Genomic DNA, 144179 nt, shown 5'->3' with positions numbered 1-144179 from the left:
CCACAGCGCACCTAGTTAGTTGTGTGATCCTTTCTCACTTTCCCTCATCCCCCATTCAGTGCTTAAAGTGGGAGTGGAGAGGGACCACCAGGGGTCGCAGACCCAGCTAAAAATAATAATAATTGAGCTGGGTAACTGAGCGGTGCACTTTCAAGCACTGTCTTACCAAAGCTGCTGCTCCCAGATTGATAGACCCACTTTTTTCAGACCACTTTAAGCACTGCCTCCACTTACCACTCCCATCACACACACCTCTGGATCTCATATTCTTGAGTGTGAAATGTAATTACCTATATCAACTTAGTTTGTATAATCAGAAATAACAGTGATCATAAAATTATCCAGGCTACAGTATTTGACCATGCTGGCCTCCTACTGCAGCGAATTCCCCTGGGGGACAATGGGGTAAGACTTCTATTTATGTGTTCTAAATGTCCTAGCATTTACTTCCATCAAATTCCACCTTACTTTTGGTATTATGGGCGATAAGAAAAAAGAAAATTGACCAGTCCTTTCTTTAGATCCTTCACACCTTTGTGTGCCTCAGTTAAATCTTTCCCTAAATCTTGTATTCCTATATCACATCCATCACCGTGGTATCTTGAGAATTTCACACCGTTCTAAGGCATACTCATAAAGATATAGTTATCTTTTTTCCTAGCTACCATTTGGCCTTTTACTTTGTTTCTGGCATTTTTGCAGGAAAATTGTTCAAAGAAATAGGTCAATCTGATCTCTTCCATAACCGAGTTACAACTTCATGGGCCAGTTGCCAAGATAGCTCACTGACCTGTTCAAAGAGTGTCACTTACAGATGATTGGGGGAGGGGGGGCACAAGTGGGAAATTTGCAACTTTTTTTTTTATTTTCCCATTTTATTTTCCCAAAATTTTATTAAAATGTCACGCTTTATTGTGGGTAGAAGGAAAAAGGTGCCTCTGAATCACCAATGCCTCTAGCCATCAGGTAAAAGTGTCAATAATTACCAAAATTTCTCATCAGTCAAAAATGGAGTTGGCAGATTATTAACATTTTACTGATTTTTTTCCAATTTTTTCAAATGAAATTTCATCAGAATTTCAAAATTTGAAAAATTTCAACTGGCTCTATTTTCACTTTTGTGGTTGACAGTTCCAGTGTTCCAGAGCATCACACCTGTCATTACCATGCAGAATGAGGTGTTCCCCAGGTAATCTTGGCCAGACCCCTAAAGAGTTTTGGAGATGAAGACCAAAATTTTACTAGGACCCAGTAATTCCACTGTGAGCCACTGAGTACAGCAGAGCCCTGGGATATTGTACTCTATGTTATCTCTGTGGCCAGACAGAGAGGCTGCTGTGTTCTGGACCAATTATACCTTTAATAGGGGCGTGGTTTCATCCCTAGATACAGAAAACTACAGTCACAAAAGGGTAACAAGCCTTGTGAACAGGGAAGAAGCAGTAGATGTGGTCTATCTTGACTTTAGTAAGGTTTTGATACTGTTTTGCATGACATTCTCATAAACAAACTAGGGAAATACAACCTCGATCAGCGGTTCTCAAACGTCATTGCACCGCGACCCCTTTCTAACAACAAAAATTACTACATGACCCCAAGGTGGGGAGCTGAAGCCTGAGCCCACCCGAGCCCCACCACCCCAGGTGGCGGACCAAAGCAGAAGCCCAAAGAATTCAGCCTCTGGCACGGGGCCTGTAACCTGAGCCCCACTGCCCAGGGCTGTAGCCTGAGGCCCATCGCCCGGGCCTGAAGCCCCTGGGCAGTGGGGCTCGCACTTCAGCCCTGGGCCCCAGCAAGTCTAATCCCAGCCCTGGAAACCCCATTAAAACAGAGTCGCAACCCACTTCTGGGTCCCGAATCACTGACCTAGATAGAGCTACTATAAAGCGGGTGTATAACTGGTTGGAAAAACGTTCCCAGAGAGTAGTTATCAGAGGTTCACAGTCAAGCTCAAAGGACATCTCAAGTGGGGTCTGGTTCTGTTCAATAGCTTCATCAATGATTTAGATAATGGCATAGAAAGAACACTTATAAAGTTTGCAGATGACACAAAGCTGGGAGGGGTTGCAAGTGCTTTGGAGGATGGGATTAAAATTTAAATCGTCTGGACAAACTGGAGAAATGGTCTAAGAAAACAGGATGGAATTCAATAAGAACAAAGGCAAAGTACTCCACTTAGGAAGGAACAAACAGTTGCACATATAAATGGGAAATAACTGCCTAGGAAGAAGTTCTGTGGAAAAAAATCTGTGGGTCATAGTGGATCAAAAGCAAAATATGAGTGAACAGTGTAACACTGTGGCAAAAAAAAGGAAACATCATTCTGGGATGTATTAGCAGGAGTGTTGTAAGCAAGACCCAAGAAGTAATTCTTTTGCTCTACTCCATGCCGATGAGGCCTCAACTGGAGTGTGCTGCCCAGTTTTGGGAGACAATTTCAGGAAAGATGTGGAGAAATTGGAGAAAGTCCAGAGAAGAGCCACAAAAATGATTAAAGGTCTAGAAAACATGACTTATGAGGGAAGAGTGTAGGACCTTAGAGAGATGATATGCAGAAGAAAGGAAGATAAACATTCACTGTGCAATAACCTCCTGGAATTGTCTTTTCATTCAGCCATTCATAGAGCTCAGGTTAACATTCTGATGAGTTTAACTAGCAAATCAAGAATAAAAACTACCTACAACTGACTCTGATTAAGAGTTCTCAATGTACAGCTGGTAGGAGGCAACAGTGCCTTCCCCCAAATGCACTTTTGGTTGGGTGGGAAGGGAAGGGAAGCAGCAAAGGGGACAGAGGCCAAGTCTGCTGAGGGCAGCAGCGCTCATAGCACTCCATCTTCTCACCTCTCTTCCCCTGCTGGCTGCTGAGCAGCTTTAGCTGATAGGTTCAACAGAAGGAAGCTGCAACTGTAGCCTTCCTCTCAGCAGGAGAGGAGTCACTACTTCCTGCACTAGGCAGGCAGGAGCCTTCAGCTCTGGGTCCAGCTGGCTCAGCCCTTCTTGTGCTGGCCTGGAGGGTCTGCACAGCAGGAGGGTCCTGGCTGGGGCATGAGGGAGGTGCCCTTGTTGGAACAGTACTGTCTTTTCTTTTCCCCTCGGGGGCAGGCACAAGGTCAGGGGAGAAGAAGGGGGACAGATACAGGAGAGGACAGGCACAAGGGGGAGGAACACAGGCACTAGAGGGCAGCTATGAGAGGAATTTGGGGGACAGGGATAGATGATGGAAGGATTTGAGAGGGAGAAGAGACGGGGCAAGAGGTGGCTTGGGGGGAGAGAATGGGGGCTTTTGGGATACTGAGGTGAGTTTGGGAGAAGGAAGTGGGGAGACTAGGAGAAGGAGACTTTTGGAGAAGGAGGTGCAAGGTGACTAGGGGGAGAAGGAGGAGACCCTGGAAGAGTTTGTGGGAAGCAGTGGAGTCTGGGTCCAGCTCTACACTACAAACTTACATCAGGATAACTATGTCACTCAGGGGTGTGAAAAATCCACCCCCCGCCCCAAGCGACACAGTTATACCAACCTAGCCCCCCATGTGGACAGCCCTATGTCAATGGGAGAAGCTGTCTTTACACTAGCTCTAGCACTAGCTTTCTTTGATAGGATAACGAGTCTTGTGGATAAGGGAGAAGCTGTGGATGTGGTATACCTAGACTTTAGTAAGGCATTTGATACGGTCTTGCATGATATTCTTATCGATAACTAGGCTAATACAATTTAGATGGGGCTACTATAAGGTGGGTGCATAACTGGCTGGATAACCGTACTCAGAGAGTTGTTGTTAATGGTTCCCAATCCTGCTGGAAAGGCATAACAAGTGGGGTTCTGCAGGGGTCTGTTTTGGGACCGGCTCTGTTCAATATCTTCATTAACGACTTAGATACTGGCATAGAAAGTACGCTTATTAAGTTTGCAGATGATACCAAACTGGGAGGGATTGCAACTGCTTTGGAGGACAGGGTCATAATTCAAAATGATCTGGACAAATTAGAGAAATGGTCTGAGGTAAAGAGGATGAAGTTTAACAAAGACAAATGCAAAGTGCTCCACTTAGGAAGGAAAAATCAGTTGCACACATACAGAATGGGAAGAAACTGTCTAGGAAGGAGTACGGCAGAAAGGAATCTAGGGGTTATAGTGGACCACAAGCTAAATATGAGTCAACAGTGTGATGCTGTTGCAAAAACAGCAAACATGATTCTGGGATCTATTACCAGGTGTGTTGTGAGCAAGACACGAGAAGTCATTCTTCCACTCTACTCTGCGCTGGTTAGGCCTCAGCTGGAGTATTGTGTCCAGTTCTGGGCACCGCATTTCAAGAAAGATGTGGAGAAATTGGAGAGGGTCCAGAGAAGAGCAACAAGAATGATTAAAGGTCTTGAGAACATGACCTATGAAGGAAGGCTGAAAGAATTGGGTTTGTTTAGTTTGGAAAAGAGAAGACTGAGAGGAGACATGATAGCAGTTTTCAGGTATCTAAAAGGGTGTCATAAGGAGGAGGGAGAAAACTTGTTCACCTTAGCCTCTAAGGATAGAACAAGAAGCAATGGGCTTAAACTGCAGCAAGGGAGGTTTAGGTTGGGCATTAGGAAAAAGTTCCTAACTGTCAGGGTGGTTAAACACTGGAATAAATTGCCTAGGGAGGTTGTGGAATCTCCATCTCTGGAGATATTTAAGAGTAGATTAGATAAATGTCTATCAGGGATGGTCTAGACAGTATTTGGTCCTGCCATGAGGGCAGGGGACTGGACTTGATGACCTCTCAAGTCCCTTCCAGTCCTAGAATCTATGAATCTATAAGGCTTAGCCCCTGCACTTCCTCATCAGTGACTTCAGCTCTACTAATCCCTGAAAAAAACCAAGGGCTCTCAATTCAGTCCTATCAGCTCTGTCTTTAAACATTAGAGAAGGGAGAGGAGGGGCAGGGGAGGGAAGGGGAGGGTCAAATGGTGTCCAGGGTTCTTTAAACAGAGTCCACACCACCAGGTAACAACACCAGTCTCCATCCTCTCTCATTTTCACTGGGATTTGGCATCTCATCCCCCTGCTTAGAAAGTGAGGTTCAGTTTAGGGTGACACTTTCTACCAGCCAGCTCTTTTACAATTATTGGATGCAAATTATTTGGACCTGTTGATCAAATATTGTCTCACTTTAGGAGCTGCTGTTTAACATCCTCCTTAGTTATTATTGGAATGGAAAGTGTTTCATCATTAATCATCATCATCCAACATGAATCCTCATCTGGCTTTTTCCTAAATAGAGAACAAAAATATAGACTGAACACTTGTACTTTTCCTTCATTATTATTGACAATTCGATCATTTCCATCTAGTAATGGACCATTGTTAGGATTCCTTATGTTCCTTATATACTTAAAAGCTCCATTTTATTGTTCCTAACTCTGGTGGCCATAGATTTCTCCTTGTGTCCTTCCCTTATCAATTTTCTGCAATTCCTAACCCTAATTTATATTCATTGCTATCTATTTCCCCTTCCTTCCATTTTTTGTATAGCTGCTTTCACGTCCCCTATAAACCACAACTGACCTGAATTGTCAGTGCAGATGCTAAAAGAAGGGCTGTGTGATTCCTGACCCATAGAGGGAAAAATCTACCCAAAATGTTGCACAGGCCCAAAAGGAGGGCTGTGGGAACCCTGAATCAAGGGGAACAGGGGCTGGACTTGAGGGCTTAAGCAATGTTGACATGCTGTAAGAGACTTAATAAATGAGGCCTTAATAAAAGGGAAATTTTAGTTTAATATATTTTTGGCTGGGAATAGGTGTTCAAGAGTCAAGAGGGAACTGAGGGCAGTGCACCATAGGGCCATGTCATGCCACAAGAGGGCGCCCTGGTATGGCTCCCTGTGGCACCTGCACTAATGCAAAACTTTACATGTAACCTCAGCTACATAGGTGCACTGGCTCTATGTGTCTGATCTGTTACGTGTTCATGGGGAATACATGAGCTCAAATTTAAGGTTTTGTGTTATAACGAGAGAGGAAGAGGCTTGTCCTTGAAGATCTCGGAGGAGCAGAGATAGCGGCCTTGCTCAGCAGACAGCTTCTCCTGCCTGTAAACCTGCTAAGGTTTGCTGGCAAGGAGAGAAAATCTGATTAAAGAGGCTTGTCAGCCCACCACAGCTGGCAGAAATAAGAAGCTGCTTCTGCAAACTAAAGGAAATATCTGGGGGACATTTTGGAGAGAGGAACTTATGGAAGACAATGGATATGGGAGCAAGATGGCCCCCACCCAGGGCCGGCTCCAGGCACCAGCTTAACAAGCAGGTGCTTGGGGCGGCCAAGGGAGAGGGGCGGCACCTGCGGCAGTTCGGGGGCGGCAGGTCCCTCACTCACTCTAGAAGCGAAGGACCTGCCGCTGAACTGCCGCCGCCGATCGCAGCGTTTTTTTTTTTCCCCCCAATTGCCGCCGCCGATCGTGGCTTTTTTTTTTTGGCTTGGGGCGGCAGAAATGCTGGAGCCGGCCCTGCCCCCACCACGCTGATCTGAGTGGAGAATATGTGGGGAATGAGGTTATTGGAAAGGTGGGTGAGACAACACACAAGACAGAATGATGGACATGGGGAATAGTAGCAATATGGAAGATCTGAGGGGGGACAGGTATATCTCCCCATTAATGCCGCTCAGTAATGGCCCTCTCCTATATTTCCATGCTGTCTCTCTTGGGTCATGCTTCATATCAATACTCATGAGCCTTCTGAGGCTCATCAGAGTGTCACTTTGCAGCCTGGGAACCACCCAGGATAGTTCACCAGCCAGGAAAGTTATTTGAGGAAAAGCGTGGAGAGCTTCACTCTTCAGACGAACTTGAGGGGCAACCCTACACATCCTGCTCCCGCCAAAAAGGACCAGCATTAAGGAGAGAGGAGTGTAGCCTGATTTAGGGTGTACTGATAATATTAATTTTGATCATATGGAAATTTAATTTATTTATTTTATTTTAATAATTATTATTATTATCATTAATATTAATTAGTATGGGGTTTAGGCTTGCCAATTTGTTTGATCAGAAGATAAAAGTTCTTGTCCCGGATCAGGCTCCACAGAATTTATAAAGGACCCTCGGGGGTATGATGGAAGCTCACACTGAGACAGATATAGCCTTAAAGACTTTTTATTAAAATTAATGAAATAGTAAGTTAATGGTAAAATACCCAGAGTTACAAAGTTACAATTGCATCACTGCTATTTAAAAGATACGTATGATAATATAGTATTATATGCAACAAAGCTTTGGTTAATATACTTACACCCTTCCTTGATAACCTGGTGGTGAGAGACACAGGAACAGCCTTGCGGTTCAGGTTTTTTAATTTTTGAGTGAGGGATGCAGTGCTTAGAAAATGCTAAGAGCTATCAAAGCTGACTAGGGTTTACTTGCCTAACTTATATTTAAATCAAAACCTAATAAACAAACTAAGAATAAAACCTAGGGAAACCAAGCTTAGCCTAGTTTCCTTGAAACTTAAACTTTAAGAAAAACAAGTATAGCCTACTGATAGTAGCAGTTATCATAGATAGATAGATAGATAGAATAAATAGAGTAAAGGAAGTAAGTGAAAATACTCACTTTGTATTTCCTCATTTACCACTCTGCCTCATCCAATTTTATCAGCAGTGATTTTATATTTACTTCCAGATCATTGATAAACTTGTTGAATACCATCTGACCTAGTAACGCTCCCTGTGGAACCTCACTAGAAACACCCCATTCAACAATGATTCCCATTAACAACTACTTTTTGAGCTCTTTCAGCTAGCCAGTTCTTAATCCATTTAATGTGTGCTTTAGTGATATTTTACATTGCTAATTTTTAATCAGCATGCAGTACTAAGTCAAACCCCTTACAAAGATCTAAGTATATTACATCTCTGTGGTTACTTTCATCAACCAACCCAGTATGCTCAAAGCATGAAATTAGGTTTGTTTAACATGACCTGTTTTCCAAAAACCATGTTGAATGGCATTAATTATATTCCTATTCTTTATCAGTTGAATCCCATATTGGCTTTTCCATTATTTTGCCCAGTGTTTGTACCAGGCTAACCAGCCTATAGGTGCCCGGGGTACCCCACTTGCCTTTTTTGAAAGTTGGCACAACATTAGCACTCTTCCAGTCTTCTGGAATTTCCCCAGTTATTCCAAGATTTAGTAAAAATTAACATTAGCAGGCCAGCGGGCTCCTCAGCCAATGCTTTGGTAACTCTGAACTGCAAGTTATCCCAATGTGGGGAAAAAGAACTAGGTGGCCTTCTTTATGACAGCCAAAGTAACATCGAAGGCCCAAATTCAGGCCCTCTGACAGAAGCTGACTATACAGACTGCCTTTACATAGAACAGTACAGGCCAGGGCCTGAACAAAACTAAGCTGTACAATTCCCTGCCAAATACGGTCATGGGCTTTGACCAGAGGAGGGAGGGGAAGGAAGCAATGCAATAGGCCTTAGCAACAGAATAACTGCTTGTTTATGAAATACATGATAACTGCCTGTCTGTAAGAACATGATAACCGCTTGTTTATAAAACATAATAACCGCCTATAAGAAGAAATTGCTTCTAGTAAAGGTCAACTTCCCCTATAGTTCCAGCTATCTGCCAACCAGCCAATCATATATCATCTTTGGGCGTCCTGTAACAAACCCCTATACCCTTAACCATAGAACCCCGGAAAAAACAGTATGTACCCCGACGAGAACAACACTCCAACTAGTGCCAAGTACCACCCATGTCAGAAATTACCAAGAACCCCCCCCCCCCACCCAATAGACACCCAATTCTCATAAATAATGACAGAACTACCAGGAAAAAGGGACAGACCCCTACTCTTATTTCCGCATAAATGACGTATTATTTGTACTATGCTTGCGGTTTGACGGAATAAAGGCAACCTGCGTGCTGTGCTAGGTATGATAGTTTTCGGACTGCTACCTCAACACGTTGGTATGTTTTGCAATAAACTGGCCTCAGGGTTGAGTCTGTGAACTAAAATCAATGCGTGGGTGATTTTTTCCACGACACCAACCTATTAATTTAAAAATGTTTATCCCTACCAGATGTTATTTGACATCCTCCTTAGTTACCACAGACTGGAAAGTCCCCTCCATTCCTTATGCGATACATCATCCTGCTTCTTTCAAAAGACATAACAGAAATATGTATTGAACACATCTGCTTTTGCTGCATCATTTTAACAATTTTACAGTCTCTATCAAGTAATGGGTCCATACTATTGCTAGGATTATTTTGTTCCTAATTGACAAACTCGTCGTTGTCCTCATCCCGCCAGTCATTTATTTTTCCCTGATGGGTTTAGCTTCCTTTATCAACTCTCTATACTTCATTTTTGCCAGGAAATTTAATTCCTAGACACATCAGCACTTCTGCAAATTACAGAATATACCATCAGCCAAAGTACAGAAATCTTGCCTGCCTTGGCAGTAAAATAATGTTAAACCCGATTTTTACAATCAAAAGCACTTTTGAGGAAAGAGGTATGAAAAATACAAATGGAACTAACTGTTCCTCGTTTTCACATGCTTCTGAGCCTGGTCAATGCCATGAAGTACTAAAATACCATGAGAAATCTTACATCCAGGCAAAATTAAAAACTCAAGGAGTTTAGCTATAGCATGCATAATTATGGCATCAATGTTAGTAGTAATCAAATTATTCATCCCCTTTTAAATATATCCTAGTATTGAGACTCTTTTTAGATGTCCAATCTGAGAATTAAAGATTTTTTAATCCATTTCTCATCAACTCAAATTATTCCCAAACTACAAAACAGAGTGTTCAGGCACATTTCGTTTTATACAGCAAAAATATGTAGTGAGCCTGGAGGAAAAAGTTTAAGCATCTGACACTTCCAAAACAAAGAAAAGACGTGTCCTCCGCCATTGACTCGTCCCAGTACTATTCATATTCACAGACCAATACCTCCTTCTCCCCATTTTTTAATTTTAATAACTTAATACTTCTTCTATGTGATTTTTCAGCTGATGATTTCAAAAACCTCTGATAAGCATTAATTAAGCCTTTCAACATCCCTGGGAGGGTGGATACAATCCCATTTTTACAAGCCATCTGTAAGGCTTAGTTTAGTGCTGTGCTTGCAATTGTAATTCTTTAACATCAGAATGTTCATATATTTCATGTAAAATGGAGAACTCATACACTCAACCTCCTGGCTCAGAGTTATGTGAACTCCAATAACTCATAGCTCTCCTGATTAAACAAGCAATTATTCTGTTTCCCCATCTCCATGGAACGATATTGGGATTTTTAACTATCCAGATCTTAAGATAAACACCACCTTTTAAAATAATTCACGGGTGGAGAGAAGGAAATCGTTTGTAATAGTTACCATAAGTCACCCACCAATATGTTCTCTAAACTCAGAAACATACTTGAGAACATGGCTTATTCTGAAAGGGATTTTCAACAGTGTGGGTGGAGATAACTGTTCTCTGGAACCAGATACTGCATTTTAGCTCAGACAGGAAACAATCTGTCAGAAAGTGACACATACTTTGTATCTTTAAGTTTGCCTGCCATAAGACAGCTGCAGCGGCACAGGAGCCAGCAAACAGAGCTGTAAGCAGGGGAGTTTGAGAGGCAGGCAGAGGAACAGACAGGCTAGTGAAGGGAGTGTGTGGTGTTCTGGCAGTGTTTTGGTGCTCGTTGGGGGGTTTGTTTTGCTGTGGGTGGTGGTGTTTTGATTTGGTTTGTGTTTCCTGGACTTACAGGATTTAGATGGGAAGGCTATGACAGATACAGAGGCAGCAGTGGTAGTGACCCAAGCAGTGGAAGACACAATGAAGATGACTGGATGTGGAAGCTGCGGCATGTACATGATCCTGGAGGGGATACCTGAAAAGAGTTTTACCTGCATGAAGTGCCGCCTGATAGAGCTGATGGAAGAAAAGATCCGAGGATTGGAGATGCAGGTGGAAACTCTGGTTGAGTTTAGAAGGGGGTTCGAGCTGATGATGGAGCAAAGACATGAGGAGGCTGAAGGGAAAAGCTCAGACTTGCAGATGGAAGCAGGACCAAAGAACTCTGAGGGGAGACTGCTGGGTGAGAAAAGTGGACAGTGGAAGCATGTGACTAAGAGAACCAGGCAGAGGAAAAAGACGGGCTAGCGAAGGAGAAATAGAGCTCAGGAACAGGTTTGCAGAATTGGAAAATGATGAAGGGTCACAGCAGGTGGTCGCTGAAGGTGAGAGGGCAAGGAAGAAGAGAAGAGCAGCTAGTCCTATAGGAAGAGGGGAAGAGTCAATGGAGATAACACCACCAAATATGAGCCCCAGGATGATACAGGTTGCGGAGGATTGCAAGGGACAATAGGAATCGAGAGGACTTGCAGTTGGAGGGAACAGGGGATAGACCGGAGAATCGCACCATCACCAGGAAAAGGCAGGTCTACGTGATTGGGGACTCCTTACTGAGAAGAATAGACAGGCCTGTAACTAGAGCTGATCCAGAGAACAGAAGGGTGTGCTGTCTGCCGGGTGCTAAGATACGGGATGTGGACCTGAGGCTGAAGAGGATCCTAATGGGAGCGGGGAAGAGGATCCTAATGGGAGCGGGAAAGAATCCACTGATTGTCCTTCATGTGGGAACAAATGATACGGCTAGATTCTCGCTGGAACTTATCAAGGGACACTATGCCAGACTGGGGAAGACGCTTAAGGAAATTGAGGCTCAGGTGATCTTCAGCGGGATTCTGCCTGTTCCTAGAGAAGGGCAACAAAGGTGTGACAAGATTATGATGATCAACAGATGGCTCAGCCGGTGGTGCTATAAGGAGGGCTTTGGGATGTATGGCCACTGGGAAGCATTCATGGACAGAAGACTGTTCTCTCGGGATGGACTTCACCTGAGTAGGGAGGGAAAGACTTCTAGGATGGAGGCTGGCACAACTGATTAAGAGAGCTTTAAACTAGGAATCTGGGGGAGATGGATGGGACATGTCCAGGTAATCTCCATGCCGGATTTTAACATTGAGAGGGAAGAAAACGAAGTAAGAAAGGATACAGCCGTGGGTAGGAGAATGGACATATGGAGGAAGGGTAGTGTAGATACCAGTCTAATAGGTGATACTGGCAGTAGAATGTCTGTGCCTAATCGGGTAAAGACTGTGAGAGAAGCCAAACAGCAAAAATTAAGATGTTTGTACACTAATGAGAGGAGCCTAGGTAACAAAATGGAGGAACTAGAGCTATTGGTGCAGGAAGTGAAACCAGATATTATACGGATAACAGAAACATGGTGGAACAGTAGTCAGGACTGGAGTTCAGGTATTGAAGGATATGTGCTGTTTAGGAAGGACAGAAATAAAGATAAAGGTGGTGGAGTAGCATTGTATATCAATGATGAGGTAGACAGTAAAGAAATAAGAAGTGATGGAAAAGGTAAGACAGAGTCTGTCTGGGCAAAAATCACATTGGGGAAGAAAGCTACTAGAGCAGGGGTCGGCAAACTTTCAGAAGTGGTGTGCCGAGTCTTCATTTATTCACTCTAATTTAAGGTTTCACGTGCCAGTAATACATTTTAACGTTTTTTAGAAGGTCTCTCTCTACAAGTCTATATATAATATAACTAAACTACTGTTGTATGTAAAAATAACAGGAGTACTTGTGGCACCTTAGAGACTAACAAATTTATTAGAGCATAAGCTTTCGTGGGCTACAACCCACTTCTTCGGATGCATATAGAGTGAACCATATATTGAGGAGATATATATACACACACATACAGAGAGCATGAACAGGTGGGAGTTGTCTTACCAACTCTGAGAGGCCAATTAAGTAAGAGAAAAAAAACTTTTGAAGTGATAATCAAGATGGTTCAGTACAGACAGTTTGATAAGAAGCAAGTGTGAAAATACTTACAAGGGGAGATAGATTCAATGTTTGTAATGGCTCAGCCATTCCCAATCCCTATTTAGCCCTGAGTTGATTGTGTCTAGTTTGCATATCAATTCCAGCTCAGCAGTCTCTCGTTGGAGTCTGTTTTTGAAGTTTTTCTGTTTTAAGATAGCCACCCGCAGGTCTGTCATAGAATGGCCAGACAGGTTAAAGTGTTCTCCCACTGTTTTTTGAGTATTATGATTCCTGATGTCAGATTTGTGTCCATTAATTCTTTTGCGTAGAGACTGTCCGGTTTGGCCAATGTACATGGCAGAGGGGCATTGCTGGCACATGATGGCATATATCACATTGGTAGATGTGCAGGTGAACGAGCCACTGATGGTATAGCTGATGTGATTAGGCCCTATGATGGTGTCACTTGAATAGATATGTGGACAGAGTTGGCATCGGGCTTTGTTACAAGGATAGGTTCCTGGGTCAGTGTTTTTGTTCAGTGATGTGTGGTTGCTGGTGAGTATTTGCTTTAGGTTGGGGGGTTGTCTGTAAGCGAGGACAGGTCTGTCTCCCAAGATCTGTGAGAGTAAAGGATCATCTTTCAGGATAGGTTGTAGATCTCTGATGATGCGCTGGAGAGGTTTTAGTTGGGGGCTGAAGGTGACAGCTAGTGGTGTTCTGTTATTTTCTTTGTTGGCCCTGTCTTGTAGGAGGTGACTTCTGGGTACTCGTCTGGCTCTGTCAATCTGTTTTTTCACTTCAGCAGGTGGGTATTGTAGTTTTAAGAATGCTTGATAGAGATCTTGTAGGTGCTTGTCTCTATCTGAGGGATTGGAGCAAATGCGGTTATATCTTAGAGCTTGGCTGTAGACAATGGATCGTGTGGTGTGTCCTGGATGGAAGCTGGAGGCATGTAGGTAAGTGTAGCGGTCAGTAGGTTTCCGGTACAGGGTGGTATTTATGTGACCATCGCTTATTAGCACAGTAGTGTCCAGGAAATGGACCGCTTGTGTGGATTGATCTAGGCTGAGGTTGATGGTGGGATGGAAATTATTGAAATCATGGTGGAATTCCTCAAGGGCTTCTTTTCCATGGGTCCAGATGATGAAGATGTCATCAATGTAGCGCAAGTAGAGTAGGGGCGTTAGGGGACGAGAGCTAAGGAAGCGTTGTTCTAAGTCAGCCATAAAAATGTTGGCATACTGCGGGGCCATGCGGGTACCCATAGCAGTGCCGCTGACTTGAAGGTATATATTGTCCCCAAATGTGAAATAGTTGTGGGTGAGGACAAAGTCACAGAGTTCAGCCACTAGGTTAGCTGTGACATTATCGGGGATACTGTTCCTGATAGCTTGTAGTCCATCTGTGTGTGGAATATTGGTGTAGAGGGCTTCTACGTCCATAGTGGCCAGGATGGTGTTTTCTGGAAGATCACCGATGAATTCTAGTTTCCTCAGGAAGTCAGTAGTATCTCGAAGATAGCTAGGAGTGCTGGTAGCGTAGGGTCTGAGGAGAGAGTCCACATAACCAGACAAGCCTGATGTTAGGGTGCCAATGCCTGAGATGATGGGGCGTCCAGGATTTCCAGGTTTATGGATCTTGGGTAGCAAATAGAATGTCCCTGGTCGGGGTTCTAGGCATGTGTCTGTACAGATTTGTTCCTGTGCTTTGTCAGGGAGTTTTTTTAGCAGATGGTGTAGTTTCTTTAGGTAATCCTCAGTGGGATCAGAGGATAATGGCCTGTAGAATGTGGTGTTAGAGAGCTGTCTAGCAGCCTCTTGGTCATATTCCAATTTATTCATGATGACGACAGCACCTCCTTTGTCAGCCTTTTTGATAATGATGTCAGGGTTGTTTCTGAGGCTGTAGATGGCGTTGTGTTCAGCATGGCTGAGGTTATGGGGCAAGTGATGTCATCAGAGATCTACAACCTATCCTGAAAGATGATCCTTTACTCTCACAGATCTTGGGAGACAGACCTGTCCTCGCTTACAGACAACCCCCCAACCTAAAGCAAATACTCACCAGCAACCACACATCACTGAACAAAAACACTGACCCAGGAACCTATCCTTGTAACAAAGCCCGATGCCAACTCTGTCCACATATCTATTCAAGTGACACCATCATAGGGCCTAATCACATCAGCTATACCATCAGTGGCTCGTTCACCTGCACATCTACCAATGTGATATATGCCATCATGTGCCAGCAATGCCCCTCTGCCATGTACATTGGCCAAACCGGACAGTCTCTACGCAAAAGAATTAATGGACACAAATCTGACATCAGGAATCATAATACTCAAAAACCAGTGGGAGAACACTTTAACCTGTCTGGCCATTCTATGACAGACCTGCGGGTGGCTATCTTAAAACAGAAAAACTTCAAAAACAGACTCCAACGAGAGACTGCTGAGCTGGAATTGATATGCAAACTAGACACAATCAACTCAGGGCTAAATAGGGATTGGGAATGGCTGAGCCATTACAAACATTGAATCTATCTCCCCTTGTAAGTATTTTCACACTTGCTTCTTATCAAACTGTCTGTACTGAACCATCTTGATTATCACTTCAAAAGTTTTTTTTCTCTTACTTAATTGGCCTCTCAGAGTTGGTAAGACAACTCCCACCTGTTCATGCTCTCTGTATGTGTGTGTATATATATCTCCTCAATATATGGTTCACTCTATATGCATCCGAAGAAGTGGGTTGTAGCCCACGAAAGCTTATGCTCTAATAAATTTGTTAGTCTCTAAGGTGCCACAAGTACTCCTGTTATTTTTGCGGATACAGACTAACACGGCTGCTACTCTGAAACCTGTTGTATGTAAAGTAAACAAGGTTTTCAAAATGTTTAAGAAGCTTCATTTAAAATTAAATAAAAATGCTGATCTTAAGCCGCCGGCCTGCTCAGCCCGCTGCCAGCCTGGGGTTCCATTCACCTAGGCCAGCAGCGGGCTGAGCGGGGCCTGCGGCCGGAACCCTGGCTGGCAAGGGGCCAGCAGCCAGAACCCCAGACCGGCAGCCAGAAGCCCAGACTGGCAGCGGGCTGACCAGGGCCAGCACCCCAGACCAGCAGCTGGCTAAGCGGCTCAGACCACTGCCGGTCTGGGGTTCCGTCCGCTGGCTCCTGCCAGCCAGGGTCCCAGCTGCTGGCCCCTCTCAGCCCGCTGCCGGTCTGGGGTTCTGGCTGCCGGCCCCTTGCCAGCTGGGGTCCCAGCCGCCGACCCCGCTCAGCCCTCTGCCAACCTGGTGCTCAGGGTGGGGATGTGGCGGGTGCAAGAGTCAGGGCAGGGGGTGTAGAGGGGCTGGCTATGTGTGGAGGGTGCAGGAGTCAGGGATGGGGTCGTGGGCAGTGATTTCCCTACACCTCCCCTGAATTTCCCCAACACCCCCCCCCCCCCAGTTTTGTGAACTAGTTACATGCCAAACCTGGTGGCTGAACTTTGTGACTTTGTCCTCACCCACAACTATTTCACATTTGGGGACAATATATACCTTCAAGTCAGCGGCACTGCTATGGGTACCTGCATGGCCCCACAGTATGCCAACATTTTTATGGCTGACTTAGAACGCTTCCTTAGCTCTCGTCCCCTAACGCCCCTACTCTAATTGCGCTACATTGATGATATCTTCATCATCTGGACCCATGGAAAAGAAGCCCTTGAGGAATTCCACCATGATTTCAACAATTTCCATCTCACCATCAACCTCAGCCTAGATCAATCCACACAAGCGGTCCATTTCCTGGACACTACTGTGCTAATAAGCAATGGTCACATAAATACCACCCTGTACCGGAAACCTACTGACCGCTATACTTACCTACATGCCTCCAGCTTTCATCCAGACCACACCACACGATCCATTGTCTACAGCCAAGCTCTAAGATACAACCGCATTTGCTCCGATCCCTCAGACAGAGACAAACACCTACAAGATCTCTATCAAGCATTCTTAAAACTACAATACCCACCTGCTGAAGTGAAAAACCAGATTGACAGAGCCAGAGTACCCAGAAGTCACCTACTACAGGACAGGTCCAACAAAGAAAATAACAGAACGCCACCAGCCGTTACCTTCAGCCCCCAACTAAAACCTCTCCAGCGCATCATCAAAGATCTACAACCTATCCTGAAAGATGATCCCTCACTCTCACAGATCTTGGGAGACAGACCTGTCCTCGCTTACAGACAGCCCCCCAACCTGAAGCAAATACTCACCAGCAACCACACACAACAGACAGGAGCGCTGCCAGCTTTTCTGCCGCCCTAGGCGGCGGAAGGTCCCGCCCCCAAATGCCGCCCCCCACAGAGGTGGCAGAAGGTCCCGCCACCGAAATACCGCCATGGTCGCCGCCCCCCAAATTGTAGTGCCCTAGGCGACCGCCTAGGTCACCTAATGCATTGCTCCAACCCTGACCACAGAACAAAAACACTAACCCAGGAACCTATCCTTGCAACAAAGCCCGATGCCAACTCTGTCCACATATCTACTCTGGGGACACCATCATAGGACCTAATCACATCAGCCACACTATCAGAGGCTCGTTCACCTGCACATCTACCAATGTGATATATGCCATCATGTGCCAGCAATGCCCCTCTGCCATGTACATTGGCCAAACCGGACAGTCTCTACGCAAAAGAATAAATGGACACAAATCTGACATCAGGAATCATAACATTCAAAAACCAGTAGGAGAACACTTCAGCCTCTCTGGCCATTCAGTAACAAATTTAAAGGTAGCAATTTTGCAACAGAAAAGCTTCAAAAACAGACTCCAACAAGAAACTGCTGAACTTGAATTAATATGCAAACTAGATACAATCAATTTAGGCTTAAATAGAGACTGGGAATGGCCGAGCCATTACACACATTGAATCTATTCCCCCATTTTAAGTATCCTCACACCTTCTTGTCAAACTGTCTTAAATGGGCCATATCTTGATTATCACGACAAACGTTTTTTTTCACCTGCTGACAATAGCTCATCAGCACAGATGACCATGGAGTCCCAGATCGCAAAAGAGCTCCAGCATGGACCGAACGGGAGGTACTGGATCTGATCGCTGTATGGGGAGAAGAATCCGTGCAGTCAGAACTCCGTTCCAAAAGATGAAATGCCAATATATTTGCGAAAATCTCCAAGGGCATGATGGACAGAGGCTACAACAGGGCCACATGAAAGTTAAGGAGCTGAAGCAAGCCTACCAAAAAACAAAGGATGCAAACGGTCGCTCCAGGTCCGAGCCCCATACATGCCAGTTCTATGATGAGCTGCATGCAATTCTACGGGGGGCCCCTACCACTACCCCACCCCTGTCCATGGACACCTGCAAGGGGGGAGTCTCACACAACAGGGATGAGGATTTTGTGGATGAGGAGGAGGAGGTGGTTGAGGATAGCACACAGCAGGCAAGCGGAGAATCCCTTCTCCCCGGCAGCCAGGAACCGTTCATCACCCTGGAGCCAATACCCTCCCAACCCGGGCTCCCAGACCATGAAGCCAGAGAAGGCACCTCTGGTGAGTGTACCTTTGTAAATATAATACAGTGATTAAAAGCAAGCTTGTTTAATGATTAATATGCCCTGAAGACTTGGGATGCATTCGTGGCCAGTATAGCTACTGGAAAAGTCTGTTAACGTGTCTGAGGATGGAGCGGAAATCCTCCAGGGACATCTCCATGAAGCTCTCCTGGAGGCACTCTAAAAGCCTTTGCAGAAAGTTTCTGGGGAGGGCAGCCTTATTCCGTTCTCCATGGTAGGTCACTTTACCATGCCAAGGCAGTAGCAAGTAGTCTGGAATAATTACAGAACAAAACATTGCAGCGAATGGGCCCGGCCTTTGGTGGTATTCAAGCAACATCTGTTCTTTATCTCTCTATGTTAGCCTCAGGAGAGTGATATCATTCATGGTCACCTGGTTGAAATATGGGAAATTTGCTTAAGGGGACATTCAGAGGTACCCGTTCCTGCTGGGCTGTTTGCCTATGGCTGAAAAGAAATCATCCCTGCTGTTAGCCACGCGGTGGGGGGGAGGCCTGTTCATGCTGAGCTGTTGCTGTTTGGCTGACAGGGATCTTTCCTGATACTAGCCACGCGGTGGGGGGAGGAGGGGGGGAGGTGAAGCGATCATCCCAGAGAAATGGGAGGGGTTGGATTGTGCTGCACATTCACCCTAAAACCGCAGCCCCTCCTTTTAAATGGCCAACCCAACAGGCTTTGTTTGGTATGGGAAAGGAGGGCGCTGCTGTTTGAAACCATTCCCACATGTTATGAAGGTTGAAGAAGTCGAAATCCTTTGCCTTACCAATGCAGCCTGCAAGCCGAATTCTGTTGCCCAGCCGAGCGTGTGTGATGTCTCACACCAAACCGGCAGGCACTCAATATAAGAGGCAAAATGCGACCTTGTACCAAAAGCACATGTGCTATGTAATGTGAATCACTTAATTCAGTGTGAAATAGTCTTCCCTTTGTTCTCTAAAATGTATCTTTTTAAATACTACTAGCTGCAAATGTTTCTAAGCTCCCCCATCATCTCCATCCCAGAGGCTAGCGCAGATTAGAAGGTGAAAAAAACCGCACTCGTGATGACATGTTCTCAGAGCTCATGCAGTCCTCCTGCACTGAAAGAGCTCAGCAGAATGAGTAGAGGCAAACAATGGCAGAGTCAAGGAAAGCGTTAAATGAACACGATGAGAGGAGGGAGGAGCACGCCGAGAGGAGGCAGGATGCAATGCTGCGGCTATTGGGGGAGCAAACTGACATACTCATGCATCTGGTGGAGCTGCAGGAAAGGCAACAGGAGCACAGACCGCCACTGCAGCCCCTGTATAGCTACCTGCCCTCCTCCCCAAGTTCCATATCCTCCTCACCCAGACGCCCAAGAAAGTGGGGGGAAGGCTACCGGCACCCAGCCACTCCACCCCAGAGGATTGCCCAAGCAACAGAAGGCTGGCATTCAATAAGATTTGAACTGTAGTGTGGCCTTGTCCTTCCCTCCTCCCCTCATCCACCACCCCACCCAGTGCTTCCCTTCTGACCCACCCCTCCCGGGCTACCTTGCAAGTTTTCCCCCTATTTGTGTGATGAATTAATAAAGAATGCATGATTTTGAAACAATGACGACTTTATTGCCTCTGAAAGCGGTGATCGAAGGGGGGAGGTCGGTTGGCTTACAGGGAAGTAGAGTCAACCAAGGGGGTAGGTTTTCATCAAGGAGAAAAAGAACTGTCACACCATATTGTGGCCAGTCATGAAATTGGTTTTCAAAGCTTCTGTGATGTGCAGGGCGCCCAGCTGTGCTCTTCTGATCACCCTGGTGTCTGGCTGCACGTAATCGGCCACCAGGCACTTTGCCTCAACCTCCCACCCCGCCATAAACGTCTCCCCCTTATTCTCACAGATATTGTGGAGCACACAGCAAGCAGCAACAACAGTGGGAATATTGGTTTCGCTGAGGTCTAACGTAGTCAGTAAACTGCACCAGCGAGCTTTTAAATGTGCAAATGCACATTCTACCACCATTCTGCACTTGCTCAGCCTATAGTTGAACTGCTCCTTACTACTGTCCAGGGTTCCTGTGTATGGCTTCATGAGCCATGGCATTAAGGGGTAGGCTGGGTCCCCAAGGATAACTATAGGCATTTCAACATCCCCAACGGTAACTTTCTGGTCTGGGAATTAAATTCCTTCCTGCAGCTATTCAAACAGACCAGAGATCCTGAAGATGCGAGCATCATGCACCTTTCCTGGCCATCCCACGTTGATATCGGTGAAACGTCCCTTGTGATCCACCAGTGCTTGCAGCACCATTGAAAAGTATCCCTTGCGGTTTACATACTGGCTGCCAAGTGGTCCGGTCCCAAGATAGGGATATGCGTTCCGTCTATCGCCCCGCCACAGTTAGGGAACCCCACTGCAGCAAAGCCATCCACTATGACCTGCACATTTCCCAGAGTCACTATCCTTGATAGCAGCAGCTCAGTGATTGGGTTGGCTACTTGGATCACAGCAACCCCCACAGTAGATTTACCCACTCCAAATTGATTCCCGACTGACCGGTAGCTGTCTGGCGTTGCAAGCTTCCAGAGGGCTATCGCCACTCACTTCTCAACTGTGAGGGCTGCTCTCATCTTGGTATTTTGCACTCCAGGGCAGGGGAAAGCAAGTCACAAAGTTCCATGAAAGTGCCCTTACGCATGCGAAAGTTTCGCAGCCACTGGGAATCATCCCAGACCTGCAACACTATGCGGTCCCACCAGTCGGTGCTTGTTTCCCGGGCCCAGAATTGGCGTTCCACAGCAGGAACCTGCCCCATTATAACCATGATGTCCAAATTGCCAGGGCCTGTGCTTTGAGAGAAGTCAGTGTCCATATCCTCATCACTATCGTGATCACGCTTTCACGGAGGGAAGGGCAAATGACATGTACCCAAAACCACCCAGGACAATGTTTTTGCCCCATTAGGCATTGGGAGCTCAACCCAGAATTCCAATGGACAGCGGAGACACACACAATGGACTGTATAAAATCGCTTCCTAAAAATCGACTTCTATAAATTCGACCTAATTTTGTGGTGTAGACATACCCGGAGACTTTAATTTCCCAAATATAGACTGGAGGACAAGTGCTAGTAGTAAGAATAGGGCTCCATATCCTGGATGCGATAGCTGATGGATTCCTTCACCAAGTAGTTGCTGAACCAACAAGAGGGGATGCCATTTTAGATTTGGTTTTGGTGAGTAGTGAGGACCAGATAGAAGAAATGGTTGTAGGGGACAACCTTGATTCAAGCAATCATGAGCTAATTCAGTTCAAACTAAATGGAAGGATAAACAAAAATAGATCTGCGACTAGGGTTTTTGAATTCAAAAGGGCTAACTTAAAAAAAATTAAGGAAATTAGTTAGGGAAGTGGATTGGACTGAAGAAAGGGGGGAAAACTCATAGGCAGGAGTTGTAGATCAAGCTGGATGAGCAAGCATCTCAGGAGAGGTGACTAAGAAAAAGCAGAAAGCCTACAAGGAGTGGAAAATGGGAGGGATCAGCAAGGAAAGCTACCTTATTGAGGTCAGAACATGCAGGGAGATAAAGTGAGAAAGACCAAAAGCCATGTACAGTTGGACCTTGCAAAGGGAATTAAAACCAATAGTAAAAATTTCTATAGCCATATAAAGAAGAAGAAAACAAAGAAAGAAAAAATGGGACCACTAAACACTGAGGATGGAGTGGAGGTTAAGGATAATTTAGGCATGGCCCAATATTTAAACAAATTGCCTCAGTCTTTAATGAGGCACTTAGGGATAATGGTGGGATGACAAATGGGAATGAGGATATGGAGGTAGATATTACCACATCTGAGGTAGAAACCAAACTTGAACAATTTAATGGGACTAAATCGGGGGGCCCAGATAATCTTCATCCAAGAATATTAAATGAACTGGCACTTGAAATTGCAAGCCCATTAGCAAGAATTTTGAATGAATCTGTAAACTCAGGGGTTGTACCGTATGATTGGAGAATTGCTGACATAGTTCCTATTTTTAAGAAAGGAAAAAAAAGTGATCCAGGTAACTACAGGCCTGTTAGTTTGACATCTGTAGTATGCAAGGTCTTGGAAAAAATTTGAAGGAGAAAGTAGTTAAGGACATTGAGGTCAATGGTAATTGGGACAAAATACAACATGGTTTAAAAAAAGTAGATCGTGCCAAACAAACCCGATCTCCTCCTTTGAGAAGGTAACAGATTTTTTTAGACAAAGGAAACGCAGTGGATCTAATTTACCTCGATTTCAGTAAGGCATTTGATACGGTTCCACATGGGGAATTATTGCTAAATTGGAAAAGATGGGGATCAATATGAAAATTGAAAGGTGAATAAAGGACTGGTTAAAGGGGAGACTACAACGGGTCATACTAAAGGTGAACTGTCAGGCTGGAAGGAGGTTACTAGTGGAGTTCCTCAGGGATTGGTTTTGGGACCAATCTTATTTAATCTTTTTATTACTGACCTTGGCACAAAAAGTGGGAATGTGCTAATAAAGTTTGCGGATGACACAAAGCTGGGAGGTATTACCAATACAGAGAGGGACCGGGATATCCTACAGGAAGATCTGGATGACCTTGTACACTGTAGTAATAGTAATAGGATGAAATTTAATAGTGAAAAGTGCAAGGTCATGCATTTAGGGATTAATAAGAATTTTTGTTGTAAACTGGGGACACATCACTTGGAAGTAACAGAGGAGGAGAAGGACCTCAGAGTATTGGTCACAGGATGACTATGAGCCGCCAATGTGATATGGCTGTGAAAAAAGCTAATGCAGTCTTGGGATGCATCAAGCGAGGTATTTCCAGTAGAGATAAGGAGGTGTTAGTACCGTTATACAAGGCACTGGTGAGACCTCATCTGGAATATTGTGTGCAGTTCTGGTCTCACGTGTTTAAGAAGGATGAATTCAAACTGGAACAGGTACAGAGAAGGGCTACTAGGATGATCCAAGGAATGGAAAACCTGTCTTATGAAAGGAGACTCAAAGAGCTTGGCTTGTTTAGCTTAACCAAAAGAAGGCTGAGGGGAGATATGATTGCTCTCTATAAATATCAGAGGGATAAATACCAGGGAGGGAGAGGAATTATTTAAGCTCTGTACCAATGTGGACACAAGAACAAATGGATATAAACTGGCCATCAGGAAGTTTAGACTTGAAATTAGACGAAGATTTCTAACCATCAGAGGAGTGAATTCTGGAATAGCCTTCCAAGGGGAGCAGTGGAGGCAAAAGACATATCTGGCTTCAAGACTAAGCTTGATAAATTTATGGAAGGGATGGTATGATGGGATAGCCTAATTCTGGCAATTAATTGATCTTTGACTATTAGCGGTAAATATGCCCAATGGCCTGTGATGGGACACTAGGTAGGGTGGGATCTGAGTTACTACAGAGAATTCTTTCCTGGGTGTCTGGGTGGTGAGTCTTGCCCACATGCTCAGGGTTTAGCTGATCGCCACATTTGGGGTCACGAAGGAATTTTCCTCCAGGGCATATTGGCAGAGGCCCTGGGGTTTTTTTGCCTTCCTCTGCAGCGTGGGACACGGGTCACTTGCTAGAGGATTCTCTGCACCTTGAAGTCTTTAAACCACAAGTTGAGGACTTCAATAGCTCAGACATAGGTCAGGGGTTTGTTACAGGAGTGGGTGGGTGAGATTCTGTGGCCTGTGTTGTGTAGGAAGTCAGACTAGAAGATCATAATGGTCCCTTCTGACCTTAAAGTCTATGAGGGCTAGATCAGTGGTGTTCTCAATCTTACCACACCAACATCCACAACAGGAGCCAGATCCCCTGGAGAGGGCAATTGTATACATGCAGAGACAGAGTCCCTGGAGGGCCTCTGAACTATATTTAGAGAGCTCACAGGTGACCTTCAGTAACATATGGTAAATTTGAGGAAGAGTAATGCAGTCAAATACTGGACACCAATGACTTCTGATCCTGACAGGTCAGCCAGCTCTTCTCTGTCAGCAAACTAAGGCCATGTCTATACTTACTGGTAGATTGGCACTGCTGCGATTGATGCAGTAGTGTCAATTTAGCAGGTCTAGTGAAGACCTGCTAAATCGATCTCAGAGCGCTCTCCGGTTGACTCCATTACTCCAGCTCTCTGAGAAGAGTAAGGTAAGTCGTTGTGAGAGCATCTCCCATCAACACAGCATGGTGTAGACACAGCAGTAAGTGGACCTAGGCTACATCGACTTCAGTTACATTATTCACATAACTGGAGTAGCATAACTTAGGTCGATTTACTGCGGTAGTATAGACAAGGCCTATGAAACCTAAGACTATGTCTGCACTGTCACAGTTTTTTCGCTGAAAGTTTTTATTGACAATCCAAAAGTGCTAAAAGAAAATCGTTGTTGCATGTTCACACTGTCTTGCTTTGCCATCTTAGTGCATCCACACTTGGGTCAGTAGCATCGACAGTGAGAGCAATGCCACAGTTCAGCTCTCCACCTTCTACCGCTAGGACTTGTGGGAAGGTGGAGTGGATTGCAGGACATCATGGGTATGGGCTCACTGTCCCATGATGCATTACTTTCCATCCCAGCATTCCATGTGCTTCTGTCTTCGGTTCACAGCATCTTTCAACGTCCTTTGTTTTCTGCTCGTCCCACTATGGATCCCACGCTGCTCTCCCATGCTCTGCTGCCAGTAGCACATTGTGAATGGGAGTGCAGTTAATCTTGAAGTTCCAAGTCAACGACAGTCACAGTTGCCTGACGTGCTATCCGACACCGATAGGATCAACATTAGATTGTTTTTGGCATTCATGGAGCAGCTGCACACGGTGGACCGTTGCTTATGGGCTCGTGAAACAAGCCTAGCTGGGGTGGAAGCTGCCTAGCTGTACAGGGAAATGTCCAGCACACAGAAACACAGCCAGCCTTGTACATTTCTATGCCCCCAACCCGTCTCCTCACTTCACAAAGCAAAATCACTTACAAGGGAGGTGTCTCTCCTGCTTCTGGCTCTCCTGATTGCGATTGCAGAGACTGGCTAGACACTTCCGGAGTTGAGAACAGCTCCTGACTGGACACACCACCGGGCGACCCCACCGTGAGCGCCACATCGTCCTCTGTCTCCACCTCTTCATTGAGGACTTCGTCGTGGTTTTTAGGTCCACTTTCCACTGACTCCAGACCTGCTGAAGTATCTATGGGGCTCTTGGCTGTGGATGTGGGGTCGCTGCCAAGGATAGCATCCAACTCCTTATAAAAATGGCAGGTCTGGGGTGCAGCACCGGAGCGAGGGTTTGCCTCCCTTGCCTTCTGATATGCGTGCCTCAGCTCCTTGATCTTTGCTCTGCACTGCAGTGTTTCCTGATCATAGCCTTTTTTGCACAAATCTTCCCATAGGTATCAAAATTCCTATGGCTGGAGTGCAGCTGGTACGCAGCCTCCTCTCCCCAAATACTGAGCAGATCCAGCAGCTCTAGGTTGGTCCAAGCGGGAGAGCATTTGCTGCATGGAGCTGCCATGGTCACCTGGGAAGATGCAATGTGAGCTCTCCCTGCCGAGCAAACAGGAAGTTGAATTTCAACAATTCCCAGGGCTTTAAAGCAGATTGGGTGGAAGGTTGCTTACCTGGTTGCAGGGCAGCAGAGTTGGACCTGCTGACCAGAGCGATCAGGATGGGCATTGTGGGATGCCTTCCAGAGGCCAATTAAAGAGATAAAATCAAGCATAGTGTCTCCACTGGCAATTTGTTGACAAAACTTTTGCGTAAAAAGCCCTATGACTCTCGTCAAGGTGGTTTTATTTCATCGGTGAAACTGAGTTTTGTCGCCAAACGTGGCATTGCAGTGTGTACACCTGCCCTGTTTCATCGATGAAAGTTGTCCACTGAAAAAAAACTTGGCAGCGTAGACAAGGCCTAACTCGTAATTACTCCTCAGGGGAAAATATAGTTGCATTATACCAAATGTTAGTACCTAAAGTGAATAAATCTGCTATAGTACTCAAACCACTAAACATTTTTCTAAAATAAGCTTTAATGTGTCTATGGAGAAGATAAAGCAATTTTCAAACAAAAGGTGGACTATGTACTTTAGCACTAGAGTGGACGGTTGAGAGAGCATATTTCATTCCAAAATGTTATTTTCAGATAGTTATTAACATTGTTGATCACAACTTTTGAGGAGGTGGGGAGTATAAACATTACCTATTAGTTCTTTGAGAGATTGTCCACACAGATGCTCTAGGACGGGTGCCCATGTGCCTGAGATCAGATTGTTTTGAATAGCGGTGTCCGTTGTAGCCACAGCTGCAGCCCCAGCCTCTCGCAGCTACGGTAGCTGAGGGCGTAAGCGGCAGCTGCATTCAACACTCAGTTCCTTCTCATCTCCCATGGTGCGAGAAAGTATCAGCAGCATCTGTGGCTTCATGCAACGTAACAGTTTCCATTCACTTTGTGAATTCTTTCCTTATTTCCTTTTCTTCATTCTGGCACACTGCTTTCATTTTGGTGAACTCCAAATCTCCCAGCTTTAAGACCGGACATGGAAGTTCATCATGGCCATTCATGAACACTCCAGATGCCTCATCTGCCTGGGAGACATTGTCATGGACTGTGGATCTCAAACCCTGATCCACAGGGCGCTTTAGAACTAGCAGGTTCCAACCTGCCACCCAGGGACCTGCTAAGTGTTGTCAGAATAGGAGCTGAACTCAGACAGCCAACCCCAGTGCTGGGAGCAGATTGGCAGAATGCTGGGGGTTCTGATTGGTCCACAGCCCCTATTTAAACCTAGCACAGGAACGGGAAGTTGTCCATGCAACTGGAATCCACCTTGCTCTGGACTGTGTGCCTTGTGCTTCCTGTTCCTGCTCCCCTGGCTTGACTTTCTCGTATTCCAATGTGGTCTGACTCTGGTTATCGATCCATAGTTCTGCTCTCAAGTTGGTCTCCTGCTTTTTATCTTCGAATAACCTGACCCCGCCTGCTTCCTGACACTCGACTCTTGGTTTGCCCCCTGGGCTATCTTGGACTCTGACCTTCTGGTATCTGACACAGCCTGGCTCCCAATTCCTGTTTTGACCACTAGGTCAGACCATCCACATCTTGGTCTTGACAGAGGGGCACATTCCAGATCACAGCTCCATATGCCACTTCTTGAGAGGTCCTTTTAGAAAAGAACACAAAGATGAGGCTGAAATTGTTCTTGAAGGAGAAATCCATACAACCGCAGCTCACAGCCACCAAGAAGCCCAGGAAAGACACTCGGCACCGGCTACCTGCACTACTACCTAAACCTCTCATGCAGTATCCTTGCATAGATCTCACTCGGCTACCATGTCTGTGCCATGAGAGGGAGGGAGGGAGAAAGTAAGTAAGAACTGCTCTGGTCAGGACTTCAGAGTTGGTGAGGGTGATCTGGATCTGAGTAAGACACAGCTCCTTGGGTGTCCTTTCCAAGAGCTCGCAGTCTAAACATTCTCCCTAGCGTCTCAGCACTTAAGGGTAACTCGACACTGACAGCTTCTTCATACTGGAAGGACTGCACTGCCTCCAGCACTGTGTCAGCACAGAATGTTCTGGTGCCAACCCCAGCACCAAAGACCTATGGAGACTACCACCTAGCCTCTGGTACCAATCACTTCCTCAGCATCCATCCCTACTCCAGTACCAGATCTCAGCTACAAAACCATTTATAGTACCAGCAGACCTATCAATCAGTCCAATACCCAAGTCTCTTTTTCTAGATCATTGGACAGAGGTGATCCTTAACCAGCTCTCTCCTTTGGCTTCAGTCCATCCCACACTGTGCAGACCCCATATCCTGGACAGGACTGCTCCTCAGCTGGAGGAAACTTACTCCTAGATGTCCTCCACTCCTGAATGCACTGGCGGGGATCTCCCTTCGCCAGACTCCAATCTCCACCCTGGGTGACCCAATGGGAGATTAGCAGGGAGATGAGAGAGGTCTAGAAAGACAGGCAGACTCTAACACGTACCCTCCTTAGTACCTGTGTGCCCACTTCCACAGTTTCGCTACCAACGGAACAGTATTGGTCTCGCTGGAATATAAAAACTCTTATGCCAGAAGACCTACTCCTACAGTTTCTTAACTGACATCCCCTTCTCCGAGGAGACAGCTACAACCTCCTCCATCTGCTCTGCTTCCCCAACCTTAGTAGGTACAGGAACAGTACATCAGTGTGGATTACCAACCTGCCCTAGTCCAGGAGCCACCAACTTCTCAAGAAGCCACTTTCTCTTCTCCCGATGAGGCCATAAATCCACCTTCTTCAACATCTCAGGATGAGTTTAAGATTTTTCATGATCTCCTCAAGAGGACTGCTGAGACTCTGGACATTCCTCCTGAAGTTATTCAGGACAAACAACATAAATTGTTGGTGATTATCCATGCTGCAACACTGGACAGAATAGCAATGCCCATAAATAGGGGCCTTCTTCAGCTTGCTAAAGTGACCTGGCATACTCCCACCTCCATCCTACCAATCTCAAAGAAAGCAGACAGGAAAATATTAGGTCCCTGCAAAGGAATTTGAGTATTTCTTCCAACAGCTGATTGATGGCCCAAGAGAAGGCTAAGCAGCAAGAGAGGCTGCTAAGAAAACCCATCAAGAAAGTGACAAAGACTGGACTTTCAGCTACAAGGTGTATTTCTCCACCAGTCTCCAAAGGATGGTGGCAAGTCACCAAGCCTTGTTCTCAAAGTATGCTTTTCTCCTTTGGGGCAGGCTGTTGTCATGGATAATCTGCCACAGGGACAGCAGAGAGAGTAGAAGACCCTGATGACAGAGGGCTAACTGACCGAGAATCCCCCTGCAGGCCATGCTGAATGCCTCTGACACAGCAGCAAGCACAATGACATCTGTCATCACCATGAGATGTGCTTCCTGTCTTTAGGCATCTGGAATCCCCTGGAGGCCAGATTACCTGTGCGGATCTTGCATTCGAGGCTACTGATATCTTTACCAGTTCTACAGATGTGAGACTATGTAGCACTAAAGACACTAAGGCAATTCTGGATCATTGGAACTTTACGTACCTACATCTCAGGGCAGATCTACACTACAGCTTAAAAATCTATCTAACTTGCGTCACTCAGGGGTGTGAAAAAGATACTCCCCCCAATGAGCAACCCAAGTTACAGCCACCTAAGTGCTGTCCACACTGATGGTACATCAGCGAGAGAGACTCTCCCGCCGACATAGCTTCCGCCTCTCCCGTCGGCATACAGTGTCTTCACCAGATGCGCTAAAGCGGCTCAGCTGCATTGGTGCATCTGCGCCGATTTAGAGCTTCTAATGTAGACCTGCCCCTCAGAGGAGCCTACTACAAGTGTAAAAGCACTTGTTTGAATCCACATGAAAGAGAGCAGTTCCACGGACACTATCGCAGTAGTCTTCCATCCACCATGCTGCACCTCCTCCCAGGACACAGCTTCTACGCAAGTGTTGAGAGCCCAGCAGGACAGCCTATCAATTTAAGAAATGTCCGTGATGGAGAATCTACCAGGACCCTTGGTAAATTGTTCTAGTGGTTAATTACTCTCACTTAAAAATTTACATCTTATTTCCACTCTGTATTTGTCTAGCTTCAACTTCCAGCCATTGGATCACATTAAACTTTTCTCTGCTAGATTGAAGAGCCCTTTATTAAATCTGTTTCCTGTATAGGTACTTATAGACTGATCAAGTCATCCCTTAACCTTCTCTTTGTTAAACTAAAATAGTCATAGATTTCCTTGAATTAATCTATCTATAAGGCATGTTTTCTAATCCTTCAAATCAATCTCAGGGCTCTTCGCTGAACCCTCCCCAATTTATCAACATCCTTGAATTTTGAGCACCAGAACTGGACACAGTATTCCAACAACAGTCACACCCGTGCCAAATACAGGAGTAAAATAACATCTTTACTCCTACTCGGGATTCCCATTTATGCATCCAAAGGATCGCATTTGCTCTTTTGGCTACAGCGTCACACTGGGAGATGCTACCAAGGCTTACAGGCAAGAACTTGACCAATGGACTGAACATTACAAAGACCTCTATTCAAAGGATGCCATTATCTCAGATACTGCCTTAGCTGCTATTCCCCATCTTCCTACGATGCAGGAGCTGGACCAGACACTAACTCTTGAAGATGTAGAGAAAGCTATCAATATTGCACATGGGAAAGCAGCAGACAAAGATCAGATACCTCTCCAGCTCCTAAAGGCAGAGGAAAGGAAGCTTGTGAGTGACAACTATGCACCTTTCTGCACCTGTTGGGAAGGAAGCCACATACCCCAGGATCTGAAAAATGTGAAGATAATTACTGTATATAAAAATAAAGGGGACAGAGCAGACTGCAACAACTATCAAGTGATATTTGCTCAGTGTGGTCAACAAGATGCTTAAAAGGGTCCTGCTGAAAAGACTAAGTCCTTGCTGAGAGAGTCTACCGAGACGCTCCATGACTGACATGTCCTTCACATTGCACTTGTTGCAAGAAAAAAAGCCGTGAACAGGCATCTCTCTACATAGCATTCATTGACCTACAAAAGGCCTTCAATATGGTTAGCAGGAACGGCATCTATAGGATTCTGTTGAAAATTGGATGTCCACAAAAGATCCTCTCCCTATTCAAGGAGGTCCACGAGGGAATGAAGACAACCATACAGTATGAAAATGAAACAGAGTTTAGTATTGATACTGGTATGAAGCAAGGCTGAATCAAAGCCACCAGCTTTGGCATCTTCTTCTCTATTCTTCTTAAGTAAGCCTTTGGAAATTATCAATCTGGCATACTAATTGAATCAAGGATGGACAGCAGCTTGTTTAACATTAGATCCTTCAAGAGCAGAAGGCATGTCACCCAGCTCATTATTCAGGATTGTTTTTCCACAGATGATGCTGTATTTGTCTCTAATTCACCTGATGAACTGCAGGTCATGATGAACATGTTCTCTGATGCATGCACCAAGTTTGGCATGGTAATCAGTATCAATAAACAGTTATGTCACAAGATACCACCTTTCCACCTAAAATGGATGTCAATGAAGCTCTGGATAACATGAATCTCTTCTGCTATCTCGGCTCAATTCTTACCAGCTCACATAACCTTGATAGAGAACTTGATTCTAGAATCAAAGCTTCTGTCACTTTTGGCAAACTTACATCACGTGTTTGGAGCAACAAGTTGTTAATCCTGAACACAGAGGTGTCCGTGTATCAGGCTTGTGTCCTTTGTACCCTCCTTTAGGATTGTGAAAGCTGGGTTACATACTCCAAGCAGGAGCAAAGATTGAATCGTTTCCACCTCCGCTGTCTTAGAAAAATCCTTGGCGTTACTTAGGACCAATGGATCACCAACGACGAGATCCTTGAGAGAATCAGCCTACAGTCTATGCTGGATGTTCACAGGCTTTGCTGGTTGGGACACATGGAACGCAGGCCGAAGGCTGTGCTCTTAAGAACTGCCTGCAACGCATAGGAAGGCCAAAGTGCCAATACAGCAACAAGGTCAAGCAAGGTCTCAAGAAATTCAGCATTCCCACTGGGAAAATCCTGCTCACAATCACTCAGTTTGAAGTCAGATTAAGGCTAGTGCAATCACTGTGGAGTGCCATCACAGAGCCCAGGCTGAGGCCTGCAGGCAAGCCAGGAAGCAGAGTATGCTTCAACCTCCATCTGGCAAGTGGACCTGTAGCGACTGGAAGGTTTGCTGCTTGCGTATTGGGCTCTTTTCCCATACCAAACCCCACTTTTGGTCTTTGTTGCGTCTTCTTTAATCTGTCAAGATGTTGGCTGGCGCACTGGGAGCTAGTGTTCAGCTGATTATCCACCAAGACCCCCAAAATCTTTCAGATCGCAGCTTCCCAGGATAGCATCCCCCATCCTGTGTGGCCTACATTATTGGTTCCTAGATGAAAGCATTTATATTTAGTGATGTTAAAATACATTGTTTGCACTCAATTTACCAAGCAATCCAGGTCACTCTGAATCAGTGACCTGCCCTCTTCATTATTTACCACATCCCCCAATTTTTGGGTCATCTGCGAACTTTATCAGTGATTTTATGTTTTCTTCCAGGTGATGGATGAAAATATTAAAGTGTCGGTCAATGCCTCTGGGACCCCACTGGAAATAGATCCATGATGGAAGGCCTCAACATGTCTTTACACATATAACTGGACATATGAATTTGCATACCTTGGGGAGACTGGCATATAAAGAGAAAGGATTTGGAAACGTATGGTCTATTTCTTGACATGTATGATCAGTGATCCATTGCTGTACACTGTAACCCTCTTATCATTTCCACTTTATATATGCTATTCATCGAACACTTAGTTTGTCTTCTCTTATTGCCAGTTCTTTCTTCAGGGAACCAGCAGCCCCCATTTTTACCTACACAAGCAAAAAAAAATTTTTTATCTACCCCCCCCCCCCATGCCCAAATATTGCCTTGATGAAAACTTCCAGAAGTCTTGTGACCCTGCAAGATTCCACTTAGCATTTTAAAAGTGCATTTAGTTAAAATTCAGCAGGAAGACAAAAGCACAGATGTATTTTAAAGTGTTCAACAGTGACCAATAGGTATATACCTACCTAAAAGCGACAAGACAAACTATTATAAATAGCACACTTAGCAGATGATCCAGACACATTGAATTTTCCCAATGGATTTAGTGAGATAGGGTCAGTTTCTGCAGATTTGTTTTCTTCAGAAAAGATTCCTTGACGAGAAGTCTCTAGACCAATTTAGAAAATGTCAGGAAAAAAAAACATGCTAACAAAACAATAGTGTGTCCACCATACAAGCCACCTAGTTTTATGACAGCTCTCTTCAGACAAGGGCCTGTGTGTATGGAGGGCAAGCCAGGAGACAAGCCAGATAAAACTGAAGGAAGTTTAAGTGATGTGGGATCCATTTCTTTAAATAGCTTCTTGTTTCAGCATTTCTGACAAATAATGAGGTGGGAGAAGAGCAGCTCAGGTTTCTGTGGCATGAACAGAGGTAAGTTTGGGTCTGCAGTGAGGGACAATAGAAAGGCATAAATCATAGTGAACTATCCTTCCCAGTGGCTCTACTTCACTCAACAGCATCATGGAGCCCACACTTGATTATCTTGTACTCAGAAGTAGAAAGCTGCTCAGAAAACAATTGTCCATTTTCCCATTATTAACAGCAGCACTTTTCAATAAGTTTTTTATAATGTTGGTGTTTTTTAATAATTTCAAGTCGTGTTATGGACAAAAATGCATAGGAACATGGTAAAAAACACAGGTTCCAAGCAGGTGGAGTGCCTCATATCAGGGATTAAAACATGATCAACCTTATTAAACCAACCAACCAAGTTTATTTATAGAAGTCTGTACATTTGTAATGAACTCAGCTAGGACACCAATGAAACAAAAACAAATAAACCCATCCCTTCCCAATGAGCGGGAGGTGTCACTCACCTTTACATGCACTTAAAAAAGCAAAAATAAGATTACATCTTCATACACAATTAGTTCTGTAACTATTCAAGAAATGGAGTCCCTTGATGCATTATTCTCAACGCAGAGTGGTTTGCATACAGTAACTCCTTGGCTATTGCCTCTGTTCGACAGTATTTCCGCAGAAACCATTGAGACTTCCAGAAGGCGGCAAGTGGTAGCTGATAACTGGGGATGCTCAGGACATAACCACTTTACAAGTTCTGCACACTAAATTCACTGTGTGAACCTGTCTTTTTAATTTGATAAACTCCATTAATTAATGTGGGAAAACAAAGCAGATGTACTATTTACAACACTATCAAGGTCTCATCACTGTGTTTATTATAAAGCCTGTTTCTTAGTTTGTAACTCGGTTGTAGACGTTTACTCTGGGATGAAAAGCATGTAAAAAGAATTTAGGAGTAAAAAGTGTCTCTGTAGTCATTGTAACCCACAACAGTTTTTAGTAATTTTTGTAGGCAATTCAAGTTTTGCCTTGCACAATTTTGCAGTTATTCTTTAGTAAATCTTCAGAAATTTTGATAGTTGGGAAACTGTCTACTGCAAATAAAGTTTTTTTATTACATATTTGTAACATCATTGTAGTTGCTGCGAAACCAAAATGATACCAAATGCATATCTATCCAGTGGATCATGATGTCTCCTATGAAGCGATAATGGCAGATTCCATAAATCCACTTTTTAAAAAAATGTCAAAAGGACATATGTAAATGAGAGCCCACAACAGCTCCAGAGAGGTTGCTACAGACAGACAATCAAGGGAAAAGTCTATGATTACATATTTACACAACAGTCCATAAAGGAGTTCCAAAGCTATGGACTATCTAGTAAATAAGCTATTTAAAAAGTCCACAATTTGTTTACACAGCAAATATGAGCTGCTTCAGAGGTGGAATTTTTTTATACACAGTTCATTATATCAATTTTCACACAATTACATGACATTTCTTTAAAACTACTGTTAAAAAATTAACAAAAGGAAATTAAAATAAGAGCTAGATTAAAGTTTCATTAAGGATCCAACAAGCAAGTCACCAAGAGTCAGACTCGGGTTTAGATATCACCACTATATGGGCTCTTAGAAAAATCATGCTACAACACTCCACGAGGAGGTGTCAGGATCTTCCGTTCCTTCAAGCCTCAATTTAGAAGAGCATCCTTATTTGTTCAGCACTTAAGCTCATGCTTTGGTACTTAACTCAATCAGGGCCTCTGAATTGTCAGACCTCTAATGCTTTTTTAATTTAGTTCTTAGTTCAGTATATTCAGTTGTATTTGTTTTGAAAAGCTCTTTGTTAAATGCCACTTATATTTACACTTGGATTTTTACACCTGAGTGATTATCAAGCAGTCATCTTGTTTCTAGTCAAACATTCCATAAAGCCATACAATCCTTGTGCTAGTGTTTTACTGCACCTGTACCAGTTATATATAGAAAATATGTATCAGCAACTGCCCTCATACATTTTCAGTACAGTTTCTACCTTGTCCTTCCCCTTCCACACAATATGAACTGATATTTTTTTAAAGCCAAGTTTAGAATTGCTCACAAAGCAAAAAAACCAAAAACCACAAACAGGTTGAAGCCCAGTAAAGACAAGGTGACATGAGAAAGATGGGACGTTGAATGATTAGTTGGATTTGTAGAAGAAATATAGGAGCCTACCTAATGAGTGCCCAGGGGCACCCCAGAAGGATCTACTTCATTCAGTTACAGCAAGAGACTCAGGCTACACTACAAATCTACAGAGGACGAGTCTCAGACAAGAGCTGTTTGTGGGACTCTCAACAAGTATGTGTGAGTAAAAAGGGGAACGTGAAGGTACACAGCTATATAAGCCAGGCCTGTTTATTAAGAATCACATTTAATGAGTTTCTTTCTTTCAATTTCAGATGCTCAAATACAGCTGGTAGAAATTCAAAACAGCCGTAAAGAAATGTGACAGACTGATACAAATAGTACTGCAGCATAAAAAAATGATAAAAAACACCTGAAAAAAAGTCACGTAACACCCTCCCCCCCAAAAATTTACACTTTGAACCTAAGCCAGTTTTTGAAGTTTCCCTTCTCCAGAGCTAGGAGGAGGAAGAAGAGGAGGAAGAAAGTGCAGATGACCTTCAAGCCACAAAGGTCTTGTGCCAATGTTTACTCGCCATGCCTGTGGTGGTACGTAAGGAGAGATCACCAAGTGCCGATGCTGCCATCACCAAAGAGATTCCTACAGAAATCCCAACTTGAGGCTAATACTGAACACTTAGAGTAGACCAACGAGCTGCATCAATTAAAAAAAAAAAAAAAAAAAAAAAAAAAAAATTAAACTAAAAGAAGTGGGAGAACCCCAAATAGCACAGATCCACATTTGTGAAAGGGCAAGAAGGGAGGTCTATACAGTAAATAGTCAAATGGTTTATGTTACAGATGACTGGCAGTTTTAAAGAGTCTCTTCCCAGCTCCATTGCTGCTCCAACCCAGAAGGGAAACTGAAAAGGGAGGAAGAGAAGAGAAGTTGGGACATCATCATGGAGCATGCAGGATCGGAAGCAGCGGAGTGGGTATGCTCAAATAAGCCCCCGCCTTTTCTTGTAGTCTTCCAGGTTCAATGATCGCCGAGGGGCACCATCTTTTGCTGGTGGAGCTTTGGAGGTGATAGCAAGCGTCTTAGACTCTGTGGGGAAATAACAGAAAGTCAGTGCTAGAAGTCATGGAAGTGGAAGTTCTTTTGCTTGGTGGTAACGGTAGGAGAGAAGAGATTTCAGCCTTCCCTGCCACAAAATAAACCAAGCTTCTTTGTGACAACTTCACCTTGAAAATATGTTTAGCTTCTCTGCTAAACATAAATTAATAGTACATTGAACTAAGGGCATTTCCAATTATGTGACAAACATGTTCAATTTTGACTTTGCACCTCTTAAACCTGCTCTCTGCCACCAACGCTTCCATCTCCGGAAGAAACTACTCTGAAGTTACTAATGTTGCTGTCTCACATGCTGCATTGCAGTGTTCTGACAACGAAGGACATTTGTTACATGAGCATAGCAGAGACACAGGACACACCTCACAGGGGGGTGAAACCAGTCAAGTTTTCTATGCAACATTTCTTTACTTCCATAATGAAAAGCTTTGTCCAAGCCAGGTTTTTTCACATTGAGTAGTGCAGCCTCCCTGACTCCCATCTCATTCTCCTTCAATCCATCCAACACACTAATGTCAAGATGCAACTTCACAAAGAATCTATCTGCTCTGAGCACATACAGTCACTCTCAGATCCCGATACTGGTTCTTTCTCAGCAGTAAAAGCCACATTTTGCAAAATCCCAACTCGCCACCCATTCTTACATTAGATTTAAGCTCCCTGCCATGGCATACACTGCGCTGTCCACCTTTTGGCTCTTCTCTTTGGATTTGCCTCCCTTGCTCACTTCATTCCTCCAAAGCCCTTCGCTCCCACTACCCGCTTGTGTGTCCTTCAACTCTTGTCTTTCTGACTTCTTCCACACTGACCCTTATGCCTACAAGGCCCTTCTTGGCCTGTTCTGCTACAACTTAATGTTCTCCTTCATTTCCCTCCTGAAACTACAACTTGGGAACATAGGAACTTCCATATTGGATCAGCCCCATGGTCCTCTTCAGAGAAGCCTGCTAGCTCTAGTCCTCCCAGCAACTTGATGCAAGTTAATCATCATTCACACTATGTTACACCCCCACCCACTCCCTACATTTATAAAGTTGTCTGTTTAGATTGCAAGCTCTTTGGGACAGGGGCCTTGTCTTCCTATGTGTCTCAAGCCCATTGCTGGCACTGCATAAACAAACGCCACCATCAAAAAGACTATGTAGAGAGGTACCCACAAGTTCACTGCTACAATTAACATCTTATCTCCTTACCTCATTAGGCTACTGTCCTGGTGCCCCAAGAGTTTTACTAGCAACATGCATCTCAAAGCAAAGTCACAGATGTTCCTGTGGTACAGCACCTTCTCTTAAAGGTATTTGCCAGAACTACAGTACAAAGCCCGTAAGTTCCATTCCCAAGTCCGCTGCTGATCCAGACAGCAGTTGATTCCCAAATAAAACTGGCAGCCCTGGTCCATATACTTCTGTAATCTAGCAAAACTGGAAAATCACCTCCCTGCACATACATACATAGACACCCACCTGAGCTGGGAACCTGGAGATCAATCTTCACATCAAAGTCATGCACTTTGAACAGGTCCTCTGAGAGGTCACTAGCTGATTTCGAATTCACGTCTTTGTCCTTCCCCTGACCCTGAAATTTAAACAAAGTTTCAGCAGTAGCAGCAGCACAAATCTGACAAAGTAGAGTCAAAGCCAGAGATGAGAAAGTTTTATTAGCCAACAACATGTTCAGTCTGGTCCTTCTGTTGTAACAGAGGCTACACATTTATCCGAATTATGAGCTTAATTGTAAAAAGTGAGTGAAAATTCACAAAATGTCACAATAACCTAGAACAACAAACAGATAAAAAGAGGTCCAAAATGGAGACGAAGACTGAATTAGTCCAACCTAAAAGGCCTGCTGATATAACTCAAGGCCAGTGTTGAGATCATGCCAGGTAAACAAGAGAAGTATGGAACTGGAAATCAATTAACCAAAATGGGTATGTAGAAAATTAGGCCTAATCGGTGAACAAAATAATGAGGGGATGGGGTATTGCCCCACCACTCCCTTTTGGGGGTCTTTAAAAGACTTTGGGGGAAAAACAATTGAAGAACAAATATGGATGCTGGCTAAAAGACTGGCGAACAGGAAAAAGCGAGCTTCACCATCGGGGCTGCCATTCTCACCATCTCTCAGACCTTGCGATCCACCGTGAAACCATTAGGCCTCCATCATCCTAATCCTGAAAATATGTCCTAACCAGACTGGGGGGCGGAGGTGGGGGGGACGGGGGTGCAAAAGGGACCCAAATGACATTGCCATCTCCACCTGAATCCTGACCACCACTTGGGTACAAGACCGTCTTCCCTGTCCCCTTGTGTGTCCTTTCCCTCCCCCACTTCATTTTCTTCTCTTTTCTATCCCTCTCCTTTTTCCTTCTGTCTAATAAAAGCCTGGCTTAGCTGGCTAAGACTGTGTATTTCGCAACACTGCTGTAACCAAAAGGTAAATAAAAGCAGCTCAACTAACTTCTTTTCTTTCCTCCAAAAGGACAGCTATTACCACCTTTAATGTCATGTAATACCCTGCTAATTAGAGGGTGTGGAGAGGTTTCTTTTTGAAAATGCTCTCCAGCAAAAGGGTACAAGGAAAATGAGGTTTTCATTTTAACTTAATAGTTTACATTTCAAATGCTTTCTTTTTCCCTTCCCCGTTCTGTATTTTTAATAAAAAGTTAAATTTAATGGTATTTGCGCCATGGTACTAAGCAGCCTGAGGTCTCTGTACCCCAAATCTTGTGTAACACTGTTTAATACTGGACAGTAACAGGGTCACGTAAACACCTTTAATTCTTTGGGCCTATACATTCCATCTCAATTAATACAACACTTCTCTATAGCCATGACTCCAAGGCCCTATGATAATACAAATAAATAGTAATGGTACCTTAAAATTAAACTGCAGGATTCTAAATAAAAAGGTGGAGGAACACAGCAGAGGAGGGATGCAGTACTTGCCTTGCCCATGTCCTTTGGAGCGTCCGGTAAAGCACCAGATCCATATTTTGCATTTAGTTGGGCGAGGATGGCAGCTTGGACAGCAGGATCCCTGGACTATGAGCAAGAGAGACAGTGAGCAACTGTATTTCTTTGGTGATACCCATGTGAGATCTGCCCTGACATTAAAACTCAGAACACTCAGATGAGGAGTTATTGGTATTTCTAGTAGGGATAAGGAGGTGCTGCTTCCGTTATACAAGGCACTGGTGAGACCTCATTTGGAGTACTGTGTGCAGTTCTGGTCTCCCATGTTTAAAAAGGATGAACTCAAACTGGAACGGGTGCAGAGAAGGGCCACTAAGATGATCCGAGGAATGGAAAACCTGATGTATGAAAGGAGACTCGAGGAGCTCGGTTTGTTTACCCTAACCAAAAGAAGGCTGAGGGGGGATATGATTGCTCTCTTTAAATATATCAGAGGGATAAATACCAGGGAGGGAGGGAGAGGAATTATTTCAGCTCAGTAATAATGTGGACACGAGAACAAATGGATATAAACTGGCCGTCGGGAAGTTTAGGCTTGAAATTAGACGACGGTTTCTAACCATCAGAGGGGTGAAGTTCTGGAACAGCCTTCCGAGGGAAACAGTGGGGGCGAAAGACCTCTCTGGCTTTAAGATTAAGCTTGATAAGTTTATGCAGGGGATGGTTTGATGGGACAATGTGATTTCAGTCAATAGGTCAATAACGTGCCATCGCTGGTAATTAGTAACAATGGGATGGGATATTAAAAGTTACTACAGAGAACTTTTTCCGAGGGTCTGGCTGGAGAATCTTGCCCGCATGCTCGGGGTTCAGCTGATCGCCATATTTGGGGTCGGGAAGGAATTTTCCTCCAGGGTAGATTGGCAGTGGCCCTGGAGGTTTTTCGCCTTCTTCCGCAGCATGGGGCAGGGGTTGCTGGCTAGAGGATTCTCTGCGACTTGAAGTCTTTAAATCACGATTTGGGGACTTCAACAGCTGAGTCAAGGGAGAGAATTATTCCAGGAGTGTGTGGGTCAGCTTTTGTGGCCTGCATCATGCGGGAGGTCAGACTAGATGATCATACTGGTCCCTTCTGACCTTAAAGTCTGAGTCTATGAGATTCAGAGAGCTTAAGGCCCAAATGGGCCATTAGATCATTTAGTCTGACTTTCTCTATATCACACAGTTACCCCTGTATTGAGCCCAATAACTTGTGTTTGGTGAAAGCATAACTTCCAGGAAAGCATCCAGTCTTGATTTGAAGACATCAGGAGGGGGAGAATCCACCACTTCCCTTGGTGATTTGTTCCAATGATTAATGACCCTTACTGCTAAAAAAAAAAAAAAAACACCAAAAACCCTGTGCCTAATTTCTGTGAAAGTGAAATGAATTATATTAAAGAAACAGAATGAATTAAAGAATGCTGTATGTACCTTTAAGTAGAAATGAGAAATGCTGCAAGCCAGGGGGCAGGAAAGCAGACATTAACTGTTAATCAATTGCCCCACTTAAGGGCAATTGGTGAAGCATTAGCCTTAGATCGATAAGAGTTAATAAGGAAGCAGGATATGCATATTGTGCCCTATGCAAATTTTACAATTTTGCTCTCTCTATCCCTTTGTTTAGTTCGCACCCTTTTATCTGTATAAATAAGACTGTTTGAATCTTGCATGGGGGCTCACATTATCTGAATGTATTAGCAGAGCGCTGTGCTAATAAAACAGAGTGGTCTGACAAACTATGAGTCCTGAGTCTAACTTTGACATTTCCAACTTGAATTTTTCTGGCTTCAGCTTCCAGCTATTGGATCTTGTTATGCCTTTCTTCTCTACATTAAAGAGCCCTTCAGTATGGGGTATTTTCTCCCCATAAAAGGTACTTGTACACTGTAATCAAGTCACCTCAATCTTTTTTGATAAGCTTAAGTCTCTTACTGTAAAGTATCTTCTCCAGTCCTCCAGTAATTTGTGTGACTCTTCTCTGCACCCTCGCCAACTTTTCAACATCCTTTTTAAACTGTGGACTCCTAAACTGTATGCAGTATTCCAATGTGCTACAGAGGTAAAAACCCCTCCCTACACCTACTCCCATTTATACAAGGATCACATAGCCCTTTTTTGCCACAGCAGTGCACCGTGAAGTCATGTTGAGCTGCTTGTTCACTATGACCCCTAAATCCTTTTCAGAGTCACTGCTTTCCAGTCCACAGTCCCTCTCTTCCCCCTTGGATGTTTTAGGAAACTTATGCACTCAACTGAATATTTTAAGCGTTAAAACATATATTATGTTCCACAGTGAGACTTTGCAGCTATACCAGCACAGAGCAGGTTGTTGTCCCAAAGCTGTCCTATATTTCTAGTGAGTTCCAGAGCACCATCATCTCCCCGCTCCTCCATGTCCATGCCTGGATCACTACATCTCCAATACACTTCACCAAGAATAATGGGCTATAACACCTTTTCCTTGCGGTGGGTGTACCGATCCTGGCCTGAGTATGTATCACCATTGTATCTGGACAACTGTTCCCAATAGTCCTTCCTGACTGTGCCACTACAGTATATTTATTCTTTTCCTTTCTATTCCACACATGGACAGTCTGCACTGCTCCCTACCATCCTCCATTTGTCTTGGACTGACTTCAGTGTTATACTTACATTGGAAACTATTGTGGGCTTGCACTGCCGCCTAGTAAAAGGGTCCATTTGCTGGTTTTTCATATTGTGACTTTCAGCCTGCAGAAGAAGCAATGAACAGTCTTACATAGCTCACTACTTTCACCTGTCTTGCCTTTGTCAACCCCCCCACAGACACCCATAGCCATCTGCAGCATCAAGGTTAGAAGGACAGCAAGCACCACCAATAACCTATACTAGATCATATCCACAAATTTTACACTCCAATCACTCTACTCCCTGAAAGACAAAGTGGAGAGACTACTTGCATACCTCTCACTGATGTTGTTGGGCTTAATTAGTGTTTGTTAAAATACTTTGAAGTCCCTTGAATGAAAAGCACTACAGGGCAGAGCAGTATTTCCCTCCATTACTATACCCCCTTAAGTCTGGATTTCTGACGCATGCAATGCCCAGTATGCTAATATTACAACCACCATGGAAACCAGCTGAGAACGGGGCTGGTCATGGGAGGGGCAAGTAATTTCTTTATAATACCACTTTCTGAGTTTTGTTTTGTTTTTAAAGAACATCTTGTAGGATAAAATAAAATGTGGTAAACCTCACCATGTAATTAGCTACCTGCCACTCCCCTATAAATTCCTTTTTTTCTGGTAGCCCAAGTATTGCTTCAACATTCCTTACCACTAGAGCCTTCTCGGACTCCACAATGTTCCATTCTCTATTCCTCTGGTTGATGTAACTGCAAAAAAGAAGGGGGGCAGAGAGGAGGGGAGAGGAGACAGAGTACAACAACAGTGTTATTTAATGCACCCTACCCAAAAGCAGGAAAGCATAGAAACCCAGGACTGGAAGGGACCTTAATAGGACATCTAGTCAAGTCCCCTTCACTGAGGCAGGGCTACGTATTATGTAGAACGGCGGTTCTCAACCAGGGGCCCGAGGCCCCCTGGGGTGCCGCAAGCAGGTTTCAGGGGGTCCGCCAAGCATGGCTGGCATCAGACTTCCTACAGCCCAGGGCAGAAACTCAAAGCCCCGCCGCATGGGACTGCAACCGGGGCCCCCAAGCCCCACCACCAGGGGCTGAATCTGAAGCCTGAGCAACTTAGCTTTGTGGTGCCCCCTGTGGTGTGGGGCCCCAGGCAATTGCCCTGCTTGCTACCCCCTAGAGGCGGCCCTGGCTTTTATATACAGAAAACAGTCATCGTGGCACAGGTGGGCCATGGAGTTTTTATAGCATGTTGCGGGGGGCCTCAGAAAGGTTGAGAACCCCTGATCTAGAAGATCATCCCTGACAGGTATTTGTCTAACCTGTTCTTAAAAAAACCTCCAAAGGAGATTCCACAGCCTCAGCAGATAATTTGTTCCAGTGCTTAACTACCCTTGCAGTTAGACATTAGGAAAAATTTCCTAACCTAAAGCTCACTTGCTGCAATTTAAGCCCATTGCTTCTTGTCCTGTCTTCAGTAGATATGGAGAACAATCCCCTCCTCTTCATAACAACCTTTTATGTACCTGAAGACTGTTTTGTCCCCCCTCAATCTTCTCTTCTCCAGATTAAACAAACCCAGTGTTTTCAATCTTCTCTCGTAGGTCATGTTTACTAGACATTTCATCATTCTTGTTACTCTCCTCTGTATTTTCTCCAATTTGTCCACATCTTTCCTAAAGTGTGGTGCCCAGAACTGGACAAAGTATTCCAGTTGAGGCCTTACCAGGGCTAAGTAATCCTTTATGTCCCTGGCTAGTTTAATCTCATTTTGTGCCTTGGCCTTTCTAATTTTTTCCTTTATGCTCATTTTTTAATAGTCATTTTATTTAAATGATTGCTCTCACTGGCAATCATTTTCTGGCACACAACCCTTTATTTGAGATGGTTGGGAAGAAAGATTTCATTTTTGACAACAGGAAACTGATTCTGGTGCATATGATCAGATGGAGAGAAACAGCAAGTGAATAAGTAGCATAATTAGCAATCAAGGTATTCAGGTCACAAGTACATGTACAGGAAAGAAGTGCCAGAACTTGCAAATAGCACTAAATGTTTTTTTATTGGTTTCTCTCTTCTGTTGCCTTTTTATTAATGTGCTTTGAAGGGACAATACCAACTTCAGGTACCTACCTGATTGCAGAAATGTTTTTTGTCCGCTGGCGGTCCAGGGCCTCTGCTCTTTCTTCCAGTTCATTAAGCTGATCTTGAATCTGTTTTGCCTTGTCCTGGTCCCCCAAGTCCTCTGCCATAGCCTTCAACCAACCAGTAATTTGTTAGGCATAATTCTCCACCACAGGGCCAGTCATAGATATTAGGGATAGACCTAGAGTCATCTAGCCTGTTTTACTTCAGTGGCGTTCTTACTTCTACCACTAGAATAAGAGGATCTCATTTTTCATTCCTATACAGAAGGCTGCTATAGTTTGATTAAAACTCATCTTTCCCCTGCCTGGTACAGGAAAAGACTGATTATTATTGCAATTATGAATTTTAGTTTAGTTAATGCAATGGGAGTTTAAATCAGCCTCCTCATTCAATGAGATATACCAGGGGTAGGCAACCTATGGCATGGGTGCCAAAGGCGGCACGCGAGCTGATTTTCAGTGGCACTCTTACTGCCCAGGTCCTGGCCACCGGTCCGGGGGTCTCTGCATTTTGATTTAATTTTAAATGAAGCTTCTTAAACATTTAAAAAAATCTTATTTACTTTACATACAACAATAGTTTAGTTATATATTATAGACTTATAGAAAGAGACCTTCTAAAAACGTTAAAATGTATTACTGGCACGCGAAACCTTAAATTAGAGTGAATAAATTAAGACTCGGCACAGCACTTCTGAAAGGTTGCCGACCCCTGAGATATACAATACAACCTTTGTCTAGTGTGCCACCTGGTGGCAGTGATCAGACATCCTTTCAGAAAGTCAAAACTCAAAAGCTTCTCTCTCACCAACAGAAGTTGGTCCTATAAAAGATATTACCTCACCCACCTTGTCTCGCTAAAACTGAACACACACCATCACACAACCCACAACTCTGCATCAGTGAATTTCAGTAAATGATGGCTTATCTATAAAGTTAAATCAGTCCAAAGTGTGCAAGAGCAAAGTTAACAGGATGCTAAATCCCTTGTTTTCTTGGGTTTGTATTTTCTAGTAGCAAACTTAATGAGAAAACCAAGTGTAGATTTTTCCTTGGTGTGAGAAGCTACGGCAATTTTTATTCTTCAAAGGTATTTTAAACTGTTTGACTTTTAGGCCTGTGCTATGCACAAGACCAAGCCACTCAAGGCTCTGAATATTCAATTCTCTTCACATGAGACGGTGACATGGAAAGAAACCATAACAGCCAGTAAATGGTTCAGCCATCTATTCCTTTCAATAGGAATTTGAACAGCGGGCTGTAAAAAACCAATATAGGCAAGCAATTTTCAAATTCTCCGAAGAGTATATAGTAGCAACAACAAGGAAAGAAAGTGAGCTTCTACGGCCACCAACTAGGAGCGTCTCACCCTGAGGACAAGAAAGGACAGCTGAGACAGCTGCTGGCTGTTGTGCCTCATCAGCAGGTGGCAAGTGCCCTCCAATGGTGAAGGAATTTAATGATTCCGACTGGGCTCCAGATGTTCTGGAACCCAGCAGTTCTCTGCGTTCTATTTGCTGTAGAATTTAAGTCAAGTTGCTGCAGAGTATGTGGTGCTTTGGTTATAATTAGCATCCAAATAAACTTGGATTCTTCAATCAAGAGAGCTTTGCACTAAGTAGGCGAGTATCACCTCTTACCTTCTCCTTTAATAGCTGAGTTTTCTTCATGGCATAGTTGGGAGGGGCTTTTCGGAACCTCTCTTTCTCTTTCACAATCTTTCACATGAAGCAGAACAGAAGAGAGAAGTTATAACAATATATTCATTTTATAATACCTGGAGGAGCTACAAGTGACAGGCCAACCGGTCCCATTAAACATAAGACAATATTTACTTCTACAGAACTTTTTTTTTCAGCTGTATCTGACATCAGCATTCATTACTCTACCAAAACACAAACTAACAAGTTACAACCTTTTACTGTATATACGGCCTATAACAGACTAATGACACCAAATTACACTTAGTAAATACTGAGCTAGTAAAGAGCTGAAGAATTGATAATAGCCAACTTTAACGTGATGCCAATAACCACTTAGGACTCTGTACTATTTTACTCTGCTCAGAGGAGTAACAAAGCGAAGGAACTCTTTGCAAGGCTGCAGCACAAGCCTGAGATTGGGCACAGAACACAGAGGATATAATAAAATACGAGTGGGCATTAAAAATCAGGCCTGATTAGACCCTAAACTATTCTTTCCATCTCTTTCATTTATTCCACTTAATTTTGTTACTTGTACCTTTCCCACTCAGCCCCACCACAGTGAAACCAAGCACGTCTGACTTCACAAGCGCCAGGGCTCTGCTCTTATGAATTCCTGCTCCTTTTGAACACTGCCCTAGTGTCACTCTAGGAGACCTTACTTACAGGGCCACATCTCAAAGTACAGTCAATTCATTTACCTCCTCAATGTCTTGGTCATTAAATTTGTAGTTGAGGGCTTCTTTGATGGACACTTCCTTCTTGTTTATCTCATCTAGTGTAGGCAACTGCATCCCAGCAGAGAACATCTAGATACAAAAACAGAAGGAGTCAAAATCATTCTCCGCTCATCAGAATATCTCTGGCAGAGAGCTGCTGTGAAGAGGAAAAATTCAGGCAAACTCACCGCTTCCTTCCACTTCATGAACTCACTTTCAGTAAATTCCTGATTTGAGACAAACTCCAGACGAAACACACGCTGGTCACTGCCATGTCTGCAACAAGGAAAAAAAGTTACCAGGAAAACTCATATGCCAACCAATACAGCAATTTGCCCATCTGCTGGATACAGGGCAATGACTTGGGTCTACAAAGAAAGACAAAGGTTCAATGCACTCTAGCCAGTTGAGTGACAATTTAGGCTACTCTCATTTTGTTCACTGCGTGTCTACCTCCATCCCAAAATTCCTGCACACACACTGGTGGGTCAGTGCATGTGAAAGACTGTATTGGGGGGAGGGAGGGAGTGTACTGCCCGATAGCCCAGGGATAATCAAGGAGGCCTGGGGGCTGGGGTATTTAAATACAGGAGCAAGCAGCTGAGGGGAGGAGAAGCCAGGTAGGCTGCAGTGGGTGGTGGTTTCTCTCAGGCACCAGGAGAAAAGCCTAACCTATTCTCAGACTTGGGTTTGTGGACTTGTTTGGAAGCTCTGAAGCAGGGCCCTGGTGAACTGTTTGTTGTAATGATTCCTGTCCTGTAACCTTATTAAGAGGGGAGATGGCATTTGGTCAATGTGTGTTGGTTTCTCCCTGCCCTGAGCTGTTTAAGTGACTCTACCTTGGGAAATTAATGAGACAGACGGACAATATCCTGTGATGTTGTGAACAAGCCTAACAGAATTAAGATAAACTTAATTCAATAAAGTTAAACCTCACTGAAATTGGGTTAATACTTTTGGGGTAAATTGTATTAAAAATGCAACTATGTGTTGTGGCATCGTATGCATCTTCTCTAGCAGGAGGGAGAATGCTAAATGAACTTCCTCCATCATCAGCCTTGGAAGCCAGGCCATCTCCCCTTCCCGCCTGCCTCCCCTGAGAGATACATATTCTAGTTCAAACTGGATTCTCCAGTGACCAACAGACAAAGAAAATACTTTCTGATAAATAACCTGGGTTTAGATGGACTCAGGGCCTTCTTTCTGATCCAGCCATAGGACAGGACCGCTGATCCATGGAAGGTCCCAATCCTTCGAGGAGGGCTGGAAGAACTTGGTCTATTAAGGCCCCATAGGACTGGGTGCTTGTTCTGAGCTGGAGCTGTGGTGAACTGTTAAACACAAGGACTCCCCTACAGTGGGCCGTTAAAGGACTTATCCTGCCAGAATCCATGTTAGGACTGGGGTTCCCAGTAAGCTTATTAGTGTGCATGGAGATTCTTTTATTATTTTCTCTGTAATGTGTATACCTTAAGTATAAAGTAGGCTTGCTTAGAAAGAACTGTGTGGTAACATATCTATAGCAATTATACTCTTTATCCGTCTCTGAAGAGAGAGCAAAACAGGTCTGTTTCAGCAGACTGGCTTGGCTAGGAAATAAACAGGGAAAGCAGGGAACTGTGCAGCCTGCGAATACCCTGATCACAAGGGGAAGAGACATGGGTCTCCACCCAGAAACACAATGACTAGGAGCATCCACAGGGACACACATCTCAAAGAATCATCATTACTGCACAAGGTGAGTAACTTCCTCCTCTTCTTTGAGTAGTGTCCCTATGGGTCCTCCACTCCAGGTGACTCCTGTGCAGTATCCCTAATGGGAGGCTGGGGCTTCAGCATCTAGTCTGTTATGAATGACAATGCTGCGGAAGCAAAGATAGCATCAGAAGCAGAGCCCCTGGTAATCGCATAGTGTTTTGCGAAGTTATGCTCAGACGCAGAGGTTGCTGCCCTGCAGATTTCAGAGATAGGGACATGCCTAAGGAAGGCGACAGAGGAGGAACCCGATCTCGTGGATTGTGCGTGGATTCCAGATGGAGGTACTACATTATGAACCTGATAGCAGTGTTTGATACAGTTCAAGTTCCATTTGGAGAGTCTCTAGGAAGATATCGCTGCGCCTTTAAACCTTTGTGCAATGGAAAGAAAAAGCTTAGGAGATCTCCTATAGGCCTTCATCCTGTCCAGGTAAAAGGCCAGGGCTCTTCTAATGTCTAGTGTGTGCAGTATAGCCTCCCTGTTATCATGGTGAGGCTTAGAGTAAAAGGTCAGGAGGTGAATCAGTTGGTTTATGTGAAAAGATTAGTCACCTTGGGGATGAACTCAGGTGTAGTGTAACAGTAAGCTTGTCCTGAAAAAATATTGTATAAGGGGGGTGTGCCATCAGTGCCGCTATTTCCCCTATTCTTCTCACCGAGGTGATCGCCAACAGGAAGGCTGTCTTCATAGACTGGTATGTGAGTAAACAAGTAGCCAGCCATGGGTTCAAAAGGCTGTCTAGTCAGTCTCTTTAGCATTAAGTTTAGGTCCCATGTTGGGGTAGGATGCCTGGGTTGGGGAAAAAGGTTTACTATACCCTTGAGGAATTGATTTGTGGTTGGGTGGGAGAGCACTGAGTATCCCTCTATTTGTTGATGGAAAGCTGCTATGGCGGCTAGGTGAACATTGAGTGAACTAAGAGATAATCCTGATTTCTTGAGAGTCAGTATATCATTGGGAGAGTAGCCGATGTCAGGGAAATTTGTCTGGAATTACACCAAACTTAAAACATGGTCCACTTTTGCAGGTAAAGTACAAGGTGTAGCCGATTTTCTACTGTGTAGTAATACACCCTGTACCTCCTCAGAGCAGGATCTTTCTATGTGCTGGAACGATGAAGGAGCCAGGCCTCGAGTCAGAGTATCTACAGTCTGGGATAGAGAGTGCATCCTTCGTTCTGCGAGAGGAGGTATGGAGCGGGTTAGAGAGATGTCAGCAGACATGTCGCCAATTATGACCGGTAAGGGTACCATGTCTCTCTCAATCAGGAAGGAGCAATCGGTATGATGTTTGCTCTCTTTTTATTTTTAACAGGACTTTCAGAAATAGAGGGAATGGGGGGGAAGACGTAGAGAAGGTCCTTCTCCCATGGAAGAAGAGCATCCCCTAAGGAGTACTGTCCTATTTCTGCCCTGCAGCGTGGACATTTCTTGTTCAGGTAAGTTGCGAACATGTCTATAGTTGGTGTCCCCCACCATCTGATTATGTTGTGTAGTACTGCTGAGTTTATCTCCCATTCATGATTGCGTGGGAACTTGTGTCTGAGATAGCCCACTATCGTGTTTTATACTCCTGGAAGATAGGCCGTTGATATTGTGACGCTGTGGGAAATGCACCAGTTCCATAACCCACACAAAGGGAGGGCGATCTGGCGCATGCATGCTGTGTTGTCTGTCAAGACCCTTGTGTGTGTACCCTTGATTAGTGGAAAGAAGTGGGCGCAGGAATTCCTGACCACTCTGAGTTTGAGGAGATTGATGTGAAGAGATGTCTCTGTAGATGACCACTTGCCCTGTGTCGTAAGATTGTTGAGATGTGCACCCCACCCTATGAGGGGTGCGTTGGTGGTGAGGAATAGTGATGAGCAAGTTTGCGGGAAGGGGATCTCTGTGCAGACATCTGAGGTGGACGATTGTGATGAGGAAGACTGGGCGTCTGATGGTTTACGTTTGGAAAATCTGGATTTTTTCCTTTGTGGCTCATAATAGCATTGAGCTGGAAAATGTGGTGTGCGGGATTTATGCTGTGGTTGCGGACTAATTTTCTTTTTTGTCCAGGTGTATAAATCCCTAATTACTGGAGAGCGACCATGGAGTCTTTGAGCGTATGGAGGGACGCATCAGTCTTCTTGGCAAACAATTTGGTGCCCTACGAAGGGGAGGTCCTCTCCTATAGTCTGTACTTCCTTAGGGAAGCCAGACAGGTGCAACCAGGATGCTCCACCTACCACCATTATAGAGATGAACCGGGCTGCTGTGTCAGCTGCATGAAGCACTGATTGGAGTGCTCTCTTGGCCACCAGTTGTCCTTCACTAACAATGGCCCCAAACTGTTCCCGATGCGACTCCGGGAGCTTATCAATAAATGCCTTAAGCTTGGTGTAACTGTTGTAGTCATATTTTGCTATCAGAGCTTGATAGTTGGCAATTCTGAATTGCAGTGTGGCAGATGAATAGGCCTCTCTCTCAAACAGGTCAAGGGACTTCCAATCCCTATCACTGGGAGTGGGCTTCAACTGGTGTTGACAACCTTGGGAGTTTACTCGATCCACAATGGAATTGGGTCTGTGGTGTGACTTCCTCCTCATATCCACCCTCCTGTTCCTCCATAATCTCCACTGGAGGTTCAGAGGCTCTGGATACTGTGGCTGAGGGAGAGCACCTCAAAGGCTCACAGTGGGCCACACTAGATGCTTGAGAGGCTTGTAGTCTGTACGCCACGCAGGGATCCCAGTAGGGCCACTGGGGTGGTGGAAGAGGTCCTGGTGGTGGTGCCCAGGGTTGGCCATACCACGGTGGTTGAGGAGCAGACACAGGGTATGACTGAGGGGGCCCAGGTTGGTAGAGGGCACAATAAGGAATATGGGAGGAGTGATGGGAAGACTACCTCCTCCTGTTTGCTATCTGATTCACCACTGGAGAATGGAAGTGTATGACACGGTACAAGATTCCTGCACCCAAAGTAAACTCTGTACCGGAGCCCCAGTACTGAGCAAAGGGAAAATCTAACTATGTTAGATACCGAGAGGTCTTTAGAGTGCCTGAATTCTTGTGGTGCTGACTTCCTCGATGCTGACGATGGTTGTCGGTGGGCCGAGGGTACCGAAGGGATCAGTGATCTGGGCTGTACCAAGCACTCTGATGCTGGATGGCTTGCTGTTGACAGTGCCAATGGTAAATCTTGTACCGTCAGCGTCGTCTTAGCTGTGGTGCAGTCTCTGCCCTTGCCTTTATCTGTCGGTACTGTTGCTTCGGTGCCTATACCCATCAGGTCTTTCAGCACATCAATGGTACCTGCCACTTCAGACCCTCGTGATCTATGGGTACTATGTTTAGATTGTCTTGGTACCGACGATATCAAACGGTGATCTTTCCCAGCGAGCTCAGGACTCTGCTCTCTTTTTTGAAGCCTTACATGAGGAGTAAGCGACTATTTTCTTTGACACATCGTCCTTAGATGTCAAGGACTGTGGGGAAGATTCGCGCCATCTGGGTGACTCCTGGCACCGGTCCAGGGATGGCTGAAGAGCTGTCTCCATGAGGAGGAGTTTTAGTCTCAGCTCTCGGTCCTTCCGAGATCTGGACTTGAGTTGTTGGCAGAGACTACAGTTTTGGGAAATGTGGCTTTCCCGGAGGCAACAGATGCAGTGGGAATGTTTATCTGCTACAGGGATGGCCTCCTTGCACATGAGGCACCTCTTAAAGCCCAGTGCACTGGGCATACGCCCATGCTGGGGCAAATCCCAGACAAAGGTGTTTTTTTAAAGAAAGAAAAGAAAGAAAGCTCTACAACTCAGAAAGGGATTAACTAAACTATTGAAGTGCTAAGCGAGAGATAACGATACGATGAACAGACTGCTAATAGCTCAGTCTCTAGCTGGGGCAGTTGAGAAGGAACTGAGGGGGGTTCACCTGTGCGCACTGGTTAGCCTCATGGCAGAGCATGAGGGGGAGATAGCACATGTGCAGGCTGAACAGACACTGCTACCAAAGTTTTCTGATCAGCTGGGCAGGACACAAGCGCACCTACAGTGGAGCACCCATAGGGACACTACTCGAAGAAGATGACTAAATTATAGTGTCCTTAATGCTAAGTGAAGGAGACAACCTCCATCTAGTTTCTAAACAGTATCAAAAGTTCTCACCACCAGCAGTCAGCATTCTACTTCTGCTGAGCATCTCACATGGCTCTCAGATTACCAGGGAATCCCTACTGTCTGAGGAAGCTAGCTGCCCTGATGAACATTCCCTTAGAGCAAGGATTTATCTCCTTAAACTAGGCAGCAAAGGCTATTACCAGCCATCAGAAGTGTGAATGATTAATAAGGCTCTTTCAAAGAGTTTATCAAGTTACTGCAGACCTGCACCAATATGCATTCTCCAGACATTTGGGAGAATTAAGAAAGCAAGTGTCTCATTTTCCTACCTCACCAGGATGTTGTGAGGATCAATGCATTACCGTGCTGAATGCCTCACAATCTTTAATGGGGTCCATATAGGTACCCAAGAGAGATTTGATATTATGTCCACCTATCCCCCATCTAGTGTTTAAGCAGCACTGTGCGCCGGTCCCTGTTCTGCCTCTGCCACAGGAAGATACATTTCCCCATTGCCCTATGTGGAGGTGATGAAGAGGAAGAAAAAAAATACAGATGGCTGACATTGCACAGCAGGAATATACAGACATCTGCTCTGGCAATCTCCAGCTGAATTTCTCAGACCGCAAGGGACCGAGGTGGCCATTTTATGAGCTATTTACCATCTCCCTATTTAAGGGGGAAGAATGTTCTGACAAGCATGTTGTGATGGTAGAAAAAAAAAATTCTGCTTTATGGCTCTCATCTCCATACCACACAGAAAACATTACATCCCATAAGAGGGCAATGCACCAATTGATAAAATTACTCTGTCACCTTACCGTAACTGTAGTCCTTTATTTGTCCTGGTACCCCCAAGCTGGTAAACCTTTGCAGTTTCTACAACACCAGTGATTTCAGCAACCTAAACCATAAAAAAGATGTGCAGAAGAACAGACTGTGAGGACTAAGTCCATGCCATTTTCTGAACACTATCCATACTTCAAAGTCCTCTTCACTTGAGACCAAGCTCAGTCTGATTAATAATTCTAACTAGAAATCATCATCTAGAGCAAAGAAAGTTACACTGAAGACTCGTCCCTGCTATGTTAGCAGATATTGTACAAGTTACTTCGTATAGGTTTGTTCTTCACCTTCAGCTGGCAGTTTACGATGCCAGCTGAAATAGGTATGGCATTTAAGTGGTCTCAGTTCTTCCCCAGTAACATGGTATGTATAATCCTACAGTAAAATAGCTGTATTTGGTATGGGGAGGAAATAAAAATACACCTTCAGCACTGCCCCATGTGTTAAGCACAATCACTCTGAAGTACCAGTTTTTGATTGGAACTTCAGAGGATGCTGCCATATTCTTTCATGTAGTCACTGTGATGAACAGCAACGAAATGATTCAATTATCTCCCCAAGCGTAGTCCAATGTGTCAGATTATTTTATTTTACACAATTAGCACAAGAGAAAAAATTGATCTAGTTCTTGCTCCTCAGTACAGAAAACCAGTTTGACAGCACTACCTTGTCTTCCCTGTTGAGCACAGCTGGTGTTAAATCCTTTACCAACGTCCTCAAATTCACTAACAGTTTTGAAGCAGCAAAGCATTTTCCCCCCCAATTACCCTCTCTTCTGAAGAGCACAGGCAAAGTGGAAATGTCTGGTACCGTACTGCATACTTTCTGATTTCTCAAGAGACTAAGTGGTAAGAATTTACAGGAGTGACCACAAATTACAGGAAGCGGGAATCATACTGATCCTTACTTGATCACAGCAATAACTCAAAAACTAATTTTCAATACAGAATAAAGAGAAGCAGAGCAGCATCAGTTAGGGTCGGAAGACTAGGTTTTCAATATTGTTTTAGTATGGCCCCAATTTATCGCATTGATTTAGAAATCAATAAGCTGCAGCTCCCTATTTGGCCACCTTACCCCTCAATTTTTTATTTTATTTTTATTTTTTTTAAAAACAAGCCGTCTGCACTACTCTAACAGCAGGCTCCTTCAGTACATAATGAAGGACCTTTTACTGTAACCACCCAATAATTATGAGCTCTCTCTCCTGCGAGACCAGACAAATCATGGTAGCTGTGAACATTGCTGTGCTACCAAATGGGAATCAAATCCCTGGAAGACAAACTCACCCGATAGACAGGTTTACTGTTGTGGTTCCCAATGCCGATACGCACAAAGCAGCCGGTGACTGTCTTGGCAAAGAAGGGCATATGACACCAACGCTCCAGTTTATGCCGAGATAACCGTACCCGATTCAGTTCTTCGGGTAAGGAGACTGGCTGGGATTTGGGAGGAATTTCTTCTTTTCTGGTTTGGAAAAGACAAGGAGGACAAAAGGAATTTAAATCTATTAGCACCAAACAAAGGGGCGTTAGATAACTAATTGAAACATTTGTAAAAGGATTTAATTTGTCAGGATGGAAGAGTGTAGTTATTTGAATTTAGTGCTCATGAGAGCAGTCCAATGGAAAGCTCTGGAGACCAAAGCCCTATATACATAGGACAGGTACAGCATGGGCAGTAGTTTCCTTTACACTTCTCAACTATGAGCCATGTTCTTCAGGGTACAAGTACTGTTGTCTCCAGGGCAATTTAATCCTTGGCCCAACGTCACCAAATCACAAATCAATGGTAGTAAATTTCAGACACGACAAATACGGGCACAATTTGAACAGTGATGTAGGATTCTTATCCCACCATTACGAGGCTCCTCAACCAGTCAGTTTATACTCAACATTTTTCACAATGCAAGTGTGTAGCTTCAATTTTTCAACACAACTGGGGCTATTTCAAAATGTTTCCCCAACTGGCTTAGCCCTCAAGGGTTAAGTGCAAACTCTGGTGCCAACAAGCAAGAATTACCTCACTTCCGATCACTGCAGACAACAGGAAAGAACACACTTGGGTCACAGGAGAGTGTTAAATCCTAGCTGCTGATCCAGTGGTGGGAAGCTGGACTACAAGAGGGAATGCAAATAAATCCCAAATCTAGCTGCACGTAGAAGCCCGCAAATGACATTGCCAAGAGGCAGAGCCACCTCCGATGCACCAAGTTGCCCCCACTTAATCCTCTAAACCAAAACATGGTCAGACAGGTATTTTAAACACACACACACACACACACACACACACGACAGCAGTTTTCTATAACCTGTGTTCAATACTTACTCTTCCTCCTCATCAGATGAGGATGATCTGGATGTGCGATCACTCTTCTCACTAGACTTATCATCCTCTTCTTCCTCTTCATCATCTGAGTATACTTCACTAGTTTTTAATGGCTGTTTTTTTGCAAGCAACTCAGCTGAAAAAGGAAATAATTGAGCCTTTATTTTTGCTGAAAGCTTCTCCTTGCACTTGGAACCTTCAGTTGTAAGAGACAGGATAACCAGATAATTATGTGCTCACAAGCTGGAAACCAGCTTCATAGCATACAGTTACACTTACTCCTAAGTATTCACTTAGTCACTGTAGGTATACTATTTGAAACAAACAGGAGTATGCAAAAGTTACCTAAATCTCAGCTGTGCTCATTTGAAACACTGGGTGTTGAACAGCAACGTGATAAGGAAACAGGATTCACATATGCACACTTGAGCTTATTGCTACCTTGCCAGTCTATCTGCTCATGACAACAACTTTTGGAAGAAAAAGGCACAGACCCCTAAGGTATGAGACCTTTTTAACCATTCTAGGCAAGAACCAAGGCCAAAAGATGGTGTCGCAACTGCAGTCTACAACAAGATGCCTGGGGCATGTGGTGGAAAGTACAAAATATGTTCTGTTTACATGTATAGAAACAGATGGCCATAGAGAAAACATTACTGAGAAATTAACAGAGTCTAGGTGGTTTAGGGGTACAGTAATGGGAGCTTTCACCTCTAGGTAGCCACTTGAACTACATCTCAAGCTGGCAGGAATGAAATGTTGTCAAGTGATCACTATTCAATGGACTGTGTGAAATTATTTGGTGGTTTCAGTCCACTCCCCAGTGAATACACATCCCTGTCTCACAAGCCACCACCGCCAACTGGCACCTTTAATAGCAATTTCAGTCAAAAGACCAAGGAACGAGTGAACATGGAAATGGCAATTTTGGAGTGAACAAAGGTCAAGGTTGGAGCATATTAGGGGCGGAGTGTGAGTGGGGAAGCTTGATTAAAGATTTTGGGCTAAGTTTACATGAAATTGTATTGAAGATTTTTTTTTTTTTAAATTAAAAACCACACAGTTCCGAAGATATTACAGGGTTTAGAATCAGTTCAGTAGGCCACTGAAGAACAAAATGTACTGGCTTTTAAAATGGTGGAGGCAGCACTATAGGGAGAAGTGGGTTTGGGAAAACTCTGCCAAAACAAGAATTGGGGGCAAACAAAGAGGAAATGGGGAAACAAGAAAACCACCATTAGTTTCTAAACCAAATCAATCCACTTAACTGAGTTTTTTGTATTGACACCAGTTTAGAGACTAGTGCCCCAGCATCACCTGCTACAGCCATATTACATGATTAGTAAACGCACTCCAAATTACGTTCTTTGCAGGTCAACAACAAATTTTCACACTCACCTGTTCTGTTCTTCCTTTTCTCTCTCTCTGCTTTCAGTTCCTCCATGGCCTGAGATTTCTTATCCAGTTTCTCATCCCGCTTTGACCGTCGTTCTTTGTTGTGTGACATCACCTAAAGGGCGTGCACAGAGAACACTTCATTACCTAGCCACAGCTCAGAGACTGAAATGAGGAACAAAGTTAAAAGTTCTCTATTCTAGAATTAGAGCTGGTTGAAATTTTTCATTCGAACGATTCAATAAAGTCCCTTTCCCCTCCCCCCAAAAACCTGAAAATTTTCAGAAAAGCCTTTGAAAATCCTAAGCTCTGTGTCAAAACTGAAGATTGATATTTCAAATTTCAAAGTTTAATTTTTTGTTTCTCTCTTCTTTGCTTTTTCCTTCCTTATTCCTTTCTGCCATTGAGTTTTGCCTAGAGTTTGTTTTCACTTTTTTGGCTAAATTTCAGAACTTCAATTTTGGAAGAGTTACAGAGTGGCAAAAGCAAAAATGAAACTAACTTTGCGAGTCTCAGAAGTTTTGAAAAGTTAAAATGGCAACAGAAAAATGGGGCAATCAAGGTAAATAATCCTGGACATCATTCATTTTATTGCACGCAGTGACAAAAGGGAAAAAGGGGGATGATGGGGAAAAAGTTATACATTTTTCAAAATATATTTTGCACAGAATTTCAAAAAACAAAATACTGTTCCATTTCAAACTCTGCAAGATGGAAACAACTTGAAGATGCCATTTTTCACAAGAGATTTTTCCATTTTCAGCACCTCTATCTCAAATACCTGGTAGTGTAGTATGGAAGGTTCTATCAGCATAAGTCCTGAGCGACTTATGCAGGATATTCTTGGACAAAACCTTTCTAACACACCACGAGCTGAGTGTTCTGTTTATGCTGTGTGTTCCAGAACTACTATAGTACAAATGATTTGGGTTCAAGAGTTACTATTTTTCCCCCTCCAGACTTTCTTGGTACCACAAGCCCAACAGCATAGACATCAAGGGCAAAAACCAACTAAAATTTTTAGATGTAGCTGAACGTTTCCTAAAGTAGCTCTACTACCATCACTGTAAAGTCTGATCTTGGAACTTCCCAATGGAACACAAGTAGAAAGCTCAGGCCCTTGCCTTTCGAGTGGTATAAAGCTCTCATTTCTAGCCCTCGTGGGTTATGAGATAGCAGACTTTAAAATCTGTCATCGGTGCAAGAGTGCATATTGCACAACCTGCACTTCAGACCAATGAAGTTTCTTTGCAAGGGCAAAAAAACCAAACAACAACAACAAAATCGTTTCACTGGCAGGTTGTTTTTCAAAAAAAAGTGGCAGTTGTTTGAAGTTGTTCAAATGTTTGGAATTTTAGAGGTAGCCCCTAGGAAAGATGGAATAGTTGGCAAAATACACACGAGTCAATTAAAGATGCAGAAAAATTGTAACATGTGGCTCTGCCATTTATCACATATAAGTAAAGTACACACAAGGGATGTTACCCAGATAGGAGATAAAAGACTATATAGACAAAGCGGGTTCTTTCTTTATATTTGCTAGAAGAGTAAAATTGTGTAAATTAAATTTCACACAGAAAGCTATATTAAAAGAGCATTAAAGTTGCCAAGTGAAGCACTCAAGAGGCAAGAAATACCAAAGTATTCTTGCATAATTAACTCTTACCCCTTATGCATGTGAATTACAATACAGTCCTTCATGACATGAACACATTCCTTCAGAGCCCTACCTCTGGCCCCCCTAGAACATTGCCACATGCACTTGCACGTGTAATGAGAAATTCAGCTCAACTTCCTTATAAATGCAGGTAATAGAGTCATCAGAATATTCCGAGGTCGTTCTTCAAAGAGAACTCTCATATAAAGTCTGTACACATGCACAACACACGTTTAAGAACTTATAACTTGACTTAATTCTAAACAGATTTTCCACCAGACTACAGAAAGTCTCTAGGCTGCAGATGTGCTTATGTCCCTACCACCTTTTACACTTCTGCTCCACACCAGAGGGGCACTAGGAGCTATTAATTTTTTTTAAAAAATAGAAAAATTATTATTCATTATTCTTTGCTCAAAAATGGCTTAACTGTTTTTGGTCAAACTCCCCTAAAAAATTCACTTCCACCATGGGACCAAATGTGGGAAATTTCAGCTTGAAAGGTAAAAGTTTGACAAAAAGATATAAGCAACAACAAAAAGCCCCTTTAGAATGAAAACAGTTAAGCAAATATTATATAATAGAAGAACAAATATAGCTATATATTTTCTTTAATTTGTACGTTCTTTGTGATCTGAAAACTCAAGATTGCATTGAGCACAGAAGTGACCTGACTTCCCTGCCCCCTACCAGGTTGCTGGGAGGGGTATGGAAAGTGGCAGGAAGGAGGGCAAAAGGCAGCAGCATTCCTCTGTGGGATAAAGTGACTCTAGTAGTGAGAATTGCTGTTTCTCTTACCTGGCATTCCTGGATCTGTGAGAGCTTTTTCTTCTCCTGCTCTTCCTCTTGCTTTTTCTTTTTCTCCTTTTTTTCTTTCTTTTTTGCTGTTTTTAGTTTCTTCTTAATTTCAAATCTAGGCATAAACAAGTGGGGCAGAAGAAAGTAGATGAAAGGGCTGAAACCAATTTCCGGCATGACTCAGATAAGGACGGGCATCAGATTCAAGGAGCATTATGGATTAAAAACTGAGATGGACAGTAAGTATAAAATATTGAGTTCTCTATCACTGAAATAGTGCCTGAAGTTAAAGAAAATGGATACATGCTCAATTCACAGTTGAGCCACAGTTATGCTGTGATAAAATGGGAATTGGAACAGTCAAGCCAAGTACAGTAAGAACCAGTAGTTGAAGTTTGATAGTAATCTAGAACCCAGACACCTACTCCTTGGAAAGGTACATGTGATGCCATGTTATACCTAGGGGAACAGACATACTAACTTGCAAATTTTGTTATTTGTTACATTGCAGAACAGTGCCTAAATATAATCAGGTTCTTTAGATTTCAGCCTAAAAGCTTGTGAAGTTTCTTTTTCAGCACCCATACAAACTTCAGTGTTCAACTCCACAGCTATAGACCTTTCCAAAAGAACCAGAAAAAGCATGCCTCTAGTATTCATAAGCTACAAGAACAAAATTGTATTTCAGATTTGGTCCCAGTTCTATCATACACATAATTCACATTACAAAACAGCCAGAGAACAAAGACATGGCTTGACATTATTATAAAACTACAATTAGGGCTTCCATTCAAACACCAGCCAACTTGGGAGGAGACATGCACAGAATGGGGAGGAGTGCTGCAGCAGAGTGATTGAGCCTACAGCGGAGAAAAGCAGCATATTTTTGATGCCTGCATGTACAAACTCAACGCTGACCTGTATAGCATCATTTATGTAGATGGGTCTTCCAATGGGTTTATGCTCAAATAAATTTGTTAGTCTCTAAGGTGCCACAAGTACTCCTGTTCTTTTTGCGGATACAGACTAACACGCTGCTACTCTGAAACCTGTCACAGAAACAGTGCTCGCTTCCTTTAATAATAATAATAATAATAATAATAATAATAATAATAATTAAAAAAAAAAGTAAAACTAAGAATCTAGATTTTCTGGTTAGAGAACACCATCTCTACTCTAACAGCCCAATCCTGCAAAAGATTGAGCATGTATGTAACTTTACTCAAACAAGTAGTTCTATTGGAACACTTAGCCCCCAAGAAGAATGTTGACAAACTTTTATTAATGTGCTCTGTTGAGGGACCAGAGCGGAGTAAATTAGTTTCCAGTTCTCATCAACCTCCTTTCAAGAGGCTCAGTCAATGAAGGCTCTCTACCACTCCACTAGGAATCTCCAAAAACCCGCTGCTGAGCCCTGGAAAAAGGTATTCTGTTCACTCAAGAAGGGTATCACTTGCCAGCCACTGGCCCCAGCTCCCAAGATGTTATCGGAAAATCACAATTAGTGTTTCCAGAGTTTCAAAACACCAGCTCCATGCTGATATCTCCCCATATCTTGTTCAACATGCAGTCCACCTTGCCTTAGAGAAAGTGAAAGTAGAATGGAGGGAAACTGGGCACTGAAGAGCACAGATCAAGGGAAGATGGAACTACCCCACAAGGGGTGAGGAGGAGACCATGTGGGACTAGCTCCTCCCTAGAGTCCAAGCTCAACTTCATCTTCCTTTTCTCCAGCACAGTGGCTCCCCTCCAGGTTGCCTCAGCAGACACCTTCAAATATTCAAAGTTGACTATTCCAAGGTGTTAAATCTCCATATCCTAAAGGATGATCAACTAAACCCCGCCAACATGTTAACATGTTTAGTTCAACTCCACTTTCCTAACGCACAGAACAATGTAACAGCAAGTCACTGAGGTGGATCCAAAACATCATGGATTGAGGAGTTACATGGGTATATCACAGAGTATTTCCTAGGATGAGAAACTAAACTCCCCCTCATCTAGCAAACTTTTGCAAAACACTTTAAATTCAACAAGTTGCCAAAATTTTAAAAATTAAACAGAAGACCCTGAAAAGATCTTGAGCCACTCCTAGCAATGCTCAGCTGTTTATAGGTTTTCTTAACCAGCATGGTAACTAGACCAACTGAGCAGATGGTTTGTAAGAGATGGGGATTCTCAAGTTATTCCCCTGGGGATTTAGAGAGACACTTGCTCCATTCTGGCACTTTCAGTACAGCAGACATTACCTGAGCATCAAGAATTCTGCACTGAAGATGATCGAAGCAGTAGCAATGTAGAAGCCCATGTAAGTTTCTAAAGTGAAAGGAAATTAGTTCCTCTGAGGGGTCCAAGCTTCTCTTATGGCACATAAGCTGTAATATAATGGCTATGCAGCTGCTCCATTACAAGCCACTTGGTTGGGGGAGAAATGAATGGATTCCCTTTTCTCCTACCCTCTGATTCTCCGCACAAAGCCTGCATCGATTCACCTCAATAGAGTGTTAACACAAACCTAGAGACAACAGTTTAAAATTCTCAGCTTCAACTACTTGCTTTAGCAGAAACATCCATTTCAACTGAGGCTGTGAATACAGAGTGTGTAGAATACCACCAATTTTTCACCCAAACTGATTCATGAACTATCTGAAGACAGAGACTGTTCAGAGAAGACTTGGAAGAAACTGCTAAAAGCAGACTCTAGTAACAGCCAGGCTGGGCCAGACTCATGAAGATCCCATAACTGATCATACTGGCATGGGTAGTAGGCCAGAACCCTCCCCTCTACAGACCTGCCAGAGGAAAGGAGGGAAGAAGAGATGAAAAACATTGAGAAAAAGTAGAATAGAAGGGAAAAATCTGTTTCATGTAAACCATAATTTTGTCAGTTACACGCAACAGCACCACCTTTAACAGAAAGAATTTTATCACTGAAATAGCAAGTTTGACAAGAGAGAGAGACACAACAACCACTCAATCTAAGGCCTTGTCTACACTACAAAGTTTTGTTGACAAAAGGTAGCTGTTCACCACTCCGAAGGTGTCTAGCCAGACAATGAACCATCACCTGGTTAAGCAGCCATTCTTCAGCAGGAAAAAGGGGTGTGAGCAAAAAAATGTATATCCTGACAGTGGAACAGCTGGAAGTTCCCATGCAAACAGACTTGCTGTCGCCTGAATCCCAGCTGGAGTTGATTCTCAAAGAAGAGAAATGCTACAAGAAAGGGGAACATTCTCCAGATTATCTTTCTCCCCTCATCTCTAACTCATGGCATCAACACTTGAAAGACAAAGGAAGCATCACTGAACTGGGGGAGGAGTCCTGGCTGAAAAGAATCCAGCCAGACTGCTGTAAGCACGTGGTGAGAGAAACCTTTTTACTTTAAATTCACTTAGCTTGTTAAGTTAGGTATTCATTTGAATTTTACCTTTTATATTTTTGTAACCAATTCTGATTTATTCCTCATTACATGTAATCACTTAAAATCCATCTTTCGGTAGTTAATAAACTTGTTTTATTGTTTTATCTAAACCAGTGTACATTTGGATTGAAGAGTTCTCTCAAATGAAGTTGTCCAAACATTATTTTCTATGAATAAAATAGACTATGAGCTTGTATTGTCCAGAAGGAAAGAGCTGAACAGTACAAGATGCACATTCTGGGGACAAGTCTGGGACTGGGAATTTGCTGGTGTCACTCTGCAATATAATTCAGGAGTGAATGGCTAGAGCACTCATAACTCAGCTGGCAGTAATTTGCATGCGAGAGGCCGTATGTGAGCAGGCCAAAAGTGGTTGCTCTCACAGCAAAGCAGTGTAAAAGGCACCCCAGCTTGAAGAATTGAGAGGACACAGCTGTTCAGCAATCCAGATTGTACCCTGAGTAATGTCACATGGTCTTCTCATGGATCAGTAGCTGGTTAGAAGACAGGAAACAAAAGGGTAGGAATGCAAGCTCAGTTTTCACAGTGGGGAGAGGTAAATAGCAGGGTCCCCCCAAGGATCTGTATTGAGACCAATGCTGTTCAACATATTCATAATAAATGATCTGGAAAAAGGGGTAAACAGTGAGGTGGCAAAGTTTGCAGATGATTGCAGTTAGCTTTGGATTTAACTAAGAGTTACAAAGGGATCTCACAGAAATGGGTGACTGGGCAACAAAATTGCAGATGAAATTCAATGCTGATAAATGCGAAGTAATGCATGTTGTAAAACATAATCCCAACTATACCTAGGAAATGATGGGGTCTAAAAATTAGCTGTTACCACTCAAGAAAGAGATATTGGAGTCGTCATGGATAGTTCTCTGAAAAACATCTGCTCACTGGCAGCAGCAGTCAAAAAAGCTAACAGAATGTTAGGAACCATTAGGAAATGGATAGAAAATAAGACAGAAAATATAATGCTGCTAGATAAATGTATGGTACGCCCACACCTTGACTACTGCATGCAGTTCTGGTCGCCCCATCTCAAAAAAGATATTAGAATTGGAAAAGATACAGAGAAGGGTAACAAAGATGATTAAGGATATGGAACAGCTTCCATACGAAGAGAAATTAAAAAGACTGTCTGTTCAGCTTAGTAAAGAGAAACTAAGCAGGGATATAACAGAGGTCTATAAAACCATGAATGGTGTAGAGAAAGTGCATAGGGAAGTGTTATTTACCCCTTCACATAATACAAGAACTAGGGGTCACTCAATGAAATTAATAGGCAGCAGGTTTAAAACAAACCAAAGCAAATGGTTCTTCACACAATGAACAGTCAACCTGTAGAACTCATCGCCAGAGGATGTTGTGAAGGGAAAAAGTATAAGTGGGTTTAAAAAAGAACTAGAGAAGTTCATGGAGAACAGGTCCATCAATGGCTATTAGTCAAGATGGTCCAGGACACAACCCTATGCTCTCGGTGTCTCTAATCCTCCAACTGCCAGAAGCTGGAACTGGATGACAGGGGATGGATCACTTGATAACTGCTCTGTTCTGTTCATTCCCTTTGAAGCATCTGGCACAGGCCACTGTCAGAAGACGGGATCCTGGGCTAGACAGACAATTGGTCTGACCCATTATGGCCGTTCTTATGTTCTTCTTAATTCATAAACTTACCTTCTCTTCAGCACTTCCCTCTTCTCTATCCGGTTAAATAGCTCCTGTTCCCTCTCCTTCTCTGTCATCTGTTCTAGCCGAGCTCTGTCCTCCTCATCTCCCATCAGGTCTTCCCCATAACCATCGTGGAACTCCTCATCTTCAGATGATGAATCTGAATCTGAGCTGGAGGAGGAGCTGTTGCTCTCTGAATCAGACACTTCACCTGAAATGAAACCATGGGACAATTATGTTATGCTGAGGTTAAACTAAGTACTCCAGCTTGGCCCTACCAACAATGGATGTGGAATATGGCAGCCATATTAGTTCTCCACTACACTAGTAACAGTATGGAATAAGAAGGAATCAGAATAAAGCCAATTAAATTGAAAGACAGTACATTTAAATGGAATACTTTGCTTTCACCCAAAATGCACTACTATCTACAAGGTATCATGGAGTCCAAGGACTTTACAGAATTTCCAAGAGATTATGGTGTCACTACTGTTCCACCATAATGTCCACTCAAAGATGCAAAGAAGTTTTCATTTTGATAGGACTGTTAAACTTATTTTTCCTGAAATGTAGAAGAAACAAAAATACTGAGTGACAGAGTATGTGAATTTTTCACGTTGTTTAGATGAAGATCAGGTTGATGCACACTGAATATAAGATATCAAAAGTGACTACCATTTTTTAATTTTTCAACCCTTTTTGACAAGAACGTTAATCTGTGATCTGATTTATGCCCCACATATTACTTTACATCTGCTAAGTAGGACACAGTACCACTTAGAAGTAGGTTCCAGGTTTCCTACAAGTTAGTTTTAATACACCAGCATGAAGCTGACAGCTTAAGCACTGTCAACATCATAATTCCCATAGTTGTTGAAACAACAGAATGTTGTTTGAATAGGACTTCAGGTGACAACATTGCTAAGCTACAACACAGGCTAGAGCTGAGACAGACTCCCCCAAGGGATAGTTCCTTGAGCAGACCTTAAGTTCATCTCTCAGCTCAACTGACGGTAGTTTATAGTTCCATACCCTTCACCACCTTTATTGCTAGACAACCCAAGAAGGCAATCAATTATAACTGCCAGTACCTCCCCACCATAACTTTACAAACAAATTAGCTTCAGGAACTGCTGAGAACAGAGCTTCGGCCTCTGATGGGACCACCCAAATATTACCCAGCCATACTGCATCTCGATTGATTGTTCCACATTGTCATTTTAACCAATACACCATATTGCCCTCCCAGAGTCACGGATGGAATCTTGGATTCCTGACCCCATCCCCAACAGATACTAAAAAGCAATACAGCCCTAGGACCCTATGAAATCTGTTTTATTATTGTGGATTTTCAGATTTATTATTTTCTGATTGCTTTTTTCCCCATTTTTTTTTTTTTAATTAATTCTGTCTTTATGGGGTTTTTTTTAAATCAAAATGGTTTGATACATTGACAACAATTAAGTAGCCTTACTGTAAATGCATAAAAATGTTCAGAATTGGACTGCAATGGGAAAAACTGATTTTACAAAAAAAATCCTACAATTTAAACAAAATAACCTGCAGATATACAGTATACAGTAAAAGTAATACATTGTAAATCACTTTTTAAAGTAGTGCTCAGTAACGTGACCAAACTAACATTGCTGAACAGTAACACAAGTACACAGAAGTAAGAGCTCTTACGGTGTCAATTCAACTGAATTCATATTTGAATTAAAAAGTAAAAAAATGCACTAAGCATCAAATATTTCATCCTTGCAGCAGTCATTGTTGCCATTTTAAATTCAACTCAGTACTTTCAAACTTCCTATATTCTGAAGGAATGCTTAAATTCATTTCAAATTTGATTAAATAATTTCAAACTATCACATCAGTTTATTGCTGAGTAGCATTACAAATTGACAAACTTAAACGTCATTTCTGGCAGACATCTCCACTATGGTACAACATGGTTAGCCTTGTAGTGTTTCCTTCAGAAAGTGATTCCCTCTTGGCTGCAAGTAGATTTTTATATTTACTAAAGCTTCTCTCTGTGTCTACAGAGCTGACAGGGAAAAAAGATGTAAGGGTAAGACAACCTCTGCTATTTTAGGCGCTCGTCCTTTCATAACTTTCCAGTAAGTGCAAAGATACAGTGGATCTGGGATAGGCTCATTTTGAGTGCTGCGCAGAAATACCAGCCATTGTTCATACAGTTCTGATGAGATGGTGGGCGAGAGGCGGTAGCTTGCTGTACTGATCAATGTTTTGTTGCATGGCTGGAGTCTGCCTGAGAGCCGCAACTCCTGTGAAACTAACACAGCAAGGAACTGAGTTCTCAAAAGCTGCACTTAAATCCCAGATGCTGGCCCTTCTCCCCTAGCCCTTGAACTCCCTGGTGGCCCTAGCACCCCGCATGTCCCTCCCCCACAGCCCTAGCCCCCACATCCCCCCTCCCAGCATCCACTGGTTTCTTACCTCTGGGGCTGCAGTTAGCTCAGCTGTGTAGCCTGCACTGCCCGCCTGCCACTGCGGTCCTAATGCTAGGGAGAGCCTGGATTCTGTATTATTTTGATTCCACGATTCCGTCCGAGTTCTTGTTAACAGAGATTTTATAGGGCTCTACACCCCCCAACTTCAATCTTGCAATCTAGCACAAATCCTTAAGCTCATATGCTCTTATATCAACAGATTGGCATATCTGATTGTCACACAGTTCATTCACTTAGGAAATTATTCTGCCTTAACATTGCTGAGGTGACTGTTAAGTTTTCCAGTCAGTGTGTGTTTGATAAAGCTGGGGAACATATTGCTTTTCAGTATTTGTTGAAAATGGAAGTAACAACCCTAAACTTCTAAGAATGTTATCACCACTACGGCAGGCATTATGAAAGTGGCAAAGAATATGGGAGAGTTTTCCCTTAATTTATTTTAATGCTTTTAAGGTTTTGAGTGGGTGGGATGTGCCTGGATGCAACAAGAACTGTCATTGTAAGTTTTTCTTTGCATTAATATGGATTACAGCATCTTCCTCTGAAATATCTGTTACCAGCCACTGTTCAAGACAGAATAATGGAATAGATAAACAATGGGTCTAACATCTTCCTAGACCTATTCCATTACCAGATACCTGCCTGACGTTTTTACCATAAACAAAGTTACACTTGACTTTTCTTCTACAATTTCAGCAACACATAGTATAAGAATTTTGATACAGTGTATAGGATAATTAGCAGTCTTATATGAATACATAATTAAGTATTCCCCATACAGCACAGTACCTGTAACGACAGTCAAAGGAAAAGTTTATGAGAGTGTGGGGGGACATCCATGGGAATAAAAGACAGTGGTTCCTAAAGGGGAGGAACAAACTAGAGGGCCTAAAAACTCTGCCCTCCCCATCTTTAATTTCTAACAGAGACAGATAGGTTTAACATTTTTCTGTTGAAGTACTATTTAGTATTTTTAATAAGTGCTTTCAGCAATACTGTACTTAACTACAGGCAGTTTGAGGTCAGTGCCGAGCCACCGCAAGTCTAAACATCATTTGACAAGACCATCCAGATTACTAGGAGCATAAAACAAGTGTTCTGAAGATGATTTGGGGTATCACTGACATACTGAATAGCACATAAAATGAGGTAGCTTCATTCTGAGTAGCACTGTCAGCTGGTGCACAAGGAGTGTTTTCTTACCCTCTTCAGGTGCTGAACTCTCAGCTGAGCTCTCTTTGTCTGAGCTGCCTGAGGAGGCAGCTTTGTTCATCTGTTTCTTCATAGCTCCCTTCTTCTCTACTTTGCCAGCTTTTCCCTTCTTTTTGTTTTTAGAACCTCCAACAGTCCACTGAAAAGTAAAAGGAAAGGACAAACATGAGACAAGGCACTGGAAGACCCCACCCACTATCCTCAAAAATAATCAAAACCATACCACAGTGTAAGAAATAGTTTTGAGAAACATTCCAATATACGGACAGCTGGAAGACAAATCAGTGCTACAAGAAAACTGAGGCAAATGGCAAGCCGTGCATTTATCCCATCAGACCTAACAGTCACATGAAAATCATCCAGATTTTTACCACCTGCTAACAGATGGCTCATATTGATAGGACAAAACAGTTTTAAGGCACAGAAAGGTCCCCAAATTCTAAAATAATTGTTTTGTAATATTTAACAGCAAATCTGAGTACTGAGGGCTTTTACTCAGGAAAAAAAAAAGTTTACCAATATAGCTGGACATTTCTTATTCAGTGTTTTAGCTTTAGTCTCCCACTATTAAACAGGAAAAAGTGATTGATTTGTTTCCAAATCAAGTTTATTCAAGAAGCACATTTTAGATTCCACTAAGGGGAAGAGGTATAGAGACAGAGTCCTACAAAAAAGTCCTCATCCTCAACCCCTACCAGGAATACACAGAACAGACAAGTCATATGGTAATTGCAGTTTTTTTGTCCCTAAATTAATGCATGGAACACCATATGCAATAATACAAAATATTTCCATATATGTAAGACACAGTAACCGCTGCCACGGGAACTATAAGTTTAGTTTGACTTTTAAGTATAAAAGGCTCAACTTCAGCATTCTCTTAACATCCTTCTCTGGTTGTTATTATGCTTAAAGTAAAAGCTTCCTGGGGCAGGACTGTACCTTCTTGTAAGGGGGGGTGGGGGAGAGATCAATGAGGTTCTGTAGCCTGCAATGTGCAGGAGGTCAGACTAGAGGATCATGATGGTCCCTTCTGACCTTAAAGTCTGTAAGTATGTATGGACAGCACCTCGGACATGGTGCAAAAGATTAACATTGTGTCCCTGTAGTTGCACAAATTCCTTTTACCTTCTATTATACCGTATATTTTCTGATTAGGTTTCTTCTTCATCCCTTACCACTCATCACCCAGTCACAGCTGATCGACCCACAAGAAGGGTCAACGATCATTCAGTAAACATATAGTGTGTTCATATGCTCTGGTCCCTTATTAACTACCAGTAGTCTTGTGCTTTTGGGAATTCCCACTGGATATGAAAGAAGGTTCTATCTCCAAAAGGGGTAAGAGTTTTAAAATTTTTGTATCTTCACACCATGCCATTATATTAACCTCATTCCCGTGACCACCCACAGTCAGGGTCCAGTCCACCTGACATTATTTAAGCAACCAGTCCCTTAAATAGAAACTCCTTGTGGTAGAGCAACATATATCCTTTTGCATGAGTGAGATCTTGCACTCAAGACCATTCCCCCAGCCTTTTTAAAAAGAGAGGGGACACAAAACTACTGCCTAATTAATAGGGCTGTCAATTAATTGCAGTTAACTCACACGATTAACTCAAAAATTAATCACAATTAATCGCACTGTTAAACAATAAAATACCAATTGAAATTTATTAAATATTTGTATGTTTCTACATTTTCAAATATATTGATTTCTATTACAACACAAAGTGTACAGTGCTCACTTTATATTATTTTATTACAAATATTTGCACTGTAAAAATGAAAAACAAAAGGAAGTCTTTCAATCACCTCATATATGTACTGTCGTGCAATCTCTTTATCATGAAAGTGCAACTTACAAATGTAGATTTCTTTTGTTACATAGCTTCTCTCAAAAACAAAACGATGTAAAACTTTAGAGCCTACAAGTCCATTCAGTCCTACTTCTTGTTCAGCCAATCGCCAAGACAAACAAGTTCTTTACATTTACAGGAGATGCTGCTGTCTGCTTCTTATTTACAATGTCACCTGAAAGTGAGAACAGGTGTTCGCATGGCACTTTTGTAGACGGCGTTGCAAAGTATTTACATGCCAGATATGCTAAACATTCATACCCCTTTATGCTTCAGCCACCACTCCAGAGGATATGCTTCCATAATGATGATGCTCGTTAAAAAATAATGTGTTCATTTAATTTTTGACTGAACTCCTTGGGGGAGAACTATGTCTTCGGCTCTGTTTTATCCGCATTCTGCCATATATTTCATTTTATAGCAGTCTCGGATGATGACCCAGCACGTTTGTTTTAAGGACACTTTCGCAGCAGATTTGACAAAACGCAAAGAAGATACCAATGTGAGATTTCTAAAAATAGCTACAGCACTCAACCCAAGGTTTAAGAATCAGAAGTACCTTCCAAAATCGGAGAGGGACGAGGCGTGGAGCATGCTTTCAGAAGTCTTAAAAGAGCAACACTCCGATATGGAAACTACAGAACCCGACCACCAAAAAAGAAAATCAATGTTCTGCTGGTGGCGTCTGACTCAGATGATGAAAATGAACATGCGCAGTCCACACTGCTTTGGATCGTTATCGAGCAGAACCCAGAATGGATGCATGTCCCATGGAATAGTGGTTGAAGATGAAGGGACATATGCATCTTTAGCGCATCTGGCATGTAAACATCTTGTGACACCGACTACAACAGTGCCACACGAACGCCTGTTCTCACTTTCGGATGACATTGTAAACAAGAAGTGGGCAGCATTATCTCCTGCAAACCGTAACCAAGTTTGTTTGTCTGAGCGATTGGCAGACGTAAGACTGAGTGGACTTGTAGGCTCTAAAGTTTTACATTGTTTTATTTTTCAATGCAGTTATTTTTTGTACATAATTCTACATTTGTAAATTCAACTTTGATGATAAAGAGATTGCACTACAGTACTTGTATGAGGTGAACTGAAAAATACTATTTCTTTTGTTTTTTACAGTGCAAATATTTGTAATCAAAAATATAAAGTGAGTACTATACACTTTGTATTCTGTGTTGTAACTGAAATCAATACATTTGAAAATGTAGTAAACATCCAAAAATATTGAAATAAACTATATTCCATAATTTTTTTAATCACGCAATTAATTGCAATTATTTTTTAATCGCTTGACAGCCCTACTAATTAAGTATTATTCGGAGTCAGTGTCAGATCTGAACTTAGTCACATGTATACCTCAGACCACACCTGTTATTCCTTTTGGGACATATCAACTCCCATCCTCCCTGCCCGCAATCAATAGTCACATTAATCAAATCTGACTGTTTTCCTTCTGCAAGTACCCTTTTTCATCTGGTTAGCCTGCCATTCCTAGAATGCCTAGACACCACAGCTTTCTGAATTAACTCTCTTGATACTCAGTTATAGACCTTATCCTCTGATGTGTCAACAACTTTTTATTTTTCCTAGCTCTTGATTTTTATGTTCCCTCTTTCATCCTCTCCACACAGTGCTCCACAATTGAAAGTTACTTAGTGCTGCGCAGTGCGTTCTCTTCCCATGTTTAAATATCCTTTGCTCATCAGTTTATGGGGGAGGCTCCATCACTTCTATAGTTTTTGAAATATATACAAGTACTATAGATGGATCAAACAGCTAACGTATATTTATCTCAAAACCCACTAGCACCTCTACCCCGATATAATGCGACCCGATATAACACGAATTCAGATACAACACGGTAAAGCAGCGCTCCGGGGGGGTGGGGCTGCGCACTCCGGCGGATCAAAGCAAGTTCGATATAACGCGGTTTCACCTATAACTCAGTAAGATTTTTTGGCTCCCGAGGACAGCGTTATATCGGGGTAGAGGTGTATTCTGAATACTAACAACCAATAATCTTGTGAGATCTTGGGATAGTGAGATTTGACAGATGACTAGCAAGGTGTTTAATCGGTGTATTCCATGCTCTCAGCATCCCTCTAAGCGTTCCACTTATTGTCACAGATGTTAAAGACCTGCAACAATCATGCAATTTCTTTATGGATTTTTTCTCTTTTAACATTAAGCTCTGCCCTGCTTCCACATGGCTGTTCAGCAGGGAAAAAAGCAGAGAGGGAATGAAGTAGAACACGACAGATCGCTTCCTTCCCCCCCCCGTTTCCACCTCACAAGATATTGATATAGCAAAGGTGCTGCTGCATTTCACTTAAGAGGCCAATGAGTTGCTAAATGGTTATAATTACATCTGCTCCAGATCAGTGACTTAGAAGCACACTACTCACCCAAGCAGAGCAAGAACAGTGAGGTGACAATAGTGTACTGCTGACTCTCCACAGAAATGCTGGGCTAGTTCACAAACCTGGGGATGCAGTGCACATGCAACCGGATAATTGACTGAAGGAGAACAGTCATGGTCCTGTCCCTCCCTTCTCACAAACCCTACCATGCCAAGAGCACCAAACACTGCAGAATTCAGCCATAAGGAAAGAAGAGGAGAGATGGAAGTTTTTCCATGGTTACCTTCTTGCTAAGACTACTTCCGTCTGTTGCATGCAAGGTATTTTAAAGTCAGAGTCTTCACTCATGGAAAAATCTACTGCAATGATCAAGGTGCATGAATAGCACATGGTGGAGCAGAAATATGTACTCCATCTTAAAAATCAGTGTGGGTGAAAACTGAACACTGCTTTATTTTTTCTTTAATTTACAAACCCATTTATATTCATATTTTGTGCACAGTGAATATGGAGGTTTGCAGATTGAATCATGATGCAATCAAATCCTAAATTAAACTTCAAAATACGTATGGACAGGGTTTTTTTATTTGTATTTATTCAGAGTCCAAAAACTGAACAAATATAAATACTTGCGCAAGGTGACGAGACAGTCAATGACTATGAACTGAATTTTTCACATCCCCAAGATGTACATTACATTTAAAACTATATCAATAGATGGCTTAGAACAAATCAGCTGTGTGCCAGAAAATCAAAATGCATAAGGTGAGTGATTAAAAGCAAACAGTCATCAAATAAAACAATTTACTTGTTACTAATACCACCTAGCTCTGATATAGCATCTGTAGATTTCAAAGATGTAGTAAGTATAATAGAAAGTCACTGGAATGAAGCTTCACAGCATCATCTCCTTCTTTAAAGACTTAATACCACAGTTTTGTTTCAATCCTTGTTTTCTATAAATGTCTCAGCAGAAGAACTATAGCCAATCACATTCTTCCTACTCATTTATATTTACTGGAAAAATACTTTACTACATGCTAGAAATTTGGGAGAATGGCTGTTTATCATTGGTCTATGCTAGTGGTTTTCAAATGGTCAAAATGTTCTTTCCTGCAATTGTAGAAAGAATTCAAACAGTTCCTGGTGTGACCATTTTTAAGGGGTGGAATGAACCATCAACTCCACTTCCTGCAGAAAGATGTTTGCAAAGCCAACTGTAACATTGCAACAGAATATTTTTACTCATGTAGTTGTGCAAACATCTTGTTAATTTCTCTCTGTCTTACTGGGTCATTTTTATTTTTAATAAAAACGAAATTAAGAGACACCGATCCCCAGTTCTAGAATTCCTAGACACCAAGACCAAACAAAAAAAAAAACCAAAGCCAACAACCAGGCCTTACCATATAACAGAAATAGCCAGCCAAACCCTTAGAACAAGAGAGATCAGAAATATCTTGCTCTCCCCAGGCATTCCCACTTCCTCAAAAGCTCTGGTAAAAAGATGTGCTCTGTAGCATGCTGATGATCATCAAATTTGGGCTATTTCAGACAAGGTTTTCTGGAGGAGGTTAGAGGGGAACAATGCAAAGGGCAGTTCTAACGCCAAGCCCCTCAACTCCAAAGAATACTCAAGTTCTAAAGCAAGCAGTCCCTCAAACTGAAGGGCTCTCAAGCACCTCCACAGATCTCGCCTCTGACAATATTGTATGGGGAGAGCAGTAGTTTTAAGCAGGAAGGTCAAAAACCATTTAGGCGATTTTCTCATAGCATTAAACAAGTGCCGAATTTTCTAAAGATATTTGGTGTATTGAGCATACAATTACAATTCTGCATTTGCTGAATTCCAAGTGAAAGGGAAAGAAAGACAAGTTCTTTCTGAAGCCATTGTCTCTAGGCTTGGTTATGCCTCTCAGAGAGGCCAGCCTCACTTTACGTGTGTCTATACACAGTGGTTCTGAGTATACTGTACAATACAAATATCACTGCTAATTATGTCAGAACTCTCAGACAAACAAGCTGTAGCAACTCAGATATACCATGTCAAACTTACCTCATCATCACTGTCTGAGGTCTCAGAATCTGAAGAAGCTGTTGGTTTGCTAACAGGTGGCTCTTTCTCCTCGGAGTCACTGCGTTTCCGTTTGGCCAATGACAGGAGCTCCTAGTACAAAAAAAAGTTTACACTTATTTTAAAGCCAAATAACTGGATAATCCATGTTCTTATATTTGTACCCCTCTCTATAGTATCCAAGTACTTTCCAAAAGCGGTAGGTCTCTCAGTCAGGGTCAATCATCAAATTTGTGTTTGTATTACATGAAAATAAAAACAGATCAATGCTGGAAAATTTTTTTGAAGATGACAAGCCATAAGTGCTACGTATTATTATTACTGTTTACTTTGTAAAGAGACACAGCATCAAGACAGATTACCTGTTGGTGATGCCACATGGCAAGATGCATTACAGACACTTTAAGTGCATTGTTGCATGACCCAAAGGCCAACTGCCTCTAACTAGTCAGGTAATTCCTAAGAAATCTAATTTTTTGAAGTATGTTAGTAGTTATATACTTTTTAAATAAGTTATTTTAAAGTTACAAAGACATAAAGACATACACGATTCAGAATCTTAACTGGTCTATTCAATCTCTCTTCACATCCCATAACTACAATAAAATGACACACTAAATCTTTGGATAAACACATTGATATGGCAGGCCTCAGGCTGGAAGATTGTAAATTAGCAGAGTCACGCTCCCACAACTCAAAGTTCTAGTGAGCATTTTCAAAAACTGGAACTGAAAAAAATATACAAAAATGCATTATCAACAGGAGTAAATCTATTACCCAAAAGTGGATATCAAGTGTCAAGAATCAAGGGCTCCACTAGTAGGTCCAGGGGCAATAAAATAAACTCTTGCTACCTCCGCTAGGTGGGGCTGGGATTCTATGTTCTGCAGCAGCCTTTGGCTAGTTTGTGTCTGATAAACCAGAAGTGTCAACTCTCCCTAGCTGTTAAAAGGAAGAGGAGCTTTTTGTCTTCTGTTTGCTGTAAGGATGTAAAGTGCCACAACTTCTCTACCCTTACCTTATTTATGGGCTCTCCCACCACAAATAATTCCATTCCCTGGCATCATTCCTAGCTTTTTCAAAGAGCACAAGCAACGGCATGAAATTGACATGATTCTAGAGTTTAGCTGTTACCTGCATGGTTCTGAACAGCAGGTTCTCTAAAATCCTTCACTACTGCTGCTTCTGAACTTAAGCTATCAGCAGCAGCATCACCACATGGGAACTTCTGCAGTCTTGGGAAGATAACACTAAACTGGTTTACATTAGTTTCCACAAATGGAAGCTTGACTTCACAACCGTATGGGTTGGAACTTCATTTTTTAAATGCATGTAAATTCTGCAGAAATTGATGGCTTAGGTCCACACACTTGCTAGGGAAGCTTCCACTGGCAAGTGGTTTTTTCAAACCTCTCTCTGAAACAAAGGCATGTAACATCAGAAGATTAAGTTTATATAAGATAGTTATTTTTTTGAAGCAGTGGTTCCTGACCCTTTTTGTTGGAACTCCTAACCACCTGCACAGAAATGGCTGAATGGCATCCCTCATCCCACCTCCCTGTGTATCCCCTCGCACTGTCACCATTGTCCTTTTATTCTTGACCATTTTCCTTCTTCTGTCCTAAATGTGTTTTTTTTTCTTTTCTGAGTAACTATTCTGAAGGATTCCTCCTTCTCCAATTTACCAAAAGACTATATGCTGCAAGGCTAGAGGTGAGGCACCAATCATGGCCCTATTTGGCATATGCTTTCCCAGTTGAGTCATGCTTTCCCAGTGGAGTCACAGAAGACAAAACTGCATCTCTCTGCTACCTGAGCCTAAAGTCTGGTACATGTGAGCTGCTAATATGGTTGTCTCAAAGGCCTCTGTGGAACAGTAAGAGTCAATGGGTAGCTTCGATGGAGCCATCCACTACTTCACCCACAGCTGTGAACTTTATAGTGTATGGGGGAGAGGATCCACAAGCTATCCTCACCCACAATGTTCCTCTTCTCTGGCCTATGCCAGCCTGCTCTAGCCCTGGCTTGTGGTCACTCTCAAGCTGTTTAACACTGTGAAATTTGTATGAATTTAGTGATGGTGAAGAGCTGACAGCCCTCGAGACTGAAGTTCATTATTCATGCAAAGAACAGAGATACAACCATAGCATCCATGCAACTTTTCTCATCACTGCTCCACTACTGTTTCTCAAACTTTCCTTGAAAGAGCCACCTCTCTAGGTCAGAGACAAATTCAGTCTCCAGGTGATGTTCATTCTTTTTCATCTTTCTACCAAAACTCCAAACAACAAAAGTTGGTTTACATTTGTTTTATTTCCCAACATCCCAAAAACTTCTCCTATGAAGTTACCAGTTAATGGCCCAGTACCTGCATCCGCTTCAGATATATATATGCTTAAGAATATTTAGCCAAGATACCCAACTGGATGACCCTCCTTATGTGATTTATAATATATACTGTACAGAAATATATCACATCACCAGTGACTGTTAAGATTACAAAAAATTAAAAAGACAGGAAGTCTTTTGAACAAAGTCCACTCCACAGGGCACAAGAAGTGGAGTCTAACTTCCATGCCCTTTTTGAAGCTCTCATGCACTTTAATTAATGCCAGGTATAGTATTTATCTTTGGGGTTCCTCTTGGGATATACAGACACTCTACCTCACTACCATTTCTGGGCTCCTAACCTCAAGTAATCTCCCACCAATTGAGCTCCCCAGGTTCACCACTGAGGCTCAGTGGAAACTAATGAATGTATATTAATAATTCCCACAGTAGCCCATCTCGACCCTCTATGGGCATACTATACTAGAGGGTCTGGAGAGAGAGGGGACCTGATTGTATTTATCTCCCCCTAATTGGTCTCCTAGCATCTGAAATACCATGAGAAAATTAACTGTTCCTTTAAGTATATTCCACTTACTCCTGCAGTTTGTAGTGCACCTATAGGCATAGGCCACCTGAACCTTCAATGTGACAAGCATCAGCAACTGAGTAACACTTTTCCCATGGAGCCAGCACCAGGGACTAAAACCAGGGGATTAAAACATTTTAGAGCATCAATCTTTCTCCACCTTTTAGCAGCCTACATAACCCTCAGACCTTCACCTTCGAAACAGAACACGCTAACACCTTTCCTAGCGAATAAGACTAGCTATGAGAGAGAACTTTACAAATGATCTCTTTCCAGGGCCTGGATGAAAGTAGCCACCATTCTACACCGCAGACATTTACCCTCTGCCCCACAGCCTAATCCAAATTGATGCCAAGGTTTCCATGGATCCTTAGATTATTCCCGAGGGGGGGCGGGTGTTGTACCGTAATTAGCACCTGTATCCAGGGCTCTAGCGTTTCTGTTGTCACCCCCACCTCCCGCAGGGTGCCCCACCACCCCACGCCAATTTCACCCCATGCCACCCCCAGGTGCCGGGCTACTCTCTTCCAGCACCCGCTACCCCCCTCCCCCCACATGCGCTATGCCCGGGGGGTCTCTCCCGAGGCCCCAGAAGCCAATCGGGACCCCATCCCCGCACGGGGAGGCGGGTCCGAGGCCTCCCCCGGCAGGGCGGAGCGAGCTCCGGCCGGCCCCGGCGGGGGGACAGTGGCGCCCAGCCGTGTGCTCCGAGCGGGGAGCCCAGGCCCCGGCCCTGCCTCCCGCTCAGCTGCGTACCTGGTCCAGGTTCTCCTCGCTGCCGCTGTCCTCGGTGTCGGAGTCGATGAGGACCCGGCCTTTCCGCTTCTTCACCATGGCGGGGCCGGCTCCGCCGCGCTGAGGGGCCCGCGGACGGTGCGGCAGTGAGAGCGGCTCGGCCTCCCCCGCGCCGCCCGACCGCCCTGGACACAAAGGGCACCGAGCATGCGCCCCGCGCCGCCCCGCCCTCCGGGGCGGGGTCTCCGCAGCCACTGGCGGAGGGGGGCGGGGCCTGGGCCGGGTGCACGTGCCGGTGGAGGGCTGCTGGGACGCGGTGTCATCCGTGGGGCCGGGGTGTCTGTCACCGCCGCGCCGCGCCTGCCGCCACGACCCCTCGGCGCCCCGGGCCGCCCATGCGCTGCAGCTCGTGGCTACCGGGTGACTGCGGCAGACAGGGATTGCGGAGAAATATGTTCGCCTCCGTTTTCCAGCGCGGGCTGGGGTCTCAGTGCATCTGGCAGCGCTCTGAGCGCAGACACGTTCACTGCCGCCCCGGAGAGTCAGGCCGGTTGCCCCCGTGTCGGGGTGGGGCTTTCATACAGCAACTGGGGAGAGAAAACATTTAAAACACGGGAAAAGGTGACTCTGAAGTCTCCAAACTGCGGGGGAGGGGCGACTACAAAGGTGTGTGTGTGTAATACACAAAAATAATTTGAACTGAGGCTTGAAATTGACTAAATAGCAAAGTAAGCACCGACACCCTGGGCAAAGCCCCATTGACATCAGTAGGGCTCCTTAAGGGTGCAAAAGTCATGATGCAGAGCTTGTTTCAGGATTAGGGCTTAAGGGCTCGATCCTGCTTCCACTGAAATATTGAAGTCAGCGATCTAACTCCGACGGACTTCACTGGTGCAGGATCAGGCCCGAAATGAGGACAGAATGTATCCTGTTGTTTTTATATTATAACTGAATGGGTTCAATCATGAGAGCGGGTTTGCAGCACGCTTTATAAAATCACCGTTTAATAAGTAAAGGTATAGAGAATTGCAGCTTCATGACCACACAAACATCAAAACAGCTAGCTGTACGTATGAGAGTACAACCTGAAGTTTTTACCTAGCTTGTACTTGGGCAAATTTCCCATTGACTTCAGAGAGATTTGACTTAGCGAAGTGCTCAGATACCATACCATGGTGATAGGTACCATATAAGAAATATTATAGAATTCAAGATTTGCCCCTGGAGAATAGAATATAATCTTCTTTGCTAAAAACACAGATTACATACTTCGTCCCTGATTCTGCATGAGGCTCTGCGCAGGGCACAAGATACACTTGTATGGAGCTCATTGTCTCTGTAGTTGTCAAGACATTTTCTTAGCTGTACATAGCTTTAGATAAGGACTAACGGTTGTAATTAATAATTACTTTTGTAGTCAAGACAAAAGTCTTCAATAAATGATAGTTAAGCTTGTAAATCAGTATCTATAATCTAAGGGGGTTCCATTAAAATACCATTGATATTGGAAAGCCATGAACATTAAGGTAATGTTTAAAACCCCCCAAAAAACAAATGTTGAGATGTATCAATGATATAGTTAAGGTACTCTAAACAGCCTTAACTCTGACCTTCCCTAACACCACAGAGTATCGTCGTTACTCTGGATACTTTCAATGTACAGTAGTATAAATTAGCCTGTACTATACTAAGTATCACACGCCTAACTAGTTAACAGTTCATATAATGAAAAAAAATCCTTAATGCTGTTCATAGCATACAGAAAAAAAAACCTTTTGATGTTCCAATAAAACTACATGTAAAAATTAAATAATACTTTGCACTTATAAATTTCATTTAAAAAACTTCAGCTGAGGATCTCAAAACACTTTGCAAGCATTAATGATTTAACCTTAACAACCTCTTTGTGGCGTAGGAAACGTTTAAGAGAAACCTGACGCACACCGGTGACTTGCTCAATGTTTATCACACGTGGAGATAGTGATACAGTTGGGACTGAAAACCAGGAATCCTGATCCCAAGCCCTTGCTCAAACCAGTAGGTGATGCTGCCTCCTGGCAGAGGGATCTGTATCCTGGAGGGACACACACACACACTAGGGAACCCAGCAGCAGACAATGACGTGCAGGCTGAGCGGGGAATGCGGTGGGTGTAACTGCGAGCACTGAGGTTCCAAGTGCCTCGCTCCCACACGAAGCTAGACCGCCAAAGCGTTGCAACGCCTCAGGGGGGTGCGGAACCTTTGCGACGCGGCCAGGGTTCCCCTGACGGGGACTGAATTCGGCGGACCCGATCGCTAGAGGCTGAGCGGCCTGCGGTGAGGGGGAAGCTTGCGGTCTCTGCTGTCAGGTGAGGCGGGGGGGGAGCGTGGCTGTCCCACGGCGGGCTCACTCGGGAGCAGCGGGGGCTAAGCTACCCCCGGGGAGTGGGGCTGGTCTATGGGGAGGAGGTTCCTGACTCTGGCATCGGCCCGTCTCTCCTCAGCAGCGACCAGCGCCCCCAGCCTGGTGTTCCCCAATGAGCTGGTCTGGGCGCTCACCCTCGCAGATGTGTCTTGCTGCTGCAGCTGGGCGCCTTGTGATTGTGACAGTCACCGTGTCGTGACACGATGCTGCCGAGCTAGCCCTAGAGTAGCGTCCAGGGCCGCTGTAATCATGCCTGGGAGGGTCGGCTCCTTAAAGGTAAATGGCGGAGCTCCTTTGTGCTATTTGGGCATAAGCTTTAGTGGGCTGAAACCCACTTCATCGGATGCATCGGGTTTTAGCCCACGAAAGCTTATATCCAAATAATTTGTTAGTCTCTAAGGTGCCACAAGTACTCCTCGTTCTTTTTGGTACAGACTAACAGGGCTACCACTCTGAAACCTTTGTGCTATGTGTCATGTCCCCCTGCCCTCACACATCAGGGGGATTAGAAAAAGCAACCCTTCAATTAGGGCAGTGCTTAAAACGCATATGAGTGCAGAGGGGAGCATGGTGGGAGTGCTTGTGTGTTAAGGGGGAGTGAATGCATGGGAATTATTCAGCTATGGATGCATTTGTATAGTCACAAAATGCTGCATTCCTACGAAATGCTGCAGATTCAGTAGAACTCCAGCTCTTCAAAGGTCTTTGAGGACCCCTGGAGACTGGGCAGTGAGGTGCCTGCCGAGGCAAACTTTAAAGGTAACCTGCAAAGAAGAATAGTTGGGCTTTTGCTCTGATTTGCTTCTCTGTGATCTATATTAAAAAAGGGCTGAATTTTTTTTTATTTTTTTACGATAGTTTTCTCACTCCTCTCCTTCCCTGCATATGTTTTACTTTAGAAATCTGGGTTCTGCTTCCACTGAAAATTCTATGATGACCAGCAAACTAGTGAAATGGTATCATCACAAAGGTCAAAAGAGTAAAAACTGAGCCCTTTAGAGAAGGGGTTTTTAGCCATACTGTTTAAAACTCTCTTTTGAGTTGTTTTAACATCTGTGATAAATTACCATTTTGGAAAAAGGATGTCTTTGCTAAAGAGTAAAAGAGCCCTCCACTAATATATGTGCTGAAATCTGATGTTACTTATAAAAATGTATGCAATAATTTCTACTTAACTGACTCAATTGAAGTTCTGTAACAGTTAAGTTTTATGAGTACTCTGTCTCTTAGATCAGTGTTTACATGCTTTTAAAGTGGAGATCAGAACTGTCATGTAATTTATAGAATGAATAGTAAACTTGCCCATCCCTCCCTCTCCAAAGCCTATGTGGGGCCAGGATAAATCTATGTTGAGCCTGGCCTATTAATCTTCACTGCACTTCGGAAGGGCTGAGGGATGCATAACATTCCCAGGACTGTCAATTCTCTTTTAGTTAGTAACTGTATTTTTACTTCATCCCTAGCCAGCAGGGAACTGCAAAACTTGAGTGCTTTCCTTGCCAGCCATTCTGATTGAACAGTAGTGTTTATGTTTATGGGGTGGGAATTCCTTGTCCTGAAAATGATTTTAGGCTACAATATGTATTCCCTTGGTCTGTCAAGAAGCAAACATGGGACATGAGAATAAAAAACGGTTACTCACCTTTGTAACTGTTCTTCGAGATGTGTTGCTCATATCCATTCCAATTAGGTGTGCGCGCGCCGCGTGCACGATGGTCGGAGAATTTTCTACCCTAGCAACACCCGGTGGGTCGGCTGGGGAGCCCCCTGGAGTGGTGCCTTCATGGCGCTGGATATATACCCCAGCCGACCCAGCGCCCCCTCAGTTCCTTCTTGCCGGCTACTCCGACAGTGGGGAGGGGGGGCGGGTTTGGAATGGATATGAGCAACACATCTCGAAGAACAACAGTTACAAAGGTGAGTAACCGTTTTTTCTTCTTCGTTTGTTAAGTAGAAATTATTGCATACATTTTTATAAGTAACATCAGATTTCAGCACATATATTAGTGGAGGGCTCTTTTTCTCTTTAGCAAAGACATCCTTTTTCCAAAATGTTAATTTATCACAGATGTTAAAACAACTCAAAAGAGAGTTCTTCTATGCTTGCTCATATCGATTCGAATTAGGTGACTACCAAGCCTTACCTAGGCGGTGGTGTCGGAGTGAGACATCGCTGAGTGTAGAACCGCTGATCCAACTGCAGCATCGTCTCTAGACTGCTGTACAAGCGCATAGTGAGCGGCAAAGGTGTGAACCGATGACCAAACCGCCGCTCTACAAATGTCATGGATCGGGACGTGAGCCAGGAAGGCAGTCGAGGAGGCTTGGGTCCTCGTGAAATGGGCGGTGAGGCGCAGCGTCGGGGCACCGGCCAAGTCGTAGCAAGCACGAATACAGGATGTGATCCAAGAGGAGATACGTTGCGAGGAGACTGGTAGGCCTTTCATCCGGTCAGCCACTGCAACGAAGAGTTGAGTCGTCTTCCTAAACGGCTTCGTACGCTCGATATAGAAAGCAAGGGCCCTGCGTACATCCAAGGAGTGCATACGATAGTCTTGTCGCGTAGCGTGCGGCTTAGGATGGAAGACCGGGAGAAATATATCCTGGTTCACATGAAAAGCTGATACCACCTTGGGAAGAAAGGCAGGGTGGGGGCGAAGCTGCACTTTGTCTTTATGGAAGACTGTATACGGAAGTTCGGATGTGAGGGCTCTGATTTCAGAAACACGCCTTGCTGAAGTGATGGCTACAAGGAAGGCTGTCTTCCAAGATAGGTAAAGGAGTGAGCAGGTAACCAATGGCTCGAACGAGGGCCCTGTGAGCTTGGAGAGAACCAGGTTAAGATCCCACGCCGGAACCGGTTGACGCAGCTGTGGGTATAGGCGGTCTAAGCCCTTGAGGAATCTGATGACCATCGGGTTAGAGAAGACCGAGGAAGCGTGTTCTCCTGGGTGGAACGCCGATATAGCAGCCAGGTGCACCCTGACCGAAGATATCGCCAGGCCCTGCTGTTTTAGGGATAGGAGATATTCAAGTATAAGTGGGATCGACGCCCGCAAGGGAGGCGTGGCCCACTGGTCGCACCAACAGGAGAAGCGCTTCCATTTGGCCAAGTAAGTGGCCCGTGTAGAGGGTTTCTTGCTGCCCAACAGAACCTGCTGCACGGGATGCGAGCATCGTAGCTCCGCCCGAGTTAGCCATGCAGCATCCACGCTGTAAGGTGGAGCGATTGCAGGTCGGGGTGACAGAGTCGGACGTGGTCCTGAGAGATTAAGTCCGGGCGCAGTGGAAGCGTGATCGGAGTCTGTACCGACAGCTCCAGGAGCGTGGTGTACCAGTGCTGTCTTGGCCAAGCTGGAGCGACTAGAATCACACGCGTCTTGTCTCTGCGTAGCTTGAGCAGGACCTTGTGGACCAGCAAAAATGGAGGGAAAGCGTAGAACAGCTGGTCCTTCCATGGTAGCAGGAAAGCGTCTGACAGGGAGCCCGGAGATCGCCCCTGGAGGGAGCAGAACACGTGGCACTTCCTGTTGGCGCGTGAGGCGAATAGGTCGATCTGGGGAAATCCCCACCTCCGGAAGATGGAGTGGATGATATCTGGGCGAATCGACCACTCGTGCGTTTGGAAGGACCTGCTGAGATGGTCCGTTAGAGTGTTCTGGACTCCAGGGAGGAACGATGCCATGAGATGTATCGAGTGGGCAATGCAAAATTCCCACAGGCGAATGGCCTCCTGGCATAGGAGGGACAATCGGGCTCCCCCTTGCTTGTTGATGTAGAACATGGCCGTGGTGTGGTCTGTGAGGACTGCCACGCAATGGCCATGTAGGAGACCGTGAAACGCCTGACAGGCTAGGCGCGCTGCCATCCGCTCTCGAACATTGATGTGCAGAGCTAGTTCGGATGCGGTCCACAGGCCCTGCGTTTGGTGCTCCCCGAAGTGAGTGCCCCAGCCGAGAGATGTTGCGTCCGTGACCAGGTACAGGGAGGGTTGTGGGGTGTGAAACGGCACTCCTTCGCACACCGACTTGTGGTTCAGCCACCATTTGAGAGAGATCAAGACCGAATTCGGAACCGTGACCACCATGTTCAGGCTGTCCCGACAAGGACGGTACACCAATGACACCCAGGCCTGAAGCGTGCGGAGCCGAAGTCTGGCATGCCTGGTTACGTAAGTGCTAGAAGCCATGTGTTCCAACAGGCCGAGGCACTTCCTTATCGTGGAAGTCGGGAAGCCCTGGAGGCTGCGGATGATGTTTGCGATGGTCTGAAACCGAGTATCTGGCAGAAGAGCGCGGGCGAGTCTGGAGTCTAAGACTGCCCCGATAAACTCTATTCTCTGGGTTGGCTCCAGAGTAGACTTTTCTTTGTTGAGTAAGATGCCCAACTAGTGGAATGTTTGTAGTGTGATTTGGACGTGGGATTGAACCTGCTCCCTGGTGTGGCCGCGCACCAGCCAGTCGTCTAGATACGGGAACACCTGTATCCTTTGTCGACGAAGGTAGGCTGCCACGACGGCCATACATTTGGTGAACACTCTCGGAGCCGTGGACAAGCCGAAGGGAAGGACGGCTAATTGGTAGTGTACGTTGTTTACTACAAATCAAAGGAAGCGCCTGTGCAGAGGGTAGATTGCTATATGAAAATATGCGTCCTTCATGTCGAGGGCGGCGTACCAATCTCCAGGATCCAGGGAAGGGATAATGGTCCCCAACAAGACCATGCGGAACTTCAACTTTACTATGAATTTGTTGAGTCCGCGTAAATCTAAAATGGGTCGAAGACCCCCTTTTGTCTTGGGGATCAGGAAGTAGCGGGAGTAAAACCCCCTGCCCCTTAACTCTGATGGAACCTCCTCTGTAGCCCCCATAGAAAGGAGCGTAAAAACCTCCTGTGTAAGGAGTTGCTCATGAGAAGGGTCCCTGAAGAGGGACGGGGAGGGAGGGTGGGAGGGGGGGGAACGAAGAAAACTGGAGAGCGTATCCCCCTTCCACCGTGCGAAGAACCCAACGGTCCGAGGTTATAAGGGACCAAGCACGGTGGAAATGGGACAGGTGATCCCGAACTAAAGGGAATGCATCCTGGGTGGTGGCTAGTACGCCGTCCTCGAGCGCACCTTCAAAAATTTTGTCTAGGCCCTGAAGGTGGTCTAGGAGGGCCTTGGTTCTGACCAGGTTGGGGGCCGGTCGACCTCCTTCTACCACCTCGTCCACGCCTTCTGGGGAAGTCCTGTCTTGGACGAGGAGGAGGAGGGTAGAACCTCTGGGGCTGGGGCCTAAAGGGCCTGCGCTGGGGTCCTGGGACATGCATCCCCAGGGAGCGCATGATGGTTCTAGAGTCTTTTTGGCTCTGCAACCGAGAGTCTGTCTTGTCCGAGAACAGTCTCTGACCATCAATGGCAGATCCTGTAGGGTCTATTGCAGTTCTGGCGGCAAACCAGATACCTGGAGCCAGGAAATGCGTCTCATGGCTATACCTGACGCCAGTGTTCTAGCGGCAGAGTCCGCTATGTCTAGCGAGGCCTGTAAGGAGGTCCTAGCCACCTTTTTACCTTTCTCTACTAGGGCCCCAAACTCCTCTCTCGAGTCCTGGGGGACCAACTCCTTAAATTTACCCCTGGAGTTCCATGAGTTGTAATCGTAATGGCTCAAGAGCGCCTGTTGGTTTGCGGCTCTGAGCTGCAGACCCCCCGCTGAGTAGATCTTGCGTCCGAACAAATCGAACCGCTTGGCGTCCTTCGATTTGGGCGCTGCAGCCTGTTGACCATGGCGCTCTCTTGCGTTCACTGAGGAGACCACTAGTAAACACGGCTGAGGGTGGGTGTAGAGATACTCATGGTCATTAGAGGGGACAAAGTATTTCCTCTCTGCCCCTCTGGCAGTGGGTGGGATGGAGGCAGGGGTTTGCCATATGGTGTTGGCGTTAGCCTGGATCGTGCAGATGATGGGCAACGCCACCCGGGATGGGGCATCAGCTGAGAGGATGCTCACCACTGGGTCCTCCACTTCCACTATCTCCTCTGCCTGTAGATCCATGTTCCGTGCCATCCTACGTAACAGGTCTTGGTGGGCATGGAGGTCTATCGGGGGTGGGCCCGAGGTTGTCGTGCCCGCCACCGCCTCATCTGGGGAAGATGAGGAGGATGCCTCAGGGGGTAAAGGATCCAGAGGTGGGTCTGGGTCCGAGGGTCCCTGATGTCCAGGATCCCCTGTACCGGGGTCTGGGGCCTGCGTGGGCGTTGGCACAGGAGCTTCCATACCCCCTGGGGGAGGACGGGTAATGGTGGCCTCCGGTACCCTGGGCTCTGAGTGTGCCAAGCGAGAGGCCGCTGGTGGAGCCCCTTGTGCCTGGTGATATGCCCATGGGGTCCAGAAAGACCAATGTGCACGGTCCTGTCTAGGGTCCTCTGCCCCATCCTGCCAATGGCCCAGGTCGTCCGCTGCTTGACCCTGAGCAGGATAGGCTGAGCGGGAGGCACCTTCAGAAGAGTGAGACGCAGATCTTGAGGGCCAGGGCGGTGCCGAGCGTGATTGCGCTGGCTCCTCCTGGAACGGTGCCGAGCGGTGCCAGTCCACGGGAGAGCGGTCTCTGCGCGGTGCCGGGGAGCGGAACCGGGAGCGAGAACGGTGCTGATGGCCATGCCGGTACCAGGATCCAGATCTGGATCGCGAAGAAGACCGTCTGTAGAATCGGTGCCGGGAGCGGCCTCTCGAACGGGATTGGCGCACATACCGGTGCCGGGAACTGCGTCGGGACTCTGAGCGGTACCGATGCTCGGGTCGGTGCAGAGAGGTGGACCGGTGCCGGGAGGAAGAGCTGGGCCACGAGTACGACCGGCGCCGTGATGAAGACCGGTGTCGGGACTGCGAGCGGCGTTGGGACCTGCTCCGAGACCGGGAGCGGTGCCGACAGTCCACGCTCAGAGATGGAGGGCATAGCAGGGCAGGCTTGCCCCTGGATTGCACCGTGCGGAGTGGATGCGGTGCCGCGGTTTGAGACGGTGCCGGTTCCGTGAGGGCAATGAGGTCTCTCGCCGTCGCAAACGTCTCTGGCATAGACGGGAGACACGGCTCAACCACGGAATGGGGCGGGGAGCCAATCCGCACCGGACTCAACGGCCCTACTACTGGTGCCGGAGTCAACGGTGTCGATGACGGTACCTGTAACCTCAGACGTTCCGATTCCGGACGCGACTCCGCAGCCAGTGCGGGGGGCGCCGGTGCCTGCTGTTGCGTGGCAGTCTTCTGTGTTTTACGGGGTCTCTTGTGACCGGGAGACAGGGAACGGTGCCGAGGGGCTTGCGGCGGACGCGGTGCCGATGGAGGACGGTGCCGTGGGGTCTTATCCGCGTCTTCTCGCGGTGCAGTACCCGAGGCCGCCGCCGGGGCGCTGCGCACCTAGGCGTCTGGTGTCGGAGCTTGGCATGCCGAAGGAGGGTCTGGGCTAAGTGCCGCCTCCATAAGGAGCTGTTTAAGGCGAAAGTCCTGCTCCTTTTTGGTCCTGGGCTGAAAAGCCTTGCAGATCTGCACTTATCAGTCTGGTGAGACTCCCCTAGACACTTTAGACAAGAGTCGTGGGGGTCTCCCGTTGGCATAGGCTTAGCGCAGGTCGCGCACGGTTTAAAGCCAGGAGCCTTGGGCATGAGCCCGGCTGCACGCTGGGGGAAAGGGGGAGATGAAAACCTCCTTACCCCCGCTAACTACTTATAACTACTTTGTAACAGCTATTAAACTACTAAACTATACTAAATCTGTAACTATACAACTAACAACTATCTACAACAATAACTAACAAGGAAAGCTAGGGAGAGTGGAAGACAGCTATGCCGCGCTCCACAGTTCCAACGACCGTCACGGGCGGTAAGAAGGAACTGAGGGAGCGCTGGGTCGGCTGGGGTATATATCCAGCGCCATGAAGGCGCCACTCCAGGGGGCTCCCCAGCCGACCCACCGGGTGTTGCTAAGTTAGAAAATTCTCCGACCATTGTGCACGCAGCGCGCGCACACCTAATTGGAATCGATATGAGCAAGCACTCGAAGAAGAACAATAATGCTACAATCTGTCTCTCCACTCTCATAGCAGTTATGTGCTGGATAAGCAACGCTTTCTTCTTGTCTTGACACACGTGTTCTTCTGCCATGCTCTCTCATCTTTGGTCTGCTACTGCCTGCATGGACATATCATTGATTAGGTGGCAGACTCCCACAGGACAACTAGCAACAGCTGCTGCAGAGTAGCATAGTGCTAGTGTTGAAGCTGGCTATAGAGGCAAATGGCAAACTAATTATAACTGATCTAGTTTCCTGATGCAGTCAATACTACATGTAAAGTGCTTCTGTGCTTGAGCTCGTTGCTCCTATGTAACTGCTTCTGACGCTGCAAGGAAAGGAGAAGAAAAGAGGGAAAAGAGAGGAAGAAAATGAGAAGGATTGGAGGATGAGCAAATGCAGAGGGTTGGAGATAAGGGTCCTACTGATGTTCCACAAAGATTTATAACTTTGAATTATATGGGACATCAACGTTCAGAAGAAACTCTGGGTTAGGGAGGTTGGACTTTTTAATTAAGAATTCCCACGGGGAAAGAACAAGTACAATCGTCACACGCATTATTGGTGCTTTGATAATATTTATCTTGAACACCTCCTTTCTTAAAATCCCAGAGGAAATAATGTATTTTAAAATGTCAGGTCAATTTCTATAGCAAGTCCAATCCAGTCTAGTTTTACTTGTCTGAAATTATAATAGCCAATACATGGGGGACGTGAAATAGAGGGAAAAGTGTGTATGGGGAGGGTAGCAGTCTAAAAAGAATACAGAGAACACCCTTTCTTCTCCTAAGGTGAAAATTGTCATACTTTGTTGGGGGGGTGCGAGGGGAGGCTTTAAAAGCATTTTGGGGGATTTTTCTCAGATGCAATCTGCCATCTTAAATCCTCCAGCCAGTTTAACTCTTCCTGGGATTTCTATGGTGCTAGCCTAAATGTGATCTGTTAGGCATGCAAGGTGGGTGAGTGACGCTTAATAATGACAGGCAGAATGAGGGAAGGTATGGTATGACTGCTTAGACTTTCTGCATATTTGCATCTGAAAGGTCATAACTGAATGCCAGATGAAAGGACCATAGCAGTCCATATGGCATTATGGTTCAGCTGCTATGCTTTTCCCTATGGACTGATCTACACTTAAAATGCTACAGCTATGCTGCTGTAGTGCTTCAGTGTAGACACTGCCTATGCCGACGGGAGAGATGCTCCAATTGGCATAGATAATCCACCTCCCCAAGAGGCAGTAGCTAGGGCCATGTCTACACTAGAGAACTTACAGCAGCACAGCTGTAAGATCTCTTGTGTAGCTGCTCTATGCTGATGGGAAAGAGCTCTCCTGTCAACATAATTACTCCACCCCCAATGAGCAGCGGTAGCTATGTCAGTAGGAGAAGCTCTCCTGCCAGCGTAACGCTCTCCACACCAGTGCTTATGTCGGTGTAACTTACATCGCTCAGAGGTCTGAAAAAACATAAGTGGCATAAGTTATGCCAATATAAGTGGTAGTGTAGACATAGCCTAGGTCAACGGAAGAATTATTCCTTCAACCTCATGCTTTCTACACAGCGGGTTAGGTGGGTATAGCTAAATTTCTCAGGGATGTGGATTTTCACACCCTAAGAGATGTAGCTATACTGATGTAAAATTCTGTGTAGACCAGGGCTATGCCTCTTACTGACTCTGTCACTTTTCCCCCCAGGGAAGAATATTGTGCAGATGAATTCTGGGCTTTTCAGTTTTTCCATATCTGGCATTTGATACTGTTGGAGACAAGATAGAACGGGGGTTTTCAAATTTCATTGCACCGCAACCCTCTTCTGACAACTAAAATTACTACATGACTCCCAGAGGGGGGAACCGAAGCCTGAGCCAAAGCCCAAGCCCCACCACCCTGAGTGGGGGAGAGGGGGCAAAGCCAAAGCCCAGGTCCCACTGCCCCAGGTGGGGAGGCCAAAGCTGAAGCCCAAGGGCTTCAGACCCAACAGGGGGCCTGTAACCTGAGCCCCGCCGCCTAGGGCTGAAGCCCTCGGGCTTCAGCTCTGGCCCCGGGCCCCAGCAAGTCTAAGCCAGCCCTGGCAATGCCATTAAAATGGGGTCGCAACCCACTTTGGGGTCCCAACCGACAGTTTGAGAACTGCTGAGATAGAAGATGAGATGGACCATTGCTGTCCTGTATGGAGTTCCTGTTTTTTTTCCCCACGTTAAATACCAGATTGCTTCAGTTACTGGAATGGCCAACATTGGATGATCTTGTCAGAACAAAGATCACAAGGGATGTTGGACTGAATCTGGTCCTTCATAACCTTTGTTCCATGACTTCTTTAGATGAGAGTTCCTTCAGGGTTGTCTTTTTAACTTGTGCCTAAATAAGGGATATAAAGCAGGGGCTGAGCTATTGCATTATGAAGTCTACCTTTGTCAAGTGACCTTCTCCTGTCCTGTGACAGAATTCAGCACACTGTGGTATCTGGGTACCACAGAACTTAGAGTCAGAGTCCCAGTCTTCATGTTAATAGCTAGGTTGTGAATATTTCGATGGAGTTACATATCTGCAATTTTCCTTTCACTTCCTGTCAGGTTATGGTGCACATATGTAGTGATTGTTCCCAAACATGTAGTTATCTTGAAATTGTGTTCAGATTTTATTAATTAGAATTCAGGAGTCCTCTAACAGGTATGGTAGGGTATTTAGGAGCTATTTATACAAAGAGATGAATGGGTATTTTTTGAGCTAATGTGCCATTTTTTTGGGGTTGTTGTTGCTTTCTTCAGTTCTCTCTTTTGCTTAGAGTATTCCCTGCACTCTAAGTTCCATCTAGCTACAGAAACTTTGCAACTTTTAAAAATATTTTATAAGAAACTGTGGTTAGGTTATCAGACTTGAGCATCTTTCAGTCTGTGAGTTTCTTGTGGGATGCCTTTGATATGAACTCTAAAATAAATACAGTAATGAATTGGAAAATTAATAGTCATTGAGCTGGATAATAAGATACAGAAGCCAAAAAAAAAAAAAAAAAAAGCGAGGAGGAAATTCCCTCTAGATTACTAGGTTTCATGCAATCTGTACTTAGTTGTCCTAAAAACACTGTTAACTACGTAATGATTCCATAACTGGTTTGGGTCAAAATTGTTCACAACATTCTGTTCACACAATGCTTTAAAGCAGGGGTTCTCAAACTGGGGGTCGGGACCCCTCAGGGGGTCATGAGGTTATTACATGGGGGGTCGTGAGCTGTCAGCCTCCACCCCAATTCCCGCGTTGCCTCCAGCATGTATAATAGTGTTAAATATAAAAAAGTGTTTTTAAGTTATAAGGGGTGGGGGGGGGAGTCGCACTCAGAGGCTTGCTGTGTGAAAGGGGTCACCAGTACAAAAGTTTGAGAACCGCTGCTTTAAAGGTACACCATCAACTTGAAAAATTATATATATCTTTGTAAAAGTTGTATCTATTGTTGCTACAAGTAGCACCTGAATTTACTATAATGGAAAGAGAATAAATGGGGAAATATTTTTCAGTTGATTTCCTTTATGGATTTGACAGTACTTTGTGTAAGTCAGTCAGTTTCTCCTGTTTGTGTGTGTCCTTCACACAACAAGGGCAGGCAAAAAGTGTTTACAAATTAGGAAAATGTCACTGTAAATTCACAACAGGACTCAGCAGGTGTAGTACTTGAAACTACTTTTAACTCATATTTTTTAAAATGACTGGATTTCAAGTTGGTGTCCCTTTTAAATTAAACTTGCAAGAATTCTTCAAGTGTAGCTTCTCTAATTGTTTCTTCTCATTACAGGTGGAGGCAAGCTACATTAACCAAAATAGGATATATCTAGTTTTTTGTTTTTGTTTTTAATTTGTTTCAAACCTGATAATTATCTTCCTCAAGGAATTCTGATTATTCTTCAACCTTGTTTATCATTATGGCTCTATCTTTTAAACTGCTGGACAGTGTCTTTCTTTCTAGAAGGTGCCATAGGCAAAATGCCTTGCATCCTTTGCTTGGACCTCTCCTCACTGATTGCATCTCAAAATTGTACAGTAGCTATAGGAGACCAGGGACATCCCCTGATAACACTCCACCTTGGAAGATGAATTTCAACTTTGAGAAGGGAGTGGATGTAATTAAGAAACATTTTGGCCTCCTAAAAAAGGAGTTGGTGGATCACTGGAAAGGGCCTGAGGGCTATCATTTTGACGAGTACTTGTTGCAACAGACTAGAGTGGTCTGGGAGTTTCGCAGCCAGAAAGATTTAGATGAGTGGGTGGTTTCTTCTGATGCAGAGATCGGAGGGAAAAGTGAAGCCTACCTAAAACTGGGTAAGAATAATCAGACTGCTCTGCTGTATGGGACCCTCAATACTGAAGTACCTCATGATGGGGAGACAAGATACAGTGGATATTGTTCAATGAAAACCAAACTGCCAAAGGTGAGTATAACTTAGTGACTTAAGTTATTAACATTCAGTGTTGAATCAGTCAGCATTTCTCTGCAGTCAGGACTGGAGCAGTAGAGACTTGGGTGGCGATTCTCTCTCTCTCTAGAAGAATACTTTTTTGTGTCATGTTTGTTTTCTTTCCTCATTTAAATTAAATTCTCCTGGATGCAAGAAAAAGAGAAACAGGCTGAAGTTACATACTATGCATCTCAATCTTATTGCACAAAATTGACTTCACTCCACGCACAACTGGAGAAAACTCTATCCCTTGGGTGTTTATTCTTCTGAATATGATAACTGATGTATTTACTTGGCATGCTGCAGGGAGCTTACAGATGAACTTTCATTATTCCACACATTTCACAGTCTGTCCATTGAATAAAAAATGCAAAACTCATATTATTGCTTTTTACTGGTGTTAGCTAATTAGGTTTCTGAATTTAAATTTATAACAACTTAATGTGTCAATTTGGCCAAAACAAAGGCAGCCTTTCCCCTAAGCTCAGAACCTCGAGACTTTCACAGGAAAATCTATTGCCCTGTGTTTTACAGCTGTACAACTGCTTGTCATACCAGCCAGAATAAAGTGGTCTTTTACTTGTTGCAAATGTATCAGAGCATCTGAAGGAATGAGACATTGCTGCATCAATCCATTCAGTGATGTAATCACTGCCCTGCTCTGTGAGCAGGCTGAACGAAGCCTTAGTTCAGGGCTAGATCTTCGTTTTCAGGAAAGAAACAAATGACTCTTTTTTTATCAGTATAAAGTGAGTTTCCTACTACACCTTGATAACTGAGTAAGAGATAACCTTGTGTATGGTCTCCCCACAAACCAAAGATCTCCTGCAACAAGTTTTTTATCCAGAATTGGTTTGTTTTAAATGACTGGTTTAGTGTCTAATCTGGAGTTAGTGTGTGTATACATATACAGCCAAATTGTCTAGGCCTTAACTCTCAGGATGTGCATCCAAACTCAATTTTAGATCAGAGCACTTCTTTTTTTTAGTGGAGTCAGGAGGGAAACAATCTATATTGGAATGTGCCTTTGTAAAGATCTGCACTTGGGTTCTGTAGTGTGTCAGAATATGCAAGGGACAAATCTTTTTCTGCCAAGAGACTGAACCTAGTTCTAACTTGAACAAAAAACAAAAAAGGTGATGTTAATATGGTTTACTATTGTCTGTTTCCTACACTCAGTGAGGAACTATTGCCCTTCCTAGTTTACATTTACAAAAAAAGGTGGATGAACACCCAGTCAGAAAGTAGAGCTTAGAGTCAAATGTGTAAATAACACTGCTGTTGTAAAGCAGAATAAATAGGGTACACAGTTAACTCACTTTCTTAGGACTAGGGCCCTGGGGGATAGAAAGTATGTACAGGTCAGTCAAATGCTATGTTGACAGAAGCAATATAAGAACTAGAATAGGTAAAAATGGACCAAATTAAGTGTACGGATGAACACTTATGAACACGGATGAACTCATTCAAAGGGAGACAACAAAGTCCAAAGAACAGAACACAAGACTTTCAGACGTGGATATATTCCCCCATCTGCCACTTACTTGCTGTGTGAAGTTAGCCTTGTTGTTTAACCCCTCAGCTTCTCAGTCTGTAAGAGTTACCCTCCTTTCCAAAGCAATTTGAGGCTAACTAATGAGGCATAAGGGCAAGGTATAATTTTTAAACTAAGGAAGATGCATACTGCAGCACTGCCACAAGCATAAAAAGAACAGCCCCAGCCTTCAGGCTAGCGTTAATATTATCTGTTGTCCATGTTACCTGAAAAACTAGTAAGCAGGAAGAAAATTGCTCCTAAGTAACCATGGAGCATGCCTCAAAACTGAGGGAAATTTAACATGTTTCTTTGGTACTGTCGTAGGCCCTAAGTGTGCAACTGTTCAGCAGAGGGAGGCTCTGTTTTCCCAGAGCCTCATTAATCTCAGTGTGGCTCCTTGTAGGTGCTTGGGTCTGCCTGTGTGGAACCAGTTGCAAGATCAGGGCCCTATCTTATAAAATAAAGGTGATGAGATAGGGGAGGTGTGCAAGATTCAGAGGAATTGGACATTTATATGGATAACAAGCGTCTTGGCATCTAACGCATTTTGGAAAGGATGGTAGTTATATAAAAGCTAGTTTCAGGGCTTAAGCCAATTTTTATTAGGGATTAGAATGTGACTTTCATAGGGGGCAGATTGTCCCACGTCTGCCATCTGTGAGGTTTCTTGCACCTTCCTCTGAAGCATGCTGGATGGAGCTTTAGTCTGATGTGCTGTGGCACCCCTTTTTATGTGTGGAAGTAAAAACAGATGGTAGGTCTGCTACCTTTGAGAGGGCAATCTGATGCTGGGAATGAAGTGTCACTTGTTATTGTGATTGAAGAAACAGCAAGTATGAGCCTTTAGAGCATGCAATCCCATTTGAGGCCTGTAACACATTACTGAAATTTTGTGTGATTGAGTGTAGTGAAAGCCACTCACTGTAGCTTTCCTTATCCTTTAGTTTCCAGTAGGTCACAATAGATAGCTTGGATAAGGAGTGTCTAGAAAGGGGAAATTGATCAAAGTGGTAGTTACCTGTGGTCTTCGTAGTAGTAATTCTCATTGAAATATTGAGCTGCAATAACATGCTTTATTTATATCTTCTAGGGAGCGTTTGGAACTAAGAAGTATTATGATTGGTCAAACTTTAATAGTCTGTATTTACGCGTTCGTGGTGATGGTCGACCCTGGATGATAACCATCTATACAAACCCATACTTCTCCCATCAAAAGGATGACCTGTACAATTACTTCATGTTCACCCGAGGAGGTCCATACTGGCAAGAAATTAAGGTAACTTTGAATATTTCCTGGGGACTGAGGAAGATTAATTCTCTTCAGTACTGTATTGCTTTAAAGATTGCTGCATTTATGCATACCTAGTTCTTTGGCTTATCAATACTAACAGAAGTTCCCCGAACAGCTATTCTCTGTTTCTATTGAGAAAACAGCTAGCTTATATAATTCTGTCTAGTCACATGGTCAGGTCATGGAGTTCCACAGAGCAATCAGCAAGTCACCACAGAAGAATATAGGGCTGGAGCAAGCTTCAGAGGGAAACAAAGAATAAGTTTGATCTGGTCTATCTTCTGCGTATTAACTCTATGGATATGATTGGTACTATTGCAGGAGCTAGACAGAGCATAAAATGGGTTTAGCTTTATGGGGAAAGTAGTTCTCCTAGTATTGTATGTGTACATGTAAAACTAAAGTCCGTATTTCTTATGGTCAGATTCCATTCTCCAAGTTCTTTATCTCAAGTCGGGGGAGAATCCAGGATGATCAGTACCCACTCTGGTTAGATAAGGTAAGTTGTTTCTGCACCTTACACTACTGAAATTCTCATTGAATGATAGTAACTGTATAAGTGAAGATCATTTAAAACTTTTCAAGGTATCTAGAGCTATATGAATTTGAAATTGCAGTATTTTTATTCCACAGATATTAAATATATATAGTTTCTCACCTTTCCTCTTAATTTTCCAAATTTAATTAAAATCTCTTTTCAAAACAAATTTGAAGAGATGTAGTTACTAAGAATCAGTTGACAATTTATTGAGGCTTTCAGAGAGCCCTGAAAGAAACTACTGATGAGAGGAGGCAAAGTCCTGCACTTAAACAAAAAACTGTCAAAGAAAAGTAGATATAAATGGTCAATTATGGCAAGAAAGTGGGATATACTAGAACAGGTCTTAAATATGTATTAGCAACCCCAAAAGGTGAGTAGTGAGGTGATAATTTGTAGCTAACAATTCTTTAGGATAGTTAAGACAGAAGAAACCAAAAATTAGGTGAATGGGTAACACTGTTGCATATGAAATTCACTGTTGGCAAATGCAAGGTAAAAGACATTGGAAGCAATGGGCTATTTGTACATCTTACTGGATTCTACGTTAACTAACTCGAGAGAATGCTGGTTATAACTGAGGACTGGTCAATGTGCAGTTTCTGTCAAAAGCAAACAAATAAACAAAATGTTAAGAGAAGAAGTGTCATTTTATGTAGTACCCGTTACATAAATCAATGCTATGTATTCACCTGGAATACTGGGTTCAATTTAAGTACCCAGTTAAAAATAATACATAGTAGGGGGTTCAGAGAGGGGTGATGAAAGTGATTAACAGCATGAAAACACTTCAGTAGTAAGAATGAAGAAATTGGAACTGTAGATGAGACATGGTAAAGATATACAAAATAGCAATTGATAGAGTAGGTAAATCAGATCAGATACAAGAACAAGGGGAATTCAATGAAATTAAAGCTTAAATGCAAACCTAATAGAATACTCAACATTACCCCATCAGACTCATTTCCACAAGATATAATTGAAACTACAGGCTTAAGGTTTAAAAAAGGATTATACCTTTTGTATAGTTAATGAGAACATCCAAAGTTACATTAGTGAAGATTAAAAATAAAACCCAAAATCTTGTAAGAGAGGCCTCACATTTCAAGGCATTAGCCACCCTCTGTTTGATGAGGGCCAGGAAGAAACTATCAGAGAGAGTAACATAAGCCATAACTGGCTACTACAAAATTTCATGCACGTTCCTTGGTCTGATTGGGTATGGGAATTCTTGTATGTAATACCTGACATTTCCTCCTTACATGCCCCCGGCTCCCCCAAGTGGCCTCCATCCTTTTACCATTTTTCTTTGTGAAAACCTTTAGTAGTCTACTTAAGTCTGAAATCCTAAGTTACATGGAAATAGTCATTATGTCACATGGGAAGTTTGCCATGGATAAGTAAGTCTGCATTTTTAGCAATATACTTAAAGGCAGAAACAGAGAAATTTGCAGCATTGAAGAATTTCCCAGGTTAAAAATTCCAGGGCTTTTCCAGGCTCAATAAGACACCCCTTTTTCCATAAAAATAACAGGAGTACTTGTGGCACCTTAGAGACTAACAAATTTATTAGAGCATAAGCTTTCGTGGGCTACAACCCACTTCTTCGGATAAGTGGGTTGTAGCCCACGAAAGCTTATGCTCTAATAAATTTGTTAGTCTCTAAGGTGCCACAAGTACTCCTGTTATTTTTGCGGATACAGACTAACACGGCTGCTACTCTGAACCCTTTTTCCATATAGCTCAACATAGTTCAAAGACTTAATTGTTTAGAAAATACACAAGGGCACATTATCACTCTTAATCACATTCTGTAGTATTAATCCAAAGAGTTTCAGGAGTTAATTTTGCTGTAGCAGTGTTGCACATTTGGATAGATTCCTGTTGTAACATGAATATGCCTGTGCAGTCAATGCACTGTATGGAGAACATGGACAAATTTCTTAGGCTTTACTACCTTTAATCTCACCATTACTTGAAACCATATCCAAATGAATAACCAATTTCTTTTATCAGATTAGTACTGTTGGATTCACATTGGGAGACAAGGCAGATGGCCCTTTCCAGCTGGAGATAGACTTTATTGGATTGCTGAAAGACAGAGCTCACACAGAAGAATTCGCCTATGAAAAATATGAAAGAAATCCCAAGGTCTAGATGGGCCTGCAATCCTGTGGAACGTACTTCAGTAGCTCGTTTTATTAAATATTTATACACCATGTTAAACTTGAGTTTCTTCATGCATGGTGGGAGAGAGAGTTCACATAAATATTGAAGAGTAACTCCATGAAGTGAGTGGGATGGACTCCATAATAAACTGAGCAGACTTGCAGCTTAAGAACATATGGTATTAAAGGTTTCTTGTGGCTTCCAACAGCCGGTTGCAGAAGTCCACTGTGAAAACAGACCATGTGAGATTATTGCTCTATTGCTGGGGAGATAGTTTCAAAGAGAATCAGGGTACAATAGTGCAAAGTTACGTTAGAAACTGCGGTCTGGATATATTTTTCAGGCACATGCCTATTCATTAGAGGCAGTTTCTATCCCAAAACTGACAAGGTGCAATTCATAAGATAATAGGGGCTTGCAATGCTGTAAGATTTCTTGGTTTGTATTTCATCTCACCTTTAGAATTAGAATAACCTTCCCTGTTTAATACTATTGCACACAGAAAACCATAGTCCTTTTTACAGCCAGAGGACTAACAGATGTTAGGCCTGTTCCCATAAATTGTGGAGCAAACTTCCCCAGGGCCCACAGAGGAGTAGACATGGGGGTGGACAGGAGTCCAGTCTCAGCTTTCCATTAAAAAATAAAATAAAAATCTGTCATGGTTACAAAGCAAATCTTCAAAACGAGCTGTGTAATGAATGGAGAGAACCTGAAAAGAGAGGGCAGGGGGAGTTTGAGGTGTCAGCTGCCACATTTCAATGGGTATAGAGGTCTGTGATGATGATATTGACACAAAGTATTTCATTACTCAAAGCCTTTAAGAAAGGAGGGGAAGTATATGAAGGGTTACACCAGGATTCTCCAAAGTGGGGATTCAAAAGCTGGGAAAGGCCTACACGTCTTAATTTATACAACACCTAGCAGAGTGCGGAGGTGATGAGATTTTCCTGAAGCGGGTTTGGTTTTCAAAATGCATACATTTGTTTTAGGACAAGGAGTGCTGGGTTTCAGTTCTTCTGTAATCCTGAGGAAAGGTTTATATTTAATAAAGGATTTCAATCAAAATAGTGCTCAACTTAAAGTATAGAGAGGTAAAACAGTTCAGATGCTGTACCTGCTTATATTCCCTGCCAGTTTTTGAGGCATATTTTCCTATTTAAGTGTCTTTCTTCCATTTGTGTCAGACGCAGACAGTAAACTGATAGAACCATACACAATATTGTCAAAAACAAAAGTAACAGATATTCTGTAACATTATCCCTCTGTCCCTGCTAAATACTATCAGTAAGTGTTTCAAAATTCTAATTTAGGACATCCCAACAAGTGAACTGCGTCAGTAAAAGTGATTATGTGGACCATGAAGCTTGGCAAATGGTAATATATTCCTTTTCTTTAGTGGAAGAGAGGATATGACCTGTATGTATGAGCAATTGCATATGGTTAAACTTTGAGTGTCTGCCTGCCTGTCTCACACTTATTATTTAAGTCATAATCAACAGCATTAAATACAAAAAAACATTTATTTTCCCCAATTAAACAGTATAAAATTTTATATAAAAAGCTTTTCTATTTCTGAATCTAATGTTTCAGCAAATATCACAGGAAAGGTTAAACCTAAACACAAAAGTGAGCCTATTACTTTGTAAATATTTGCTCATAAGTCCAAAGAGCTGTAATGAAATAGCAACTGCAGTGCCTCCTCCCCCACACCTTCCCCTGCGCTTCCAGTCTATTCCATGATGTCTAATGATAAAAATCAAGATGATTTTCTTTACAGATCACCTTTGGGAAATTGCTGATATTGCTGCTACAGGCTTTCTAAATCTACTCTAAGTATATCATACTTCAAAAGAACTTGGTTTACTAATAGAGTATCTTGTAAATGCTTCAGGCTAGACAACAATTGTTCTATTATGCCAAATTTTATCCTGTAATAAATGTGGAGAGGGACAAAAAACTAATGACTTGCTCTTCACATATTGGATTAGCAACCTACCAAGGTTTGTATTAACTTCTACTTATTTTTTTTCCTATTTCATTCTAAAAGGGTACCATTATTTAGGGCTTTTAGTTCTCCAGAAAGCCCTTATAATATGGTTTTCCCTCTCCTAGAGATTGTTTACTTCACAAAGGACTTAAATATAGGAAACTGCTCTAATTGCTGCTACACATATCCTACTTGTCAGCGAGTCTCCCAGTGTCTTAAATTTCTTGATAATGGAACATATTCTGAAGTTATTTAGCATCTCTAGAGAAATATGCCCAACTGATAAGTGACTCAGTGTGAATAGGCTTCATGATTATCCCTTTAACATTTCCTCTTTTCCCTCCCCTCCCCCCTTACTATCTCTTCAGTCTAATAGTTTTATGGAATCTGCTGACTTAGGAGGAAGCTTTTGTTCAAAATTTACAACCAAGAATATCCAGCCAATCTAAAACCTAACTGGATGAATGGCTCCAAGTAATTTGAGATACTCTGGGCTCTACTTAAAACATATTAAAAGATTTAAAGTTTCGATATTTTATCCAACTTGTAAAATCACTAACAATGTTAAGCTCAACAGCACTAAGAAAGCCTGCCCTACATGGCTAGTAACATCCAGTCAACTCAGGTGACCTGACTCATCCTTTAATGTAAACATATAAACAGAAATATTTACAAAGGTAGGAAAGATTTTTCCTGAGAACAGTATTTACAGCGAGGCCGTAAGACATTACTAAATTCCTCCTAAGCCATGGATAGTCCTCTGCGGGTTCCAAGCAGCTGAGCCTTTTTCTGCTTTCTCTCCAGCAAATGCTTCTCACGCCTCCCTTCTCTGAAAGTGAAAAGAAAACAAATCACACAAAATTGGAGCAAATGAGCAATTAGTTGCATAGGCATAAAGATAACTATATGCATAAGCAATAACCCTAAGCTGTGAGCTATACTTTGGCCATCCTGATGCTAAACATTTTGATAGAGATAGAAAAATTTCTCTAACGTAAGTATGGTTCAGGACAGAGCATTTATTTAAAAAAGTGTTGGCTTGTCACATATTTAAGTCTTAGTGTTCTCCTACAGAGTTCTAGTGTTAAAATGGCACCTAAAACACCCTTGTACTGACCTGGTCTGGAGACGTGGCTGTTTGTAATCTTGTGTGTGTGAAGAGACACTGCTATTCATAGATTTATTCAGGACAGTGTTTTCTTTTGAGTCACCCCAAGGTTTCAGTCTTCCTACATTAAATAAATAAATAAATAAAAAACAGACCAGCTAGTTATTAACATTTAGTAATTGTCAGTATTAACAACATAAATACACACATTCTCATTCTCAACTCTACAGATAACGTAAGTTGCCTGACTGCATCGAAGATCAAGCACAAACACCCCGGTCAATTACATCAATCTGGATACTAGCCAGCTATTTGGGGAGAGGGCTTTCTGCTGGGGGTGGCAGAAGCCTCCCCTCAGAACCCTGCCTGTGGGGTAGCATTAACTGGGGACTACCCCATAATGGAGCCCTCTCTGCTATTGTGGAAGGCAGGGATCTGCCACCATGGTCTTTGACCAAATCCTTCCTGTTCCTTAATCTACTGTGCCCTGTTTTAGAGGGAGGGGAAGTGGCCTGGTCCAGGAGAAGAGCAGCCTCAGCTCCCTGCCATCTGAGCAGAAAGCTCTGAGTGGGGCTGTCTTGACAACACAGCAGCAGACTCTAGGGTCAGCAGAAAAAACTAACCTTACTAACCTTTCATAACTGTTGTTCTTTGAGATGTGTTGCTCATGTCATAGAATCATAGAATATCAGGGTTGGAAGAGACCTCAGGAGGTCATCTAGTCCAACTACCTGCTCAAAGGAGGACCAATCCCCAACTAAATCATCCCAGCCAGGGCTTTGTCAAGCCTGACCTTAAAAACCTCTAAGGAAGGAGATTCTACCACCTCCCTAGGTAACCCATTCCAGTGCTTCACCACCCTCCTAGTGAAAACGTTTTTCCTAATATCCAACCTAAATCTCCCCCACTGCAACTTGAGACCATTACTCCTTGTTCTGTCATCTGGTACTACTGAGAACAGTCTAGATCCATCCTCTTTGGAACCCCCTTTCAGGTAGTTGAAAGCAGCTATCAAATCCCCCCTCATTCTTCTCTTCTGCAGACTAAACAATCCCAGTTCCCTCAGCCTCTCCTCATAAGTCATGTGCTCCAGCGCCCTAATCATTTTTGTTGCCCTCCGCTGGACTCTTTCCAATTTTTCCACATCCTTCTTGTAGTGTGGGGCCCAAAACTGGACACTGAGGCCTCACCAACGTCAAATAGAGGGGAATGATCACGTCCCTCGATCTGCTGGCAATGCCCCTACTTATACAGCCCAAAATGCCATTAGCCTTCTTGGCAACAAGGGCACACTGTTGACTCATATGCAGCTTCTTGTCCACTGTAACCCCTAGTCCTTTTCTGCAGAACTGCTGCCTAGCTATTCGGTCCCTAGTCTGTAGCGGTGCATGGGATTCTTCCATGCTAAGTGCAGGACTCTGCACTTGTCCTTGTTGAACCTCATCAGGTTTCTTTTGGCCCAATCCTCTAACTTGTCTAGGTCCCTCTGTATCCTATTCCTACCATCCAGCGTATCTACCACTCCTCCCAGTTTAGTGTCATCTGCAAACTTGCTGAGCATGCAGTCCACGCATCCTCCAGATCATTAATGAAGATATTGAACAAAACTGGCCCCAGGACCGACCCTTGGGGCACTCCGCTGCCAACTAGACATGGAGCCATTGATCACGACCCGTTGAGCCAGACGATCTAGCCAGCTTTCCATCCACCTTATAGTCCATTCATCCAGCCCATACTACTTTAACTTGCCAGCAAGAATACTGTGGGAGACTGTATCAAAAGCTTTGCTAAAGTCAAGGAATAACATGTCCACTGCTTTCCCCTCATCCACAGAGCCAGTTATCTCGTCATAGAAGGCAATTAGGTTAGTCAGGCATGACTTGCCCTTGGTGAATCCACGCTGACTGTTCCTGATCACTTTCCTCTCTAAGTGCTTCAGAATTGATTCCTTGAGGACCTGCTCCATGATTTTTCCAGGGACTGAGGTGAGGCTGACTGGCTTGTAGTTCCCCGTGTAGTGTCCATTCCATTGTAGGTAGGTGTGCTCACCACATGTACTGGTGCTGAAAGTTTTTCCCTCACTGGTATTCATAGGGGACCGGCTCTGGTGCCCTCTGGAGTGGCCCACGTATTTGCCAATATAAGGGGTGCCGCCGGCTTCTCCCTCCCTCAGTTCCTTCTTGCAGGAACTCCGAGAGAGGGGAAGGAGGGTGGGTCATGGAATGGACATTAGCAACACATCTCAAAGAACAGTTACAAAAGGTTAGTAACTGTTTTTTCTTCTTCAAGTGATTGCTCATGTCCATTCCATTATAGGTGAGTCCCAAGCAGTACCTCTGGAGGTGAGCAGGAGTTCATGGACGTGTCAGTTGCAACACAGCTCTGCCAAATCCAGCATCATCTCTGGCCTGCTGGGTAATGGCGTAATGCGTGGTGAACATGTGTACCAAAGACCAGCTCGCAGCCCTGCAGATGTCCTGGACAGGGACATGCACCAGGAAGGCAGCTGAAGACGCTTGAGCTCCAGTAGAGTGAGCCTTCATTATCGGTGGAGACACAGACTGCGCCAGCTTGTAACAAGTGTGGATGCAGGTGGTAATCCAGTTTGAAATCCTCTGAGAGTACACTGGAAGGCCCTTCATCCAGTCAGTGATCGCAGTAAAGAGATGAGTCGATCTGCCGAAGGCCTTGGTGCACTCCAAGTAGAAAGCCAGGGCACGCCTGAAATCTAGAGTGTGCAGGCATCTCTCCTCATTGATTATGTGAGGCTTTGGACAGAACACAGGGAGGAAGATATCTCGATGGACATGGAAGTGCGACACCACCTCCAGCAGGAAGGCCGGATGGGGTCACAGCTGAACCTTGTCCTTGTAGAATACCGTATATGGGGGCTCTGAAGTGAGGGCTTTAATCTCTGAGACTCAACGTGCTCAATAAGTAATGCCTACAAGGAATGCAACCTTCCACAACAGGTAGAGAGGGAACAAGAAGCCATAGGCTCAAAGGGTGGACCCATGAGCCTGGAGAGGACCAGGTTAAGGTCCCATTGGGGAACCGGGCCCCGGATTGGCGGAAAGAGTCTTTCAAGAACCTGATTGTCATCTCATGTGAGAATACAGATCTACCCTGGACGCTGGTATGGAAGGCCAATATGGCTGCCAAGTGCACCTTGATCAAGGAAAAGGCGAGGCCCTGGTGCTTCAAGTGAAGCAGGTAATCCAGGATGGACTGCAGGGACGATTGGGTCAGGGAGATATTCCACTCCGACTCCCAGCAGGAGAAATGGTTCCACTTTTCCAGGTAAGTCACTCTGGTGGAGGGTTTTCTGCCCTTCAAGAGAACCTGCTGTACCTGACTAGAGAAGGTTTGTTCCTCTAGGTTCAGCCACGCAGCAGCCAAGCCGTGAGGTGGAGAGAGGTGAGGTTCGAGTGCAAGAGCTGACCGTGATCCTGTGAGAGTAGCTCTGGGCGGCTGTAAAGTGGCCACAGGGCCACTATGGCCAGGTCCATCAGCATGCCGAACCAATGCTGGTACGTCCATGACCCACGCCTTGTCCCTCTTGATCTTCAAGAGAACCTTGCTCATGAGTAGAATTGGCGGGAAGGCGTACATCAGGTCTGCGGACCATGACAGGAGAAAGGCATTGGAAAATGAGCCTCTGCCTAGGCCTTGAGGAGAGCAGAACTGAGGACACTTTCTGTTCTATCTGGTGGGGAACAGGTCCACTCGGGGAGCTCCCCACTTCTGGAAGAGCATCCTGACGACTTCAGAGTGAAGGGACCACTCGTGGTGAGAGAAGAACCTACTGAGGTGATCCGCCAGCGTGTTCAGGAAGCCAGGGAGGTGCGAGGCTTCCAGGTGGATTGCATACTGAATGCAGAAGTCCCATAGATGGAGGGCTTCTTTGCACAGAGCCGACGAACAAGCTCCCCCCTGCCTGTTGACATAGAACATGGAGGCTGTGTTGTTCGTCAACACCTGCACCACCTGACCGGACAGCTGGGAAAGGAAGCCTCCACAAGGCAGGCAAATGGCTCTAAGTTCTCTGACATTTAAATGTAACGCAAGCTCCTCCCGAGACCATAATCCCTGAGTCCGCAGTACATAGAGATGCACTCCCCAACCGAGGTCAGACACGTCTGAAATCAGGGAAACCGTGGGTTGTGGGCTTGCGAACGGCACACCTTCCATTACCAGAGTTGGATCGGATCACTACAGCAGGGAGGTAAATACCTGTGGGGTGGGATCGTGACAATCTTGTCCAGGTGATATCTGTCCAGGGAGTAGACTGACGCCAGCCACATCTGGAGGAGACGCAGCCTGAGTCTCGCATGACAGACAACATACATGCAAGCTGCCATGTGCCCCAGTAGTCTGAGGCAGACCCAGGCAGTGGCAAGCGGATGGGTTGTGATGCTGGCAATCAGATCTGCCATTGCCCTGAACCTGGTCTCCAGCAGGAATGCTCTGGCTCAGATAGAGTCGAGTACCGCTTCGACAAATTCTATCCTTTGAATCAGAATTAATGTTTATTTTTGTTCGTTTATCAACTGGCCTAAAGCTTGGCAAGTGGCCTGCAACTTCTTGACACTGCGCTGGACCTGGAGCGGCCCTTGATGAGCCAGTTGTTGAGGTACAGGTATATCTGGATACCGTAACATCTGAGGTAGGTCGCTACCACCAACATGCACTTTGTGAATACCATTGATGCCTTTGCTAGGCCAAAGGGGAGCACAGCAAATTGGTAGTATGAAATGTAGGAAGCGTCTGTGTCCCTGAAATATTGGTATGTGAGTAGGCATCCTTGTGGGCTCCCGGATCCAGGGAAAGAATGATGGAGGCCAGGGAGACCATGCGGAACTTCAACTTCTTGAGATACTTATTGAGGCCCCGCAGGTCGAGCATGGGGCATAGACCCCCTTTGGGATAAAAAAATAGCAGGAATAAAACCCTTTCCCCCGTAAGTGCTGTGACAGACCCAGACCAGTGGGGTACAGGAGTCTGGTAGAGGGCAAATATACTGGTCACTGGATGAGTATTTTTCTGTTCCCTGAGTGACCAGAGCAGGGGCTGCACTAGAGTAATCAGGAACCTGCTAGAACAAGTTAAGGCAGGCAGGCTAATTAGGACACCTGAAGCCAATTAAGAAGAAGCTTCTAGAATCAATTAAGGCAGGCTAATCAGGGCACCTGGGTTTTAAAAAGGAGCTCACTTCAGTTTGTGGTGCGAGTGTGAGGAGCTGGGAGCAAGAGGCGCAAGGAGCTGAGAGTGAGAGGGTGTGCTGCTGGAGGACTGAGGAGCACAAGCGTTATCAGACACCAGGAGGAAGGTCCTGTGGTGAGACTAAGGAAGGTGTTTGGAGGAGGCCATGGGGAAGTAGCCCAGGGAGTTGTAGCTGTCATGCAGCTGTTATAGGAGGCACTATAGACAGCTGCAGTCCACAGGGCCCTGGGCTGGAACCCGGAGTAGAGGGCGGGCCTGGGTTCCCCCCAAACCTCCCAATTGACCTGGACTGTGGGTTCTCCCAGAGGGGAAGGTCTCTGGGCTGTTCCCCAACCCACATGGTGAATCTCTGAGGCAAGAAAATCCGCCAATAAGCGCAGGACCCACCAAGATAGAGGAGGAACTTTGTCACACTGCAGAGGAACTTTCTCTACTGCTCCCACCTGCAGAAGGCCCAGCACCTTCTGAGCGAGTAGATGCTTGTGAGAAGAGTCCCTGAAAAGAGACAGGGAGGGAGGAAGGGAATAGAAATAAACTGAAGGATATACCCCCCTGCAACTGTGCTGAGGACCCACTGGTCCAGTGTTATAGAGCCCCTGGCAGGGAGAAAGGGAGATAGGCGGTTGGGGGAAAAACAGGGATGCTGGATCCAGGACACAGGCTGGAAGGTCGCCCTTGAGCGCACCCTCAAAATGCCTACTTATTACCCAATTGGGTGAAGCTAGAGCTCGAGTAAGCTGAGGAGGCCAGCTGATGGCCTTGCCGGCGCTTGTAGCCCCTGCCCTTTTTAAGGAATGTCTCTGAATGGGAAGAGCCCCCGAACCTGTGGGACTGTTGTGGCTTGAACCACTTCCTCGTGGGCGCCTCAGTGTACAGGCCCAGCGAGTGCAAGGTGGCCCTAGTCTTTTAGGCCATGCAACTTGCTGTCTATTCTGCGAACAACGCCAAGCCGTCAAAGGGGAGGTACTGGATGGATTGCTGAACCTCTGCTGACAAACCCGATGACTACAACCAGGATCCCCGCCTCATTGAAATGGCCAAAGTCATAGACCGGGACGCGGAGGTCTGCTGCATCTGCCCCTCATGGGTCTTTGCTGTCCTCTGGCTCTCTCCTTCCCTTTACGGGACACAGGATAACGCCCTCTCCCGGCATCTCTTTGCTTTTCAACCGGTACCCAGGGATGGGGATCGGTGCCAGTCTGAGGTCGGTGCTAGTGGCACGCTCCTGCTTGCCTGCCCTGACTACCGCTCTGCCCTCCTCCAGAATAGCCAGGAATTCCTTCCTGGGCTCCTCAGGCAGCGACTCTGCGAACTTGGCCACGGACTGCCAAATGTTATAATCATAGTGGCCAAGTAGGGCCTGATGATTGGCCACTCTTAGCTGAAGACTGGCCATAGAATAAAACTTTCTACCGAAAAGATCAAGCTTCGTCAACTCCTTATTCTTAGGGGTCGATCCCGGTTGGCCTTGTCTATCGTGCTCATTGGCTGCTGACACCACCAGCGAGCTTGGGGCAGGGCGTTTGTACAAGTATTCAAACCCTTTAGTGGGGATATAGTACTTCCGCTCCACCCACTTAGAGATGGGGGCAGGGAGGAGGGGGTTTGCCAAAGGGCTTTGATCAGTTTCACAACTCCCATGTGTACTGGTAATGCCACCTTCGAGGGGGCTGCTGCACTCAGCACATTGAACAGGGAGTTCCTCGGCTTCCAGCCCGAGGTTTGAAGTCACCCTCTTCAAAAGCTCTTGGTGGGCTTTTGCGTCATCCTGGGGGACTGTGTGAGAGGGCCCAGCTATCGCCTCGTCGGGCAAAGATGAAAAGGAGGCAGGTATAGGTGGGCCTGGTAACTCCACTGCCTCTGCCAGGCTGTCCCTGTGGAGTTTTCTCTGACTCCGCTTCCGAGTCAGGGGGTGGGCAGGAGACTGTGGCCGACTGTCTTTCCAATGACCTTGAGACCAACTGATGCCCCAGCGACGGTTGGGGAAATGTCCAGAGGTTCCACAGATGCCAGGGGTTTGGCAATTGGCCCTGGGGCCATGCAGCCCCTTGGGACCCAGAAGGAAATGCTGATGGTCCCGGCGGGTGCCCTTGGCCTGAGGGCAGGTCTTCCTCCTTGCTTTGAGCCTGAAGAGGGGGAGACTTGTCTGGGGGACCAGGACAGGACTGATGTCACCTGTCTACCCTGTTCCTGTCGGCTCTCTCTGCGGACCTCCACTGGGGAGCTGTACTGGGACGATGTCTTTCGGTGCCACGATTCCAGTGACTGGCGGCTGCGTTCGGCGACAGTACCCCGGCTATTGAAGCCTCACGCTGTGAGAGCGGTGCTGTTCCGTGGACCAGGAGTGAGAACGGGAGCGAGAGGATCGACATCTTGGAGACCGTCAACGTGCCCATGGAGATCTGTACCAGTGAACTGGAGACTGGTAACAGGACTTGGGGGACCGGCGTACCAACCCTCCAGAACGGTGCCACGAGTCTGGAGACCTATTCAGACGCTCTAAGTGCTGGGGTTCTGGGGATTGGTGATGCGCCTCCAAGGGTCTGTGCCAGACAGACGGTGATTGATGCTGGGATCCCAGTGAACACTGCCTAGAGACTGGAGAACAACACCGGGAACTCTGGTAGGTAAGCTGACCCACATCTGGGGGCTGGTGGCACTGTTCAGGTGAGCGCTGCTGCACTGACGGAGACCGCTGGAAGGGTCCCAGGATGGGTTTTCCCCTTGAATGGTGCACCTTAGTAGCAGGCATGGGCAGCACCAGAAGGGACAATATATTCTTAGCAGCCTCTGGTGTGGACAGCACCGCCAGGTGCCGAGTGCCTCTACTGCTTTCTGGGGTGGTGGGCGGATCTCAAAGTGGGCCCAAACAGCTCTGTAGGTGCTGGAGCCTGGCCACCATCCATAGAGAAAAAGCTGCCCCTCATGGGTCTTTGCTGTCCTCTGGCTCTCTCCTTCCCTTTACGGGACACAGGATAACGCCCTCTCCCGGCCTTTCTTTGCTTTTCAACCGGTACCAGGGATGGGGATCAGTGCCAGTCGGAGGTCGGTGCTGGTGGCACACTCCGCACCGAGGCTGCAGTGCTTGGAGCAGAGTCCGATCTAGTCGGCTCCAATGCCAGTGCGAAGGCTGACTCCATAAAGAGTGCTCAACGACAAATGTCCTGCTTCTTTTTTGTTCGTGGCCTGAACCTCTTACAGATGCGACACTTGTCGCTCACATGGATTTCCTCCAAGCACTTTAGACATCTTTTATGGGGATCACTGACTGGCATAGGTTTCTTGCAGCAGTCACAAGGCCCGTCCCCAGGCTAAGTCCCATCCAGAACTAACCAACTATTACTAACTCTAACACTAAGGGAACTGTAAAACTATAAGTTTTTAACTATATACAAAAAGTTCATAACTAGACACAGTTGAGAGAAGTAAGCTAGCCGAGGCAAGGAGACGTTCCAGCACTGTCACTGGTGGTACGAAGGAACTGAGGGAGGGGGGAGCCAGCGGTGCCCCTTATACCAGCACATACATGCACCACTCCAGAGGGTGCCAGAGTTAGTCTCCTACGGATACCACTGAAGGAAAAACTTCCGACAGCAGTGCATGTGGCGAACACACACACCTACAATGGAATGGACATGAGCAATCACTCAAAGAACTTGATTTATGGGGGGACATATGTTGTTGTGGAGGTGTCCCAGAACTGACTTGTTTTGTGTGGTGGTGGTAGGAGGGCAGCATTAATTGGCAGCAGAGCTCAGTCAGCAGGAATCCAGCATCTATAGGCCCAACAGGAGGGTGTGTTTTTCAGCCTGGTGATTAGGTATTAGACAGGGCTTGGAAAAAGTTGCCTGTTTATTTGAACTTGATGTTCTGACACCTAGAATGCAGTATGTCTAAACACTTGAGAAACTAGAATTCCTCTAGCAGCAAACAGAAAGAACCAGTCCAGCTGTTAAAAGCCCAGATTGTCTTAGCAAAAGCCTCTCTGCTAGAGAACATACTTTGAATGGTTTAACTTCAGAGCACAAGCTATCATTTTTAAGGCTACATCCCCCATGTAGAATGTGTGATCAGATATGTGGTATGACAGAGGTGCTTTGTTACTGCACATAATGCAAGAATGCCCTCTTTCATAAGCTCAGTGCTTTTGTCTCCCCTATGGAAATAGCACAAAGTCACAGTACCTTTGTGTGGCTGATATCCAAGTGGCCTTGACAGACTTGCTTTCAGATCAAATGTTGGCTTCTTGGTACTTGTGGGTTCTGCAGTCTGAGCTGCAAACTTGAATGGTGTAACAGCTAAAAAGAAAACCAGGGTACCATGTTTAGAGAGAGGGAACAAGAATTTCTGCTCTTAAAAGCGAACAGTTGGGAAACTACATAAGGAGAGCACTACAACAGCCCAATTCTTTAAGCCAGTCAAACCAAAGTACCATAGGATCTTACAAACTACCAAGGATCCACACACTATAAAATGTACTCCATTGAAAACACATTTAACACTTTGGATAACAGGGAAGAGGTTGAACAATATGGGGCAACAGTGTACGAAGGGCAGATGTGGAAGGTCTCACTCTTTTGGTTTGGTTTTAAGTAGATAGCCCTGGTGTGTAGCAGAGTTGCTAAGCCATATCTAGTTCAGTATTTCTCAACTGGCCTGTGGTCTCCCAGTGGTCTACGGAGAGCATGCTGATCACATGATGCTTATTTCCAGCTGTCACCTTAAATCACAACTAAAAATACATTAAGTACTATTGCTATTTTTTCATGTAAGCAATTACTGTAGGTTACATAAGGTTGGTCTGCAATCATGAGGAGCATGGAAGGTGGTCCACAAAACTATGAATGGAAAGGGAAGTGTCCGTGACACAGTCTAGCACGTGATCCACGCTGGAAGACACTGCGGGTACTGGATAGCTGTTAACAGTTCTACCTACACACCACTGAGAAAACTGTTAGTACCAAATAAAAGTTGCGAGTCACATGTATAATACAATTTACATGGTCATGTAGTTTGCTACAGAAACAGGGATTATTTTTAGAATGCTACATAATTTACTTCAGAATCTAAGTCTTCATTTAAAAAACATTAATTCTCTAGCAGTTCAAGATTCTCTATGTCTTAACCAACAAATGGATACTGTACTGATTGGCATAAATGCCTGCATACCATTCTTGGGTCCTTGATACATAGGTCAAATGTGCCACATAGGACGTGAGGTGTGAATAGTGAGGAGCTCAGTCCTTTCTTAAGATGTTTAAGAAAACAAGACTACCTGGGGTGCCTTATCCCTTATATGTAGGCCAGCTATTATCCCATACAAACTTTTATCAACGCTTCCAAGAAATGTTGAATTTAACCCGAATCCCAAACTACCCAAAACAAAGTAAACCACTCAAGCTGTTCTAATACTGATTTCTTGCTCAGGATTGATTTTAGCTATCTAATTTATTTCTACCTCAGGACATGACCTTCACATGCTGTCTCAACGCTTGCTTCCCTGCTCTCAACTTCAGTACTCTGTAGGATATGAACGGTTAGTTTTATTATCAGAAGTGGGACTTCTATACAATTGTATGGGTATATTTTGAGACTGGTAAGTCATGCATCACACCATACATGGTTTTCCACTTCTCTAGAGCAAGTATGATAGCTCGTTACCTATTCCATTGCATGGTTATTTGGTGGTCCAGGGAGCTTTTCTACAATGACACTTAAACCTCTTCTGGAGTACTCTAGTACCAAGTCTGCAATGGTGCTTTTATGTTTCCTTGTGGCACTTTTATCTGCCAATACAGGGGTGGGCAAACTTTTTGGGCTGAGGGCCACATCTGGGTGGAGAAATTGTATGCAGGGCTGGGGCAGGGGGTTGGGGTGCAGGAGGGAGTGCAGGGTGTGGGAGGGGGTGTGGTGTGCAGGAAGGGGCTCAGGGCAAGGGTTTGGGGCAGAGGAGGGGTGCGGGGTGTATGGGGGGGCTCAGGGAAGGGGGTTGGAGTGCAGGAGGGGTGCGGCAGGGGGCTCAGGGCAGGGGGTTGGGGTGCACAAGGGTGTAGCAGGAGGCTCAGGGCAGGGGGTTGGGGTGCACAAGGGTGTAGCAGGAGGCTCAGGGCAGGGGGTTGGGGTGCAAGAGGGGTGCACGGTGCAGGCAGGGGGCTTAGGGCAAGGAGTTGGGGTGCAGGAGGGGTGCACGGTGCAGGCAGGGGGCTTAGGGCAGGGAGTTGGGGGCGGGATGCAGGAGGGCTTTGGGGGTAGCAGTGGTGCGCACCAGGGCCAGAGCAGGCTCCCTGCCTGCCTGCCCTATCCCCGGCCCCGCGCTGCTCCAGGAAGTGCTGCGGCCCCTGGGGAAGGAGGGGCGGAGTGCTCCGTGTGTGCTGTCTTTGCTGTGCCTACAGATACCTCCCCCGAAGCTCCCATTGGCCGCGGTTCCCTGTTCCTGGCCAATGGGAGCTGCAGGGGGCGATGCCTGGAAGCAGGAGCAACGCAGAGAGCCCTCTGCCCCTCCCCGCCCAAAGGCCGCATGGGCACGGGGCCCACTGCACCACAGGGGCAGTCCCGCGGGCCGGATCCAAAGCCCTGAGGGGCCGGATCCGGCCTGCGGGCCGTAGTTTGCCCACCCCTGTGCTAATAGCATAATACAGAAACTGCTCAACCACACACAATAAGAACAGATAGACTGGAGATAATTTCTTGCCTTTTATCTTATCTAAAGATTTTTAGCACCTACCCTTTTCAGTTCAAAGAAAATATAAATTTAAAAAACAAGATATTGCAGTCCCCTAAAGAATCATTCCAGTCTTGGGAAATAATATATTTCCCCTTGCCCTTTGCTAAAGCATTAAAGCTTGTTTCCAAATATTATGTACATTTTATAGCATCAGTTTCTCAGAAGATTACCATTAGGGTTGGTCTTTGATGCAGTCAGATCATGGTTTGTTGCATTTCCATTAGTGCTCTTTCTAATTGTGGGTTTGCCACTTTTCTGGCTATCAGGTGTGCAAATCTCCAAGAATGGTGACTTTCTAGATGGAGTCTTGGTAAGGGAGCGCTTGTGTTCATTATCTTTTGTAGCTTCTGAGAATCTGAAAGGAAGTAGTTATTAGTCGGAATAAAGATCTGAACCTTCCTGCATTAACAGGTGCTCATTAAAAACATTTCAACCAATGTAAATCTCTTATTATCTATCAGAGAAAACATGAAACGCTGTAATACATAATCCTTTGGCACATTCCTTGTCATGAATATGGAATTGCTATCAACAACTAATGCAACAATCACACAAACAATGTTTTTATTGCAATTTAATTTTCAAATTCAATTTTTAAATTTCATTATTTAATTCACTGTGTTGTTTATATATTATACCAAATACTTGACTGATGTTTCTGGTGAGTCCTTTTTACCTGACATTCATTTTGGTTGTTGAGAGAATGGAGGGATTGAATAAAGATTTCTGAGATAAAATACTCAGATTTCCAGTGCCTACAGAGATGCGTGGGGAGCGCCGCAGGTTGCCTGGAGTACAACTGGTAGAGAACCTTCCTCTTTGGGGATGTGGGCTGAATAAAAACACTCTGCCGCCGGAGCGTTTCTAGAAACACAGAAGTGGGCATTTAGCACATTCTACAAGAGTTTAGCATTCGGATAGGCACTGCTGCCTGGATTGTGCTGGAGCTACAGAACATAATACATTTAATCACAAGTGCACAGATCAGTCTGCTTTAAAGAATAATATTTCAAAAAATACAAGATCTCCCTCGTAACTAGACAGAAAAGATTATCTGGGCGGGAGGGGCGGGCGGGGAGGAAGAACCCTCACCTTAGAATTGCTGTGTGGAGTTCCTTTCTCACATGCCTTTGGGTGGTTAGCTTTTTTAGCCAACATCTGCAAAAATAAAATGTATGGGGTCTTAAAAACTCATCCATACACTTGGTATCTATCAGCAAGATAAGAAACGTAACGTTCAGAATAAGTTTCAATGTTCTTGTTTTGACCATATTCATTGGTGTACATTGCTGTAAATCTTGGCATGTGCACACATTTGTCACATCTGGAAATGCCATTATTTTGGAATTCCCACACGTTCAAGTTTAGAATACAGAATTTGAGAGAGATCAAGGGCCATCAAAAACCATTTACATGCCATGTTTTTTGAAGGTGAGTCGAATGTCTTTCCCTAAGAAGGTATATAAAAAGCACTTAAGTTTTCCACTTTGGATGGGCATTAACAGGTCAAGACCACCATTTAAATCCCACTTTTTAAGATTCTCAAGTTCCATGGCAACTCAGAGACAATTAAGAAGGTAGACAAAAAAGCCAAACAACCCCACCAATGTAATTAGGAGTCTACTTTTTTTTTCTTTTTTAGGAACTACTTATAAAGTATTTATGCTACCATGATAGAGTCAGAGAAAGATTAGTTCTGTGGCAGGCAGAAAGGACAGTCAAAGTACTCAGGATAGACTTATATCCTTGCAGTCTATGGGATGTTAGGATCGTTGAAATTGCATGGGCCCCCTACCAGTAAACTACTCCTCAAAAATGGTTCTTTAGCCACATGGGTAAATGCATGACTCATACTGAGGGACTGTGCGGAGATAATGCAATAAAGAACCCTCTCTAGATTTTAGAAGAATGTAGGGATGAGGGATATGATCCTCTAATGATTCTTACCTTGACCTCATTGATAGAATTGCTGAAGTTTTCAATCAGTTTATTTTTTCTCTCAATGTAGGCATCAATAGACTCCATTTTCTCGAAGTGAGCCTCATGCAGCTTCTTGAAATCTTCAAAATTCCAAAAATATGAAAGAGAAATTGTCAAGATTGGTCATTTATAGGCAAGTTTAAATGATCAGAGGATGGTGCAAACCTGGAATAATTATCACTAGGGGATAGGAGAAAAAATATCTAAGTGCACTATTTTTCCTGACTGTATCCTGTGAGTCTAAGTCAGTGGTTCTCAAACTGCGGCCCCATCAGCACACAGGTGTGGCCCATGTGACATCCTCAGGGCCATACAGGCAGTATACAGATATATATTTTAGTGTAGATTTGGTCCACATAACAGAAGCGCTTCATATGTGGCCAACAATGATAAATAGGTTGAGACCATTGGTCGAAGTGATTAAAAACAAGTGGAAGTGGTCGCCTATCTCTGCCTTGACTAGTCCTAAACAAATGGCAAGTCATTATTACTTCAGTTACTGGTCATCCATTTTAGGGCAAATCATTAGTTCAAAGAAAAAAGATAGTAACATAATTTAGCATTCCTGTCTGTTAAAAAAACCCTTACATATATAAATGCTTTTCACCCCGAAGGGTTCCAAAGCACTTGACAAACTGATTTTAAAACTAAGCAAATTTATCTACTACCAACACACAACCAGCTCTTTGGAGAAACACAGGCAGATATACACCACACTGGAACACTTCAGAGCCATGACAATTGCTTTATAAAAGAGCAAGATGTTTTCCCCCAAGCAAGCCCTATGAGATTTCGAGCCCCATATTAAAAAAAAAGAATGAGATTGGATTCATTTAGGCAGTAACAGGCAAGTCTCCTTTCATATATGGACAATAAGCCTATTTTCAGAGATAGTAAATAACTTACTTGGCGTAATGGGTTTCACTCCTGTTTTTCCGGTTTTAGACAGACGGTCTACATATCGAGGGATCTTCCCAGCTGGAGGATGGGCTGGAAGAGTGTCATCTGGTACAATCAAATCAAACAAGTCTGTTAAAACTACTGGAAGGTTAGCTTAATGCTACTAAAACTCAAGCTATTCTTTTGCTTCATGAAACTCTGGAAGCTTGTATGCCAAAGAAGTACTCACTCCCTTAAATTGGGCTCTAGTACGAGAAGTAAAAATGGAATTGTGGAGTTTCATGTTTATAGTTTCTCAAAAGGCCTCCACATCAAAGGTGTACCCAAGTAATAGGATGACTTTGCCAACTGCAAGTTCAATATGGTATCGGAAAGTCAAGGCAGGTTATTTCCTTCTCATGCATCACCATCAGTAAAGGTTCTGCAGGCCAAGTTCTGCTCTGGGTGGCAACCCAATTGCCTGCACAAAGTGTAATTGGATTGGCCCTGTATGAGTAGTTCTCCATTAGAATTAGTAGTATTTTGTTGATTATGCTTAAAGAAGGAACAGAACCCAACTCACTTTCTCTTAGCGGTGTTGGCTCTGCAGCACTAATACTAGTAATAATAAAAGCTTCCATGACTATTGTAAGCAGAGATACCTGAATGCACATCTGGGAGCTTATCTGTTTAAACAGGGGGTGACATTTTTACTTAGAGACTTGAGAGCAGAACCACACAGTGACTAAAGATTTAGCCAATAAGTCTTGAATCTTTTCCTAATTTTTATGGTTTGAATTCAGCTTCTTTTGTATCATGTTTACACCGATATTTCTGTTGAGTTCAGTTAGTCTTCTTTCTTCATTTTAATACAATTCACAAACAGCTGTATTTTTTAAAAAGACGTTCAATTAGAGTATGATAGCATTTGTACACAGAAAGCGAGTGCTCAATTATTCCTTATTTCAGGTCTGTGTTGAAGTCAGTATAGAATAGCTCCATGATATTGGGGAAAAAAAACCAAACTACAATGGGACCAAGGGGTGGGAAAATTAGTGATTTCTTTTAACCCATGTGTGTAAGTTTCTCTGTAGGCTTGCAACAGAACACTTGTTGTGTCACTAGAAGGAACCATTGCTCAGACAGAAGGCAGCAAGTGTAAACTCAAACAAGAACTATGATCATGATGTAAGAGGGATACTACAGTTGTTTCTCAATCTGAAAGCTCAACTTGTTGGGTCAAACAGAAGGCTCTTATATATTGTGTGTTGCTTGAAAAACTCAACTGGGTGTGTTGAATGGTGTATCTAACTTGGGGCGAAACATTAAAGTTGGCTTCCCATAACAGTTTTCTTGCATACTCTACTGAACAGCAGTTATGCCCATGCTGCAACTCAGGGACTGTACATACCTATTGTGCCATCTTCCTGGAGCAGAGCATGGGGTTGTATATGGCTTAGTGCTTGGGTTCTCAACCTTTTTCTTTCTGAGCCCCTCCCCACAGCATGCTATAAAAATTCCATGGCCCACCTGTGCCACAACTGTTTTTCTCCATATCCAGTAGATTAAAAGCCAGGGCTGGCATTAGGGGGGTAGCAAGCAGGGCAATGGCTCAGGGCCCGACATCATAGGCGGCCTCGTAAAGCTAAGTTGCTCAGGCTTTGGCTTCAAACCTGGGCGATGGGGCTCGGGCTTTGGCTTTCTGTCCTGGGCCCCAGCGAGTCTAACGCCAGTCCTGCTCTGTGGTTTATTTTGGCAGATCCCCTGAAACCTGCTCACGGCCACGGCCACACACACAAGTGAGGAAGATACCAGTTCTGATTTTCAGTATCACATCAAACACAACAGGCAGGGAATGATGAAGTTTCACTTGCCTGGACATGTTTTTTTGCTGTCTAAACTGCCCAACAATAATGTTTTTTTCCTAGCCCGAGTATAAATTTATACTAACTATACATCTGGGAAAGTTGAGTCATCTGCAAGCAGAGGCCAATGAAGTACAACACATGAAGTACTCTTCCCCACCTCTTTCCTCAGGAAAAGAGTACCACATTTATGATAATCCAAGAGGCATTGAATTTAAAGGTGACCTGCAAAGGAAAATAGTTGGGATTGTGCACCCCATCTTCGTCTTCTTCTTCTAAACAATATACAAAGAAGGCCTGAAAGGTTTTTTTTAATATTCAGCTTGCTTTTCACATAAGAAATGCAGGTCTTGTCTACCCTGAAAGGCTATGGTGACTGGATTTAAATAGTTAACAAAAAAGGTTTTGAACAGCCTGACCCAAAATCCCTTCCATTCTCAATTGCTCACCTTTCACTCGCTTTAAACTTATGAAGGTTATTTTACTAGTTCTCCAAGAAATAATGTTTGGGAAATGGACCTTTGCTAAAGATTTCATACACTAGTTTATTTAAGTAAGGGCATGTTCAGACCCCCAAGAAGTTCTTCACCAAAACTATGGAAGACCAGACTTGACAGTCCCAAGGAAAAAACCCAAGCAGAACCCTCACCCTCTTCCAACTTTCAAGCCTTCTTTAAAATTCATAAAGAAAACAAGTGCACAAGTCCAATTTTAAAAGATTCTTCACATATCACCTTTAAGTGAAAGGTATTCCTCAAACAAACAATCTGTCATGGGACAACGATCTGGGCTATTAGACCACCAGGACATTCCACAATATTTTTACGGACATAGTATATAAATCAAAATTCCTGTTTGAAGTATTGTAAGTAACTAAACTAAGAACTACTTGCAGTTTCCCCTTACTTTCAGCTCCATTTCGTTTAGCAGAAACCATCTTCTCCCTTTGCTGGCTCTGCATGGGATGCATCGCTGGGTTCACAGGAGCTTTGTTCTTAGCTACAGGTTCCTCGGTTTGGCGTCTTTTGCTTGTCTTTGTCCTTGTCTTTGGCGTCTTGCTGTCTCCATCCCGGGGTACTTTTTCTGTCATTTCTGAATAATTCTGGAGTTCAAAGATGTTTAGGTTAGGCCTTTTTTTCAAGGATGTTCTGCCTGTTCTTTAGGACAAGTTCTACAGTAGAAAAGGTTTGCCAGTATAGCTATACCATCAAACCCTAGTAGTGTAGATGCAGTTTAGACCAGCAAAGAAGTGATTTTTCGGATAGCTTATATTTGGCAAGCAAAATAAGCCTACCAACAGTCACTTTGTTGCCACTATACCTGCATCTACACCAGGAGTTTTGCTGGTATATGTGTTGCAATCTCTCACCCCTTATAAACAAAACAAAAAAAACCCACTGACATTGCTATTGTCACCGTTCTGGGTTTAACTGCACATATGCCCCTTTTGTGGTCCCCTCGAGAGCATCCCCTTAAGTGTCAGGCTGGGAACCTCCATGTTCTTCTCCCTCCAGATCAGAGTTTTAGGGATACAGTCCCTTTGCAATTCACTGTGCTTGCCCCAGCAGCTCTGACTTTAGTTTAACACTTGCAGTTCTGCTCTCTCAGGAACAATGAGAGTCAGTGATCAACCAGCTTTTGCAAAGTACAGTACATTTATTTAAGTCAAAAGCATTACAGGTCTGTCGCATCTTATGCGCATTTAACGTGCAAATTCAGCTTTACGCGGTTGGCAAAAAAAAAAAAAAAGAGAACAACAATTTAAGTACTGTTCCTGTAGCGCGGGCGATTCCGCCCGCCATTACACTCAATGTAATTTTGACTATACACGGTTTTCGCTTTACGCGCTGACCGCGGAACGTAACCCCAGCGTAAGATGAGACAGACCTGTACAGAGAACAAAAATTCAACAATCAATCTATATGCATCCTAGGCTTACCAGATATGACCTATCATCTGCATGAGATCCTGGTAGGTCCATAAGTTTGTCAGTTCTCTGTTCCAGAGTGACTCTCTCCATGAATCAGATCAGGCTGACTCTTTATATATTTTTTTTGGCCTTTGTCTCTCAGGGCCTCCTAAACCAGGTAAAACCAGTTAATTCTACTTCTCCTATGGGGAGAAGCTTTCAAGGGCTGGGTATCTGCATAGTCAGCACTGGAAATTTGCATTAAACTTCCACCCCTCACTAATTCTAGATTCCACTGCAAACCCATCCCGTGAGTCAGAAACACAAAGCTACATACACCACTTATTGATACAATGGTCAATCACTATTCCATGTGTGCATAGCGTCTGACACATCTCCACGTAACAGTCTTTCATGTTTCCAAGGTCTCACATCTGTCCCAGCTATACCGGCAAAAGCTTTTCGTTTAGACCTGGCCTAATATGCTATATCCGTTTGGCACCTTTCAAACAAACAAACTCCTTCTGCACCCCTTTTCTCCCCCCACTTTTTTTGTTTTAAAACAAAAAGTCTCACATTCCAACCTAGAGAGAAAGTCCTACACAAAGGGAGACCTACTGTCTATACAAGGGAAAGTGAAACATTCCATACACCAAATGCTGTTAAATGCAAAAGCAAACCAACTGAAGAAAGTTTTTCTTTCAATTCTGGTCATCTTAGGTGTTGCTTTTATATACTAGTTAACATTTCAGAAAGCGGCGTGACTTAAACTGAAAACATCCTTTACTCTATTTTTCCAAACTGACCCACGCTCTTTATGTTTAGGATAAAGAGTGAGATCACCTAGTCATCTCAGCAATTACATAATGTTCCAGGAACACTAGGAAAAGATTTTTACCATGTTATTTTAATTAGATGGACTGCTTATAAACAAGGTAGGGCAAGCAAAGTTCTTGCTAGAACTCCCTTTTCATCAAGCTAGCCAACAGAGATAAAGAGTATCGTAGAAGCACGGAATTTAATGCAAGTTGATTGGCTGGATGATGAACATGCTTGGCACCAGTGCTGCACTGGATGTATCAGGTACAGCATAGAGTTCCACCCTTTTGTTGGAATACCCAAGAATGTCGCAATACACAGATGTGGGAGAGGAGAACACAGAAACTCTTATTTATCTGAAGAGCACAAATATGAAGGAAAATATTTTAACAAAAATAACAGATGAGAAGGAAAATTCTTGATTGTCATTAGTCGTCATTCTGCCAGAGTAAGGGAGGAGGAGGAGAAATTCAACAGCTGCAGGACCAAGTTAAGAAACAGTGATGTCTCTGCAGCCTTGGTGCAACTGCACCTGGAATACTGTGTACAGCTCTGCTTCAGACTGCACAAATACAAGCAGAAAATTGGTTGTTTCCTCAACAATGACATTTCAAAAGTTATACATAATTTTAAAAACTGACAAGAGGGGGACCATCTTTGAGGGCAGCTTGGTTTTAATCCCATTAGGGACAATGGGGAGGAAAGGTGGTGGCCATTTTAAAAGAGGGCAGTTCATATTCAGAATTCTCTAAAGAACAAGCTTCGTCAACCTCTGCTGAAGAAACCTGCAGTTATGAAGAACAAGAAAAAAAGTCTAAAAAACGTTTCTTCAAATTTAAGACCGTTTCAGCAAGTTTAAAGTATATGGGAAAATTGAAGAGTTTGCGCTATTCCATTACTAACTAAAAGAATGCCTTCAAAGGCAAGTCAAGCACAAAGTGTAATTCTGTCTTGTTTATGATTATATATAGAGAAATTGTGGCTTTATTCTACAAAGCAATCGAAAAGCCATACTTAGAACATGGTGTCATATAGAGTACAGAAAGGAAGAGGATATTTCAATGCTTGAAAAAAATGGAAAGATGGCTACTAGACTCATCTGGTGATCAGAATGTCTATTAAGAAAAAGCCTTCAAGAGTTGAGTGCATTTAGCCTGAAAACAGAGTGAAACATGATTATAGTGTCCTGGGACTTAATCTCTAATGAGGTTCTTAAACTGCACCCACTGTGGTATTTGAGCACCTAAAGTCAAATTATGACTCTGGGAAAGACCCATGCAGATTACAGGTGATCTGAAGTTGATAAAGAATAAGCTTAAACAACAGGAATAGTTGATCGCAGCTAGCAGTTGACACAAGTTTCAGAAAAGTAGGGTACCAAAATACAAAGTCAATAACACTACTGGTTTCAGAGTAGCAGCCGTGTTAGTCTGTATCCGCAAAAAGAACAGGAGTACTTGTGGCACCTTAGATACTAACAAATCCCACCTTTTCATGTTCTCTGTATGTGTATATATCTCTCCTTACTACATGTTCCGTTCTATGCATCCGATGAAGTGGGCTGTAGCTCACGAAAGCTTATGCTCAAATTTGTTAGTCTCTAACGTGCTACAAGTACTCCTTAACATTACTGGGTTTGCCTATTGAAAGGCAGGCATTTCCTGCCAAGTGGTGGCAGAATAGACCAAAGGTTCTATTTAACTTGTGTTTCTCTTAATAAAGAAAAAAAACCTAAAAAACTTGAATTACCTCTTTCTCAACAGGAAGTGCCATATCTTCTTCATTAGTATTAATTTCCTCCTTGGAGGCCATCTTTCCAGTTGCTACCTTCCTCCCTTTCCCACGCCTTTTTGTGACAAAGGACACTGGAATAGGTTTGACCTGCTCTGGACTGCTGAGTTGCTCTGTGTCTGTGGAGGAGGATGCGCTCCTTCCAAAGTCCTGTACAAGAGAAATGGGACCATTGTCTAACATCCTTACATGTGCATATTCATGTCAGATGCACTAACGAGAAAGCTTCACAAGTTATTAATGGAACACAGATATGTCACACCCACTGTTCACAAACAACCCTGTTGGCATTCTCACTGTTCACTGGCATCACAATCAGTGTGCTGATGTCAGCTTTTTCCTCAAATACTGAAGTTAGAAGGCTAACAAACTGCCCTCAAAAAACTATCTGAAATCCTCTCATTTGTTTTTATTGTACGCATAGCATTCCGTCAAGGTATTTAACACATGCAGCATTTCGCATTTGACACCTGACTGGGAGAATCCTGGGGCTCTCCAAGTTTTTAAGATCTCATAGATCTTTTTAAAATCCTGCAAAAGATCATGTCATCTGTGCTCCTCCTACAGGGCTACTCTGATCCCTAGCTACTGCATACACCACAGTCAGCAGAAGAAGAGTGAATCTGGCAAGGATCATATCAGTTCTTAATGGGTTCACAAAAAGGGCCACAATAAAAGTATATGCAATATATAATGACAGAGAAAAAAAGCTTCTGAATTACCTTGTTTCATAACATAAAAACAAGGGGACATTCAATGAAACTGAAAGGCAACACATTTAAATAAAAGAGGAAGGTTGTTTTTGTTGTGCTTTTTTTTTTTAAATACATACAGCGTAACAATATATTAGGATTAAAAAAAAAAAAAAAAAAACCTTTTTCTCTGGGATGTCCTTTGGTTATAGCATCCTGAGGAGTAACTTGTAAGTGCAGTAGGCACAAAATGGCTAGACAAACTAGGATTAGACATTCATAGAGGTGAGAACCTCCAGTTAGAGAATATAAAAGGTAGATAGGATAAACAAACAAAAAAAGGAAGGGACACTCCCTCCCACCCCAACTGCCTAGGTTTAGCAAAAGGCTTCCCATACAAGCTGGTTTATTCCATATAATAATTGTCTTTATCGGGTTTCTTATACCTTCCTCTGAAGCATCAAGTATTGACCACTATCAGAGAGGATAGCAGATTTGATGGACTACTGATCTGGCATGGCATTCCCTGTTTGTAGGCTATCCTGGGAAAGCATTATTTGCAGAAGCAGCACAGATGTTCCCTGGTGGTGGGTTCAAACCTTCACAGCTAGTATTTAAAATATTGAGATCTAGGTTGTCATTAGGCTTGGTTCAGCTCCTGAAGATGATCTTCTCTCAAAGGACACAATGGAGAATTTTGTACATTTCCCATTGCTAATGTCTGGAGCTGAACAGATCAGAGCAAATTTGAACATTAGCATATCAGTTTCCATTTGACCACATTTTAGTTCACACTAAAGATAAGTCTGTGTAGGTACTGGAGCACAAGTTAAGTTTTAACTCCAAATTGTTTTGTCAATTCCATTACTAGGATGGACACTGGCCTAGTCATATATGGAACCATTTCTAAACTAAATACCAAAAATGTCAATTTCCAGCAGTCGGTGAACACATTAAGCATGAGGCACTGATTTTAAGTAAAAATTTCAATTTATATTACCATGTGCACTATGTGAGAAGCACTTTTCATTAAATGAAATGCACTGCAATTATCAAAACAGGAGCAACTTTCTTAGAAAGACTGGTTCTGCATATTGTCTTTCATAAGATTATAAGAAGTCAGCAGACATCTATTCTTACCTTACTTCCATTTTCTTGTTTTGGCTCATGAAAGTGCTGCTTCAGAGCTTTCAGCAATTTGTCTGCCTGCAGAGGAGTCAAGAGTATACAATGTGACCCAAAGAAGACACTAGTCCATTACACAAAACGTTGCATAAGCCAACCCTGTATACCAACCAGTTCAGCAAAGCACTTAAGCATCTGCATAAGTCCATTTCTATTCAGCAAAACACATGTTTAAGAGTATGTCTTTTGGCAACATGTAGAGTACCTACCTGCCCAGCCCCCCAGCACAAGTATAAATAAGCAGTGTAGCTGGTGAGGCATGGCTTAGGCAAGTAAAGTAAAAAATGTCTGGGGGGAGGTGGGTCTGTCTGCAGTACTAGCCTACACACTCTCTGCTGGCCCAAGCTGTGCCTCCCCGTCTACACTGCTGTTTTTATCAGTGTAGTGTCCTGCTGCTGGAGCCTTTTCCCTCTGCCGGAAAAGACTCCCACAGCAGGGGTGCGGTGGGGAAACCTCTGCCAGCTCCCTGCTGTTACAGCTCTTCCTTGCCACAGGAAAACACTATGGAAGCTATAAAAGGCTCTGGCAGGAGGGAGGCAGCAGGGAAAGACAGTCTTTTCCTGCTTCCTTCCCCCTGCCAGAACTTTTCCTTACCGAATTGAAAGGTTCTAGTGGCAAGGAGTTGCTGAAGCTTTTTCTTGCTGTCTCCCCTCTGCCAGGGCATTTCACTGGCACATGTAGCTATGCACTGCAATGAGGACGCAGACGGCTTTGCACTGTAGCATGTAGCTACATGTACACTACATGCTGTTGCCAGTGGCGTGTAATGTAGACATAGCCTAAAATTAGGCTCATTAAAATCAATGGGACTTAAGATGTGCTTAAGTACTTGGCTGAATAGCTCACTTGCTTCACTGGAGCGGAGATGTAGATTTTCCTGACCAGAGATCTTACAATCCATCCGTTTTCCAGAGAAGCCAGTAGTTTTAGGACAAGGTATTTTGACTCATCTAGTTAAACACAATCCAATTAAAACTTGTATCTAATTTCTGCAACAGCATCACTTACTTTGAGCCATGCTCACATGCAGATCATACTTTCCTAAGTAAATAATGCCAATAGGGAAAACACTCAATACAAAAAAATTGCATAATGGAATTTTTAAGCTGCTTAATGGCAATTTTCCAATGACCTAAATGGGAAAAATCAGCATAATACCGAAGTTTATCTCCTCCCTTATGTAAAAGTTCTTATTGAATGAATGTTGAGGATTAACCATTGATTTATATAGTTCTAAATCTGAAAAACATGGCAATGTGCCACTTTTGCAGTACTGTAAATGAGAACATTAGTACTTCCATAATAATTTTATTTCGTTTGTTTTAACCTCTGAAAATTAGTTTAAGTTTAATTAACACTAACCCAAATTATTTAATTTTATTTTAGGCAACTTGGCAGGTGAAGTCTCAGCCCAACACAAATTTGAAGACATTATGGCTCAAAGAAAACTATAAGCAACTTGAAAACAATAGCCATGCATAGTATATCCTATAGCCTTTTAAAAGCCCTTGCAGAATTTATATATATAACAATTTTTTTTTTTCAAAGTCAAGGGTGCTCATCCCAGTTGGAGATGAAAGGGTCAAATTCAACTTTGATTTGGCATGACTTCTTTTTTGCTCAAAATACACAGCTGGTTTAGCATTTTAAAAAACAACATTAGTTCCAAACACATTATAGGAACAGCTTATTCTCTATTCCTTATTGGTTGTATAATGAGACAATCAAGTGATTGGTAGAAGCTTTCCAAGATATTAAACTGAGTTTGAAGTTTTTAGGAGATTCCAAAGTAAAGGGAAAGCTTTGGAAAAGTTTTTGAGGGATTTTTGAAAGGAGTGACTATTTTCAGTCCAACACCATGTTTAAAGTAGTTGTGAAGCCATTCATTCTAGCAAAGGTGCCAGAAGTCAGGGCAAGTTTCTCAGAATGTAAAAAGTTGATAAAATTAAGGCTGTTGAAATGCACTACCAGTTACATTTTAAACACTTATACTTCTTCCACACAACCCACTTTGTAATCTTAGGCCCTATCTTGACAGGCAAAAATGCTGTGGTTTTTCCATTGTGTTAAACCTTACAGATAAGGCAACTTTAAGTTTGCATCAGATAATACTGCAAAGAAGTTAGCTTGAAGATGTGCTCAGCCCAGAGATAAAAACAAGAACTGGCTAAACACTAAGTTTCTGGGAACAGGAAATTAAAGTACCTGTTGTTTAAAATCTTGTACAGACATGCTCTCTCAAACCACCACAAAACAGCAATAATTCAGTGATTTTAGAACAGGACAATTTTATGTACAAGCCTGATACAACAATTTAATGTAAATAAATAGTCAAGAGTGAAACTTGCTTGGTTTGTTGCCATGAAAAACTGAAGCAAGCTTCTGGCCTCTTTTTGGTCACAAAAGGCAGTTTACTCCAGTGTCTTCCTGAGTGGCATTCTTACCAAGTATTCCCTTCCTCAGTACCTTCTCCCACTTTTTCTTTGTCTAAAATAATAGTTGCAAAATGAAATACTGCAAGGATTCTCAAATGTGATTACTGTACAAATACACATTTTGATACAGAAATGGTCTCATGGATCATTTCCTCTCTCATGTGCAGTCACCGTAATATCCGTGAGGCACCTACAGCACTTACTGCATAGGAAAGTAATATTAGGAAAGTATTAATTTTGTTTATTTCTTTTAATGCAATTTAATAAATGAAAACAAGGCAAGTCAGCATCATGAGAACAACGCAGCCTCCATTGCTTACAATTTAAGAACTGATGTATATTATATTTAACTTTGGGGATGGGTTATTGTCACAGATCTCATTGGGCTCTCCCTGCTGGCGACTCACCAGGTTGCTGTGAAGGGACCCAACTGCTGAATCCTCAGGTGTTTTTAACTCTGTTAAGACTCCTGGTAGCTTTACACTTGTTCCATCATAGAGAGCTCTGTGTCAATGTATATCAAGCTATGCACTGGAGCAGAAAGAAAGACTCCAGATGGGCCCAATGGCCTCTGACCCCAGCCCTCAGAATACCCTGGAGTAGTAAGGAAATGGAGGCAGTGAAATGCATGTAGAGTTTGCTTGTGTATAGTTCTGAGCATTCCTCATGTGCTTAGGTAACAAGCAATAATGTGGTATAATTCTGTGCAAAGCATCTCTGTGCTATATTCTCCACTTACAATGTGGCCCCTTGAAGAAGAAAACTAGAAAGCTCACTCTTTTGGGTGGAGTTCTGGGAGAGGCTTTGTTTAAGCTATGGGGGATTTCAGGGTTTCAGGAACTGGGCAGAGGGACCATGTGGTCACAGCTCTGAGGATGAGGTGATAGAGGATCCGGACCACAAGATAGGGGCAGTGACTGGACTGGACTCTAGGTAAGATACATATGTGTGTAAACTGTTGTTTCAGAATCCTCTTTTTCTCTAATGCTTTGTTCCTAGTAGTAAATACTACTTTTGCTTTAAGAAGGGTGTTTAGGTCACTATATGCCACTGATCACAGACTCCTGAAAGGAAGGCAGCAGATGACTGAATTCAATTGAACCAGCAGGATAATACATGGTGGATATGTGGGGTATCATAGCCTAGGTCCCACTTAAAAGTAGAAGAATTGTGAAATTGGATACGTAAAGACCTGATATCTAAGCTAAGACAATGCACTCAGAGAGGCCAAAAAAGGGGACAGAGGTGCAGCTAGCCCTGTAACCATGATGGTCCACATCCCCTCTCCTTGTGTCTCTAAGCCCTAGGTACACTGATGCTTCCCCTAGTCTACAGCTTTGAGCTGCTCCCCGATAGCTGCCAAGTTCTGTGCACGGTAGTTCCTCCAGTGATGTTTTCCATGGAAGTCAGCTAGTGATGACAATGTGTGCTTTCTGGATAAGCTTACCACCACCAAGGGTCACTATCAAAGGCAAAAAACCAACACACCCTGCATGTGCCTGATGTTATCTATCACATGACAGCAGACAGGTGAGAAGAAACGCTTCCCTCCAGATTAATCATAGGATATCAGGGACCTCAGGAGGTCATCTAGTCCAACCCCCTGCTCAAAGCAGGACCAATCCCCAACTAAATCCCCAAATGGCCCCCTCAAGGATTGAATTTATAATCCTGGGTTTAGCAGGCCAATGCTCAAACCACTGAGCTATCCCTTTGTGCCTTTGACAGCACCTTCTTTATAGCCAGAAAGCATCTGGCCTTGTGTTGCAAGTTACTGACATGTAGGGGGTGGGAGGAATCAGAAATAGCAGAGCACAGAATTCTTTGAGGGGAGTCAACAAACATGCGGACAAAGAGAATCCAATGGATATAGTGTACTCGGACTTTTAGAAAGCCTTTTACAAGGTCCCACACTAAAGGCTCTTAAGCAAACTAAGCAGTCAGGGAATAAGATGGAAGCTCCTCTCATGGATCAGTGACTGGTTAAAAGACAGGAAAAAAAGAGAGGAATAAATGGTCAGTTTTCTGAATGGAGAGAAGTAAATAGTGGTGTTTCCCAAGGATCTGTACTGGGACCAGTGCTGTTCAACATATTCATGAATGATCTGGAAAAAGGGGTAAATAGGGAGGTGGCAAAGTTTGCAGATGATAAAAAATTACTCAAGAGAGCTAAGTCCAAAGCAGACGGCGAAGAGTTACAAAGGGCTCTCACAAAACTGGGTGACTGGGCAACAAAATGTCATATGAAATTCAATGTTGATAATTGCAAAGCAATTCATATTGGAAAATATAATCCCAACTAAATATACAAAATGATGGGGTCTAAATTAACTGGTTTCAGAGTAGCAGCCGTGTTAGTCTGTATCCGCAAAAAGAACAGGAGTACTTGTGGCACCTTAGAGACGAACAAATTTAAATTAAGTGTTACCGTTCAAGAAAGAGCTCTTGGAGTTATTGTGGATAGTTCCCTAAAAACCATCTAAACAATGTGCAGCAGCAGTCAAAAAAAACTAACAGAATGTTAGGAACCATTAGGAAATGGATAGGCAATAAGTAAATATCATGCCATTGTATAAATCCATGGTATGCCCATACCTTGAATACTGCGGGCAGTTCTGGTTGTCCCATCTCAGAAAAAACACATATTAGAAATGGAAAAGGTACAGAAAAGGACAACAAAAATGATTAAGGATGTGGAACACCTTCCATATGAGGGGAGATTAAAAAGACTTTTCAGCTTGGAAAAGAGATGACTAAGGAAGGCTGTGATAGAGGTTTATGAATGGGATGGAGAAATCAAATAAGGAAGTTGTGGAAGTGGATAAAGGGAATTTGGATGTAGACATCTGAGTTTTCAAATCAGAATAGAGCAAGAGTCAGGCTAACTCTAACTCCAATAACACAAGACTTCAAGGTAGGGCCTGAGCGAGTGGGAAAAACTGTAAGAGATGCTGTTTTGACCTTGTGTTAGATAAGACTGGAACGCAGACTATAGCAAGAACTAGTAGATAAAAGTAAGATATCAGGAAGGAATATGTATAAACCAGATGTGGTTGTTGAGCGTTATTGTATGTAACAAAAGGTATAAATGCTTGCCCTAATTGTTTATCTGGCAGAGACCTGCCTAGGAAGGGGGAATCCCTGTCCATGCGCACTCTCCCCCTTGCAATTGCTTGAGAATAAACTGTCTCTGACATGTTACAAACAACCTAAGAGTGAGGACTGCGTTTTCCTTCGACAAAGTGTTATTTATCCATTCACATAACGAAAGAACCAGTGGTCTGCCAATTAAATTAACAGGCACCACATTTAACAGTAATATAAGGAAGTACTACTTCACACAAAGCAGTCAACCTGTGGAACTTGCAGCAGGGGATGTAGTGAAGGCCAAAAGTATAACTGGGTTAAAAAATTAGATAAATTCATGGAGAATAGGTCCATCAATGGTTATTAGCCAAGATGGGCAGGGAGACAACCCCATGCACTGGTTGTCCTTAGCCTCTGCCTAGTTGGCCCAGCCAGGGGCAGATCACTTGAGAATTGCCTGTTCTGCTCATTCCCTCTGAAGCACCTGGCATTAGCCACGGTCAGAAGACAGGATATTCGGCTAGGTGGTCTGTTGGTCTAACCCAGCATGGCCATTCGTATGTCCTAGAAGTTCACATGGAAGCTTAGGGGCTGTGGTCCCACCTCTGCGCCCTGTAAACCCACGTTTGATAGGGATCAGACTGTAAGTTGGTCGCCTCCACACATAGCGGTGACCCGTGCACCCTGCGTCCCCACGGCTCTCCACCGCGCTCGCTGCAGTCGCACAGAGAACTGGAGCGCTGCTAGGACAGGGACCCAGGCGTCAGCCGCGCCCGCTCCGCTACCCTTAACCCAGGTACGCTCACACCTTTGCTCGGCAGTATCAGCCCCCGCTCAGGGAGCAGACCCTGGCCCGGTCCCGAAGCCGGCTATCCGGATCCCCTGTGCCATTCTCCCCCATCTCCCTTCCCAGCGGCTGAGGGACTCTCCCCGGCCTGGACGCCACCTCCTCACCTTCAGGTTGGCCCGGAGGCCGGCGGCCTTGGCCACCTGCTGTAGCTCGCTGTATTTGAACGACTCCAGCTGCGGCAGCGAGGGCGGCTCCATGGCAGTAGGGCTATGGCAGCAACCGGTCTGTGAGCGCGGCCCACGGTAACCGCCGTGCCCGTGCTTCGAATCTCGCGCTCAACTGACGCCAAACTACTTCGTCCCACCCCCCACCATTCGAATTCACCCTTCGCGCCCTGTCATTGGCTGAACAACCTACCAGCAGATGGACCGTGAGACACACCGACAGCCAATGGCATCCTGGGGAATGGGATTTGTTTTGTTTAAACACGATAGGCACATGTAAACAGTCTATCAAATTAAAGCCCCTCCCTAGCCCAAATTATCGCTATCTGATTGGGAAGGAGAATGATTGGTATCCCCCATCATCCAATGGCCGGAAGAAATTATTTCCCTGTTGCGAGCACCCGGTGAAGTGATTGCTTGTATTCCGTCCAATCGGAGCGCAGACTTATAGGTAGTACTCCAATTGGAATAGCAAGGGGGCGGGCGTTGGATTCGAATCCGGGCGGGAGCGGGAGGTCAGGCACCGCGAGAGAAGAAGATGGCCGTGCGGAGATGTATCCAGCAGTTGTTCCAGGAGCCTCAGGTTGACGGCGTCATCACCTTCGAGCGGCCGGGCCCTGTTCTCCGGAGCTGGGGCCGCCCATCGCAGGAGGACGCGGGCATGCCGCGCGGCGCGGAGCCCCAGCGGGAGCCGAGCAGCCCGGGTGGCGGGACGCTGCTGAGCCGAGGGCTCCGGCTGGAGGAGTGCGCCCTTTTCCACTGCAGGGGCTGCCGCGCGGTGCTGGGCGACTCGCTGCATCTCTGCGCCCAGGAGGACCGTTGCCTGCAGGTCCTCGTCTGCTTCAGTGAGTCCCCGGAGCACCAGACTCTGTGCCTGGGCAGCGAGGCTGCGACTGGACGGAGCCTGGGCCTGGATTCACTAGCGCTCCCTTGGCCTGGTTGCCTGTGGGAGCCCCTGGTCAGCCCCGTGGGCTGGGCAGGGCAGGGCTACCTGGCACGGGCGCTGACGTGAGTCTGCGGAGAAGGACGCGGCTGCTGCGGTTGTGGTCCTCAGTGACCTAACTGCGGGCCTAACATCCCCTCCGTGGAGAGCAGCGTAACCAGTGGGTTATCCCTGCCCCAGTGAGCGGGTCTTGCAGTGCCTTGTTTTCTGTGGGCCACCAAATGGCCCTAATGCGTGCTCAAAAAACACGAAATGTTGGGAGACTTCATAAAACGTGGCGTCAGTTTCGGTTCTGCTCTGAAGTGACATTAAAACAGTAACTCTCTCTCAGCTCTACTCAGTTTGCAAGTGAAACAACAGTCCTGTAAACTCAGTCGGGACATGTGGCTGTAAAGCTGCTTCCTTCCCCGCACATTGCCACTGCCCAAAGACTGTTAATTTCATTCCCACTGAGATCTGCCCCACTGTCTGCCAGCTGCGAGCTGTCCTTTCCCTTTTCCTAGTGCTCCATTACAGGATAGTCCCACTAGAGTAAAGTGGAATTGCATGAGTCTTTAAATAGACCCGTTTTTGTGCTAGTGGCTGGCTCCAGCAAAAAGTCAGTATTCTATTATGCTTACACAAATTAAATATTACAAAATATATTTGAATCTGGGATTCAGTCGCATAGTCTGAATAACAGCATTGGAAGATTTTAATTTTCTATGAATGCAAACAATTAAGTCAACACAAACGTTAAAAAAAGCTACTAGGATTGAAATGTGTTTTTCCATTAAAATAAATATAGAACAAAAATGAATCCTTCCAAGCCTAAGATAGAAAGTTCAGAACCTTAGTGTTGGGGACAAATAAAAATATTAGTCATACGCCACTGATCATTCACCATCTATGGGTTTATCTTCTCAGAAGTCACAAATGATGTTGTTTTGGACGATTCTTTAATGGTCGGTATTGAAGGACCCCTTCTAGGATGGTAGGTACCTCAGATGTTGCTTTTTGCTTTTGGTATTAGTTCTCAATTTGAGATGGTCAGGAAGCAGAGCAGAAAGGCATTAATGTGTTGCTTCTGAATTTTAGAAATGTGTCTGTGCCAGAAGAAAATAAGTTTCTAAAATCCCTCCAGCTCCCTCTTAGAGGTGTCTCATAGAATTGACAAATAATCTAGTTTGGTTTTGGACCTGTCCACTGCTTTTTCAACTGAGAAAGCCTTTGTAAATCGATAGCCTATATTCACACCCCCAAATAAAACTAAGTTTTTGCCCTATTTACCCTTGAGATGGGGGGGGGGGGGGGGGGAGGGAGAGACATTTGAGTAAATCAAAAAAGGAAGCAATCTCTATCCAAAAATAACAGTTTATATACCTGTTAAGATGGAAAGTCTTTTTATATTCTTTAATAGTGAAAGTGAACAAGTTTTGCTGGTAATGAATTAAACAATCAGTAGAAGCTGATTCACCTAGATAGATAATGCTTTTTCTTTACCTATTATGAATCTAATGGGAGGGAAATAATTTGAGTTAACCAAAACTCTGCAGAAAGGGAAGTGGCTAGAGGAGAGTATCTTTGTCAAGCATGGTTTACAGTGTTTTTATTAGACTTCACAGAAGAAAATAAGAAACTGAGTTTGAATCAGGGGTTGCTACTTTCAAAGTTGAGTAGCTGCAGCTGCTTGAGCTGTGCAAATTTGAGGAGGCAGCCCTGTATCTGTATTGTGCTTGATTCATATTTTGGAAGGTTTGTCACAATTATAAGGGTTAGAAACTTTTTTTAAAGGCATGTTTGTATTCTGCGGAAGGTGATGGCACTTACTTTCTGCTCCCCATGGGGAAGTGAATTTTTCATAGGCATCTTGCACAGCTTGTAATTCTTACCTGTTAAGTTACGTACTGTATTTGTGTATCCCAAACCACTCTTGTGGCCATTTTTCGCTTTTCTACTGTAGTGGGGTAGGAGGGACAGGACAAAAAGGAAAACTTAATGGTTGTATAGCTAATGAGTTGATGATGTTATGGGTTCACATACCTCAGTTTCCTCTGTGCATCTCTCTATTTTTTTGTTTTCATTTTTAAGTCTGTCTGAAATTATTTTCTCTTTAAAATTCATAGATGTGTTTCAGTAGCAGCGGGGTATCCTGAACTGACCTTTTAAGTTAGATTTCAGTTTTCAGATTTTAACCTCAGCTTCTGGGGTTTTCCAAACTTTTGAGTGGGTAACTGCCTTTAATACAAAGACTATCTTGTGGACAACCTACCCCACTACTTTGTCACAGAGGTTATGGGACTCCTATTATAGTGCTTGCTTATATGGAGAAGTAATACTACATTTATTTGTTATGTCCTGATGGCACCAGTAAGCAGTGTTTGGACTACAGTTTGGAAACCTCTGCTCTACTGAAATCTTTTCTCTCTCTTTTCAGTGCTTACTATGCATTGTACTGTCATTCGTGTGGATTAATGGTGGGCTTCAGCCTCTATTCTGCCTTCGCTGCCCTGGTTCATCTGCGAGGCTTCTTTTGTCTTTTCAAGGACAACATCCTCTGGTTAGTACACACCAATATGACAGAGAATGACAAGTTAGAAATTAGGTCCAGAGCAGAGCTCTTCGTGGGAAGGGAAGAATACCAATATAAGGATAATATTTTGATTTGTATAAAACCAGAATGGCAAATGCAGGTTGGTGATATTATCAGTTCTCACTGGCAGCAGAAAATATCAAAGCAAATCCTGAACTGCTTGTTCATAGTTTCTCTTTCTGGTAGTAAATGCAGGTCAGTCAAAAGCTGTGTGAATTCTTTCCTGTGGAAGTCCTTACTTTGTCCATAAATAGCAAAATCCTCAGCTACCAGTCTACTCTACATTTTTTTTTAATGTAGTGCTGAAAAGCTTATAAGAAGGCACATTAAACTTGTCTTCTACAAATATTCCAGTATCATTACAATCCTTTTGTTTAGAATGACACTGGCTACGTTTTTTATAATGTATTGATTAATGTACATTATATTACTCTGTCTTATACCACCATTAGAATGTAGCCACTGTTGTGCACCCTCCACCTGCAGCATCTATGTAAATTCTTAACTTGGAGAAATTATTTCGCCCTTGCTTTCTATTGCAAGGGTAATAGAAGTAGAGAGAGTGCAACTTTCCAAATTAATACATCTCAGCTAATACATCTGTATTGCTTGAAGACTATTTCTAGCTAGCTTAGTCATAAACACTAAGTTTTGTTCCTCACAATACAGAAATATATCACAATTGTATATCACTTAACTAGAATTGAGTCAAACTTACTAATTGTTATAATAGCAGGCTGGTTGTCAAGCAAAAGTGATCTTTTTAGACTGAGGGTCTATCTGTGGCAGCTATAAATTGTAGTTGGTGAAAGAGTAAACAATTGAGGAAAATGAAAACTTTATTATTCTATTTTAATATTAATTAATGATTACATTGACTATTTTTGGTCACAGGTTGGCACCTGCATTAGTTTCTGCATAAACTACCTTTTTATACAATGAATGTTTCTCTGGTTTTTATTACTATTCTCTCTTTTTTGACTTTTGTTTTTCAGTTATCTCTTAAAAACTAAAGCCATGATAGAGGCCTCTGAGATGAACTTTCCTGCTTTGAGCCTAAAGGAACATCTGGAAAAAGTAAAGTTTCTTTGTGATTTTGTGTGTGTTAAAAAAGGGGTGAAATGCAAATTTCATACAAATTAAGTTTTCAGCACCACCGCAAATACACTAAACTATTAAAACAGTCATGCTTAATAATCCCATGAACAAATGGATGTGCATGTTTTTCTGGCACAGGACAGCAACTTATCTTTAAAGGGGATTAAAGGAACACAAGCAGGTTTAATTTAACCTATAGTTGTCTCTGTCAACATCCTGTTGTTAAAATTAATTTTTCTTCAATTTATTCTTCACCACTGACATTTACCTTCTGCATCAAACTTAGGATGGACAACAATTAGTCACAGTCTTATCTAATTGACTTCTATGTTCTCATATATTGCAACGTTTGGGCTGTGCTAAATGTAGAAGAATGCTGCTACTCTAAAATTTGGTTCTACTGTCTTTCAGTTTCATGGGGACTCTTCTATTTAAATCCTGTAACTGCTTTTACAGTACCTATATTTTAGGCCTATGTTAGTTTGAATATCCCTTTTTCTTCAACATTTATTCCTCCTAAGTTGTAAACCACTTCTGCTTTTGTTTTTGTCTTTGTTTTCTGGTCTGAATATGAAATTGGGCCTGATATGTTTTCAGAAGACTTCTCTCCTCCTGCAAGTCATATTCAGGCCTTTCTGGGTACATCTACACAGCAACTATATACCCCTGCAGCTGGCCCGGGCCAGTCGACTTGGGTTTGGGCTGCAGGGCTGTTTCATTGCTGTGTAGACTTCCAGGCTTGGCTGGAGTCTGAGCTCTAGGACCATGCGAGGTGTGAGGGTCCCAGAGCTCAGGCTGCAGCCTGAGCCTGGAAGTCTACACAGCAGCGAAACAGCCTCACAGCCTGAGCCCCATGAGCCAGAGTTGGTTGGCCCGCGCCAGACGCAGGTGTCTAGTTGCTGTGTAGATGTACCCTCTGTGACCTGAATAGGGAGCATTCTGTTTTTCATGGTCACTAAACACTTTAAAGAGTCAATTGTTGCAGCCCTCGTTCAAGCAAAACTGCCATTGAAATCAATCAATGTTTTGCTCAAATAATGGTAGCATTTGATCAGAAGTGCAAACGATGTTTTTGAAAGGTTTGCTTACATGGGATGTTGCTAGAATGATCATAGGATTGAGCTCTTTATGGAATGTTTGCCATTCATAAAATAATGACACGTGCAGGACTCTGTTTACAGTGGTAACCTGATGGTATCTCAGGTTCTCCTTCAAATAATTGTCCACACAGATTCCGTTGGGGGTGTTCACTTGTGCGAGATCAGACACTGCTTTTAAAAAGAATCCTTTGACTGCACCTATATCCTGGATGTCTTATTGCCCTCTGTAGTTGGGGACATAAAGGGTGGAGAAGCCTCAACCATCACTCAGTTCCTTCTTACCACCTGTGCCTGCAAGACAGAACCCCTTTAGTGTCTACATCCTATGCGGCTTTAGCTTTAGCATTTCAATAGTTACTACTTATTCTGTAGGTTACTTTTACCCACTGGTTTTATTTTAAAAAAATACCCCCATACAATACCTTAAATTAAATGCCTGACGTCAAATCACCAGGGTTCAAAACGTGTCCCTCTTGTGATGTAGCAATGCCCATTATTAATGGATATTCTAGGTGTCTAATTCCCCTAGCAGGGGGATACGTCTCAGAGTGCTGCTCTGTATTCCACTCCTTTTCTAAATGTGCTTCAGCAGGCGCGGGAGGCAAGGCTTAAGCTCTTCCTCCTGGAAAAGCTGATGTAAGCCTCACTGGATCGGCAGACCCCTGGCATAACTTCACCAATTAGGTCAGTCACAGGTCTCCAGAGGCCCAGTGAGCCAAGACACCACTCTGAGCTCCTGGGCCACCTTTTAAGTTCTGTTCGTCCACCACATTCACATCTACTTCCAAAAAGGGGCTTCAAGGAGAGCCGCTCCTGGGATCAGGGCAGGTACCACCCCCTTTCCAAGCAGGAGACAGAGATCCTTTCCTAAGACTACTTCTATTAAGAGCTTGAAATCAGAGTCCTGCTTCAGTACCTCCATATTGAAATCGGACTGATGGTTCCTTTTCAGCATAAGGACCTGTCAGCACCAAGTGCCCTATATGCAGTACTGGCCTCTTCGGTACAACTTCAGTGCTGGGCCTAAAACAAGGTCTCTTGGTGCTGTGGAGTCACCTCTTATTGAGAGACTTGAAAAGGTGATCACCAAATCCTCAACTTCTCACCCAAAGGTTCATTCCTTTTTGTCTTACTCAATGCAATACACCAGGCCTCCTCCCCTGAGCATCCCCTTCCACCCCTTGTGAGTAGCACAGTGGGAATTGGGCTGGGAGTCTAGGGATTAATTTCTGAAGGGTGTCAGGAAGTCATTGGGGAGGGAGCACTCCATTGGTATCCACCCATGTGCCATCCGTCCCACTGCTCTTACCAGGTCTGGCCATACTTGTCCCCTTCAGCTGGGAAACCATATTCTAGGAAGTCAGGATCCTTCACAGTCTACAATGCCAGAGCTCTATCACCAAAGAAACAACTCCAACCTGCACAAGTACCTGTCCTAGCCACAATTCATGAAAGTTGAGGAAGAATATAATGGAGACAACCACGCTCCTGAACAATCACCTTATGCCGTATCCTTGTGCTCCTCCAGATGAAGCAGTTAATTATCTGTTGCCTCATTGGATGAGCTAAAAGTCTTCCAAGACCTGATGAGATGAATGGTGGAGATGCTGGATACCATGATATCCTGCAAACTTCATCTTCAAGGAGATGGGTTAAAAAAAGTGCTGGACTGCTTGAAACAGCCAAGATAATTTGGCATACACATGCCTCAGTTCCACTTACCTCCAAGAAAACTGATAGGAGGGTACCAGTTATCAGCCATGGGATTTGAATATTATCAGCATCCTACTTTAGGCAATCTGATGGTATAGGCATTTCAAGTAAATCTAAACATCAAGGCCAGCTGAAATCTACCCCTCAAGAGACGGACCCCAAAAAACTAGATCTCTGGCAGAAAAGTCTACTTGTTGAGCCTCCAGATGAGAATAGCAAATTACCAGATGCTACTCAAAATATGATTCTTTGATTTGGGATCAGCTTTCCAACTTTCTCAATAAATTCTTGAAGGAGACCCAAGAGAATTCAAAATCTCTAATGGCAGAAGGTCAGCTTATAGGCAGCCTGGTACTTTAAGCAGCACTAGATATATCTGATATGGCAGCAAGAACCATGCCCACTGCTGTTACAATAAAAAGGTCCTCTTGGCTGCAAGCATCTGGGATCCTGAGGGAAGTCCAAGTTACCACTAAGGACCTCCCATTTGAGGGAAACTAGCTATTTAACAGTGGCACAGATGAGCACTTCCCACCCAGAAAGACTCGTGAGTGATCCTGCAATCCTGGGGACTGGAACATACAGCCTCAAAGAGAGAGCAATGGAAGCATCAGCTGTTCTATGGTCATTTGTCTATCACAATATTATTCTCAGATTTTCAGTGCCCCAAGAAAGAGGCAGAGACTTCACCTGAGGCAAACCGCTGCCTCTTCTTCAGCTGCCTCACAGTCTAGGGCATCAGACAGGAATCAAATTGGCAACACTGTCAAGGGGTTGTCTGGACCACCTTCAGATCCTTCTTTTTTCACCCCTGCCTGGCTGCTGCCTTACTTCCAAGAAGCCTGGGTTAGAATAACCTCAGACTGATTGGTCCTTAAGATAATCATCAATGGGTATCACTTCCAATTTTAAACTGCCCCTATGCCCTCCTAATCCTCCTAATCTCTCTTCAGGAACCCTTCCCATGCGGGAGTCTACCTCCTGCTTCAACAAGTCTCTCATATGCCTGGGAGCAGTAGAGGAAATGCCCCCAGATTTCTGTGGTAAGAGCTTTTATTCCCATTGGGGTTAGGAAGTAAAGAAGAGGATGGGTGTCTATTTCCCTGTCTTTGATGTTTTAATGCTTTCATCCATCATTTCATGTTCCACATGCTTGCCCTAGATTCTATAATACCCTCTTTGGATCCAATGGTCTGTAGTTCTCAACTTCAGGATGCCTATTTTCACACTTAGATTTATTCAACTCACAGAAAGTAGCTGAGATTCATAGGAGCATCTCATTAACAATACAGGGTCCTACCCTTTGGCCTCTCCACTGCCCCATTAGTCTTCAAAGTTCTTAGTATGGTGGCAGCTCATCTGAGAAGGCAAACAATCCAGGTATACCTCTACTTAAACTGGCTCATTTGAGGGAAATCCCCATAGCAAGTGATCAGCTCTGTTCATGTCTTTTAAATCTTCATCTCGCTGGGCCTCAAGGTCAGAGACAAATCCACACTAGCACCAACTCAAAGGATAGAGTTCATCATGGAAGTGATTAGATTTCATACTTGTAGGAGCATACCTCCCTCATTAGATTCCAAACTATGACAGATATCAGACAGCTCCAAGCACTCCCCAAGACATGAGTGAGGACCTGTCTACTTTGTATACTGTGTTGTAATTGAAATCAATATATTTGAAAATGTAGAAAAACATCCAAAAATATTTAATAAATTTCAGTTGGTATTCTATTGTTTAACAGTGTGATTAAAACTGATTAATCACAATTAATTTTTTTGAGTTAATCGCATGAATTAACTGCGATTAATCGACAGCCCTATTATTTACCTTACAGTAACACAGCAGATTTCATGCCTTGCCTGTTGTTATAGGATTCTTATTAGTGAAGGGTGGTTGAGGCTGCTCTCCCCTTTTTGCCCTCTGCTGTAGGGGCGAGAGGGCACTCAGGGCGTAGGCACAGCTACAAAAAACACTGCTGTTGAAAATAATTTGATCTTTGGCACAGGCGCACCAACAGTGGAATCTGGACAACACATCTCAAAGAACCACAGTTACTGTAGGGTATATAACTGTTCTTTACCTACCCTTAATTTTTTTCCCTTTCCTTCTAGCTGAAAGAACAACTTGTGGGGGTCCATGTGCGCCTAGAGGTACTGATTAAGAGGCTGGAAGAACTGAATCAACAGATCAACATGGCTGACAAGCAGGGCTATGCATCAAGGACAGTTGGCCTAAAGCTAGGGTTTGCAGGAATCAAGACAAGCAATTAATATGCCATCATAGAATATGGAGCCATTTGTGTATCGTTGCAGGTTTCTTCATTGTAGTGAACAAAGTGGTTTGAAATCACCACCACCCTGAAAAATGTCAGAGAAAGCTAATTTGCCACTTTGTTATATGCATGAAAAGCTTTTGTTGAAATATAGCTCAGACTGGTGAAGTGGACTGGATTTTTGAGGAGCAAGAAACTGTTTCCTCCTTCTGTGACTTCAAAACAAATACCTCATCCTTGCAGCACTTCTACTCTTGGAGGTGTAATACAGCTTGTACTGTGGTTCTTCCTGAGCAATATATGGTTTAAAAACCAGCTGTTGGAAAAACTAAGATTTTAAGTTCCTGAGAGTGATTCAAAATATGCTACCATGTGATGTTATTACAATGTTCTTAGTGGGGGCTGAAACCCTGGTATCATCTCTTTATGTAGAGGAAATGTTCACAGGAGGTAGGCCTTGATCCAGATGTCTTCCTGTTGAGTCTTGAATGGGTTCTTTCTCTTGTTGTGAATTTCTTTATTTATTTATTTAGTATGTGTGAGAGGGCTCTTCTTCCTCCATGGCTGTGGGGGTAGAAGCTTCTCTCTATACCTGGGAAGATGAAAGGAGCTTCCCTTTTCACTCCCCCTCCACAGAAGGCATACTTATGTTTTAAAGCCTCCAATATGTTGGGAAATTATGCCTGAAATTTTGTATCGGGCATAGAGGGGAAAGTACTTACATGCTCATTTTAATTCCATTGATAAGTGATTTTTTCCCCCATGCCCTGAGCAAAAGACTACAATCAGTATTGGTTCTGGCCTGAGTTGCTGATCTCAGCAACCCTAGTACCTCATGCTTTTTCAGTTAGTGGTTTGTTTGATTTTTCTCAGATCTGAGCTATGTAGGGAAAATGCAAACTTCTAAATGAGAGAAGGGAGTCTGGGACTGCTGGAAAATAGCCCACTCCATGATACTAGAATGGTCTGGATCAGCAGCCATCACATAATAAATCATGTGGAGTTTTTTGGTTAATGATCATAGGAAGTCTTTTGAAGTATCCATACTGGTTAGGCCAAATACTTGGCAATAACCTAGAATAGCAACAGCTATGTTTTGAGGTACTCAGACTGAAATAGGAGAACTTAGTATCTCCTAAACTAGTGCTAAATTCAAATCTTGTAAATTACTTACTGCATTTTTAAGATGTATAATTGTGTATGCTCCACAACCATCACAGGAACTGATACTCCCATATATCATAGCACTTTTCAATAGTAACAGAATTGGTAACTAAAGGTGAAGTCGAAAACTAGGTGTTTGATGTAAATGTGAGATTTTTGTATAAGTATTTTGCATGTCAACCTATTTGTTTGAGACCAGATAGGTGCAGTAATATCTTTTATTGGACCAACTTCTGCTGGTGGAAGGTACAAGCTTTCAAGCTACACCCAGCTCTTCTTCAGCTTGGTGTAGCTTAAAAGCTTGTACCTTTCACCAGCAGAAGTTTGTCTAGTAATTTCCTGACCTACCTTGTCTGTCTCCTGTTCAAGGACTAACACAGCTACAATAACACTGCAAACAACCTATTTGTTCATACTAGCAGATTTTAATTTTATTTCCTCTTCTATAAGAGCTGTAGTCAGAGCAATTTACTCTCAGAGCAAATTGTTCTTTTAAATAGCAAATACTTCAGAAGTCCTTATTTTTGTTAAAGGTCCAAAGTTACTGTATACTACTTCACTAGTGTAGGAATAAGGGAATTTCTTGGGAGTTGTTCAAGCAGTGGAGATGACCAAATTCTATTTTAAGGTCTAGGCTATACTACCAGTAATACATAGTTGATCTCCTTTTGATGTGAATCGACTACCCTTGATCTTTGGACAAGAGTATGATCTTAATATTGTAACTTCATTTTTCTGTTATTTGTTCAGCCTCTTAACTGTTGCATTCAGCATTAGTCTTGAAAAAATGCCTAACTGTGGGACCAATTCTCTCCCCTTCTCCATTTCCCCTCCCTCTTTGTCTCTTGTCCCCTCTATCTCTGCAGTAACTCCAGTTACCTCCCATGGGCTTTAGTCCTACCTCCTGTCTGCTAAGATTAAATAAATAGTTAATGTTTATAAAAAGTGCCATGTTTCAGCATCAGCACCCTAATATGGGAGCAGGGGTATCGACACACTCACCCACTGTTTCGTTGTTGTTAACTTGGAAGAGAAGCCTCTGTCAGTTACATTTTGTTCAGGTATTCAGCACTATCTTTGCCACAGTTAAGGCTAGAATTTTTTAATTTTTGTTTTTTGAAAGCTGAAATTCAGCAGAATCTGATTATATTCTATAGCTCATCTGTAAATCAAACGGGTTTGATCTGATCTCTGGAGTAAGTCTAAATCCCCTTTCTCTTAGGCCAGTGGTTTTTAACCTTTTTAAAATTTATTTGCAGACCCCTAAATTTTTAATGGCGGTGCGGACCCCTTTGAAAATCTTAGACATAGTCTGGGGACCCCCAGAGGTCTGCAGATCACAGGTTGAAAACCACTGTCTTAGGCCATGTCTACTCTGAAGCTGTAGAGCCATAGATGCTTCCTACATTGACAGAAGGGGGTTTCACTTGGTATGTAGTTAATCCACCTCTAAGAGGTGGTAGCTAGGTCAATGGAGGAATTCTTCTGCACGTACATGGGGACCGGGGGGGAGGTGCAAGAGGTCGACCTAACAATAGTGCCCTAACGTGACCTAGCTCAACCTAGCTAACTTTTCAGTGTAGAGCAGGTTTCAGATAGTAAGCTCTTTGGGGCAGGGATCATCTGTTTGTTGTCTGTACAGCAGCAAGGGTGACGCTGTCCTGGTCCATGAGTAGGGCTCCTAGGTGCTACAGTTATAGAAATAGTGCACTGTTGCAATATTTTACTTTCCTGGGGAGAGTAACTGTTCAATGAACAAGTAAAACTAGCTTTTTCTTTCTTTCTACGGTGGAGTGAATAGATA

General features: G+C 43.9%; 4 protein-coding genes across 4 annotated transcripts; 2 read left to right on the top strand and 2 right to left on the bottom strand.

The window, feature by feature from the left end:
• Positions 1 to 36320: 36320 nt before the first annotated feature.
• RTF1 (RTF1 homolog, Paf1/RNA polymerase II complex component) lies at positions 36321 to 78535 on the bottom strand. Its single transcript, XM_065403123.1, has 18 exons — positions 78394 to 78535; positions 74703 to 74813; positions 68401 to 68548; positions 64730 to 64934; positions 59625 to 59739; positions 57173 to 57284; positions 55775 to 55910; positions 54736 to 54913; positions 53422 to 53504; positions 46935 to 47022; positions 46729 to 46836; positions 45965 to 46042; positions 44311 to 44432; positions 42873 to 42930; positions 42210 to 42287; positions 39549 to 39644; positions 38067 to 38178; positions 36321 to 36576 (listed from the first exon to the last, which is right to left on the bottom strand). Exons 1-18 carry the CDS (start codon positions 78469 to 78471, stop codon positions 36470 to 36472), a joined length of 2013 nt encoding a protein of 670 aa, XP_065259195.1. The 5' UTR covers positions 78472 to 78535; the 3' UTR covers positions 36321 to 36469.
• Positions 78536 to 80663: 2128 nt separating this feature from the next.
• NDUFAF1 (NADH:ubiquinone oxidoreductase complex assembly factor 1) lies at positions 80664 to 98987 on the top strand. The gene is made up of 5 exons (XM_065403751.1): positions 80664 to 80721; positions 92614 to 93247; positions 95902 to 96087; positions 96527 to 96601; positions 98657 to 98987. Exons 2-5 carry the CDS (start codon positions 92741 to 92743, stop codon positions 98795 to 98797), a joined length of 909 nt encoding a protein of 302 aa, XP_065259823.1. The 5' UTR covers positions 80664 to 80721; positions 92614 to 92740; the 3' UTR covers positions 98798 to 98987.
• A 2553-nt stretch (positions 98988 to 101540) lies between these two features.
• NUSAP1 (nucleolar and spindle associated protein 1) lies at positions 101541 to 131543 on the bottom strand. The gene is made up of 12 exons (XM_065404226.1): positions 131451 to 131543; positions 124930 to 124995; positions 123056 to 123247; positions 119485 to 119680; positions 116741 to 116839; positions 115802 to 115914; positions 114947 to 115012; positions 114531 to 114718; positions 114025 to 114209; positions 111315 to 111428; positions 101917 to 102028; positions 101541 to 101628 (listed from the first exon to the last, which is right to left on the bottom strand). The coding sequence occupies exons 1-12, from the start codon at positions 131541 to 131543 to the stop codon at positions 101541 to 101543; spliced, it is 1512 nt and encodes a 503-aa protein (XP_065260298.1).
• A 505-nt stretch (positions 131544 to 132048) lies between these two features.
• On the top strand, positions 132049 to 141209 carry OIP5 (Opa interacting protein 5). The gene is made up of 5 exons (XM_065402364.1): positions 132049 to 132355; positions 133360 to 133426; positions 134870 to 134992; positions 136021 to 136102; positions 141051 to 141209. The coding sequence occupies exons 1-5, from the start codon at positions 132049 to 132051 to the stop codon at positions 141207 to 141209; spliced, it is 738 nt and encodes a 245-aa protein (XP_065258436.1).
• The last annotated feature ends 2970 nt before the right edge of the window (positions 141210 to 144179 follow it).

The sequence above is a fragment of the Emys orbicularis genome, chromosome 4 (assembly GCF_028017835.1).
Source record: "Emys orbicularis isolate rEmyOrb1 chromosome 4, rEmyOrb1.hap1, whole genome shotgun sequence".
Taxonomy (NCBI): Eukaryota; Metazoa; Chordata; order Testudines; family Emydidae; genus Emys; species Emys orbicularis.
The sequence above is the reverse complement of the archived record's forward strand: the minus strand, read 5'-3'. Positions and strand labels throughout refer to the sequence as shown.

Excerpts from the sequence above, each read along its gene's own strand:
- RTF1 (XM_065403123.1), bottom strand. The coding sequence starts at position 78,471 with ATGGTGAAGAAGCGGAAAGGCCGGGTCCTCATCGACTCCGACACCGAG. Across the intron at positions 68,549-74,702 it reads CCTCAGACAGTGATGATGAG|TGGACTGTTGGAGGTTCTAA; the intron begins GTAAGTTTGACA and ends TTTACTTTTCAG. Across the intron at positions 57,285-59,624 it reads CACAGATCCAGGAATGCCAG|GTGATGTCACACAACAAAGA; the intron begins GTAAGAGAAACA and ends CACGCCCTTTAG.
- NDUFAF1 (XM_065403751.1), top strand. The coding sequence starts at position 92,741 with ATGGCTCTATCTTTTAAACTGCTGGACAGTGTCTTTCTTTCTAGAAGG. Across the intron at positions 93,248-95,901 it reads TGAAAACCAAACTGCCAAAG|GGAGCGTTTGGAACTAAGAA; the intron begins GTGAGTATAACT and ends TATATCTTCTAG. Across the intron at positions 96,602-98,656 it reads ACCCACTCTGGTTAGATAAG|ATTAGTACTGTTGGATTCAC; the intron begins GTAAGTTGTTTC and ends TTCTTTTATCAG.
- NUSAP1 (XM_065404226.1), bottom strand. The coding sequence starts at position 131,543 with ATGGAGCCGCCCTCGCTGCCGCAGCTGGAGTCGTTCAAATACAGCGAG. Across the intron at positions 102,029-111,314 it reads TGGATATCAGCCACACAAAG|GAAGACTGAAACCTTGGGGT; the intron begins GTACTGTGACTT and ends TATTTAATGTAG. Across the intron at positions 101,629-101,916 it reads CAGCCACGTCTCCAGACCAG|AGAAGGGAGGCGTGAGAAGC; the intron begins GTCAGTACAAGG and ends TTTCACTTTCAG.
- OIP5 (XM_065402364.1), top strand. The coding sequence starts at position 132,049 with ATGGCCGTGCGGAGATGTATCCAGCAGTTGTTCCAGGAGCCTCAGGTT. Across the intron at positions 132,356-133,359 it reads GCAGGTCCTCGTCTGCTTCA|AAGTCACAAATGATGTTGTT; the intron begins GTGAGTCCCCGG and ends TTATCTTCTCAG. Across the intron at positions 134,993-136,020 it reads TTCAAGGACAACATCCTCTG|TTATCTCTTAAAAACTAAAG; the intron begins GTTAGTACACAC and ends TTTGTTTTTCAG.